The sequence below is a fragment of the Paramormyrops kingsleyae genome, chromosome 9, assembly GCF_048594095.1.
Source record: "Paramormyrops kingsleyae isolate MSU_618 chromosome 9, PKINGS_0.4, whole genome shotgun sequence".
Lineage (NCBI taxonomy): Eukaryota > Metazoa > Chordata > Actinopteri > Osteoglossiformes > Mormyridae > Paramormyrops > Paramormyrops kingsleyae.
Window position 1 is genome coordinate 569,957 of NC_132805.1, and position 134,923 is coordinate 704,879.

Consider the following 134,923-nt stretch of genomic DNA (forward strand, 5'->3'; position numbering starts at 1 on the left):
CACTTTAAAAGTCTTAAAGTCATCCATCCATCCATCCTCTAACTTCTTATCCAGTACAGAATCACAATGTAAACAAATCCAGGTATCTCAAAATTTCAATTGGCTGACTGGAATGCTGAAAAGCATTTGCATCACTTTAAATCTGATCGTAACACTTCTGTTGTCAGAAGGCATTGTTTTGAGGAGCGCTTAGATTATTCCCCGTTACTTCCGGCGATACACCTGGCCAGTGTGCGATGAATGTCTTACGAAACCCTCTATGTCGCTTGCTTTGGCAAGAGCAGCAGCAAAGAAAGTACTGGGAAAACGCGAAAAAACTGCCACGGAGATGGTGCACTCTGAAAGACGACATGTGGCAGGTGGTGCGGCAGCATGGCAGGGCTGGGCGTCCAGGTGCGCAGAGCCATGGTCTGGCGGGGCCCCGTCCCCTCCACCTTCACCACCAAAGGAAAGGCTCGAAATGCAAACCATAACAGGGGCGCTAAAGCTCTCTCCCCCAAACTGGCTCTGCTGGGGAGGTGGTGGGCTTAGTGGGAGACACCACATGGCTGAGCCTGTTCTCGGGCCCCAAGCCTCACTCTCAACTGCATATATATGTGCGTCTCAAAGGAAAGCATGAAGGGATATGTGAAAAACACGAGTGCAAACAGCAAATAAAGCAACGTTTCATTTTTCATCTGGCCGAAAGATGCGCGCGAGGTCACCACAAGCAGCTGCGTCAGCGTTACGGCGACCGTGGTGACGCAGGCCGTGGTGACGCAGCGCGTGGTGCCCCCCTCTCAGAACTGCAAATGTAACTCGCTGATAAACCTTATGCCCTGTCAAACCAGCCAGCAGAGGGCCACTGGCTCCAGTCAAGGTTAATCTGGAGCACATCTGATAGGGCACCATGACGTGCCGACGTAGACGAAATGCAAAATAACTGATGACTTGACTTTAGCAACATTGGCTCAGAAGTGGTCGATGAGGTTTCAACCTAAAAGGAAAATTATTTTTCAATGGCACAGAAGAGGGATTGTGAACCTGCGGTACAGTAATCTCACAGAGCAATTGCAATGGATCGGCAGGGATCAGGGTTGCAAAATTCTGGGAAGTTTCCTATTAATTCCCATATACTCCCATCAATTGCCATGGAAAGTTTCCAACTTGGAAAATTTCCAAAATTCCCCAGCTTAACTTCCCATGAAAAGGAAAGCTTCTGGAAAGTTTCCCAAAATTTTCCACCCCTTTGCAACCCTAGCAGGGATACACCATAAATTAACTGAACGTCAATTTAGTATGAAAAATATTTAAGAGGCACTTCCCTTTAATTTTAGGTGAAAAATATTCAAGGGTGACTCCCTCCTTATTAGACGTGAAAAATAATCAATGGGGACTCACCCCTCATTCAGGGTGGACCATACCCCTAGAGAAATAAATACTAAGCCTCATGGGGCCAGGGTTCTTAGTCATTTGTGCCCAGAAAGGCACCAAAGGTTTGATTTCACACCATTTTCATCAGCTTATTCTGAAAAGCTGAAACACAACCGCATCCGTTTTGTCAGCAAAGTAGATTTCCTGCTCTTTCCTTGTGAGGACACTTGAGGATCCCGTGTAATTCATACCCCCATTATCAGACAACAATCTCGCTACTTCAAAAACATCAGCTTTAATCACCATTTCCACCTTCACAGCTATCCAGGCAGCAGATCCACATTACCTGCGCAAAAAATCAGACGCTCTCACCTTCTTAAAAAACAGCTTCACTGGCTTCATTTCTATATCATTTTTTAACACCAGAGCAGCTGATTCTTTGCTCCCAGGCAGAAACTTGATTTATTAGCTTGTTAATGAACTGCCCTTTCTTTTGTTCAGAGGAGTTCATTAACCGCTGAAGCGGTGAGAAATAATTAAATCAGATAAAAATTATAAAACAAACAAGCAACCAAAATCTAAAGAGAATTTGTATCCAAAAAGCTTTTTATATATATACTTTTTACACAATGTCTGGCAAACACAGACAGCAGGAAATCTGCCTGTTGATTTCCAGAAAATGCCGTATCCGATGGGAATATTTTAAGTGCCCTGGTCATTGCCGCCGTGGTCAAATCTGTCCATCATGCATGCATCTTGCCCATATACTCCGCACTTCTGTAGTGACATTTAAGCATTCCTTTCCTGTCATTGCATGTTGTCTCCACGCTGCATCCATCCATATCATCCTAAGAGGCGCTGAAATCTGCCAAAACCCATTGAACTCATCTCTAATTCACAAAGGCTTGCTACAAACCTAACCCTAATATTGAAGGTGCCTGCATCTACTCTGATTGAAGCGTAATGGGGGGGGTTTCATTTAACACCCCTTCCCCTGACAAGGACCATTTCAGAGTAACCACCCCCCCCCCCCCCCAAATGAGCACTCCCATAATTAGATAACAATCCTACAAATCCTGCTGACAGGCTGCACCTCCAAACATTATGCCGTGTAAATCCGTCACGGGGGTGGGGGGGGGGGGGGGCATCCTGTCAGTGAACCTATTCTCAGACACATTTGTGAGATACCACTGGAACACTTTTCACACTGTTGGATAGAAGGACCCCCCCACACACACACACAGCTGACCTTTGCAGGCTCTTCCTTAACATGGGGGCTGGGGGTGGATCCAAGCCACAGCCAGAGGCTGTATCCAGCCTTGCAGCTAGCGACTGACACTCCTGGATAATGTAACGCCCTCTATCAGGCTCTTAGACCTGCATAAACACTGGAAACTCACCACGGAAACAAGTACAAAAATAAAGGCCCAAAATTCACTCAGATGATCAAAACAACCACTGCCTTACACCCCAGGCATCTTAAACCTACATAAGAAAGCTTTTTTTTTTTACTTAAATCTTTCACTTAGCAACGTGATTCTGCTCCCTCACAGTCTGCCAGCAAGTTGGGAGGCTCGAGGTCTGAGGGTTAAGCAGCTTTAATACGCCAAAGTCTCCGCAGCATTTCATACCTGCGATGAGGACATCGCTTTGTCTGACAGGTGCTGGTGTGTGTGGGGGGGTGCGATCAGTAGCAGAGCAGGAGATTAGCTCATTAAACGTCACCTGAGACTCCTAGACCAGCTTTCAGGTCATGGACACACTTTCCATTCATTGGTGACCTTTGCTGGTCAGAGAGTCACCAGTGTCTCCAACGGCACAGGGCCAAAGAAAATTGAAGACATTAAGATATAAACGTCACTGACCGGAAACATAACCTTCCTAAAAACTCGGGACAACACAGGGGCACAGATACGTCTGTTAAGTTTCACATCACCTTGACCCCAAACAGGCAAAGCTTGGACTATAAATAGTATCTAGTGATTCTGACATTATGTGGATTCACTGCATGCTGTTAAATAATTCATCTGATCATTCACTGGTCCATGTTATCAAATTTACCACATCAGTTCTAGCTGTGGAATGCATAGTTATGGAAGTCTCAAAAACAAAATAAAGTTGCTAAATTCAGCTCCAGCTTATTGGAGAAGTGCATCACTGCTATGAAACCATCTTACAACACAGGTATATGAAGGATTTCTCTACATTTACACACTTTCTATGCAGCTACCTGGAGGTCAAACACAGTACCAGCATAATCTCAACATGAGATTTCAGGGCACATTTTACTTGAAAATACCTGCATTTCAAAACCCGCATTTTCCGTGACTGAGATGTTACACAACTGGTCCAGAGGTACACACCCTGTGTGTGCTCGTCTCTCACGGTGCCCGGTGATTGTGACACCGTCCCAACTTAATAAAATTGATTAAATTACAACACACAAAAAAGATGTGAAGTTTCCAAAAAATTGAAAAATAAACAATTATGATTACAGTGTGGGGAATAATCTGCACACACACAAATACACACTGATACGTAATGGAATAAGATGAGTGTGTGTACAGGAAAATGAAGACACGCTGCGTGGGTGGACCATAACGTAAGCACGTTTTCAACTCCTGCTTGCTGAAACAGATTGAGAGAACAGGTCTGTCTACCTTCCATAGACTTTGGTTAACCCCTCCACCCCTCTCTTGAGCTCACCAGAGCAACTCCCAAGTGGAGGGGGGGGAGGGGAGCGGGGTCGATGGAAAAACGTTGGTGTGTCTCCCCCCAGGAAGGGTGACCCGGGCACACAAAAACACCTCTCTTATCTGAAAGGCACGTGTGCCAGTGAAGCCAGCAAATGCTCTCTGGAAACTCACAACGACATGTCATGAGTTTCCAGCACTCCGGGTCCGATGCCAGTAACATATGACAAGCCAGCCAGTCAGAGGAAACCGGCGCGTTTACCGACAACTCCGTACTTTAGATATACCGTATCCTCATTTGAACCCTATTTATAAAATCTTGTTCCGCGCTTATGCGCAGTAAAACAACTCTTTCAAACTGAGAGCTTCCCTTAAAGTCACATTTGACCTGATGTGCGGCCATTTCCGTGGAGATAAGGACACAGGTTTAGGGGGAGGGGGGTTATGAAAGCCACGGGCCAGATTACACCTGCTGTTTCCCGTTTCCATGGTGCCACTCCAGGGACAACCCACCCCCCCAGCAAGCAAAAGGTGCGGATCTGAGCAAACGGCGTGGACATTAAAGGGGACCTCTAAACTTGCATTACACACACTTTAGTTAGCACCTGTCACGTGGCCACATGGCTTTCCTATCGGTCACCCCTTCCTTGCGTTTAATGTATTCCCCAAATGCATAAATGAAAGAATCTGATTAGTCTGCCGACTTCACTGCCAGAGAAAGTAAATCCGCTCCATTAATCGTTTTTCCGTATCCGCACAAACAGCACGGCCAAGATGTTCTTCATTATTTATAGTTACAAAGAAGGGCTTCTCGATATATATTTATATATTTTAAACAGGTCCAATGGAACAAGAGGAACTTTCCCGATTAAAAGCAAGACCCGAATGTCAAAGCACACATAAAAACAAAAGCCACAGATATCTGCTCCGGAGAAATGGTAGTGACGCTTTAAACGATGGGTTTGGAATATTGCCCTTTAGCGCGTCTGTTTGGGTAAACTAACCAGGAAGTAACATTACCTGACCCAAGCAGGTAGTTGTGCGCTGCTACTCAGTCGCGCTACTCGCCGGAGTGACGCCGCGACTCCCTTTGCGACTGAAGGCTGCTCCTATTAATCGTCATATAATTATAATGATAAATTCTGTGTATCGAGCCGTCGCGAAAGTTGACTTAGTATCTCCCACTGTTACTTCCTCATACACGCCTCGATAAACAAACTTGACAGCGGCACTAAGTGCGTTTCGTGAAGCGCCTCAAACAGCCGAATAAAGTGCGGAGTCCTGAATATGTCGGATCAAACAGGTGCCCCGCGGCCGTGTGATCGCCGCTGGTATATTATTATTATTATTAACTATGTATTTATTTTCCTTTTTTGGTTTTGTTTCGCTCACCTTGGTGTAATACAACATCCACAGTTCGTAAAGCCGGTCCTTGGAAGCCATCCTCTGCCGGCGATCCAGTTAAAACATTCGGCTCCCGGTTCAGTCCAGCGTCGTCGCGTCGGTCCCCGCGAAGGGTGCAACCGGCCGTTCGCTCCGGGGTGCTCGGCTATCCACCTACAGCTAGCCGTTGCATGATCTTCCGTGCGCTCGTCCAGCCTTTCAGTCAGCTAGCGCCCCCGAAGTCATCGGATAAGTGCTGGTGGATGACATTTAAAAAGACGCACTAAAAGTGGCGTTCGTGTTGAGTGCGATCGCACGAAGCAGGGAAGCGCTGGATATCAAAAATAGTAAATATTAACATGTAGGCGTGCTGAATAAACACCAGCAAAGATGTAAGACAACAGTGACAAGCCCGACTGCAAGTACACGCACAGGTTGGTATAAAACAGCCCCCATGCGGTATCCGCCCTCTTGCTTCGCAGATCTAATGATTGGCAAGGGTTCCTATCCAGAGTGCCAGCAGCTCTTTAAAAACAGAAAGAAACAATGACAGATTAGTCGTCACTTGTACACTTGTAAAGAAGTGAGGAATTCACCTCCGGTCGACTTGCTCTGACTCCACCACGAACTGCGTAGATTATAGACGGACAGGTAAAGGACTTAAAGGCGCAGTGGCGTCTATTAAAAGGCTACGGTTACTGATGCACCCAGACTAACTCCTGTACTGCGTTAATTTACGACTCGAGGTTATACGCGACAGACGCCTTTTTAAGCTGGTCGACCTTCAGAAGCACGCCGCCATATGTGGGAAGTTCACTTACACCAACAACAATGTTAGGAAACCACGAACCTGTAAATGACAAGCAGGTGGAACGTGAATGTGTGGGAAACGTAAAGGTTTGTTATGTGATGAAAATGAACGAAATGCTTTTCAAGCAACTGCAGAGTTTCCAGGTGAGATTGGTAAGCATCTACTCATGGCTTTTTAGAATAAGTTAAACCAGAAGTTTGCGTCTGCGGTCTATTTTATTGTCTAGAAACCCCGTTTACTACACAATGGTGTTACCTTCCCCACATTTTAGAATGTGGATCATAACGCACAACATAATCTACCTTTAAAATTATTTTATGACCATCGCACCTTTTGCAGTTTCAGCTACATTTGACGAATAAAAATCAGAATCGGCTTATTCGCCAAATGCACTAAGGAATTAGACTTGGTGAGACAGCGCAGTGGAAATTGAGAAAAAGAATTAAAGGTTAAAAACAGGTCATTAAAAAGTTCATGTTTTCTGTCAGTAATGTTATGTTATGCTTTAAATACGTTTTTATGTCTAGTGGGTGAAACGCACCTGGTCAGGATGCCAACCACACAGCCTTGGAACTTTACCTACTGCGGGAAGAGGTACATTCATCCAGACTCCGCTTCATGCCCACAGCTTGCATGGCGGTAACGACCCCCTGCAGATTAGCCAGAGCAGTGCTGAAGTCGGCAGTGTCTATCAGCAGGTCATCCAAGTAAATCACACAGCAGCTGCTTAGTGTACCCACGCAATTTCAGGGCCAGAAAATAAAAATCCAGACCATGATTTACTTTCAACCAACCAGTTGAGCATAAAGAGTCACAGAGTACTCAACTGGTTGATTGAAAGTAAATCATGGTCTGGATTTTTACTTTCTGGACCTGAAATTGCCACCTCTGCTGACAAACACGCGCTCTGTCACTGCACAGCCTACACCTTGGCTTCCAAAGTGAGCATCACCTGCTAATAGCCACTGGGGAGGTCAAGGGAACCCAGCAAGCCCAGCAATGACCCCAGAGGCATCATTCATGCAAAGCAGGGCGTAGGAACCAGTCTGGGTGATGGTATTGAGCTGACAGTTATCGACACAAGGCTGCTGTCGTCACCTGCAGCTCCTGTCTCCCTATTTTGTTGTTCTTCTGTCTGCCTCTGTAAAATATCTACAGTGTTGGGGTCGGCCTCTCCTGTCACTGACTGCAGTTCCTCTCCACCCCTCTGGTGTCTGTCTCTGTCCAAGTACAGCTCCACCTCACTGACGGAGAAGGTGAATAAGCGACGAGAAAAGCAGTGGTCCTCAGAGCTGCTTAAACATTGAGGCTGATGTCGGCAAACCAAGCCTTAGTCGGCTCCCAATACTACAATTCATATAGTGGGTTACGTGTAGAATACCGACTCAATTACCATATATGCTTTTTATATAGAAATAATTTTAATTCACAAGCCGTATGTATGCAGTGGGTAAATGCTACATGATAAATTTTGCAAAGGTTAGGCCTATACCTCAAACTAACCATTGTAATTCACTACTAATGAAACTCAAGCATTTCAACTTTTTCTGTGACTTTAAATGTATGTTACAAATTGCCTGGGTCATGTGACCCCTGAGTTTATGTAGCAGGCAGTCAACCACATTCTGTGTGATTCTGATCAGTGCTGCTTTGCATTGAGGTGTGCAGTTGTGATATTTGTGAGTAAAATAACTCAAACATCTTCTGAGGATAAACATGTAAAGAACAACTAGTCTTCACAATGTACTAGTAAAGATAGCAACACCTCTAGCCAGTATTCATCACCCTGGTGCAGTGCTGGTGGACAATTTTACAAATAAATATATATAATATTCTTGACGTATTGAAGTATTCAGGGATGCTTTAAATTCTTTACACTTGGTAACAGTTTCCTGTAATTGGCACTAGGGCTTGACTGGAAGGACAGCTCCAGGATGAGGAACACAAAAAACAGACTCAGGCAGAGACAACTAGAAGACCAGGAAATGGGAAGTTGGTCTCATTACTCACAGCTCTGTTTAATGAGACTGAGAGCTAACTATCAGCAGCTCAGAGCAAGATCACAGAGCAGGCTCGATTTCCTGAGTACCAATCAGGAACAGGTATGACAATAATGGTACTGGTAGTATTCTTGGAAACACAGTCTCAGAAAAAACAGTACCAGTTTGTACCTTTGCTTGTCATAGTGGCTGTACCCTCAAGGGTCTGCCAATGGTACCCTTTGCTGTAGGTAATTGTACCTTTTAATGTACAAAAATGGACTCTGAGGAACATCCCCAAGGAAAGAACAACAATTATGTACCCCCGATGGTACAAAAATGTTCCTCAGAGTCCATTTCTGTACATTAAAAGGTACAATTACCTACAGCTAAGGCTACAATTAGCAGACCCCTGAGGGTACAGCCACCATGACAAGCAAAGGTACAAATTGGTAGTCTTTTTTTTTCTGAAAGTGTAGGAACTGTTGGTATGCACCTTATTTGAACTTTCCTTTAGTTTTCTTCACCAGATCTTTTGTGATATTAAATAACCAAATCATGTTTTTTTTTATTCATTTGTTTCATAGTATATTTAAGGTCTCCTATCATCCACATAGTGCATTAGTGCTACTGCGTAGGCTTCAGCAATCAGATGATAAGGGTGACCCCAGCTCTGCCCAAGTCCTGCTTCAGTTTATATAGTAAATCAATAAAAGCCAAGCTCTCCTGGTGCTTCACCCAGTAGGAGCAGTGCTTCATCCCTGGGTGGCTTTCTAGCTCCTACTGTGACTGCGGACCAAGTCATACCAAAGCGGGGCTGTTGATGTTCTGGCACAAGGTGGCGACTTGCCAACCATGACGGATGAGTCAATTTCCGGTTGACCTCAGCTCCTTCTCGGCAGGGAGAATAGCAGGAACACACACCTTGTGTTTTATGGTCAGCCAAGTCTGATAAAAAGGCGGGAAAGTATTACATTGTGAAACCAGGAAAAGGAATATAAACACAGGCTAGAGGCCAGAGCAAAGTGCCTCCTACGCTGGGCGTCGGGAGGGAACCCCTGACATTTTTGGGGAGTCCCAGTAACCAGTCTGTGGTGGCTGAACCCCTCGCGCTGTCATCGCTCTCCAGCGGCGTATGCTGTCAGCTGAGTGGCCGGGGGAGGGGGGGGGCATTGCCCTGGTTTGTCACTGCAGTTTGATACAGCTAACATAGTGAAGTAGGAAAGGCAGGAAGGCACTGGGAGCTTAACTTCACTCCTCCCTGTTTGATGTGCATACCAGTCATTTGGGAGGAGATTTATGAAAAATGGGGTAATAGGCTATTCCTAATAGGGAGAAAATAGGGGTTTATTTTTAGTGCATACAAAAAAAAATGGGATTGTTCCCCAGCAACATATCTGTTTTCAAAACATACCATTACAATAGCATCCCGATCCAACAAACACTCTGAACATGTTTTTAGGGTATAAAAATCTACTTCTATGAAGAAGAAGAAGAAGAAGAAGAAGAAGAAGAAGAAGAAGACGACTGAACAAAATCTGCACCCTTAGGTATCTCCCACTTTGCAGAAAGCAGCCTAATTATGTGAAGCACAAGCTACCTCAGCACCAATTTTGGATCCTTACCCTGGCTGCTTCTCATGCTTTCGATTATCAGGACCCCTGTGTGAGCCTGTCTCATTTCAGCACATTTGTCAATGGGATGAGGTATAGAAAGGACCTCCTTGCTGTAGTATTGCCATGGTGATGTCCTACATTCCGCACTGGGCATGGCTGCGTACTCTGTGGAGCTCTGTTCTCCTGATTGGGTCTCTGCATCTTTTCTACGGGGGCGGGAGTGTGAGCGTCTGTGTGTGTCAGTAGCTTTTTATTTATTTATTTATTTTTTTTTTTGCTCGCAATTCGCATCCACAGGTGTTCATTTGCAGTCATATGCTGAAACCAACAGCGTACATGGGTGTGCTTGAATGGAAACAGTGGTAGGCTACTTCAAAATGGGATTCTTAGGTGATTAAACTGTAAAAACGTGAGCTCATCTTTCGAGTTGCACAGGAAATGTTTAATCACCACCATTGTCAGAATGAGATCATTTGCAACAAGTGATTTATGCAGCAACATGGAGGAAGTCTCGTATTTACAGCTCATAGTAATGATCCATGTACGGAAGAATGTTTGCCTTGGGATCAATAAGGTTTATCTAATTTCATACTTTGTGTAGTATACAGTACAACTTCGTTTACTTCAGATTTCGAGACTATACGCACATGTGTGGTTAAACAATACTCACCACTGAGGTTGAATTCTACATAATCATGAAAGTTGCCACATTGATTGATAGTGTGGTAATAACAGAGGAATTAACATCTACATAACGTGTGCTGCTGCTGACCCGTACACATGTAGTAATAAGCAAGGATGTAGATTCGTTTATGGCCGGTATTCACCTCTCCCGACCAATACTGTGGGAGCAGATGTAATTTAAAATACTTTAATATGCAGATGGATTAGGGTATGATATAATGTAGAAACATGAAAATGAAGCAATCGCTTTACAATTGTACTGACCTAACTCCTTCTAAGCGAATTAACAAGTGGATCAGGTTATAAGATATTATATTCTCTTCAATTTTCGGAATGTCATTTGTAGAATAGGCTAACATAGTATTCAAATAATCATGGTGAAGTCAGCTCGGTTCACAGCTCCGCTTTCACAAGTGCAGTCAAATCGACCTACTCGGCTCTCTTTTGCTTCTGCCTGTATCGACTATCTGGCCTTCATCTTCGTCAGCGGCGCGGCCAGACTGTAGTCATGGAGCCGGTGGTTGGTGCGCTTCAGGAGCAGGCTTTGAAAAGGAAAGAAAGATTAAAGGCACTCAGATCCAGACAGCTACAAGTGAGTTTCCAATAACAGTTTTTCGTTAAATGGCGAGTTTAAAGAGAGGAAGTTGTGAGGTCTGTGAAGAGCTGTAGTACGGTTTACAAGGGCTGCGGCCTAAGCTGAAGCATGCTTCCTGCTGCTAGCCAGCTTGTGCTGATTTGCACTAGTTACACAACAAAAATCCCGCCCTAACTTGTTTGTGCCTATTAATAGATTTCCGATATATATGTAAGAATAATACATGCACAACAGCTTAGTTATTCACGTAGTCCTGGTGTGGTTTGTTTTTTTATACAAATGAATTCTGGCGATATTGCTCGTGTTCTGTCCCCGTTTGTCTGTAAAATGAAGTTTTGATAGCTTGGAAAGAGAGCCTGTTAACTTATTAGGGAGCTAGTTTACCCATGTTATTGTGCTAAACGCCGCAATATAAAGTTTTCACCACCATTCAGTAGGCATGGGCGTCGCTAGACCCCTTTTACTGGGGCACGTTGCCCCAGTAAAATCTCACGCTCAGCTCTCGAAAAAGATATGTGTAATGGGATGGGGATGGGGGTGTGGGGGGCTTATGCCCCAATAGGGCTTTATGTCTAGCAACGCCCCTGCCGGCAGGTTTATTGTGGAACCATTCTTTAACAGTAATACATTTCCTAATTACTTTTTGTTGGTCCGTCAGTGGCGCATGCCCACACGCGCCGGCTGTCTATGCGTGACGCCGAGGAGTCGGACTCTAGGGTCGGAAAAACTGGTGCATCCTTTTTCACTAAAGGCATGCGGTAACAGGCTCATTACAATCCAGTGTGCAGGAAGAAACTTTATACCAGGACGCTGCGCATGCACTCAGGATATCTTATAGAATTAATTAAACCATTTCATATATCTAGTACATGGCTGCCTACAAGGGTTTCCCATGTTATGATACTAATACCTTTATCATTTTTATGACAAAGCAAAATCTGTGAAATGGAATTTAATCACAAAATGTATGTTTAATTTCTCCATGTTATTTGAAATGCAGTTGTGACAATATTTAAATATTTTGCATTTCTCAATTCATTCTGGAAAGTTACTGTGAGATGCCTGGCAACCAGATATTTCTGTGTGTGTGACTTAAGACATGGCTTGCTCTAGCTGAAATCTGCTTGGAGGCCAGCAGGCTACTTGTCCGCCCTCGGTAGCGTGTCGAGGTCCAGACGACTCCGCCGATGTATGTGGACCGTGTCACAGCACGAAAAACGTGCCCAAACACGAAGAGTTGAAACGGGAGAGACGTGACACGTAATGCCTTAATGTCGTCGATTTGTGCAATCTTTAGCAACTGGCCTGTGTTTCTCAGTCTGTTACCTAATAAAATTGATGTAATCGCCGACTGAGTGAACTGCACAATTGACATTACGAAACGTTTTTTTTCCTCTCAATACATTACGTTTTAACCTTTATTTGATCTTTAAAGTAAGTTAAAATTAGATTTCAGATTAATAAGTCTTAATCCTTTATTTCATAAAGTAAATTTAATTGATAAAAACACAAGCAATGATTTTCTTTTTGAAGAAGGCACATGGCTGTCTGCTATCCCCAAAGCCTTGGGCTCCTTCACGTCATTGCGCTTGTACGCGTCCTTAAGCACCCGTGTAATTCGCCGTAGCTTTCGTTGACACCATATACACGTTGCACCTGTATTTAGCGGCAGGAGCAGTGTGTTCTGGCTCCTGTGCTCTGGGCCATTTCCTGCATCGGCGTCCAGCTGCAGCGGGCGGTTGCTGCAGTGCCAGTTAGACCTGCTGCGGCGGATTTGTTTGCCTTCCAGTCAGCGTCGGCTGAAATGCGCCCGGATAAGTCCCAGGGCAGGTGTCATGTTCGGCACCGTGTTTTACATGACTCGGCTCTCCGCGGGGCCTTCCTACAGCCTGCGGTGTTCTCAGCGCGGAGCGCTCGCGGTTCGCCTTAAGTGTGCCTCCCCGTCTGCTAGCTGAAAGCTCTGCTTAACTAAATCTGCGTCAGCCTCAGAGCCTAACAGATATACTTTTGTATGATGTTTGAGTCGTTCACCTTGAAGGATGTAAATACTGTTATCGGTCGGTGCCAGGAGGAAAAACGCGCTGGAAAGGGACGTTCAGAAAGCATTTCACCTGTAGCCCTCAACCATTTTTGTTTTGATTGATGGCAGATGCTGTTACTGAGGTAATGAGTCTGAAAGGGAATGGCATTGTTTGGCTATTCTCAGCACTTGCACTGAACTGCAAGCATGCGCGCGGTCGCGAGGTTTCGCGTTAGTTGCTATGACGATCGTAGCGCGCGGTCAGTGAACGGACAGCAGCGGCAGGGATGTGCAGGAATCGGACAGTGTGCAGATCCAGATGAGGTTTCTGTTTACTGCAGATCCACACGTTACCTCCTGTTTCTAATCCCACAGGGGAATGTTCCAGAAGATGGGGAGCCGGACAGGAAGAGAGTGCTGGAAGAGGAGGAGGGTGTGGAAGAGAGACACAGGTGTGCCAACAGCACTCCCATATGTGTACTGAAACACACAAATGGCAGAGAAATTAATTAGGTTTACAGTTAATTTGATAATCTGATGCCTAATGCATATGTAGGCACAGCTGTATGTGTGGTATCAGTGGTGAATTTTGACGAACTTGCCTTGCCACTGTAGCAGAGTGACATTCTTTTGTTTTCCACAGAATAACAAAAAAGTCTGTCTGTGGGCCAGATTTAATAATGAATTAAAATCATATTGTAGTCCAATGCAATTATCTTCATTATTTTACTAGTTATATCTTTAGCTCTGGTGCTGCTAACTTTGAATATTGATAGATTCAGAGTATCTAATTTTAAGACAAGATTCACTCATCAGACTGTTGCCAATATCTTGATTTTTAACGAATATCAGCTAATATATTGTGCATCTCTAGGACCTGTAGTGTGGAGTGTTTGGTTTGTGGTTCAGCAAAAATCAGTAGGTAGATGGGCAAAAGAATGAGGACTCTTCAAATCTCCATGTCATTGATGTTCTGGACTTCATGAAAACGTTCAAATTTTTTTTTAAACTTCCTTTGGGTTTATATTTAGATTTCCTGTGATTTTTATAAAATAGGGGTACTTTTTCCTAAGCTTTCGTCTGTTTTTAGTTTAAATTGTTATATTCATATATATATAACCTGTGAAGGTTTTTGGTTCTATAAAAGGTGATTAATGTATGAAGGTAAAATAAGAGGAGGACTGATGGTGGGGGCTGTTGTCTGCGCCGCTCGGAACAGGAAAGTCGTCTCTCCTTGTCCTCAAAGTGCTCGCTTCATTGACTTGTGAGCCCTATCTCCCCCCCACCCCCAGTACCCAGTGCTAAGCAGAACAGGGGAGTGAATTTTTACCCATGAATCAGAGACGGAGATTTATACCTACACAGCCCTGGCTCTGGTTCCCAGTTAAGAAGCTTCATTACATATAGACCTTAATCCCTCTGTTTACCAAAAACATCGTCACTCCCTAGAAAGCCTCTATCCTGTTCTTATAATCTTCCATTAGACAGCTTTAATGTAAGGCGTGTTGCCTGTGTGTTAATGCAGATCATTGCCCGCACACCAGCTCCTGGATACTCCCTTTGTGTAAGCAGGGTGGACACTTGCACTCTTTATTGGTATTATGTGACCGGTTATCCGGGAATGTGCTGCCCCCTGCTGGTGTCTCACAGTACTATATAGCAGAGCCACCTGGTGGTTCACTGTGCTTGAGTCTGTGGTCGTGTTTTTTCCTGTTATTTTAATGTTGTCTCCTGTGTTTATAGAGAACTAAGACTGAGAAATTACACCCCAGAGGATGAGGAACTGAAGGAGAGGCAGGTCCCCAAGGCCAAACCTGCGTCTGGTGAGGACTCTGAATAAATCCCGGCTATTACACTAGTCGTGTTGTCATGGGGTTGTCAGATTGAATCCCGCAGTGGTCCTGTGAGTTTTGTGCCTTACGTCCTACCCTTCCCAGGGAAGGAGTAATGAGGAACGTTAAGACCTGTCTAGACGTCGTACATCACGCTGGGTTTTAACCGAGGGTGTGATTGTTGTTTCCTTCTACACCAGTGGAGGAGAAGGTTAAGGAGCAGCTGGATGCCGCGACCCCCAAGCCAGTCATTGAGGAAGTGGTGAGTGGGGTGTGCTGGGGGTTGCATGTTGACAGTGGCAGGGAGGGAACATGAGTGTTTGTGTCAATAGTCACACGCTGTTCTTTGTTTCGGCTTTTACTGCAGGACTTGGTCAACCTAGCTCCCAGGAAGCCTGACTGGTAAGGACTAGTAGTAGTAAATAATAATTCCTGCTGTTAGCATTTGTTTTATCCTCTGTTATTGATTTCATTACCGGCCCTAATTACGGTGAGACTTAAATCCGGCCATGACGCACTGTGTCCTGTCACTTCACGTGCAGGGATCTGAAGAGAGATGTGGCCAAGAAACTGGAGAAGCTGGAGAAGAGGACGCAGAAGGCCATTGCTGAGCTGATCCGTGAGTCAGGCCCGGGAAGGCTTCCCGTGTTGGGGGCAGAGCCCACGAGGCCCCAGGGTCAGGTTTAGAATCCCCAGCAGCCAGGATGTGCTGCTCCTTAGTGCGTGATCAGAGAGAGCCGCGTGCTTTTCCAGGCTAATTGCTCTGTGGGTGACGGGAAGACCGGAGGGGTTTAAAGGCACTCTGAGATGACATCATGGTGGTTCTTCAGCCAGACGTGTGCAGAAACGTGCCACTCATGAGAGCATTTCGGCAGGATGCAAAACAAACCTCATTCTAGGTTTTGAGAAGACATTCAGCATTGGAGTTTTGCGCCAGCAGCTGGTGGTATCTGGTGGAAGTGGGAGGGAGAGGTCTGCTCCGGGGGCTCCTTCTTCTCAAATTAATGTCCCTTCTGATGCCCGTGGGCCTCTATCAGCCCTCTGTCGCAGGCCGGAGATGTGAGCAGGCTGTAACTTGTTAGGCAATTTCTGTGAATGGAAGGCTAAAAATGATACTGTATTTTGTGCTATATATCTGCAAAATGTCAGCTGTACAGCTGTAGTGTTTTAGACTTTAGTTCATAACGATTATGGATGTTGTAACACACCATTATCTCCTTGGGAATTAAAGTAATTAGCACAGTGACTATTGCATAGGCCAGGCTACATTGAGTCTGTTGGGTTAGCATTAGCCACCGGATGTTTGTTTGTGTAAGTCTGCCGGTGCTGTGTTCCTTCAGGGGAACGTCTGAAGGGCAGCGAGGAGGAGCTGGCCGGCGCCGTCGGAGCCGTGAAGGAAGGAGAAGGGGATTCGGACTGAGGCCCAGCACCTGGTCGAGGGGCCCACTGGGAGCTGACTCTAAAGCCACCCCCCTGCCGTCGTGCTTGGATGTCTGGGTGTTTTGTATGGAGGCCTAGTGCCATCAGCAGCCTAAGCTGTGAACTACCAGCCCTCTGTGCTGGAGGCCGGACAGAGAGAAGGTGTTTGACTTCAGCGTGATACTGGAGTCGTTGTTAACCCCTCAGAGCTGTTTTTTGTATTATATATAAAAATAACCTGTTCAGAGGTGAATCTGTTTGAATTTTGTACATATTTTTCAAGTAAACATTTTGAATTTTCAAAATTTCTATCTTATAGATGCAAGTATTTTTCTTAGTTCCGTACTATACACAACTGAAACAGCCAACTGTGTACATTTTTGTTTTTACTGGTTTATTGCTCTCTACATCGTTGGCACATTGGTCACATAGCTGACACTTTCATTTGACACTCATTTAACTTTTTGAAAAGGTGATAATTTGAGTTCAGCATCTTTGATTATGTGTGGATGTCCCTTTGGTTCCGCTTCACCCCTTGCAGTAGCCAGAGTCCTGTTACCCAGTGCACCCTGCCACATAAACATTAAGGTGCTTCTTTCTCTTCTGCGCTGAGTTTACCTTTTGTCATAGACCTGGAGATTTAATTTGATGTCACTTAGGGCAGCGTTTCTCAACCCAGTCCTTGGGGACCCCAGGATAGTCACCATTTTTGCTCGCTCTGCTCTCAAAGCAGCTGCCCCTAATATTTGGTGTTCTTGATTGGTTTGTACTTAATTACTTGGTTCGGGTGAGCTAGGTGGAAGCAAACATGAGGACTGTTTGGGGGTCCGGAGGACTGGCTCAAGGGACGCTGACTTGGAGAGCTTGTCTCAAGTCAGGTGTGTATAGGAATATATATACTGTACATATACATTTTAAAGGGAGGCTTTATCGACTAAATAAAACTACTTTTAAATATACTCTAGAATCATTTCACCAGAATAAAACATACCAAATAATCACTGACTAACAGCAGTTGCATTTAAAAGCCCAAAAATTATTCTATATAGGATTCGGTTGAGGTTGAAAAGAATCTCATGAATGTTTTTAAAGGCTAATGCTGTACTACAGATGTAACATGATAGCTGACTAAATCTCTCCCAAGGGCTAAAAATCACATGTAAGGAATGCCAAATATACCAAGGTTCATGTTTGGCTTGTGTTGCACACCTGCTGCACCTCAAACTTCACAAAAGCAAAGAGTATTAAAATGTTACTTCCTAAGCAGACGTTTCTTCTATATGATGCTATTACATTTCAGAACCTCCACTGCTATTCTCTTGTACCTCACTGCTAGAGGCTGGCCCCCTTCACAATAGCAAGAGAGCGATAACTGCTGTAAGACAGGGCAGTCTGCTGTGACTGTTTTAAGTGGGGATCAGCCAACCCTGCCCTGGTTTCCTGTAAATGCAGTAAAACCAAGAATGTTCACTGTTAGGGGGTCTGGGTGCACAGCAGGCCAGTGTGATGCAGCTTGTTTTGGCACTGAGGCTGCAGCATTGAAGTTCTTCGCATGCAAGTCGGCTGAGGAGCAGCCATTTCTGAAAGCCAAGACGTGCAAGAACCCAGATGTTCGGCACTCACAGCGCCCCCTGCTGACCAGTGTTAAAAGGAGGTTTCTTATTCTACTTAACATGAGTATCTGCTTTTAGGCTGCAGGTTTGTGAAGCTGTTTGGTGTTGTCCTCTTCCCCATTTGGCCGCCCTCATTGTTCTGAGCCAAGGTTTCGGTTCCCGATAGAGCGCTTCTGTCCCTGCATCTGCTGGAGAACCACTGATGATGACGGAAGGCCTCCGCAGGCCATCCATCTAGGAGTCGGTGGATCGGCTCAGTCAGTATTGAGGTTTTTAGGTCTGCTTTCAAGGCCTAGCAGTTGTTGTCCTCCAAGACAGTTGGTAGCCCTGGTCGATTCAGGAGCACTGTTCGCACAGGGCTGTCCTGTCGATCTTCTGTGTGGCGGGTCCCAGCTCCACCTTACACACCCGCTGGGCAAACTTAAGCGAACACATAGTCTCCCCCACATTCCTCTCCAGGGCAGAAATCTGAAGCACAAACAGTATTCCAGAGGTCAATTGATCAGTCCATTTAAATTCAATTACCAGTATGAAGTACAAAATCAGGTTTGTGCTAAACTCTTAATGACAGGTTTTCCAATAAGGTCAGAGAAATGGGGAACAAAACGATACAGATACTCCTCAATTTACAATGGGGTTACATTCCGATGAACCTATAAGTTAAGTCAAATATGAATGATTACTAAATGAAGCATTAATTAAGGCCATTACAGACTCGCCACCTTCATGCTGGGCAATAATCTTAAATTTCATCCCAAAGTAATTGTTTTCCTATTTATCTACTCAGCAGAAGCAAGTAACACACTTAAGCGTTTCGTAGACATTTGGGCTTGGGAAAATTTGGTTAAACAGAGAAAAAAAAAATCCACACAATATGTTGTTAATCACTGTATGAGATGTTTGTGCTCGTGATTGCTGCTGTCTGCAAGTCTGGCTGCATGGATGCTGGCATCTGCTGGCATCGGTAGAAAGTGCAGACGCTCCTCTGCTTACAAACTTTCAATTTATGAACTTTCAGACATACGAACGAAAAGGACTGTAAGTCCAAACTGTGTTCCTTGGGCTCCCGTTTCCTGTGCAAAACATCAGTTTTTTTTTCTGCACGCCAATTCCGCCTAGTAAGACTTCTAGCCGCTACTCCCGCCGCGCAGCAGCGTAGCGTACGTACTCCCAGCATCCTAGTTCTTTGTACTTGTGAATGCACTTAAAATGATGTTGAATAACAACTTGCGAACATTTCAGGTTATGAATGGCCATTCGGAACGTAACTCTTTCGTAAGTACAGGAGCGTCTGTATAGTACTGCATGTGACTAAACTAGGAACAGATCAAAATTCACTACTGAATATGCATCACTATCACACCATCGTAAAATGAGAAGCATCTGTGCACGCTTGTAGTGAAAACTGAAAATCACTGCAAAGAAAGGTAGTGGAGTAACACTGGCAAACACTGCGCAGACTGTCTACCTGTACCACCATGGCTGTTTTGTTGCCCTTGCCTGTACCACCATGGCTGTTTTGTTGCCCTTACCTGTACCACCATGGCTGTTTTGTTGCCCTTACCTGTACCACCATGGCTGTTTTGTTGCCCTTGCCTGTACCACCATGGCTGTTTTGTTGCCCTTACCTGTACCACCATGGCTGTTTTGTTGCCCTTACCTGTACCACCATGGCTGTTTTGTTGCCCTTACCTGTACCACCATGGCTGTTTTGTTGCCCTTACCTGTACCACCATGGCTGTTTTGTTGCCCTTACCTGTACCACCATGGCTGTTTTGTTGCCCTTACCTGTACCACCATGGCTGTTTTGTTGCCCTTACCTGTACCACCATGGCTGTTTTGTTGCCCTTACCTGTACCACCATGGCTGTTTTGTTGCCCTTACCTGTACCACCATGGCTGTTTTGTTGCCCTTGCCTGTACCACCATGGCTGTTTTGTTGCCCTTGCCTGTACCACCATGGCTGTTTTGTTGCCCTTACCTGTACCACCATGGCTGTTTTGTTGCCCTTACCTGTACCACCATGGCTGTTTTGTTGCCCTTGCCTGTACCACCATGGCTGTTTTGTTGCCCTTACCTGTACCACCATGGCTGTTTTGTTGCCCTTACCTGTACCACCATGGCTGTTTTGTTGCCCTTGCCCAGGGAATCCTGCAGCAGGTAGGTGAGTCTGGAGTTCCTGAATGGCACGTGTGTCTGGCGGCCCCTCAGTGCCTGGATCACATCTCCCAGCGCCAGCAGGGAGCGGTTGATGTTCTGGGCTTCCTTGAGGCGTTCGCCCTCTGCTCCGGACTTCCACACCCGCTCTGAACCAGCCAGGTCCACCAGGTTCAGCTTGCCTGCATGGTTGTGTTTGTGGTGGACATTATGGCACGGTGTTCACAGAGGGCAGTGGTGGGGTAATGATCAGGGAAGTGCACTTGTAATTGAAAGATTGCAGGTTCAAATCCCTGACCAATGCAGAGAACACATTTCGTTGTGGTGTGTCAACAATGACAATTAATCACTAAATTCTAAATATGTTCCGAAAATACCATGAGTTTCCCACTATTATACTCTACATCAGTGTTTCCCAATCCAGTCCTTGGGGACCCAAAGACAGGCCAGATTTAAATGCAGACTGTCTGGCAGGGATCTCGGAGGGAGCAAAAACATAGACTGTCTGGCAGGGATCTCGGCGGGAGCAAAAACATGGACTGTCTGGCAGGGATCTCGGAGGGAGCAAAAACATGGACTGTCTGGCAGGGAGCTCGGAGGGAGCAAAAACATGGACTGTCTGGCAGGGATCTCGGAGGGAGCAAAAACATGGACTGTCTGGCAGGGAGCTCGGAGGGAGCAAAAACATGGACTGTCTGGCAGGGATCTCGGAGGGAGCAAAAACATGGACTGTCTGGCAGGAAGCTCGGAGGGAGCAAAAAGACCAACTGTGGGTCCCCGAGGACCGGGTTGGGAAGCGTGCACATGTTAATGCTATGCATACATTTCAGTCTGCATGTTCTCCCCCTGCAGTCTAAACACATGCAGTTAGGCTAATGGCGTCTCTAAATCGCCCACAGAGTATTATGGAGTGGGTGTTTCAGCCATGTGATGGACTGTTATCCTGTACATTTATTTATTTAGAAGACACTTTTGTACAAGGAACTGGCAAACTTCTGCTCACAGACACCACCTACCTAGCCACACAACACCAGACCTTGTGCTCTATGCTGCCTTGCCGAGGTGGATAGTTCAGGTCCAGAAAATTAAAATCCAGACCATGATTTTGTTTCAACCAACTAGTTGAGTATAAAGAGTTAGTCACAGAGTACTCAACTGGTTGGTTGAATCAAAATCTTGGTCTGGATTTTTACTTTCTAGACTTAAACTGTCCACCTCTGCTGCCTTGAATGAGTTCCAGGCCGCCATGATGCTGTCCAGGATTAGTGATTAGAAGATAGGTGGATGGATGGAGAACACTAGTGCTTGCAAGGGCAACTTGGAGAAACACAGCTATATGTCATTTTCAGTTTAATGACTTTTTCCATGACTTTCTCATCAGTGTAATTGCACTGTTACATTCTAAAGCAAATGCAGTTCATTCAATGCTTCAATCACTAGGCACAATGCTAGTGTCTCACCGCATGTTTTGGCCCCACTGATGAGGTCTGTTCCCAGCACAGTGATGGTCAGCAAGGCGTGGGAGCGAGAGCTGTTGTGGTTCATCTGGGTCCCAAAAGTTACCCGGTTCCGCTTTGCCATGGCCAGAATCTGCACAGAACATGAATCGAGTACAGCCATTTGAGGAAGCAATGAAACACAATAAGAATTAGCGTAACACTTTTAACAGCACTAGGTCAAAAGTATGCCATTTTTTACAACTTATAAATGGAACAAAAGAGCACTTTGCACTTTAATGTGAAAATATGTTTTAATTTAACAAAAGATTCAACTTTATAGAAGGATTGTGATTAGCGACTAGTCTTCCTTAACGTAAGTCCAATTGTTGAGTACCCCACCTTCTTAATGTGCTTGAAGTTCTTAACCTCAATAACCCTAAGACCAGGGACATGGAGCTGGCCAGTGCCATCTGGGTTCATCTTGATGTCCAGCTTCTCTCCATCTTTACTGAGCAGATCCCTGCAGACCACATGAAGAAGTGCACAAAAACACCTTCAGATAGCTGACCAACAGGATTAAGCAATACAGTGATCCCCTGCCTATCGCGGAAGTGACGTTCCAGACCCATCAGCGATACGCGAAAATCCACGATATAGAAAGACCATATAAACAGACATTTTTAATATAATTTAAGTCTTAAACTACCCCTCCCACATGCTTTAAAAGCAATAGGTGAAAATCCGCGATATAGAAAGACCATATAAATAAATTTTATAGTTTAAGCCTTAAAATACCCGTCCCACACACTTTAAACACATGTAAACTTTTTAAAACACACTTTAGAAACACATATGATATGTGGATGTCGGGCTAAGAATATGAGTAACATAATTCACAAAAAGTTTGCTCACAACAATCGGACCACAAGCAAGGTACAGAGAACTGTGATGCGTCGGGGAAAAATCTGCGATATAGCGGGGGCGCGATAGCTGAAGCGCGATATAGCGGGGGCGCGATAGCTGAAGCGCGATATAGCGGGGGCGCGATAGCTGAAGCGCGATATAGCGGGGGCGCGATAGCTGAAGCGCGATATAGCGGGGGCGCGATAGCTGAAGCGCGATATAGCGGGGGCGCGATAGCTGAACCGCGATATAGCGGGGGCGCGATAGCTGAAGCGCGATATAGCGGGGGCGCGATAGCTGAACCGCGATATAGCGGGGGCGCGATAGCTGAAGCGCGATATAGCGGGGGCGCGATAGCTGAAGCGCGATATAGCGGGGGCGCGATAGCTGAAGCGCGATATAGCGGGGGCGCGATAGCTGAACCGCGATATAGCGGGGGCGCGATAGCTGAACCGCGATATAGCGGGGGCGCGATAGCTGAACCGCGATATAGCGGGGGCGCGATAGCTGAAGCGCGATATAGCGGGGGCGCGATAGCTGAACCGCGATATAGCGGGGGCGCGATAGCTGAACCGCGATATAGTGGGGGATCACTGTATAACACTGGGAAAAATGGTCATAATGGCTTCACTGAGACTTTCTGCTGTCAAACTGATGAGGACAAAGGTGCTGATACCTGAGAACTTCATTGTAGATTTCCACTGAGCTGACGTTGACAGAGTAGGTCCACATGTCCTTCTTGTCCTCCATCTCACTGAAGAGATGCTTCAGAGCACGCTGGTTGATACCTGGATTCTCCACGGTGCCCTGAAAATGGTCCAACATGCTCTCCATTCATCTTTTCATCGATATGACATACATCAGCAGGGTAAGTCGATCTGCCTGGGCTGAGTCGAACAGTATTATGTGTTGGATTGTATCACAGACCATGGACGGTATCATTGTTTCAAGTTTTGCTGGAGGTCTCTATCTCAAGATTTGGTACTAGACAAACAACAACCTACCACACCACCCATTTAGGCTGATAAGTAAGCTCCCTTATTTTATCATGGCCGGGGGGAGGGGATGAGTACACAGCCCCAGGAAAGTTCGGCAGGCTCCTTCACCTCACCTCCATGGTGTATGTTTTCCCAGATCCTGTCTGTCCATAAGCAAAGATGCAGACATGATATCCGTCAATGCAGGAGGTCACGAGGGGTTCGATCTCCTGGAAAACCTGAAACACAAACTCCAGTCAGTCGCCAGAACCTCTTGCGCCTCATTACGGCTTTTGCCAGAGGCAGACAGAGCTGTGGGCTGGTCTGATCTGTCATACAGGAAGGTGCTGCTGGATCAGCTACAGATCTCAGATTTGGGTACCTCTTCCTGAGTAGCCTGAGGCTGGAACACCTTGTCCAGTTCAAACGTGCGGCTCTTCCCCTTCTGCAGCACGATGATGGCCGACTCATTGTCAGGGTCTGTTGTCACGACGACCGCCTGCCCGTCCCCTTGCTGGTCCTCCCTCAGGACGGGCTTCACGCGGCACAGCACGCGGATATTCCCTGAACGCACGGCATAGCAGCTATGTCAGCCTTGGAGACATTTTGATGGGCTCGCCCCGCTAAGTCAGCACAGGGCTTATTTCTGCACATACTTCATACCGTGTCGTGACTTTAGCAGAGGCGACCACCTCTCCCTTTACCTTTAAGCTCCAGCAGCTGCTCGTGGTACTTCCTCCTCAGCGCCACCTCCTTTCTGTACTTCTCCAGCAGGTCCTTGTTGGCCTCCGACATCTCACTGATGACCACAGAAAGCTGAAGGGGAAGAGTTACTAAGCATGTTATCAACTGTTAGTGACATAGCAGTGCCAGATTCACCGTTTTGGCTCAAAGACTTTAAAAAGAACGACGGCTGTAGCAGGCAGAGCGGAGAGAGAAGTTTCTCCCACCTGTTTCTTGGCCTCCGCCACAGCAGCCCCGTAGAAATCTGAGAAGTTGCGGACTTGGCTGCGCAGGCTGGCGTAGTCCGTCTTCACGGAGCGCAGGGTCGGGGGGAGAGCGGCCAGACGCTTCTGCAGGCCTGTCGGGTGACAGAGGAACCAAGTGCAGGATTCAGACAGTCAGAGCCCCATCTATGGGTATAAATTATGGGGGGTGTAACCCCCACAGCCAATATAAGCCCCCGGACCCCCTTAAATGTTATGTCCTTGCCCTCATCACTACCACCTCCACCTTTCTGAATACTTTCATTTTATTTATGTTTTTTTGTTTATTTTGATGGGACAAGATTATTTTATATTTATTTTCCACTGTGGGATATGAATTTCCTATCATGATTGGGCTTCTTATGCCTTTGGACAAGTGGTCGAGGACATGATGATGTGTCAGTGAAATTCCTCAGAATGTGCAGAGGTTCACTGCTGAATGTGATGTACCTTTCAGAGAACACCATGGTGACTCTTGCTCAGCTGTTGTCTTTGACACCTGGCCTCCATGACCCCTGTGTTACCCCACCATGGCCATGCCTTTTCCCCGAGGAAAACGACTCACTCGTTCTTGCTCAGCTGTTGTCTTCTACACCTGGCCTCCATGGCTGCCAGCACAACCGCTACATGCCCCCTGCATGACCCCGCTATGACCCTTGCATGACCCCGCTAAGACCCCACCATGCCCCCTGCATGACCCCGCTATGATCCCACCATGCCCCCTGCATGACCCCGCTATGACCCCACCATGCCCCCTGCATGACCCCGCTATGACCCCTGCATGACCCCGCTATGACCCCACCATGCCCCCTGCATGATTCCCAGGAGGGCGACTCACCCATGAACTGCTGTCGCAGGCTCTGCAGCTGCTGCTCGGAGCACTCAGCAGCCGCTCTCACCGCCTCTTCCTTACGCTCCTCCAGGTGGCCGATCTCCTTCAGCAGCTCCCTCCGCAGCTTCTCTATCTCCACCTCATAGGCTGCAATCTGCGCGATCACACAAGGACACAAGGTGGCGGCCTCCATTAAACCCGCCGGGCTGATCTGCAGCCACGCCTGCTATGCTGGTGAGATGCCCGGGTGACCTTCTGCTGGAGACCGGCAGTCTCCACGTCGGAGAGCCTGAGCCGCTTCTCCAGCTGCCGGCACGTCTCGCTCTGAGTGGACAGCTTGTCTGACAGTAGCTCGTTCCTCTCCCTGGCCTCGGCCAGCTGCCTCTGTGTCGCTGGGGACTCTACCTCCATGGTCCGGGTGACATACTGCAAGGGAGAGGAACATGATGGTCTCAGCTATGTTCCTCTATTACAAAACGGGCTGAGATCCTGGCTTCTGTTTCTGTTATAGGCCCTTGGGCCCTGTCAAAATGACAAGAAGGTTCATAAGAAGCCAGGTTTTTTTATGGTAGCTAAGAAATTTCCTCCAGACATCCTGGTCTAAATCTCCGTTCTCCAATTGGCAGGTTACTGAACTTCAGGGAAGCTCACTCAAGCATACAGTAGAGTCTTCTCAGACTTCAACCTGACTGACACTCAGTGGAGCACTGGGGGTGGCTGGGGGGGAACTAGGCTCAGTTCTCCACCTTGACCGTGGGCTCCTTGCCCCGCTCCTTGTCCAGCTCCAGCTGCAGCTCCCTGAGCCTCTCCTCACGCCTCCTGAGCTCCTCGCATCGCTGCCACTCGGACTGCTCACTGTGGCGCTCCAGGCGGGAGAGCTGCTCCCCCCGCTGGTGCAGGGAACTCTCCAGCTGCTGCACACGGCTCCTCAGAGTCTCGTTCTCCTGCACGTGGGGGGGGGAGGTCATTACCGGTTACCAGGGACAAGGTTCCTCTAAGCGTTTGGAAACTGAGCTCTTTGCTCTATTATTTAAACATGAATTAAACATTAATTTCAAGGTTACAGTAGAAGGTCCCCAACAGAGGTGGAAAGTTCAGGTCCAGAAAGTACAGATGCAGACCAAGGTTTTGTTTCAACCAACCAGTTGAGTACTCTGTGACTGTGACTCTTTATACTCTACTGTTTGGCTGAAACAAAACCTCGGTCTGGACTTTCTGGACCTGAACTCTCTACCTCTGGTCACCACTAATCTCTGGGATGAGGGCGCTCTGCTGGCCCAGCCTCACCTTGAGGAGCATGGAGCTTGACTGGGCCGGGAGGACCGACAACTGCTGCAGGAGACCCTGAGTCACGGTCAGGCTCTGCTTCAGGCTCTCGTTCTCGGCCGTCAGGCAGACGACCCGCTTCTCCGAGTCCGTCACACCCTGAGGGGAAGCGATGCTGGGCTCCAAAAGACTCTACCAACCCAACCTCAGGGCATCAATATGGGCATGGGAGCAGATTTGGCTATGTTCAGGAAGACACGTTCCCCTTACTTCTTAGGTCAGGGGTGTCGAACTCCAGTCCTGGAGGGCCGGAGTCCTGTATAGCTTAGTTCTTTCCCTGTTCCACCACAAATGATTCAGCTCAAGTGTTGTGTGGTAATTAGCACAAAGAGTTGAATCAGGTGTGTTAAATGAGGGGAAACCCAAAAATGTGCAGGGCTCCGGCCCCCCAGGACTGGAGTTTGACACCCGAGGCTTAAGTTACAGCACCCTGATAATCACGTGATCAGCATTTCACACCCCTGGCCAAACAGGATTGGTCAACAGTTAAACAGGATTCCTTTAATAGAACTGTACGAGTACAATGATATGTATTTTTGCCCATGGTGATGTCATTTGCCTTAACGGTGATGACTTGTTGCTGTGGTGAACTCACAGACTCCGCCCTCAGTCTGGAGAGCTCCTCCTCCCTCTCCTCAATGCACTTCTTCAGCTCTTCGATCTGGGAAAATCGGGGACACCCATGACATTTATATCACTGGTCACTGGAAAGTCCTGAAAGCCCAAGCCCAGGAGAGGTGGCCCTCCCACTCGCCTGCTGCTGGCAGGCCTGCCCCCGCGCGTGCCGCTCCTGCTCGCTCTGCTCCAGCTGACAGTGCAGTGAGTGCAGCTCACCGCACATCCGGCTCCTCTCGCCTTGCAGGCCGCAAAGAGACTCCACCAGCCTGTGCAGCCCAGCCTGGAACCCAGGCTCTGGGCCGTACTCCCCTGCTGCACAGAAACACCGTTAGCATTTAGCTACTTATTGTACACCTTCATCCAAAGCTACCCTCCCTCATTTAGACACTTGGATATTAGTCACTGAAGCATCTCCCATTGGAGAGCCCCCCCCCCCCTCGCTAGAAGCCCTCCCTGGAAGCCACCATTTGCCCTAATATAACAGCATAGATGCCCCCATTCACTAATATCGACATAAGAAAACATCACTGTAGGGTTAATATTAGAAAGAAATTCATGCCATGCTAAAAATTCATACGGATGGCGAGAGAACGACCCCTAAGGGACTGAGCGCAGATTCGCTGCCCACAGTCAGTCTGCTTTCTGATCTGCGTGGGCAGCTTGCTGTGCTCATTCCAGTTTGAACTGGAATCTCATACATATTTCTTAATATAGCCCATATGCTCAGTCACGTAAGTAGGACTGACGCAGCCTCTGGTAACAGCAGGTTGTTAATAATTAATACAGGCCGCTGGTGGTGTTTATTTATGGCGTAGTTACAGGCCAGCAGTGTTCCCAGAAGACTGACTCTGCTCCTGTGCGCATCACCAGTGCCGGCCGAAGCCCACGTGATGACACAGGGTGGGCCGCCCACCTCCACCCGGCTAACATCACCGCTCATGTTCACGTTGGGTATTTCTCAATATCTGTACTTGACCATACCTGTCTTCTTGCGTACCTGTATTACATCATCTCCCAGTGCCGAAGAGCAGCTCCACTACTAAGAACAGGAGTACAGAGGATGGTAAAAACCCCCAAATGTCAAGGATACATCAGTTGCATCCTTGCCAAACGAGACCAATCCCATGATTCACTGCGGCCCAAGATCGTTCTTGGGAGGGAAGTTAGCAAGACCAGTCTTGCCAAGACCACAAGGATGATCTTTGTGTTCTTGGTGTTGAGAAACACCCGTCGTCTCAGACAGTGTGATCTACGTACTCAATGGATTGGGTGGGGCGGGGGGGTCACTAGGGGTGAGACCTGCCAGTTGTTGGCAGTGGCGGTTTGCTCAGGCGTCGCCCCCCCAGGCCTGGGTTGACTGGCCCTGTTTATCTTCCAGGGCTTTGCTCTTTCCGCCTTTTCTTATTAAAAGCTGTTTCACACAAAGAAAACGCAAAAACCAGTATGAAGGTGTTTTTTCTACCTAAAATGTTAGCGTCTACCTCTAAAACTGTAGTTTGTAATACATTATAAAAAACACCCCTTAAAATGTTTAAAGTTTTGCGCAGAGTTTTTGTGCCTAATTGGCTAAATTGCTTAACAGCACAAGAGAAAAATAATTTTGATTCTTTTAACTCATCCACAGAATTTTAAGGCTCGGGTCCAATTTTCAAAGTTTCATTTTTAAGTGCAAATGAATCTCTTTTTAAATAATATGAATCTGTAGTTGTGGGCAACCACATTGTCTACATGGATTTATTACTGCATCATGCCCTGCTGACCTGAGTCAGGATGTTAACAGTATATTAAGAGGGAAACAGCTTTCTCAAACCATTAATATTAATGCTGATGACTGAACATCAGCATATTTCTGTTTATGATTCATAAGCATCTGTGCACTAATAGAATTTTCACACTACAATTAACACCATACCCCAGTGGTGTCAAACTCAGTCACTGGCAGATTGGCTGGGCAGGGGGCGACATAGGCAGGCAGGGGTGTGATATAGGCAAGCAGGGGGCGACATAGGCAGGCAGGGGTGTGATGTAAGCAAGCAGGGGGCGACATAGGCAGGCAGGGGGTGACAGATATGCAAGGGCGTGACATAGGCAGGTAGAGGGGTGATAGGTGGGCAGGGGGACAAAGGCGGGCAAGGGGACGATATAGGCAAGTAAGGGATGACATAGGCGGGCAAGGGGATGATATAGGCAAGTAAGGGGAGACAAAGGCGGGCAAGGGGATGATATAGGCAAGTAAGGGGAGACAAAGGCGGGCAAGGGGACGATATAGGCAAGTAAGGGATGACATAGGCGGGCAAGGGGATGATATAGGCAAGTAAGGGGAGACAAAGGCGGGCAAGGAGACGATATAGGCAAGTAAGGGATGACATAGGCGGGCAAGTATATGATATAGGTGGGCAAGGGGATGATATAGGCAAGTAAGGGGAGACATAGGCAGGTAGAGGGTTGATAGGCTGGCAGGGTATATATAACATTCAAATGTCAACCTTGTAGTGAGGATTATTCCTAAGAATTCTCACCTAGAATATTGTGTGCAGGTTTGGTCACCATATCTTAAAAAGGACATTGCAGCCTTAGAAAAGGTGCAGCGTAGGGCCACAAGAATGATTCCTGGTCTTAGAGGAATGTCATACGAGGAAAGGTTATTTGAGCTAAATCTGTTCAGCCTCAAGCAAAGGAGACTGAGGGGGGACATGATCCAGGTCTATAAGATTCTAACAGGTTTGGATGCTGTTCAACCGAATAGTTACTTCAGCATTAGTTCAAATACATAGTGCAAGCTGAATCTTTGGGTTCCTTTAAATCAGAGCTAAATAAGATTTTAACAACTCTGAGCTATTAGTTAAGTTCTCCCCAAGTGAGCTCGATGGGCCGAATGGCCTCCTCTTGTTTGTATAGTTCTTATGTTCTTATACCGTCCAGTCTGTCGACAGCCATCCAGGAGAGTCTGCAGCTTCTGTATTTTCAGCTTTCCGGCTGTCCGATGCCTGCCAACATCTATTTTGACCTGATTGTAAGGGAATATCTCAGGCATCCAGAACTGCAGGGCTTCAAAATTATAAAACACAGAGAAGTGGAACATTCGACCAGAAAACATCCTCATTTCCTCCATAATTAAGAGACTACAGCTGACACAATCGGGTTCGTAATGAGTGCTAGTCTCGTTTAATGATTAGAAGACGCTCCAAAATCTGCGAGGGCCTTGAGCTCACGGGTCATGTGACCGGTCAGCAAGGGACTATGGTCACTGCCCAGCTAATTACTGCTCATTACAGAAGCCACTATTTTAAACCAACTGAAGGACACAGGAGCTTCATCCCAGGAGGACAGGGTACGGCTCTAGTAAAATATCCAGCTATACAAATACAGACGCTCCTCTACTTACGAACTTTCAGACATACGAATGAAGAGAACTGTAAGTCCAAATTGTGTTCCTTGGGCTCCCGTTTCCTGTTCGCAACATCGATTTTTTTTTCTGCACGCCAATTCCGCCTCGTATGACTTCTGGCCGCTACTCCCGCCGCGCAGCAGCGTAGCGTACGTACTCCCAGCAGCGTAGCGTGCGTACTCCCAGCAGCGTAGCGTGCGTACTCCCAGCATCCTAGTTCTTTATACTTGCGTAAACCCTTAAAATGATGTTGTATAATGACTTACAAACATTTCAAGTTATGAATGGCCTTTCGAAACTCATTCGTAAGTAGAGGAGCGTCTGTATGCAGAATGGCACATTGCCTTTGATAGGTGCACTGATTAAACAACACTGATATATTACATTAGAAGCAGAGCCTTTACAGTTGTAGCACTCTTGGCACTCTTAGCCAAGAAGATCTCAGTAAAATGTAGGTAGTTCACACTGTCTACTCCACAGTGGGTTCTTTTGGGTTCACCTGGGCTATTTATAACCCTGGGCTGGTACCTTAATGCTCTCTGTGTTATTCATGACAAGCCATTTCCGAGCTGAGTGGCTTCCAGAGTCACACGCTTTTACAATCTGATAGTTTATCAGCTGTTGTGGGGAAAAAAAGGGGGCGTCAGGTAATTCCAGAGATCTGATCTCAGATCATTAGTCAGGGACCCAATGCTGCCGCTGCATGTATCTGGCACTTCACTCATGTGGGATTTGGCTGAAAGTCAAGTCATTGTATCCATGTTTGCGTAACTGAAGTCCTTCCTTTGGTTTGCTGTGCTCCACTGATACAGTAACAACAGTATTCATGTCCACAGTGTCGCTGGTTTGAAATATTTCAGCTATGGTTTCCCAGTCGGGTCCTCGGAGACCCACAGACGGTCCACGTTTTTGCTCCCTCGCAGCTCCCTGCCAGTCAGTCTACATTTCTGCTCAAAGCAAAAACATGGACTGTCTGCGGGTGCCCGAGGACCGGGGTGGGAAACACTGTTGTAGACGTCTTATGAGAAGGTTATTAAGACTCAGATTGGTAAAAATCTCCTCTCTCTGTTCTTACTGTGGGTTCTAGTAAGAGTGATTAGTTGTCATTGTTGACTAAGCCACAGCACACAGTAATGAAATGTGTCCTCTTCATTTAACCCATATGTGACATCGCAGGGAGAAGCTAATTTGGCACCCAGGGAGCAGTGCGTGGGGACAGTACCTTGCTCAGGGTACCTCAGTGGTACCTTGCTGGTCAGCAACCTTCCAATTACAAGCACTAACCATTAAGCCACCACCAAAGAGGAGTGGGGAATGGTGGCCGACCGTTAAGCTGCAAGGGATTGTGGTGATTTTATCCTAATGAATATTCTTAGGAGTAGGATTAAGGAACCTCCCTGCCCCCCAGAGTCCCCACGAGGTCTCGCCCATCCCGTCTCTCACCGTCGCCCCCCCGGGGGGTGGCCTGCTGCACCATGGCCTCCTCCAGGCTGCCGATGACGCTGTTCTTGTCCCGGAGCCGCTGGCGGTAAGAGGCCCGGAGGGCCCGGACCTGCCGCCTGTGCCGGGTGCGGCGCTGCTCTAGCTGAGAGCGGTACCGCTCAGCCTGCTGCTGCAGCTGCTGTAGGTGGGCGTACTGCTCCAGGAAGCTCAGCAGGTGTGACATCACCACCACCAGCGGGGACTCGGGGACCTGAGCCACGCACAGCCCTGTGTCAGCTCACCCCACTGGGGCATCAGAGACTGAGCCCACATCAGATTCACTCCATGTGTTACTGCTATTAGGCGATCGCTGCTCCACACCGCCCCCTAGGCTCCAGGCCCAAATAAAATCTATGAATAATTCTGGGTACCTTTCCTCCGTGCTCCAGTGAGCCCTGGGATCCTGTCCTCCGATCCGCTTCCTGCTTGAAAGACAGAAATGCGGCCAGAGGGGTGCTGGCAGCAGCCCCCGGGTCTTGGTCGCCATCATCATCATCTTCTTCCTCATCACTGAGACCATCGCTGTCACTGCTACTGCCTGCATAGCGACAAAGCTGTCCTATCATCTCCCTGTCAAGTTATTCGCTGATTAGCTGAAACATACTGATATATGGGTTAGAAACCTGGCAGAAACAGAGCAATAGATTAAAAATTCATACTTCATTCACATGACAGCTGGCAATAACATTGGTGCTGAACAGACACATACCCCCAGAGTCACTGGACCTGTCAAACCCTCTTTGTGCCAAACTGGGGGTGTGGCCATTTCTGCTCTGTGTTTCCATGGAAACATGCCTCGTCTCCATATCATTCTGTGAGAGGATGCATGGAGAAAACGAATAAACATCTAACACCAGATATGAAATAAAACGATCAGACTTTACTGACAAACACCACGACACCGGAATATTCCTCGGCGAAATATGCAAGCCATACATTTTCTATCAGTCAACTGTGACTTTTATGGAATGAGATGAATACGTTACAGAAGAACTTTCCCTGATTGGACGTCTCGTGGGGATCAGGGCCTTACAGCCAAACATACCTGGTCGCTGGCTCTGTGAGGTCCCTCCCCCTCTAGGGATAACTCCTCCTTCTTGAAGACCGTGTAGAAGATATAGACCAGCAAAGAGTAGAAAGCATACATTGCCACGAAATTTTTAATTCCCCCAGAAGACAGTGGCAGTCATTAAAAGAATGAAAGCATCTTAGCTCAGCACCAGAGATTTTTTCTGAGGAGTTTAATAGTAACAACACTAAAAAAATAAGGAAAATAAAAACGACTTCTGCATTGCAAAATCTTGACCTGGAAATTGGCCTCGGAATCAGTTACCAGTCCCAGTGGTCACTTGCTCCATGAGACTCATGTTCATTTTCATTAAGGTGACCAGCAGATTATTCTTGGTCCAGATGCTTGTTTCTGAGGTCGTATCTCTGTTCCTCTACCCGCTCTCAGCTGGAAGTCACACTGACCTGATGTACCCATCCGCTTTACCGCTCAGAAGCGCCGCATCCTTTCGGACCAGTGGTCTCCCTCGCGTCCAGCGACTGTGCCCCAATCCCCCGGCTTCGTATCTTCTCTGCCCCGACAGCAGAAATCCCACAGAGTCCCCCTCCCTCACTGTACTGCTGACAGCTCTGCTGGCTTCAGTGAAGCCCCCCCTCCCCCCAAATAATCCATAAAAAGGTTGCTGCTACAGAGCATGCTCAGTGCGCTCCCTCTCTCCGCCGCAGTGGCAAAGCAGGAGTAAGGGAGACGAATGAGACAAACCAGATCCTGCCAGCTTCAAGGGCAACGTGCGCGTGTCTGACTTGCCGCCCCCGTTATTCCATCAGTGCATGTTATTTTACGCAAACATGCTTGTCAAAAAGCACAATATAGCACATTCAGACAGAAAACGAGAAGGGATTTCCGTTTAATTATTAGTATAAAGGAAACAGAATTACAGTTGCATAATGATTACAGATCTTCAAGAGAAAAATAAAACCAGGGATATTGTATCTAAACCTATCATTTTAAACTACGCTCATAGTGTGATTTGCTGAGGGATTTCAGGTTTATTATATTGAATGACGGTTCTATTTTATGCTCATTCATTTTAGACAGAGTTCACAGGTACATCCCTTCGAAAGCATCCCAGACTCTCTGTAGCAATCTTTTATTAACTATTTACACCAGTTCAACAGCTAACTAAAAAAATGCATTTTTACCATGATTTATCACACATTATTTATCTCAAAACATGCAACCTTTGCACATTAAATATTTTAAGCAAAAAAAAAAAATCATTAAAAATGACATGGTGAAATATTAGCTGATTTATTTTATTAAGCAACTGCAACATTATATAAATACTTTGCATTTTTTCTTGTTAATAGGTTCTTAAATTGAATAATAGGCACCGGAATTCTAAACAGGATAAGAGAAAAGGCTTCTCATTATATGTGGCCTTGACGGGGGTGTACTGCACCCACACTGGGACGCATGCCAGGGCTTAATTGCTGATTCCGGGGCTCTCTGCTCCAGCTGCTAATGCAGAGCGGCTGTGTCAGCAGAGGCCATGCCGCTCAGCAAGCACACACGAGGCCCCCAAAGACACTCGCAAACACAGAGGAGGTGCGTTCCCAAAACATGCTGCCGGCTGTCCGGTTTCAGTGAGCGCCACGTTCCAGTTACAGCGTTGTAATGAAAAACAGGGTTTTTTTTAAGGCTAAAAGGCAAAGTCTCTGGTTCACACACACGCGATGGTGATGAGACAGCAGAATAAGCAAATTCACCAACCGCTTACTGAGATCCTTATCAATCATACCGATTACTGCACATAACCTGTCCAGAGTCACGCATGACAATTCACTCTTGCAGAACAACTACTTCTGGAAAAGTCCAACTAATATGGGAGGCTAACTTTAAAATAACAAACATAAATATCATTATAATAGTCTAGTTTAACTAGAGTTGTAACCAAGATGTGATCAGTCACAGAGATATCTGATGACAGGAAGTCCTCCTCTGTGCCTCTTTTCCCCCAGAACAATGAGCTTCACTGTGTCCCCCACCTCCCAGCAACAATGGCCTCTCATAGTGGCATGACTCTGTCACTACGAGGCATGTGACCTCTCTCAAATATACTGACACTATTATCTGAACCTTGTGGGTGTGAATTTTGTAATGCGAGCCTCTCGTTGCGGGTTCTCGCTTGCGGATTAAGTAGGTCAGCGCACATGCAAAGCACATCTGTGCGGGGGGGTGGGTGGGGAACTTTCCTCTCATAGGACCGAACAGCAAAAAGGCACTTTGAAGTGCAGGGAACTGTATTGTGCTGTCAGTCATTAAGTAGTAACCAATGGGACATGTGCTAAACTAAGGGCTCCTATTGGGTGAATTCATACAAAGACTGGGAGCTTCCTCACCACACACGGGTCCAAAGCCTCAGTTTTTTCAGGTCTGTGATATTTGGTACAATTCACTCTCCCCTATTAAGATCCAGAAGGTATGTACAGAGTGCCTGTTTTGTGGACAGGCATCCCATCACCAATGAACATTTTAAGAGCCAGTTCAATGGTTCTTCTCTGGTCCCAGCTGTAACGAAACCAGGAAGAGCACTGGCTCCTGCCTTAGGGGCCAGAAGAGCAGGCAGGCAAAGGGCCACGCTTCCCAGGACCCCAGCAGCGTTGCCTGTGAAGAGGCTCACAGTGAGCGAGCAGGACAGTGATGAAAGGGCCAGGCAGCGTGTCAGAGACGCCAGGCCCTCCTGAGAGAGCCAATCATGTAGCCCGGGGAGCAGCACGGAGCAGGCCAGCAGGACATGGGCTGTCAGTCGGTCCTCACTGAGCCACAGGAAGCCGCAGGAGACCAGTGCCGGGCCCAGCGCTTCACCCGCCCACTCCAGGTCCTGCCTGACACATGTTGGTAGCAGACTGGAATCAGGAAGTGAAGATAATCCTGCAGAGATTCCAACCAGGAAGAGCCCCACAGCCGGGGCCCGGTGATCCTGCAGAGAGAAGATCGGATGGGACAAACCACACAAGAGAGGAAAAACACCCTGACACACTGATGCCCGTTTCTCAGTGTTACACAATTTAAACTTAACTGTGATCATGGCGCGGTCTACTTCCTGTGAACAACAGGAAGGGAAAACTAAAGGCTAACTAGGCTAAGATGAGTTTTCAATCGTAAGTCACGTGAGGAGGTGGCTGGACAAGGCTTTGCCAGTATTTCCAAGAGTGTGTCTACTCGACGACAGATCACAAGCAGATAACTTGTCAAGAGAGGAACTCTCAGGAGTTATGGTTGATGTTACATTAGAACAGCCCTCAGGGACTGGAAAATACCTAAACCTTCAGACTTAAAAGAATGGTTCAATTATATGACAAAACCGCCTCATGTGAATCCATGTTAATTAGCATGACAGATAAAAACTATGAAATGAGGCTGATATGGGATCACTTTGGAATCACATTTCATTGTCTCATGATCTTGAAATATGATTACCGTATCTTTATTTTTTATATTGTGACTATAGCTGCTTTCCATCTGTGTGTACCCCCCCTTTTTGTTTTAAATTTAATTTATTTTTATATAGCCACTTTATTAATATCAGTTGTGGTGCTGGTATACTGTCTCACTGGATGTTTATTTGTTATGAACCAACCTTGTTAAAGTTAATAAAAATTTGAATTATTAAAAAAAGGCAAGTTTTCACTCAAACACAAGTACTCAAACATAGTTTAAATACAGCCAGCAATCGAGAATACGGTAATAAAGGTTCAAAGCCACCCCACACTGTCACACACAGTTACCTTGAAAAGACAGCCAGCAGTGTACAGGGCAGTGAGAGACAGAGCAATGTCTGAGAATGCAGTAATCCAGTGACCTAGACTCTCAGCCATCAATCACGAGTTTGGAGCTGCGACCGACGCCCAAAAGTTGCACTGCAATTATCCACCTTTTCTTCTCACGCACTTCCCAACATCACTGATGCATCAACACATGCCTGATGGAGAAAGCCAGTGAGTTAGATTACTCAGGAATCCATGTCCACAGATATCTGTCCAGACATAAGTATCAGAAAAATGCACATGACAACTGAAACAGACATTCCGAAATGGCACCTGATCTTTACCTTGTATTTTAACATGCAAACTAAAATGTCTTATTACCAGATTATCTGCGAAGGTCAATCAGGAAATCCGTGGAATGCTATAAATTGTTTAAGGATTTAATGGGGGTTCAACTTGCTCCCTCAATCTAATGTTTAAAACTGTAAATTTCCATTACATAACAGACCGTGTCAGAAGTTCCCTCATGTCATAAACTGAGAGATCATGGAGTAGGTAGGATTATACAGGGACATAATTATGTTTCGATTGTAACACCATGGATTAACCTTGCCCATGAACCAGTAATATTGGTTACTTCAAATTAGGTGTTTGTGACTGGAGACAAAATCTGCCTACTAAGAAAAATTACATATAGGCCTATAACTACTATTAATAAATTCAAAAAGCATGAGAAAAATCTTTGTGCTGTGTTGTTGTCGCACCCTAGACACCCTACCCCCATCCCACGCCTTCGCCGCTTCATACCCCCAGCATGAACGAGCGGGTCCTTGTACAGCGCCGTCTGGCTGCAGGAACGGATGGCTGTTTGTCTATGCTGGACTACCTCCACCTCCCCATTCCCCACCCCTGTTGCAAGTCTCGACTTTGGTGTTGTGAGCTGTGGTGACTATGTACTTATTGCTGAGGTGTTTTTTTTTCTCTGTTCCTATATTGTACTCCCTACTGGAGTACAGTCTGGGGGCTGTTTTTTTTATTCACCTCCACTCTCCTCGCGTAATCTTGTTTCTCTGAGTTTTCCTATAGTCCCCTGTCTTCCTGACCTGTCTACCCCCTACGTGTGTTGTATATGTATAGTCGGGTTGATGGCCAATATTTCGCTGGTACTTGTGACTAGTGACAAGGTGTATTGCAACAGCAATAAAGGGTTTCATCAATCATCAATCAATCAATCAATCAACGTAGACTGTAACATTTCACTCCAATATAGGCGTAATAGTTCTGCAACTAACTCACCGGTCATCCACCTTATATCTGATGATCATATTCAAACACAATTACACAGAAATCCCATTTTATGACATTTAACCAGGCGTATGCGGCAGTATTAATGTTAATAACGTGCTTCCACCATAGCGTCATTTTAGAGAACTTTTTGATTTGATTAGCAAATATCGGTGGGCGGACGGTTAAAAAAACTTCCATCCAAGTCTTAGCGAGATAATTAGCAAACAATAACAACCACTATTATTTTTCCTTTTCCACGTGTGTCTGCATGCCGTGGTATTCACTCGGCTCCGGAACGTACTGTACTACTGCAGCAGTGAAGTACGGAAAAGCAGGATGAAGTTATCCGGCCGGCGAGCTGATTATTAGGCTCCAATAACAAATGCTGTAATATCCTTCCTTCAGCTTTCTGTCTTATAGCCTAGCTGGTTTCGGAGTACACAAAACCAAAGTGACAAACGGAGTTTACATTACCAGCACACAATCCCGTCCTTACAAAGTTACTTGTTTTCTCATACGCTTGCAGCCGCCGCGCGGTGTAGAATCTGCGGGGCTCGGCACGGTGTGACGGCACCGCCGGTACCGGGGGTGCCAGATTGGATCCGAGGTTGCCAGATAAACCACCTCTGGGATTCGAGGTGCACGCCGCCGTGAGACTCGGGTTGCCAGATTACATTCGGTGTGCTCTCTGGCGAGATACATGGGCTGCCAGATTGGATTCAGGCGCTCGCCGCCGATACAACGGGATTGATAGAGTATATCGGGGATATTCCGCCGACACCTGGGTTGCCAGACTCGGTATTAGTGTTGTACACAACCCAGCTTCTCCGGCCAAATGTTACCAAAACAGTGAATGCTAAGTTCCATGGAATTACTGCAAAGCTCCTTCATTTTTCCAACACAAAATATCTTTATTGTGTTTATCAACAGTAAATAAATGTAACAAATGTTGGCAACATTTATTCGTTTGGACTGTTTAGGAAATATAATTTGCTGTGTTTTGTTGTTTTGAAACTGTCTACACAGTTGTGTATGATGTTTTACAATAATTGGGGGATTATTAGAAGGCATTAGCTCATTGTTTAAAAGTTAGAAAAAAATTAAAATGTGAGGCTAACTGAACAAAGAGTTGCAACAATGCAATGCATTTCTCTTTGGGGGGGGGGGTTATTTAAGATGTTATGTTTTTTCATGATCGTCGCTTATCGACATCAGCTGGACCTCGCTTCACTGAATTATAAGAATTTTGAAAGTAACCCGTCATTTCAGCGCATTAATAAAGGTGTGAATGTTAACAATCAACAGTTTATTAGACCAAATAAGACAACTGCGCGCGCGCGCGCGCACACACACGCGCAACCAGCATAAAAGTGAATAAAACAGACAGAATAGAACTTCAATCCATCCATCTATCTTCTAAACGCTTAATCTGAGCAGTGTCGCAGGGACCGAATAGAACAATTGCCTACCAATGCCGCCAAGCTTCACATGTTTGGCGCCGCAAATGGTGAACACCCATGCCTGTATCAGCGGGTGTTGTAAAACGAACCGAGGAGCGACGTACCTTCCCAAACAGCCGGTAAATACGGAAGGATCCCAGCTTTTCTCCGGACCGTGAGAGTACGGTCCCTCATTCGCAGCCCGGCGGCCACAACGCACATGCGCAGCGCCCCAACCCCCGTTTGAAAACATGGCGCCGGAGTATCTGTCAGTAACGGAGAGGTGGATACGTCGGAAAGTTAATCTTCATCACAACTGTTTAGGTAATACGGGGATTTTAATGTTGAGGTTTCTGCCGTAGTTATACGTAAAGTAATATTTTATTTTGTTCCACGTTAGAATATCTATAGAGTGGCATTTACGTGATTTTCCTAGAGGGAAACGTATCTGACTAATAGATCCTGGGAGATACGACAGCGGGCAGAATGCTGGCAAGACCAGGCATGACAGAACAATGAGAAATAAATGATGTAGCTGGCTTAAATGATCAACACGTTTTCTTTTATACTACACCAGCCTATTTTTTGTTATTCCACATATGTAGTATTCTGACTGTAATTGGTCTAATACCTGCGATTTCAGTTATAACTACCGATTTTGAATGGATTGCACGCATTTCATAGTCAACTAGCTTTAGCTGCTAAATAGATAATGTTAATGCAATGGTTACGCCAGAGTAGGTATAAACACGGGACACGTTTTGCTGCTAATTAAAATAGTATGAAACCCTTTCAGCGGATGTCAGGTCTTTGTGTCTACCGGGAACTTACGAAGGGAAAATCCGTCACCTGGGAAACTCTCTGAAGAACTTTGTACGCCTTAAATCTTTGGACCTGTCCCACAATGCTCTGGTGTCTGTTGAGGTATGTATACGTACTTGAGCTTGAGGGCCCGACGTCCTCTAGTGAACCCTGTGCTCACTGCCCGGCGCTGTGGAGCTCGATGGGCATTTGCCGTAGAATACCAGAATTGGCAGATCCACCACTGGCACCCTGTGCTTTTCACAGATGAGAGCAGGTTCACACTGAGAACATGTGACAGATGTGAAAGGGTCTGAAAAGTCGTGGAGAACGTTATGCTGCATGTAACATTGTTCAGCATGAGCGGTTTGGTGGTGGGTCAGTGATGGTCAGGGGAGGCATATCCATGGAGGGACACACAGACATCTACAGGCTAGACAACAGCACCTTGACTGCCATTAGGTATCAGGATGAAATCCATGGACCCATTGTCAGACCCTACGCTGGAGCAGTGGGTCCTGGGTTCCTCCTGGTGCACGACAATGCCCGGCCTCATGTGGCGGGAGTATGCAGGCAGTTCCTGTAGGATGAAGGAACTGATACCATTGACTGGCCCCCATGCTCGCCTGACCTAAGTCCAACAGAACACCTCTGGGACATTATGTTTTAGTCCATCCGAGCCACCAGGTTGCACCTCAGACTGTCCAGGAGCTCAGTGATGCCCTGGTTGAGATCTGGGAGGAGATCCCCCAGGACACCATCCGGCGTCTCATTAGGAGGATGCCCTGACATCGTCAGGCATGCATACAAGCACGTGGGGGCCATACAAACTACTGAGTACGATTTTGAGTTGCTGCAATGAAATTTCGGCAAAATGGACTAGCCCGCCGCATCATTTTTTCCACTTTGATTTTCGGGGTGTCTTTGAATTCAGCCCTTTGTAGGGTGATAATTTTCATTTCTATCAAGCAATGTGGCATCCTTCTATTCCTAACATATTACAGTACCTAGTCCATATCAGTATAGATATCCAGCATGATTTTTTTCCCATTGAGATCTGATGTGTTTTCAAAGTGTTCCTTTAATTTTTTTGAGCAGTGTATAATTAATGTTAGCTATGTTGAGATGTTAATTGGGTTTTGGGTCTGGGCTGCACATCTTTCGTACCTGCATTTAGTTGTTTTCAAACAGTGATGCGCTTGTTCCATAGGGGATTCAACACCTGCAGATGCTGGAGGTACTGAATCTGTATTACAACAACATCTCATCCCTGAAAGATGTTCTTTTCCTGTGCAAGCTGAAGGCCTTGAGGGAGTTGGATTTGAGACTTAATCCCATAGTCAGGAACACCCCAGACTACCGGCTGTACCTGGTGCACGCCTTGCCCAACCTACGCAAGCTTGGTACGTGTCGACTCCGCACCGAAGCTCGTCCGTGTAGTTAGGAGGCTGCGCAGCTTTTCAGTTCATAGTTACAGAACTTGATGTTTGTCGGCCCTAAACATAAGAGAAACAGTTTCCCAAATACACAAGAAATGAGTCCTAAGAGTGAAATATCACAGCTGTGTCCTAAGGTTCATTTTACAGTACTGACACATAAAGATTTTATTTTTTTTTTCCTACATTTATACAGAGCTTGCTGTTAGCTCTCAATTCAAATCAAGGTTAAACACAAGGTTTTACCGAATGCCATCAATCCCAAATATTAGCTACTTATAACAATCTCTGTAGTTGTTCAGTAGTGTTAACTTTGAGGCCATAACACAGCCTTGTCAGTTTAATGCCATATCAGTGGCCATTTCAGAAAGCAGCATTTCTTGCTTAGCTCGATAACTTGTTGGCTATAAAATACCCCAGATTAAATTAACTTTGTTTTTGTCCAGTTACATTTAGCCCGGATTACCATAAATCTGTTATCTGGTTAAGCAAGATATCCTGCTTTCTGAAACAGCAACCAGATATCAAACATAAAATGTATTTCAATCTCTTTGGCATAATTAACTGGGCAATTTTAAATAGTGAATTCTATGCATCTGGCTTGATCCATAAGTGTAACTGCATGTTCTATGTTTGACGCGTGATGTTCTGTCCTTCAGATGACTGTCCAGTTAGAGACAGTGAAAGAAAGGTGTCCATACAGCATTTCCCCACAGATGCCATGTTTGACAAAGGGCAAGTGGCTGATTTTCCTCCAGGCAGAAGCAAGAGGTGACGTACAGTAAAGCACTGTGCTAGTACTAATGTGCCTTCGAGCTACAATAAAAGCATCTGAAACATGCAATTTCTTAATCAGCTTAAATGTGAACGTGGTAAATAATACCGTTTGTAGAGCTGGTTTTAACATTTCTAAGGGGGTTTCTCTGATAACATCGTGAGCTCTTTTCAGGAGCAGCCAGCCAAGGACGGCCTTAGTGAATCGAATGGTCGAGAAGCGCTGCTTCTTGGATGACAACGATGAAGCCGTGCTTAACCTTGTTGCTAAGGGTAACCTGGATCTGAGTGAACCTCTGAAGTCCTCCACCAATAAGCAGCCAGAATGCCAACTCTATGATTTATTGGAGGAATATGGTAACTGTTTTAACTGTATTGCTATATAACAAAGTTTTGGTTACACTTTCTATAAATACCATGTTTATTAGAATCTCTGAACATTCATAACACATCATAATACTTTATGAATGCATTATAAACATGGCTAAAAATATTTATAAAAACACATTATAGCCCTGTATATTATGCATTATGCCTGCTTTGTGAAGCTTTCATGTATAATGCACTATGAATACAATGACGCTTATAGTAGCCATTATAATCAGGGGTGCACATAATATTCACCTTTAAGAACAATACATGCGACAATCGATTGTTTGTAAAAGCACAAATGCGGACTTATTTTATGTGCATTTGCGCTGCTATGAAAACAAAATATAATGCATTTTAATCTTTATATGCTAACTCGACTTCATTTGCGGTATACGGGTTAAAATGCGAGGTATTTTCTTGTCATAGCAGCGCAAATGCATATAAAACAACTTCGCATTTGCACTTTTACAAACAGTCAATTGTGGCACGTATCGTTTTTAAAGGTGAATGCGTACTTGCGTACCAGTTATGTGCACCCCTGATTATAATGCATTATGAAGGTATCTATAATGCATTTTAGATGAGTTTCATTGGAGCTTATGAAGCATTATAATCAACACTGTAATGCCTTATGACTGTCAATAGAAGATGCTTTAGTGTTTTATTCATTCTTGTACTGACCATTATAATGCATCATTATGTAGGTAGGCCTATCTATAACGCATTGTAGATGACTGCTTCAAGTAAAGTTTTCCCAAAGTTTTTTCCCACGTTTGATCATTAAAAAGAAAATCGCCAGTTTTGAAAAGTGATCGACTTCCCAAAATGACGTTTATTATGTTTATAGTGGGTCTCTAAAGTGACTGACAGGTACATCAGAGGTACATCAGAGGTACATCAGAGGTACATCAGTGGTACATCAGTGGCCCCCCATCATCCCTTTCTATGCCAGGATGTGAAGTTCCAGCCAGAAATATTGTGGCTGCAGTATAATTTTAACTATGTCTAGTTTGTCCTGCAGTGAATTTTCTATTTTCTAGGGAACTTCAGGAAAGATGACTGTCAAATCCATGCTGACAATTTCCGTTATACAAAGCAGGTGAGCTTTCTCTCTGTAACAGATATGTGGCTTACTAAAATAATGAAAAAAATTAGAAAGTGATGATAATATCAAAATTAAGATTTGTCTCATTGATCGTTGAATAAATAACTAATACCTTTCTTTCAGGATTCTGCTAAATTCATTCTCAGGCATTCTCCAGAAATAAAAACCAGTAAGTATTCAGCTATATGCATCTTCTTTATATAACTTTAATTTGTTGTTGCAGGTAATTGGTTTAACTGCAGTCTTTATACTTGTGTGCAGTTTAAGTTGCAATCATAATGCATGATAAGTGCAGTACTAATAATGGTTTTGATAACTGTGAAATCATTTTTTAAATGGGTCATGTTCAGTGCCATGTATATTTTTCCTTTAACATATTACAGACATTTTTACATGCACAGACATTTGGGTTAAAGATGGTTATTCAGTTATTAATATGTAAGCGGCTTTCCTGTCTGGGTAGGACATGAGGTTGTGTTTCTGGGTTTTTGTAATAGTTGCGTCCCTCTGTGTGTTGCCCTACTTGCCTTATTTTCATATGCTTCCCGCCCCCCTTTACATTATAGTGTCGTCACATGATGTGACGCAGCTTTGTAAATCCTGAACGGTGCGTTTCCAAGGGGACAGCCGCCAGCTGCAGCACTGAAAATAAAAGTTCTGGTCCACTGTTCTGTATGGCTTTATTAAAAACACGATGCCAGAGTGACTTAAGGGCTTTTGAGTACGTACTTTGCTCAGCTCTTCTGAACCCAGACGAGCGATAGTCCAAGGGCGTACAAATTTGGAACCTCCGTCAGCGTTTCAGCTGATATGGAGCAGTGCCACAAGGGGGAGACACTGGTCTTTGATGCAAGATTTGCCGTTTCCTCAGCAGGCACCCTTACTAGCTGTGTGATGTACAGAACTGTGCAAAGTCTTAGGCAGCCAAAGAACATGCTGTTTAAATCCTATTATGCCTATCAGAGTGTGTTAGCTTAGCCATTTCAGATCTTCTGCTAAAATCACCCCATTACCTCCAGCAACCATGCAATACACCCATGTATTTTTGACTTGGCCACTAGCACACCTCGTATATCTAGTATCTAGTTACTATCCCATTGATTTAAACTAATTTAATTGAACTGGATATGAAGTGTAACAAACTCATAGAACGGCTGAGGTGCCCCTGAGGAGAGGTTTGGGAACTGAAGCGATGTTCATCTAAACATCCAAAAAGATATCAGTAACTTTTTGCAAAATGGAAGAAATTATTACTAGTTTTTATTGCGTTACTCTTCATTTGCACATGTTATAATGTTAAAATGTGTTTTTTGTTCTGAGCAAAAGTTTACTGTACCCAGATTAATATCTTCAAATATTTCTTTGGACTGCCTAAAGACTTTTGCACAGTACTGTATATATTTTAATCTGGACATTAATATTTCACATCTTTCACACAAATTTATCTGGTCACTTGGACAACTTCCAAAAATCATAAATTACAAAGGAGGAGGCCGTTCGACCCATCAAGCTCACTCGGAGGAGCTAAACTAACCATTTAAATTTGTCAGGATCTTGTCAAGTGCCATGTGACTAGGTTAACGGTTTCTCTCATGTCTTATGTCTTCCATCAGAACACCAGTGCGGTACAGAGCCACAGGTTACAGATCTGGGTGAAGGTGGGCGTGTGTTAAGGACTGACAAGGGCCCAAGGGTCACCTTCATTGACCCTGTACATATGAGTCAAGAGCTGGACCCCATCATATCTGAGGCCCCGGTCAGGATAGCGGCTCATGGGACCTTCACCCCAGTGCCTGGTGAGAGCAGAATTGCATCTATACAGCAGTATGTAGATGCCATTGTTTGAGGATGTTATACCACACTGCATGCCTGAAGTACACAGGAAAGAGCGTGTTGAGGGTTCCTGCTTTTATTGACTGACTTTTGCCGGATCTCCCAGAATGCATATTATGGATTGGTTCATTGTTCGTTTGAAGTCCTTCATGGTACATCTGTCACTGTTTTCATGCAGCAGACCCTCCATCAGCTTCCATTCCCAGTGCCTCCCCAGTAATGAACCGGCCTTCCCGTGTTACCAACCAAGGCGGCTGGCCCTCAGACTGTCCCAGACCCTCTTCAGCTCCAGGAGCAAAGAGCAAAGATCGAGTGAGAGACTTTGAATTCTCATATGGTGCTTTTCCACTAGCATACAGGAACCGAGCCGTACCCAAGTCGTACTGCGAAGAGAGACTAGTTACAGTGCAGTTCCAGCTCGCTTCAGTTTTCCACTGCATAAGGCTCTGCTCGGGTGCCGGGTTTGGAGAGTGACAGTGATGTAAAACCGAAGAGGTGCTTAATTACTGTTCACGCGGTGTACATCCTGATTTACTACAGTATGTGCACATTTTTATTTTTCTTTTGTTTTCTACTCTCTGCTAATTTCTGCTAGCACGTCTGAGTTATGTTAGCCTCAAACCCTAGTGAGATTAGCGTTTGCTTGTGTAAATTTTCATTCTGTCCAGCTGTTCTATAGTACTTTAAGTAGGTGGTTGAAAATTTTCAAGTTCTGAGTTATCAGGAATACATTATTACATTGCATTGTGCAATGCTACTAATAATAATATACAGAATATATGCTTTTTCCTTCAGATATCCATGTGCAGAAAACCAGTATCTCTGTGCATTTCAGTCAATGAGATGCAACCAGCTCAGTTTGGCCTTGCTGGTAAGCCGGGCCTTGTCAATGTGGTTATGGCTCAGGCACAACTTGCATCTTTGTAATGGAAAAGCGCCAGATCGCAGTATGGATTGGGTACGGCTCAGTTCCTGGTGGCAGTGGAAAAGCACCATATCGCAGTATGGATTGGGTACGGCTCGGTTCCTGGTGGCAGTGGAAAAGTGCCAATAAATCACTCCAAATGGTAGAATGTCACGTTTGTTGACGTTTCAGGCTTGGTTCTTGAGTGTTGTTCTGTTCCAAAACAGGAGTCCTTTATCTTTGATAGCAACTATGGAAAACCTTTGGCTTCACTGCTAGCCCTCGTGGATCAGCACTGGAGGGGTGAGACATCTCTCCAGCGCAATCGCACATTCCTGGGTACGTGTATGTGGACACCCTCCCCACAACCTTCCTGCATAGCAGAACCTGCTTAACCACTAATACAACTCTAAAGTAAGGTTAAATCATTCTTCCAAATTGTGTAGTTGAAGCCGTTCGGATCCTTTCGGGAATGGAGCAGGATGCCTCAGGCCCACGGGAGGAAGTTAAATCTCTGAAAGCAAACATTGAGAACCTAAACACCCAACGACAGAGAGAAGCAAAGGAACATCAGTCAGAGGCCCAGCGCCTTACCCGACAGCTGGAACAAGCTCAGAGCTCCATAGTAAGATTGAGACCCTAAACTTAATGTATACTAGGCTAGACTATGGAAGGATGGTCCTAAACATTTACAAATCTATTATTTATAGGACCAATATACTCACTTCATGTTTAGCCTTCTTATCTGTTCTGTGATGCTTTGTTTGTGCTTTGGTCTGGCTTATAGTATTTTATGTTTTCAGGAGGAGTTAAATCAGCAGCTTAAGGACCTTTTGGAGGAGAACCTGTCTTTGCAGCGGCGGCTTATTAAATCAGATCAGAGGCTCTTGGACAGCCGGATGGACAGAGTCCCCGAGGCTGTAGGTGGGTGGAACTATACAGCCGTTGAGGTAGCATGTCTTCTTGCATTAGCATATAGCTGTCCAGCACAACTAGTTAGCTTATATGGAATTATTGGGCCTGTGATTGTGTGCTTTTCTGTCCCTGCCCAGAGGATAGGAGCACAGCTGAAGGTGTGAGGAGGGAGGTGGAGGAGCTGAAGGAGAGGCTCCAGCAGGCAGAGAAGGTGCAGGAGCTGGCTGACATGCTAAAGGAAAGCCACAGGCAGGTCCCAGACAGAGAACAGAATGCTCAATAAATCCCCCCTTTTCTTCAGCCAGACTGTAATCACACATACCAGCTTCTGCTTGACCTACCTCTTCGCATGACACACTTTACCACTGACTCAGTCGATGCCCTTTATCGAAGGCATGACATTAAACTGGATCGTTTGGTGGTCTTCGTCCTGATTTGGTGTTCTGACCTTCCGTTTCAGATCTTTGTTGCGTAATAATAAATGCCTTGTCGTGGAGTTAGAGGAGACCAGAACCCGGCATCGGTCGGCACTGGAGCAGCTGGACCGGAGGTTCTGTGAGCTCAGCAGAACCGTCAGCTTGGTGCCTGAGACATGCAAGAGGAAGACGTAACCTTTCGGGTTCCTTCAGCTTTTTAACACTTTTTGTACAGTTTTCACCCTTTTTAAAATATATTTTCAGTGCACAATGTGTATCCGTGTATGCTAATTAATTCGTAATGCCGTACAGTGAACTAACTGGTAGGAATGGTTGACATAAGGCCTTTGTAGCATAACCTGGGATGTGAGTCATCTTTTCCCCTGTCAGTAGGCCCAGTGTGGTGTTTGGGTAACTTTACTGTCGGTCATTTATAACGGAAGCACTATAGCACTATATCTTGGAATCTGTTATGTATGTTACAGTAAGAAGTGCTTAGGCCCTGTTTACTCAGGCCTCTGCTGTCTCTGCGCTGTTTCACTCCCTCTCGCACACGGGCATGCACACAGGGGGCACGCGTGCCTCTGCTGTCCCTGCGCTGTTTCACTCCCTCTCGCACACGGGCGTGCACACAGGGAGGTGAATATCAGCGGGATATTCCGTCCTCGTCCATCCGGCATGTCTTACAGATTGTCACGAACGCTACACTTTCCCCACAAGTAATTCCTTAAAATGAGGTCAATTTAGCACAGAAGCATTTTCTTCTTTTTTTTTAAATTTCCACTTTATTATTATTTACCATTTGAAACAGGAGCATATGCAGATACTAAAGATTTACCTTTATTGAAAGAAACAATGTTGAAAATCACATTGCATGCACCAGGCCAACACAGATTTCAAATCAACGACATTATTACACTTCCTAAACAAAAGGTGCACAATATTTTGGTATTAAACACACAAAACATAATCTAACACTTTGAAATTAATAGTGGAAATAAGCTAATTAATGACATACAGCAACTGTATGCCAGACGTATCACAGTCCAAATATAGGCGTGAATCGTATATCCTACTGTACTGTATTTCTTGGCAAATAATTGACTTAGGCAGTGCTTAAAAAGTCACATTTACCCTGATGTAATTACAATGGCACTATGATACACAACAGGTTAAAGAAATGCTTATAGCTTGGTGTAATAGCTTAATACGTCAAAGTAGTTCACAGATCATTTCTTTTTATAAGTTTAGAAGGTCAGGTTCTGCAGACATACATCTGGTATGAGTTTGAGGAGCGCTGCATATTCCGCCCAGACCTTCCTTTATTCAAAACGAAGTGGAATGCAGCGGATTTGCCAGTTTGTGTGATTTGATGTCTTTACACCTTTAATTGCTGGTGGAAGGAAGCGATGAGTTTTACTCTAAGTAAAACTGTTCAGAGCGACTGAGGGTGAGACTGGGCCCAGATTAAGCATCACAAAAATATCTATAGGACAATTTACTGCAATGAAATCTAAAATGCACAAACTTTACACTGCTGCTCAGGAATCAAGATGCAATTTCATTGCATTATATATATACACACACATTATGTATGTGTGTGTTTATTTATTATATATATATATATATATATATATATATATATATATATATATATATATATATATATATATATATTTATTTTTAAAAAAAATAAACACACACACACCATGGTGATGACACTGTATCTGCCTGATGTCTTGGTAGGTTTTGGTAGGGACCCATCCCCCCACCGGCCAGCCCATGTTTTTGTTCCCTCCCAGATCCCAGCAGGACCTATATTACGGCACAAAGTCAAGATGTGTATTACCCTGGTACCTATGGGCATGAGTGCAGCCATTATAAGTGAATTCTAACTAGTGGTTATCCTACTGCCCCCCAGTGTCCAAACATTGGTCTTGCTGTATTGGTTTCATGAAACACAAAGACGAGAATTCAACCTACTTAGACAGAGTTAGGGCAGATAAACACCTGAGCCCATACTTGAAGTTTCCACCTGGTCTCTGTGTTATTCCTGCAAGCATCAGGATCTTATTTTTAACTGCAGAACTTTTTCATCCTGAATATACGGTGGCTCCACATGCTATAGCCAAGTGCAAGAGGATGCAACGTAGACACCAAAGCCTTTTAAAACAATGTCAAATAGGAATGGGAATTTAATAGAAATCTACAGCAAAAGCAGGCCTAAACTGGGTAAGCAATGCTACGGCGAACAACAGCACAAATACCACGAATATCTTTCACTCCCAACCACTTACTTGAAAATCAGTTTTGATTAAAACCCAGATAACTACAAGGGTTTGTGGATTAGGGAGCCTTTACAGGAGCTGTGATGACTCGCTCCTGATGAACTGTTTGTGATATTAATTACAAAAATAAAAACTGACATGCACCTCAACAGAAAAAAAAAGATACGGAAGTTAAAATACAGTACTGATAACTTATTATTATAATGGTGAATAGAACAGGATCTGCGATAAAAGGATTTCAGTTTTATATGACTTACAGAAAATACATACAATCTTTCTGCTTAGAGAAAAATATATTTTTTATGAGACGACTGTTGTTATGTTAGTGAATAACCTAAGGAGCTGAATGAAATTGGGTGATAACTGTACCAAAAATGTAACCTTGAATGAAATATCTAAGGAAAAAAATTTATATTTGACATACTACATTAATCTAAAGGCAAACTGTTAAATTTGTTCAAAATATATGTCCACTTAACTAATCAGAAACTTAAATGTTAGGCAAAGGAAAAAAAAATCTGAGAAAGCAGAGAGTGCTGGTTGGCATCATTAAATAAATGAAAGTATTTCAATTTATGCATATCTGCAACACCGTTTTATGAAGGAAGAAATAAATTAAATTTAAAAGTGCAACACTGAAGTAGTTAGTCATCTTTGTGAAGCTTTTTTTGGCTGCCATGTTATTTGCTTCTTTTTATCTGTTTATGAGCCTCGGGTCTCGTTTCTCTCCCCCATCAGTTTGAGATCATGCCGGAAATGTGCCTTTCGAGAGGAATGTAAGCAGTCCATGCTGTCTGTCTCCGTCCCAGCATCTGTAAACTGTATTCCAGTTCTCACACTTCAGAAAAATGAGCTCACTCAGATCTTTCACTGAAAAAAATACATGAGTGAATTCAGTCCTGTCCGGTTTTTGTGCTTTTGTGGAACATTAATACCATGGGCAGGTGCCTGTCGCGGTCTGGTCGCTCGCTGCTTTGTCACATTTGCTTGGGGCCGGGCTTGACCTTCTTCTCGTACGAGCCGGCGTGCTTATACCCTGAGACGTATCCGGATGTGTCCACCATATCCACACGGCCCGCCTTGCCCTTGCCCCGCCCCGTCTGGTCGAAGCGCTCCTTGTGCGAACCCGTGAACTTGGTGGTGTCAGTGAGCCGGGACACGGTCGGGGAGGCCACAGCTCTCTGGTGGAGTGTGATTAGGGGGGAGAGTAGGGGTGGGGGCAGGACAGGAGCATTTTTTTAGCAGTCAAAAAAAAGGGAAAAAAAATGTAAAAGGAACTGAGAAGAAACAGTGTAACATTTCTGGAGTTTCTGAATCCCTATATCTCTAATTTTCTAATATACACTGATACTATTTAACTACTGAAATGTTCCAGAACTCTTTTGGGTACCTTCTAAATTTAATTAAGTATCAATGCAAAGATGAGCGTGGTGTCTGAAACCCATTTATCCATGATTACTTGATACGTGCAGCTGTACAACAGAACTGAATTCTGTAATAATATTTGAAACTACATAATTAGCAACACATTATTTTGCATGACTTTGACTGATTCAGCATGCTCGGGGGTGCCCTGAGTTCATCGTGAGGAACAATGCTGAGTTGCATTAACTGCACTTGCATGTTTAGCTGCATGGCAGGCATCCTCAGCAGTGCACTCTCCCACAGAGACCACCTGCAGGACCGTGGAGGCCGCGTGACTTACCGTCACCCCCAATATGACCGGCGACTTTCCTTCTATCATCTTGAAGATCTCCTCCGCAGCATCCTCAGCTGACTTCTCCTTGAAGCGTTTCATGGCCAGCTCCATCAGCGCCTCCTTAAACTGGTCAAACGTGATGGTGCGACAGGACTTCTTCCTGATATGACAATGAGTGTTTCAGTGGGTTAATATATTTCAAGACATTTTGTGCCCAATGTGATCCCCCTAGTTTAATGCATGGAGCAAAACATGCACTGCACCGTTATACAGAGAACAATAGGCAATCTTTTTGGGGAAAAAAGAACACAGTTTGTACCAACTCAATGACTTTTCAACAGACTTCTTCAAGCTGAAAGAAATTAGGCAGGTCAACCCTAACAGCTTAACCCTAACAAACTAAAGTCCAGGAACAAAACCAAATAAGCACTTTCCCTACTGTGAGACATACCCACTTAAAATTCTTAATCGACTGGAATGTTCTCTATGGTTATTATGATATATGTTAGGGTGGTAGAGTTGCACTCCTCCGTGACTGATGGTAATCTATTCTGCAGTGCTAAATTTCTATAAATAACCCTTTCTCATTTAGAAATTCAAGCTGTTTTATTTAAAACTTTTTTTAATATTGGGGACAAAATGTAACAAACTGCACAACACTCATGTCCATATGACACTAAAAAGAACATAGTAACACAAACACAAACACCCATTGCCATGGAGATAAATTGTGTAAACAAAGCCAATAAAGGCCACTGTTTCCCTGGGTTACCTGCTGTCATAGTAACAGGCCACAGTAAACACTGCTGTTTGGGCTTATTATTAATTTGACTTCTCTGATGACCGGTTTGTTTGGGCAATCCTTTACAGTCGAGCTCCCCAGAGTTTCAGGCCTCCTGGCCCATTCTGTGCTGCACAGTGTCAGACACAGAATTCTACTAAGTGCAGCTGGTGTCTTAAACCCCGGAATGGTGTACATAGATCTTATAAATCGTCCCCCTGTATTATGGTTTATTTAGATTTTTAACTCAATGTTTTAACACATAATTACACAAATAGTGACATTTGTTCTTGAACCGATCTGATAAAAATATATGTATATATATATATATATATATATATATATATATATATATATATATATATATATATATATATATATATATAACTCTCTGTTACTGACTGGAAGGGATATCACTGCTAACCTTGTCTGCGATCCGTTGATCTGGATCCAATCATTAAGAAAATTAAATGCACATTATTAAAAGCACTGTCACAATGCATCCCAGTGGGGATTTAAAGACGTGCAGTGTAGACTGAGTGCCAAGGCATCTCCAGCAGAACCTGAGTGATGTGGATACGTGAGTGATGTGGATACGTGAGTGATGTGGATGTGCAGCAGCAGCTGCCGTCGGCTCCGTGCAGGAAGCTCAGATCTGTCACCAGGCCTCATGAAAAGCTGCTCTACCTTCTGGCTGAAGCCACCCTCACGCTGCTCTCTTAAGCAAAGGGGGTCTGAGCCACATGGAGAGCTTGCGCTCTGTTCAGTACATTAAGCATTTCTGCTTTCATAGAAGGCTTTGCTTTATGAGAAATTCCACAGCCTCATGGAACTGCGTGACCTGGCTTCACTGACTGGCTCAACAGATTCACTTTCCTGATGAAAGCAACTATGCAACTTCACCACCTTCCTATCCTATCGTCGACACACATGCAAGTCTGAGCGAAGTGCTTGTGGTACCTGAAGGACAGTAACATGGAGGCCCAGTGCGACTATGAAGAATTTTCTGCTGGAAACCAAGGGATTTAAACCTGATGCTTCTCTAGCCTGAAGAACCCAACATGTCAGCCGACCTTGCAGAACTCACACCAAACAGTGGGCAAAGGGTAACACCCAGTGTCTGTGGTGAACACCAGCTCCCCCAGAGTGATGTGGTTTCCTCACTGCTGCTCGCACCCCCTTCTTGCCCCGGGGCCCTTTACAAACACGCCTGGGGGGTTAGCTGCTCTTACGGAGACCATCACAGTGGGGAAGGAACTGGCCCCCAGCACTGCACTGAATAAATATCAATTAATTCTGCCCTAGTAGCTCCTAATCTTCCTTAATACCCCCCACCGACAGCATGTCTGAAGGGACTTCAAACTCACATCTAATTTGTGTATTAAAGTTACCACATACTCTGTTTAATTCTGTATCGTACCCAAAAATAGTCTTTTTAGAAATTAAGTGAGGTTTACCTATTGCCTATGAAGCCGATTAAACACAAACATGGCTAGTTTAAAAGACCCTGGGCAGCGTGTGGCTCAGTGGGCTAAGCCTCTCTGCCTGTGATCAGGAAGTCGCCGGTTCGAGCCCGGCCTCACCATGTCTGTGGGTCCTTGAGCAAGGCCCTTAACCCCCAGCTCCCTGGGTGCTGCGATGGGTGGCTGCCCTTCGCCGCCAGGGTGCTCTCACCTACAGAGAGCAAGTTGGGGGGGGCACAAAGAGAATTCCCCCACAGGGATCAATTATTATACCTTTGGTGCATTTCTCTTAACGTACAGTGCAATTTTAGCAGACTCTGAGCAAGTTCTGCATTGTGCCAAACAAGTCCGGCAACCAGTCCTGCTTACGGCTCCAATTTCTTACCTCACTGTCACCCATCAGAAGCAGCAAAATTAGAAATTCTCTAATAAATCTCTATGATTTTGAGCCTCTGCTCTCTATCCCTTTCTTTAAAAAATCCAGTTATATTTTTGCAGGAACTTATACCAAGAGCGGCAAATTGCAAACACTTCCAGCTTCTGCTCGGTGCTTCAAACCCAAAACACGACCCCACGAGAGCGTCCTTCTGCTCCCTCTTTGACTCCTTTTCCACAGGAGGCCACATGCTCCATTTTAACCAATGGGGGAAAGACGCCAGCATACTTGACTTTGGAGAAGACGATGTCGACGTCGGTGAGCGTGATGCTCTTGCCGTCGATGACGCCGCAGTCCTTGCACAGCTTGGACCAGTTTTTCCCGTGCATCTCCTTGCCGGTAGCGCGCGTGTCCCCTTGGATGGCGAAGCGACGGAAGGACTCCTCCAGCGCAGTCAGCTCCACGGGGGTGGAGGAGCCCGCCCCGCCCTCGCTGGTCCCGTTGGACTCGGAGGACAGCCGTTTCAGAGCCCGGTCCTTGGAGTGCTCGCTTGGCGGGCGCAGAGGAGACTGGTGGGGGTGCTTCGCCATCTGGACCTTAAACTCTGCCATATCCCTGGGGGAGAATAACAATAACAGTGAAATTAAGTCATTTTCTGTTTTGCTAATACTAAACAGTGTTTCAGAAGATACAAAATTAAATAGTACATACAGTGGAACCTCGGTTCTCAAACTTAATCTGTTCCAGAAGGCTGTTTGAGAACTGATTTGATCGAAAACCGAATCAGTTTTCCCATTAAGAAATAATGTAAATTCGATTAATCTGCCTCAGATCCCCAAATGATTGCATATTTAAACTTGTATGCATACCTAATGCTAAAACCATAATAAAAACTTCAAAACACATAAATACATGAAATAATTGAAAATTTAACTGCACTTTACCTGTACTGTGGAGAGCTGGCATACAATTATTTCCTTTGTAAGCTCTATCGTGCTTCACACAACGTACCTTTGGTTTGCTGCTACCAATAACCTTAGGACCCATAGTGGCTTATTTAAAAATAAAATAGGAGCAACAAAAGCAAACAAAAAAAAAAAACCACAAGAATATTCAGTGCACAGTGTGGTGGATATGTTCACTGCGCGACCGTTCACTGCACAGTTTGGTAGAGACGTTCACTACGCGGCTGTTGGTGGCAGACTGACTCACACACACGCATCATCGCCGGCGTTACGCGTTAAAAGGTACCTGCTCTGTCAGGTGGGCTTTAGCGCAAAAGGGTTTTTTGGTGAAGAACCATCAATACATTCGGCAGCCAAGACATTTATTACCGAAGAACACGGACGAGAATCGAATTGTACGAGAAGTGCGATGTTCGGGAACTGAGGTTCCGCCGTATAAAATAGTACAGTGGACTATAGCTTCACATCCCCAGGGCTGGGGGTTCGGTTCCCATTCCCAGCTCTGTGCATGTGGCATTTTCTCCCTTTGTTGGCGCGAGTTTACAGTTGTAAGTTTGCACCCTGTGGGGGTCTGGCATCCCGGCCAGGGACCCCCCCCCCCCCCGTGTCCCCTGGCTCATCACAGCCTGTATTGGATAAGCAGTTACTGAAGATGAATAGACAGATAGAGAACAACAGCAAAACAAGACAAGGGAGGTAATGAGAATGACACATAATATGAGGAAAAAAGACTCATTCCTGAGAAACAACATGAGCTGTTGCTAGTCATAAGTGGAACAAACCTGGTCCAGCTCAAATGCAGCCTCTCCTAATAGCAGGTAACCCAGGGCCCTTATAAGATCCATGGCCTGCAGAATAAGCCACTGCAAGCCTGGGCTGTAGGACAGCTGTGAACGGACCCTGTGTGGTAAAGCATTCTGGCACAGAGATGACGGCTAAAAAAAGGCTCCATCCAGGACCCACAGTGCTGGTGGGGAGGGACAGGACCCACAGTGCTGGTGGGGAGGGACAGGACCCACAGTGGTGTTTCTTAGGTAAACACGCTAAATTAAAGACTTGGACTTTCATCAATGGGACAAATCAGGCGGGTCCCCTATAAACCACTCAGGCCGTGTTGCTTTTACGGCTCCGAATTGTTTTGCAGCATGTTAATGTAACTTGAGTAGCTGGTCGACATCTTTATTACCCGGTCAGTCATTAATCTAATATTATAGTGGGGCGACTGGTGTACTTTTGCTTTGTCTCGCAAGGTTCAAGGAACCTTCAGGAGCCGGTGGGGGGGCCTCTAGAAATTTGGAGGGTGTTATAACACGGGCCCTGAACCCAGACCAATCCAATTATGTTCCAAATATCATAGGATCGCTCTCACTCAGGGACCAATGGTATTACCCTAACCCCCCCCCCATTTATAGGTTTCATTAAATGCATCATAATTGCACGTTCAATTGCAGACGTTTCCCTTGAGAACTGAGGGAACCAGAGTACCTTTGTAAATACCTCACAATTTAAATGAAATGGTAAAATCAATGATGACATAACGACTAGCCACATCCAGGGACAACGCTGCATACTCACTCAGAGTCCGCCGTGTCCGGACAGCCGAATGCTTGCTCGTTCGAGCTGCTGGAGGAGGAGGAGTGACACGATTTCTTCACGCTGCAGAGACACCAGAAACAGTGCGTGGCTGGATGCGTGCGATTGCATTACCGCCTGTGCTTCAGCACGAGTGTCGGCTTCTTAAAGGGCAGGGAATCGTGCTCTGAAACTGTAAAGGTAGCAAGCAGCAAAATCGAGCTACAGGAACAAGCAAAACGCCTCCTGGACCACAACATGGGCAGCTTGTCCCGAAAGGCAGCGAGAATCTCAGGGACAAGACACACTGTTTAAACAAGCAAATATTAGCGATTGTGTGCATTACTCAAGCATATGCAAGGTGTTACGCAGGAAGCCATAAAATAATATTTGTGATATAACTATATGTCACAACTACATATGTCCCAAGGCAGTATATCCATCCATCCAATGATTCACCTTCTAACCACTTGGTCTGCTCAGGGTTGAGGGGACAAAGTTGATTTAGATCCCTGAAATATCTCTAATAATGCATTATTGGGGATTTATAATTTTACCAATAACATACTAGCTTTCAGCCTTCTGGCAGAATCAGATATTTCTTTTTATGTAGAACAGCTGTAAACATCTGCATGACACAAAAATGCAAACAGCTCACATGAACCTCCCTAATACTGCCCACTAGTCCTCTACACTGAGCCAGCTTTCAACCACTCAAATTCAACTCACATACACACACACACACACACACACACACACACACACACACACAGTTCACCAATGTCAGCCTGATCACAAATATCTGAGCATCACCTCCTGCTATTTCCAGACCACTTTCCATAGTGCATCAATAAGTGGTGTTTCTAAGAGTTCACAAGATTCGAAGCCTCTACTGCCTGCTTCGAGTCGCTGGGCTTTACTTTGATGAGAAAAGTTCCAGAACCTCGGTATTTTCTGTCCCATTACTACCTTTCCGTCGTCATCTGATTAGAAAAACAGCAACGTGACTGTAAAATGTAACGTAACGCTCAGCAGAAATGTAGTAGAGTACAAAGTATAAACATTTGCTGTAGTAGAGTAAAAGTCTAGTGTCCACAGCTAATTCTACTTAAGTACAGATATGTGAAAAATTTACTTATATACAGTAATGAAGTAATTGCACTTTGTTACTTTCCACCTTTGGACATTTTATGCCAATTTGGATGGACGGACATGAAAACCCTGCAATACACAAGTCATAATAAGGGTTCATTTCCAAAATTCTCCCGAGCAGAACAGGACGGGTCCTGATGCACACATCTGCCCACCTCGCAGTTACCAAAGCTGAGGCAGACTCACCTGGCAGTCGCTCCCATCGCATGCAGGCTGCGCCAGAGAGAGAGCCTCAAACGGCCCAAGCTGGCATGGTTAATGGGCACCCAGCCGAAGTGCCAGACAGCTGCTTCACCAGCGGCTGCCCGTCAAGGTTCACAAGCCAGAGTCTCACTGAAGTCTGGAGTTACAGGCCAAGCTTAGCTCATGCCTACAGCTAATACAGCGGGACAGCCCCGCCACCCCCGGTTTTCATTCGACAGACTCCCACCCTTTTTCTCCCCTAAATGGGTGGAACCAGCTACAGTCATGTAGGGTTTATGCAATGTTTGGATGACATCCAGAGGGCAGCAATTATTAAGCGAAAAAGCAGCACTGAATCTATTCTTATTTCACTGAGTCTGCCTGCTTCGGCCTGTAATAAAACACATTATATTTGAGTTTTTTTATTTAAAAGTAAACAAAGCATAATTAATCACAATCAATACTGCCATTCATCACTCGGACACTGGGTCACCATTGTGTTGTCAAGCGTCATCTCTGTCTGCTGTCCCATCCCCCGCCCCACACAAACACAGTGACATCATCCGGCATCACCGGTGGTGGGATAATCCCCCAGACACAACAGGTGCTGATGGGTGCGTTCGCGTGCGTATGCGTGTTTAGCTCTGCATCACTGGGGGTCCCCTGGGTGACATTCAAAAGCCAAGAGCAGCCGGAATATCTCGAGACTCTTATTTGTACTGAAATGTGTGCACGAAAATGCACAGATGCTAAAAATCGTAATAATATGTTGCTCTCAAAAAAAGAGGCACAGAATTCTTTTTTTTTTAAAGAAATGCACCTTAAATGTCCATCATTAAAAACTGAATAAATTGAAGCAACAGTTAATGAATGGGTGTCCTGGGATGTTGCATCCACTAATCCACTGAAAAGGACAGGAGGTTAGGGTTAGGGTTAGGGAAGAGGAGTTAGGGTTAGGGTTAGGATTAGGGTTAGGGAAGAGGACTTGGGGTTAGGGTTAGGATTAGGGTTAGGGAAGAGGACTTAGGGTTAGGGTTAGGGTTAGGGAAGAGGACTTAGGGTTAGGGTTAGGGTTACGGAAGAGGACTTAGGGTTAGGGTTAGGGAAGAGGACTTAGGGTTAGGGTTAGGGAAGAGGACTTAGGGAATCTACGATTAATCAGACTGCATTTGATGGACACATGGTGAGTTACATTCAAAGCACAGAACAAGTACAATACAGACAGACAGACAGATATCTATCTATCTATCTATCCATCCATCCATCCTAGTGGGAAATTCCTTAATGTTGCATTGTTGTGGCGTCAATCAGCCCATGACCTGGAACGCTCTCCATGACACTATCCTCTGTATGTACTGATTAACTTGAGGCCCCTATATGCAAAGCAGATCTTGTAAAATGTCCTATTTATTTACTGTGACGCCCTGACACTTTCCGAAAGTGAACTGTGGTCTCCTTTGTCTTCCGTAAAGAAGAGCGGGGGGACAAAGGCACCTTTCAGGCCCTTCAATGGGGGCTGTAGCATCTCGAGTGCTGGACCCAGCACAGCACTACACTCCCCTCCTCCCCCGCCGTGCATTATACTGTTCGTTTTCTTTATAACTGTGTAGGTGCACATTGTACACAATGATTATAGTATACCAAAAATAATAGGAATATATTCAAAATCCAGATTAAATCAAAAATCAGTTTTAAGGTTGATGTCAGCAGCCTGTTATCTTCTGTACATTTTGTGCTCCCTAAACTATCATGTAGCTAACACCGCGATCCAATTCATCGCTGAGATTACAAATGAATTACATTTTTTTTAACTTTAAAAACCTGCATTTCAATATCAGAAGCTTGAGACGCAAAAAACATATACGGACAGACAAAATGACTAACTAGCAAGCTGACTGTGCCAAAGCAAAAACATAATTCTCTGAATGCAATCTATTGGTAATTAGCTAATTATCCAAAATGCTAACTGCCGTTTAGCTCATATAAATGAATTGCATTCTCATAGCCTGTTTTATTAATCACGCTAAAAAAAAATTTCAACAGAGTGACTGTCAAATGAATCTCATGTTATAAGGAGCTGTCTGGAACATATGGACAATATTAGTGGGAATGCGATGCTAGCGGCTGATGAGTGAATCTACGTAACAATTCATGATGAATGATAGTTATAGATGCGGGTCAAGGTTGTGCTTGTTTTTCCAAGTATCAAAAGGTTCTTTTTGATAAAACTTTGTGGGACCAGGTATAAAAACCCTATAAGTAAATCAAACTTCAAATAAACTCGATAAGACAAAAATCCAACCATGCACTTAAGCAGTGTCTCCAGTAATTTGAAGAAACCGCTTTATAAACAATGAGATTACGCTGAAGGAAGCCAGATGCGAACCTGCATTTCAGTACTGTATTTACATTTAAACAAAGAGTTTTCTGGTTGCAGTGGATAAGGCAGGGCTTTAAGTTCATAGATCTTGTCTCTTCTAAGACTAAAATATCTGAGTAATGATAGAGAGGATTAATTTCCCGTATTTCCCGAGGTTATTACAGATGGGTGAATTAAGGGACCCTGTCGGATGTGTTAGCTGTCTGAGTCATTACTGCATGCCATTCCTTCCAAATTCCTGCAGCATGCTCACGCTGATGTTGTAAGGTGGGTGTGGCTTCCAGGGCAGGGTGGAGCCAGGTTACATTCTTTTGCTTCACCTGTTTCCTAGTTCCAGGCATTTAAGACTGAGCTCTGGAATCAAGATGCAGAGTTGAATAGCCCTGCTCTAATCAAAGAACTGAAGGTTGCCAGATCATGATTTAGCACTTGTGCACTTGAGGCAAGTACCTGAACCTCTCCTGCAAGCGGAATCGTACGTAACAGCTGGACCAGTACGCAGTGGGCTACAGCAGCCTGGCTGGTGTTTAAACCCATCACCACCTGTGCATGGGGAGCATCCATCTGTCCCCCTGCTCCCCTGCCCCAGCAGTCCGACGGCTCGGCCTGGCACCTGCGCTGGAACGTGTCTGTGCCAACCGGCCGCAACACCCGGGTCTTTCAGTGGCAGTCCCTGTCCCCGCTCAGTGCTGATGACATCACCGCTCCCTCCGCCAGACGGCCCCTCGTGCACGCCTGTCCCACTCTCCGCCTGCACCTCCTCATGACGCCTAAAATAATCGTGCTCTTCTTACACTCCTGAATGTCTTGCCTATGTCTCGTCTCACACAACTTTCAAATAATCCAACCAGAAATTATTGGCAGAATCACCACCATCGTGAAAACAAAGAAAATCTTTACGAAAGTACAGTAACTTCCACAGCGATTTGTTACTTTTGTCATACTTATGACAGCGGAATGAATAGCCCCCTCCAACAAGCCTATGACACCCCCGCCTGCGATCTGTTCCCGCGCACGGCCAACGAGCGCCTGTGATGGAAACGGCTTCCCAAGTCCGAGAATCCCTGCACCGTGTCACCAGCGGCGAAGGTGTGAACGGCTTCGTGTCAGTTCATAAAAGGGAAACATATTCTTTCTGTAAACAAAGCACTCTCATTCCAGTGGCACTAGATTAAATACCGGAGCGGAGGGGGGTGGGGGGTGGGGGGGGAATGCACTGCTTTACTTTCCCAGATCACCTTTGCAAAAGCTTTTTAGGGATGACGGAATGTGACACACACTTCACACAAGCATAGATGGCAATCAGATAACCCTATAGATGATCTGTCTATACCTGCATATCTGAGAAGATTATTTAAGAAATAATCCAATCACAGACCTACATCCCACACCAGCGGTGAATCATTTTTTTTCCAAACTCACTGATTACATGTATCTAATTTTTGACACATGGATGTTAAGTTTGAAAGTCAATACTGTATTGAATATTTTCCTGCATATATGTAAAAATGTGCTTGTGCAAATTAATCAGGTTGTGGTTGATATTGCACACTAAACAGTTTATTATAAGGAGTCTCTTCACAACACACAGATGCCCTACAGGCCAGCTGCCAAAATTCTTCACACTGGGATCAAACACTGCGCTTCATTATACCTGGTTTATTTAATCATATTTGACCACTGCAGTGGCAAACCCAGTGTCTAAGTCAAAAGCTATTTTTATCCATGAGCATAAACCAAAAGAGGGAAGGAGATCGAGGTTAAAGCAGGACGGAATATTTTAAAAGTAGACCAGTTAACTCAGCTTGTTACCTTAACATATAAGTATTTAAAAATGAAACACTACATTATAAAACATTATGATTTATGACAGAAATCAGTGGCTAACATGTGATCCAATGACACCCATGTGAAACCAGAATAAGCTCCTAAAATGCCTGTATTTCCTCTTCATAAGCTCCTAATTCATAACCACATGGAACAAATATTCATTAGAAATGTTTACCAAAGCTTAGTCATCATTCCGTTTTTTTATTCACTTTGACAAGTGAGTTGAAGTTATTTCACTAATTTCTCTCTGGTCATTTTGTTTTACTCGGCCTTAATGTCATACACAGCAGATGAGAAATAAGGAGATACATATACTTTGAAAGTTGGGACATGAGTCTTAGACTTCGTTAGGTCTTTTCATGCAGTCGGGCTTGCTCATAATGTTTGACTACATGTAATCCAGGCAATGGGATTAACCATGTTGAACATCTTTAATGTATGTTAGGACATACACTTGGTGGTGTCTACCTGGCCGGTAATGTTCGCTGGCACGAATTATCGCAGCACTGTTTAGAGAGCAGCCTAAAATAAAGACGCACTTTTGCGAGATGCTTAAAGACGCCCTGGGACACCGAGGCTCGATCAAGGACAACATTTTGACGCCAATAATGGGAATACGAAGGTTCTTTGCTGAATGACGTCGCCAGGAAAGAATGTGGCATTGCGTTCATGAGTTGGGGTCAGAGTCTCCTGCGATGCATAGTCACAAAGTTAATTATTAATTATTAACAATTAATAATTACTACCACCGCACTGCAACATATTTTCTGATTAGGCCACTTGAAATTAATAAATTGTTTTACATGACTCAAACTTCTAAAATATTGGTGAGTAGGGGATTTTATATTTTATATTTTGGCGAAAAGACGAACGGCAACAGAGATATACTAAAACTAGAAAAGTTCTCAAACAGCTCGCGAAGGGTAATATTACTCGGTATATTGATGCCCTGCCAAGATTTTAATACCGTGGGCCCACACACAATCTGACAAACGATAAAAACCATTGTCCGAGAAGCGTCAAATTGAAAAATCCGAGGCTGACATTCAAGATTTTTCACCCACAGTTTTTGAGGTGAAAAAAAACGATTTTTTGAAAAATATAAAATATAAAAAAAATCGAGGCGGCACCAAAAAATTGAGGCGGGCGGCCATGTAAAACAATGTATTAATTTTAAGTGGCCTTATGGACAATACAGAATCCTAGCCTAAGAACTTAATTCTTCTTCCATGATTTGCCTTACTTTACAGCTCATTGGGAATACCCCCCCCCCCTTCATCATGCATGGACAGCAGGTGGACAAACACTTAGGAAACACCATCAGTCATATTACCCTGATTGACAGCTAGCAATATGTTTCAGGTGCAAGATGTCTGACAGATTCATACATTAGTTTTCAATCCAATATGTAGAGCAGTACCTAAACTGCAATACTGCAGAACAGTATATACCTGAACCTCATAAAACCTGCAAAATCATTCGATGTGCCAAGGGACATGGTCCCAAAGACATGACAGCATACGACAAACATGTACAGACTGCATCGGTCAAGAGGAAGTATGACCAAACTCCCCCAAATTAATCTCCCTCCCTTTTTCCCCACATCCGCACAGGTTTATGTTTGGAGAACATTCAACCTTTCAACCTCATGATGTCGTGCAGCTAATTATGGACATTAAACTCAATGCTACCCCAAACTTCTAAATATGCACTAAGTACTGCTGTGGCTGACTTTCACAGACTGCGTGTTCATTTCTCTTGATTAACACACACATACACTGTATACAGTATGTTGAATATCCCAAACAGGGGGTTTACCAGCCTTGTGCCCGGTGCAGCCTGGCATGGGGTCCAGGCAGCACCCTCACCCTGACCAGGACAGCTTAATTAGAAGGTGAACAGCTGGATAAATGCTGAACATACAAAGGAAACGGTTTGGAATCACCAGCAGTGAAACTCTGTAATGTATAGCTTACAAACATTATGCAAAAAAAAAAAGTCAATAAAAAAAAAACATCCTCATTCAGACTCCCATCCACCTCTGACCTGCACCCATCCCTGCCAAACATCCCAAGGCACTTACTGTCTCTGCAACAATTCCCACTGCAAACCATGTGGCAGCTCGGGCAAGTGAAACAGAAAGAAGAAAGTAAACCAGCCAAAAACGACAGCACTGCATTTTCACCCTAGATAAGAAAGGCTGATATAACTCATGAACTGACCAATCACTGCCAAGCCATTCCACATTCCACATTTCCAGTACAGATACTTAGCAACTACAGTGAGTGCGCCACGTTTCAAATAATTATACGCCCAGTTGGAAAGCATTTTACATAAATAAGTGTGGAATTCTGCTAATCAGCTATTGTGTATACAATAAGTCACAATTTATGGGTTATAACATCCAGACTGCCATTACGTAAACATATAGAAGAGTAACAGGAATTAAGAAAATAGCTGTTGTTAAGTGCACAGTGTGGGTGGGTGTGTTTAGCTGACGGCCAGCATGCTGTGTAGTTAACATTGTTAAATGTTTGCTAATTATTTAATAGCCATAATCTGAATGCATTGGCATTACGTGAGCGTGTTTTCACGTGCGCCCTGATAATCTGTAGTGGCAATATCGCAAGTTACTTTAAAAGCATGCCAACAATGCAGAGCTAAAAACACAACCAGAGAGACTCCACAAAAAAATGAAGTGTTTCACAAATCAAGTCAAGAAGACTAATTAAAATAAAAACGAAAGAAAAGCCTCCATGAAAATATCCTGCAGCTTTTATTTGGTAAAAACCCATAGTAAATGATGATCTCAGCGAGCCTGAGCTGGAAATACTGGATGAAGATATTAATTCAGGATGTAACCTATATGCACCAGGATATCAATCTAAAATACAAATTTCCGAGACTTATTTCGAAATCGCTTCTCCCGATTTACAGTCGGTTGTAAGAAATAACGCAGAAGAGCTCCGAATATATTACTGAGAAGTATATTTGTAGACTGCGTACGTAGTATGTTTTTTTTCTGCACTCCTGATCCATGTAATATACATTACCTAACAATAAAAACAAACGCAAAACAATTTGAAATGTTGATACATGCTACATCCTAATAAATGTTCGCTAGACAGCACCGATATAGAAGAAACGGGACTTACGTAAATGTATGATAAACAACGTGGGCGGGGAGGATTCACGTGATTTTTGTTATTGTCAAACCTACACTGAAATCTGCTCCTGTGATGCGCCATGAGATCACATCATCCGATGTTTTCATATCAACAAGGATCTAAAACAATTTGAATTACGTTTCACTTAATAAAACAATGACAGCGTAAAATAATTTATTGCTGTAAACAAAACCCGGTGATCCGATTATTCTGCGCGGTAAAACGAAAGGGAAACAGAAACCGAGCTTATGTCAAACGTTAGAGGACAAAAAATGAAATGTACTTCCTGATAATCTCCGCGTAAAACATTGTATAACGGCAGATGCACGGTTGAACACCCGCAGAAACACAACTGTGCTTTTAAAGGCTTGAATGGATCTGACAAACGGGCAAATAAAACCGACGCAACGACAGAAATAAGTACAATACAAAGACGTATTAATCACCTGGTTGTTGCTGGTCACCGCTTTGCAGTTCTGGATCTTCCGCCAAAGCAATTCCACAATATGAGTGATATAGAGTGACAGGCGATCAGCTGGAGCTGAACCTGCGCGTCCCCCGCTCGCTCCCCGCGCCTTCGCCCGCCTGAGACCCGCTGCCAGCTTGCCGCAGACGGCCAGCGCGCTGATTGGCTGCGCTGCGTTCCGCTCACTTGTTCGAGTCGCGTCTCCTTCTCCTTTTTTTCCTCCCCTTCTTCTCGGTGATGTAACGTGAAACGATGTCTGGCTTACATGAAGTATTTTCTTTTTTACCCTTAAAAGGATTGCGGGACCCGTTGTGGCGTCTTTGAGCCGAAGATGTCCCTTTTAACGGGGTTTTTAAATGCTTCGTAAAAGTCTTGGAGTCAGGGTCACGGTTTATTTGTATTGGTATTTTTACCGACGTTTGTTCAAAATAGTCGTGTAAACCATGTACTGAAAACTCGTATTGGAAAATATTGGCCCTTCATTAATTTTAACAGAGTGGCACATCGATTAGTGCTGCTGTTTAATACTTCTAGAGTTGGTGGTTTGAATCATACCCCTCAGTTTCTGTTCAATTTTCCTGTTCTCTCCATGGTGCCCAGATCTCGCCCAGGACATCTGGTTCAGCTCCAAAGTTCCATGCTGGTTTCTGTATCTCTGAGGGAGCCACTCCTCACCACCACAGCCCAGGGCTCTCTAATGTACTTTATCACATTGTCCCAACCTTGTGCCCTATACTGCCTCAGGCTAGAAGATAGATTCAATTAAACTGAATCTAAATAGCCTCTAATGTGTGTGTGGCCTGGAATGGACTGGCAGCCTATCTCGAGCCCCCGGATAGACCCCCATGCCTCCCTCTGGCCCTGTATTGTATAGGCAGTATAGCACCATTAGGCTTTATAATTGAAGCACTGGGATGTTACCAATGGAGCTGGGAGCTACAAGTGTCTGTGAACGGAGTGGGTTTCCAAAGTAGTTTCAGAAAAATTAGTCCAGATTTTTCCAGGAAATGCACCCTGGTTTCAGGCCAAGTTCAACTGGTATTTTGGGACTTTCTACAGAGGACAGTCGTGTGGGGGGCTCTGATGATAGGGGAATCAAATCACCCCCCCCCCCCCAAATGAAAATGATTCAGGGTCCGTATTGTGGGGCACACATACGTCATGGATTCAAAACTGCTTAAGTAAAAAGGAGGTTAAACTGTCCTTCTGTTTAAGCTCCTCATTTGCGGGTCAGAAAATTGAAATAATGTGTTATATAAACCACTTTCTGTGATGTATTTTACAGATTACATCATTTCAGAAGAGTCTCATTGTGCAATATGGAGCTTACAATAAGGGGCAGGCACGTATGGCAGGGGGGGGGGGGGGGGGGCGAGGGTGCTGGAGCATCTGACCTTTTTTCTTGAAAAATTGAAACTTGCCCTCCTTTTGAGGTTCTAAGTGCATTTTTTCAATCACTGAAGATCACGCAAAGTTTACCCAAGTGATGCTCCTCCTGATCGAGCCAGGCCTTCACGCCTAACAAATGCTCTTCTGGATGAATGTGCAAACATTCCCACTCCAAAAATCTTGAGGAAAGCCTTCCCAGAAGAGTGGCAGCTGTTATAGCTGCAAAGGGGGGGGGGGGGGGGGGGGGGGCATATTGGTGCCTATGGATTTCGTGCCATGTAGGTGTAAGGGCCAAGAGACCCAATACTTTTTCCATACAGTATATTTAAGGTTACCTCAAAGGTAAGTCTGATGGAACGTATGTTGTGAATTTCTGACAGGACCAGCATATAAAATTATGTAATAGTGTTTATTACAAAACGTTGATTTCAATCGCGCAGTAAGTTTTTTCTAATAAAAAGTGTGAGAAGCAGCTTTTAACAAACCCCAACAGCCCCACCTAGTGACGATAGGGTTTATTGCAGCGGCTACATTCGAAAGCGCCTTAATTCCACAGCCTTCTTCCGATCCATAATGCAAACACAGCAGCAGCAACAAACTGCCCAAGATGGTGGCTCCCAAAATTCACCTTGCCTCTGTCCCCCGCTGTTGCTTTTCTATTCAGACGATCAGTTTCCAGATCAGCTGGAAAAAAAAAGCTTCTGCTTTTTAAAGCCATACTGTTGAACAGCTGAATAGCTATGATACGCAAGAGATCTTGACTTCGACATATATTAAATAAAATTTTATTCAAGACAAGAAAAAGAGGAAAAATAGCCTACTAGTCTCCTAACAAACAGGGAATAACAAACTGACAAAATTGTCACTTATTAACAATAAAATGAGTAAAATGCAGCAATAAAAAAAGCAACATTTGTTCTCAAAATATTCATTTGTTTTTGCAACATACAATATCCCCTCCATATCTACATTCAACGCAGAACAGAGAACACTAAATCTATCAGTCCCATTGCCGACGGAGCCTGACTCCAGGATCGCTCAGCGAGTTGCGTTCCAGGCCGTGGCTGCGCAGTCGTTTAATATCGCGTACACAACGGGCAGCTGTGGCTGCGCAGTCGCTTGATATAGCGTAAATAACGGGCATCTGTGGCTGCGCAGTCATTTGATATAGCGTAAATAACGGGCATCTGTGGCTGCGCAGTCGTTTGATATGGCGTACATAACGGGCAGCCCTTATGGGACGACGAGCACAGCGGCAACGCTAGGGCAGTTCCTGTGGGGGTAAAGTCATTTGCTGCTGCTGGTGATCCACCATGGGCTTCATAACGGAGCTTCCCAAAGGGTTCTGGGCAACAGGTGCCCCCTCCCCCGACACCCTTCTGGGGAAACCTTGGGCTGCCATCCACTCGTCTTTGCCTTGCCTCCAAAAAACAGCGTCGTCCGCGTTAACTCCTCCTTTCGTCAGAGAATTAGCATTAGCACAACATTCGAAAAGCAATAAAAACAAATAACCTGATAGGTAAAAGTACAAGCTTACCTGGTAACCTCTGCGAGTGTGATTTGGGCAAATGAGGAAAAGACGTCACTGCATTGCCAGGATTTTGTCGAAGACCATCCATCTAAAACACATTGTCATGAATACGATTAATCTATATAGCAGATGCTTTTACCTAAAGTGACATACGACTGAACGCAGGGTTAGAAAATCCCTGGAGCAACTGGGGGTGAAGGGTCTTGCTCAGGTACCCAATGGGGAAGTGACTTTGCCGTCTCTGGGATTTGAACCCTTGCACAGGCGCAGAATTCTAACACACTAAGTTCCAGTTAAACGCCTTGATGTTTAATAGGGAAAAAAAGCCAAGATGCCGAACTAACCTCTCAACCTATCGCAGCCAATCAGGATCAGAGTAAAACGGTAAGCCTGAACAGGTAGTTTACCTCCGTACAGAACGCTGCAGAGAGTGGACCGGCAATCTGCCCTTTATCTTGATACCTTAAGGCACTGTGGGACGACAGAACATGAAACCAGATCACCGAGATCCACAAAAAGAGAACAACAATCAGCTATGGGGGTTTGTGGCTAGAATTTTCTAACCTCTACAATTATTCTCTAGATCAAGTTACTCAGGATGCATAGAGAGAGACGTGACTGACACACTAATTCTACACTTATTCTCATAAGAGGCTGCAAACACTGAACACACTGAATCACTATGATGTTAACAAGACCATGCCAAGTCATCTACTAATATCGAGTGCGGATTCAGAAGCAGGGGAGATCTTTGGTGTGTCTAGTCAATTTCTTGAGGAAAGTTGTAAAAGGACAAAAACAAATACAAGCTACTAGCAGAAGCCATAGCCTTAATAAAGCCTGATGCACAATGTGTGCAACTATTAAAGTCCAGCAGAACTGAATCCTACCTGGTCTTGCCAGGCAAAGGTGCATCACAGTCAATGGTTGTTTCCACATGGGGCAAATGCTACAAAATATATATATATATATATATATATATATATATATATATATAATAAGCAACAATTTAAAAAGCACAAGATATCCAACCATTTCCTGTAACCGCTTGTCCTGTTCAGGGTCATGGGGTGTCCGGACCCTATCCCGCAAGCTATGGACGCAGGCAAAGGAAAAACCCATGATGGGGAACCAACCCATTGCAGGGCACACTCACACGCCATTCACTCACACGGAGAATCTGCTAACTCCGATTAACCTGAGCATGTTTTTGGACAATGGAGGAAACCGGAGTAGCCAGAGGAAACTCCATGACGACATGAGGAGAACATGTAAAATCCACACGGAGCCATGGGTGAAAGACTCAAAGCAGGGCCACAGCGGTGAGGCAACAGTACTACCCACTGCGTCACCGTGCTACCCACTGCGTCACCGTGCTACCCACTGCGTCACCGTGCTACCCACTGCGTCACCGTGCTACCCACTGCGTCACCGTGCTACCCACTGCGTCACCGTGTTCCCCCTTACAAGATGTCCTCACATACCAAACTAACCAGTGACTGAACAATTATGGCTGAACAACATGCAAGACGGACTTGCCATGCTTGCATTAGTGCTTTTTAAATCCTTTGCTCAAATTTCAGGCTCAGATTACACATGCATTCAATGTCAAACGCGGTGGCTTTAAGGGAGTAAACTGATCAGTCACGGGTTTGTTTTGTATAGGTTCCATCTGGCTCAGAGCTTTTACCTGTACAGAGACCGACTTGGAGGATGCGGACTGAGCAGCTGTTTCCAACTTCTCCCGGGGAGCGTTAGTGTGACGTTGCTTCACGACGTAGTCATAGGTGCTCATGTTCCTAGTCACTGCATACGGAGAAAGGGAAATGCTATCCACTTCCCCGAACTTAACTCAAGAGCCATGATAATTAAGCATGCGACTGTTTTGTGAGACAAAACCAGGATTTCAAGCAGGTGTGGTTAAATGGAAAGACATACGCAGGTAGATGTGGAAGCCAAGAAGGTGACCCAGGAGCAGGAAGGAGACCAAAGCCAGCAAAAACGTGGCAAACGCCAGGACCAAGAGCCCTGCTTGGCTCGTCTCCAGGGGCACCAGCGGCAGGAAGACCAACCACGTTCCGTTCTCACGGATGCCTACAAAAAAAGACAAGTGTCCTTTCAACTCACAGGCCTGCCAAGTCTTTATATAGTTACAAGTAAACTAATGACTGCCATCAGCCATGTTAAACGGAAAAAGCAAACACCTGGCAAGGACCATACGTCCAACCTCAGATTAAAGATGCAGACATTCAGTCCTCGGGGCTCAAACTAAACTCTAACAGTGACTGGCTCTTACTGTCAAAGTGGGGAGACGTGCGAAGGAGTGCAGGGTTAGCCATGGCCTCGATGAAGATGAAGAGGACGAGCAGAAGAAGCACCAGGAGCCCCAGAGCCGCCGAAGCCACAGTCACGAAGAAACACCTGATAAATATTCCCAGTACATCCATCAGTCCTACTGGGAGACCTGCCAAACACTTCCCACTCAGACTATGAAAAAACCAGACAGCCAAAGTCATCTCTGCAGGGAAGGCCTGGCCTTCACTCGCCCTCACCAGTAATTCTTCCCACCCACGCAGTTGTTCAGCCACTTGCAATGGTGGTCAAAATCCGCTATGCACTTGTTGCAGTTACTGCAGTGTTTGACTCGAGAGCCTCTGAAAATAAAGAAAAGATCCCCCCCCACCCCCAGTTACCATTCAATAGGGATGATGATGGAAATGTGTATTGTGGGAAACCAAAAAGAAAAACTAGAAGCTACTGTGCCCAAAAATTCCCAAAAATGTTTTGTTTTTTTTTTTTGGTGAAACACATACACGTCGACCTCACACAGGTGACAGTGCAGGTTCTGGATGACGTGAGGGTGCTTCTTCCGGTCCAGCACAGGCATGGGCAGGGAGTAGTTCTTCCTGGCGCGGACGCTGGGGTCAGCCGGGTCGATGGACACCGCCAGCAGATGTGCCACAAGGTGAAAAAGAAAGGTGATGCCGACCACCTGTGCGGTTTCAAATGTTAAGGAGCAGAAGGGTGAAGGCAGCCAGACAGGGAATTATGTCCAGTGAAGAGCGCCGACACCCATTAACACAGAGGCAACTGTATTTCTAAGGGTCAGATCCTACAATATACCACCCCCTCATTCCCCATGTTAAAATTTGTCGATGCAAAACATATATACAAATACAAGACCAATTACCGAATGGCTTTAAAATAATTATTTTTCCGGGGGGCTGAGACGACAAAACAGGGTCCAGAAATAGGGTCCGCTATTAAATGTTACATTTAGAAAAACAGCAGAGGGTGGGACACAAGCGAACACTGATGCAAGATACTTACACACAATAGACAAAAAGACAGCAAAATGGTTTTGCCAAATGACTGAAGCAACTGGAAAGCCCAATTGTGACACGATTTATACCAAATAACATAACTTATCTATAAAAGAATGCAGTATTCTCCTCCAACTAAGCATAATGAAAATGAAACAACATTTTCCCTGCTCTGAAGAATCATCACAAAGAGGCACTTTGGCTCCGTGTAAGATGGGGCGATTTGTACTATGAGAGCATCGGGTTTTTTATAATAAACCCCTTTATTGTAGGTATTACCAAGTGAATGACAAACATGGTAATGAGGTGAGGATCGATGTCACAGATTAAGGGACAGGGTGGCGATGACACTGGAAGCCCGTGAGAAAGTCCTCATCTGGGCCTGAGATACCAGCAGCTCCAGGATCCATAACACGCTTTTCCATTACACCATCACACTCCTCAGTCTTAGTGCAATCTTTTAGTAACAGTGAGATAAGCCAGACAAGAACTGTAGTTAATAATCTAATAGAAACAAAATTGAGAGTTAATTAATGGAGAAAAAAAACAATACACATCCGCTATCCATTTCACAGAAATAATTTAGCAGTTTTTACAAAGCTTTTCATGGAAGGATGCATGTAAAAATTACTCAGCACTAACAAACTGTTGTGAGGCTTGACAGGAACCGTAACCTCAATTTAAAAAGATTAAAAGCACAAACAATTAATCACAGACATACATTTTACACGCAGGGCAAGGATACAGCGTAAACAGCGGACGCCCATGGTGGAGGCAAGAGGGGGATATAGATCCCGAATGCAACCACAGCCATGTAGCTGTAGACCAGCCATCCAATGAGCTGGAAGCTGTGGAGCGGCAGGGACCACCCGTTAACGCGGGAGTGTGCCGGTGGCGTCACCAGCTCGTTATGGCAGTCTCCACTAGAGGGAGCTGTGCGCCGCAGCCTCCGTGCAAAGGCGTTCATCTGGAAAGGCAGGAAGAAGGTCAGCATGGCGGCTAGCGCACCTTGTCCTTCCGGTCTAGAATGTTAACACGCAACAGAAACACAAGTCTCATGCTGCTAATGCCACATTTGCCAGGGAAATGAGGTGGTTTACAGGCACGGAGCTGTATTTATGATTAAAATGTACAACCTACATGCATATCATTCACTCATCAGAGAAAAAAGGCAGATGGGTTGATGCTTTTTGCAAATGCAAGAAGAAACACAACACTGCGTTCAATTCTACCTGCTGATCCATTCCACTGTAACAAGGCCCAAACCCATTCCCTACTCCCTACTGGTCTTGAAAATGGAACTCCAGAGCCATCCGTCTACGGTGGTTATCCAGTTACTGTTTTATTCAGATGGCCAAGGAAAAAGCCAAGATTGTAGCAGCGAACACTTTGTGAGACCCATTTGGTTGCCTGTCTGAAGCCCCCTGAGTACTGGTTGGCTTGTGGTCTGCTTTTGGTGCCATTACAGGGGTACTTCCAGTACAGTGCGTGCAGGTTACCATGCGGTGCCGCAAATAAGCAGACCGTACTCTTATTTAAGAAAGTTATCAACTGAAAAACAAAGCAGATACTTCCTGTAAAACCAAACACATATGGCCAGTTTCCCAGTCAAGGATTAAGCCTAAGCCTAGACTAGCTTTGAGTTACAATGGTGAATCTCCATTGAAACGGCAATTTAGTCCAAGACTAGTCTTAATCCTAGTTCGGGAAACCGACCCATAGTGTTTTCAGATAAACCACATATATTTATTTCCAGCTCCTTTAATATCTAAATTCAACAAGGCAAATATTTAAAAGAAAATAAAGTGACAGTTACCTTAATCTTCCCCAACATTGGCCGATACCACAACTAAATTATTAAAATCAGGTCTACATATTTCTCTTCACCATATCCAGTTTAATAGCGACCATACAGCAGTTATGGGAGACTTATTAACAGGAGATGACAGGAAAGCTAAACAAGGCTGTTTAATGACCACATCCCTGAAACAGAGGCATCTCATTTGCATAGAATATTTTCATCTATCTATTCTGAGAAGGTGATCCTGGAGCCCACCCAAAAATAGCACACATCTGATGTAATGATCTGGGAGATCTTTTGGGTTTTATTAAAGGAGACGGCTCTGCTGCTGACACAGCTGGTAGGACCTCTGTCTCCAGAGAGAGAAAGAGAGAGGAGAGAGTAAGAGAGAGAGCCCGACTTATCACAACGCGCATTTAACACAGGGATCCTAGACCACAAATCCTGTCACTGTTGGTTTCTGCTCAGTAGTTCCTCCTTTCTGAATCACAATACATCGATCAGTCCTCTATTTCAGCATTGTCATTAGAGGTTTTCCACCTTGTACCTTTGTCCAAGCATATAATGTTTCGTTCATAGTAGGCAAGTCCTGTTACGCTGTACCATGTTCCCGTCCCATGTAACTGAATAAATGCAAGATTGCTTTAATGGAGATTCTTCTCGGTCACACATAAGCCATGAGAGTGGGTCATTCTACACCATGTTTTTAAAGTTAACTCCCATCATTCCTCGCCCTGAGAACAACTTGAGAATGAAAAAGCACCCGGTAAGTTCCTTTTTTAAATCATTCACAGTTTCTGTTTAAGATTAATTGAGGTTTAACATCCCTCTCCAGCGCGTTAGTCCCTGTGGAACAAACAAGAACTTCCTGCGCTAAATGCCAGTGAGTGAGACTCAGTTGCCTAGCGAAAGGTCTCCCTGTTTGCGCTCCTGTCCGGCAGATTAGTTCGCTACGGGTTGTTTTGTTTAACAAATAACACAAAATCCCGTTTCCACAACCGGGAAAACGGAAAATAAAGTACACATATGCTCACCACGGCCTCACATGCGGGGATCATCCCAAGGATATAGTTACCAAATGTTGCATGCTTGGAAAAACAGCAAACAAAACATGTCAACAAAAATCCAAGCGCGGCCAGACGACTAATTTGAAAAAAGAAAAACTTCAACGTAAAAAAAAAAATAACATTTGGCCACTGTGTTATGTAGACATTTTCTACATGACATTTCAAGGCTTTCTAACAGTTTAACCCAATATATAATCACGATATTTGAATGCATATATACAGCTGACAATGATAAGTAGCCGTATACTTACATTCAGGCGAATAAGCGACGGATGCAGAATATTGAGTGATGATTTTTACGGGACCGTCGGTATAACAGAGCCCCGTCCAAACCCCCCAGCCGCGCTACCCGTCTTGATCCCCATCGTCTCACTAATAACTAATCAGTGCGCAGGTGACTCTCCAGCAAAGGCGCGTAAGGGACGGGCGGCCAGAACTAGCGCAAAATGCTGCTTTGCTGTCGGACAAAAGCAAGGAAAAAGCAAAAGCACTCCCTACTAAAATACGCGCAGATCCACTCGACACGATAATTGAAAGCTGTAGTTGAACTCAAGCGGAACTGCTATGGAGACTATCTGCCGCGGCTCGCCTTCCCTCTCCGTGGTCTTAAAGTGACCCCCGGCTGGCCGAGCGCACCAGAGCCAGTCCTACCGTAGGCGGCCTGCCGGCTTCGGGTTCACGTCGCAGGGCAAAAGTTAGAGAATAAGGTGCTAGCTTCTGCAGCACATATAAGTTAGAAAATAAGATGTAGTGCAAACAGCATGGTATTGTGTATTATGGACGTAAAGGATAGTGCGGGCAAGACATCAACACAGCCTGGCAAAGTCAATACTACAAGGAAGCTGTTGGACTGGTTTTGTTTTGTTTCACATAGTGGGAGTGCAATTGTAGATTATAATGTAAAGAAATTCTAAGATGACGGTTTGCGGTGTCTGTATTTACCAAGAACACATGAAAAACCAGATATCCACGTAAATATCTCTGTCAGTAAAGCAACTGAGATTTTGTGTACTATGCAAGTTAAAGTGTAGGCTTTGTACCGCACACCTTGTACAGTAACTACTGACTGGATACGTACCCAGTTTAAACCCAGCAATAGCACTCCTGCGTTAAACACAATGGTCCCTGATAAGGCTGATAGCATTTAGTTTGGATTTCTTATTCCAAAGCTTTCTCCATAGCTAAATGGGTCGTTGCCAGTACAGTGGAATCCGCTTATACCGATCATGTTTGTCTGGGAGAAATAGATCATTATAACAGATTCCCCCCCCCTTTTTAGGGGGGAATCAGGCAGATTTCCATCTGATATTTGTATATTTATTACATGAATATAAGGTAATAGAAAGCACAGCATATTTGTATAGGAATGATTCTGTCTCAAGCTTATTGATCCATATAAGCGGTCAATCACTATAACCACGATCACTATATGCAGGTTTCACTGTCCTTGATGCTGAGGAACTGGCATTCCCGTTTTCTATTTTTAGAGGTGTGGATGAATGTTTTTAGTGATAATTTACTGTGCCATTATTAATTACTGCTTTGGACAAATATATAAGCGTCAAGCCATATCTTTTCTCCTTTACAACAGGTACCTCAATGGAATGCTGCAGGATTAATAAAACAGATGGTCCATATATTGTAATGGGAGGTGGGTAGATGCAGGCTAATGAATAGCTAATAGCTAATGCAGGCTTATGAGCTAATGAATAGCTCATAAACTATTGGTGGTGGCTTGATGGTTAAGGAAGCGCACTTGTAATTGAAAGGTTGCAGGTTCGAATCCCCGACCAGCAAAGGCACCACTGAGGTACCCTGAGCAAGGTACCGCCCCCAAGCACTGCTCCCCAGGTGCTGAATTAGCTGCCCCCTGCTATGTCACATATGGGTTAAATGCAGAGGACACATTTCGTTGTTGCACGCTGTGGTGTGTTGACAACGACCACTGATCACTTAATTCTAATAAACAATTAAAATCAGTATAAGAGGTGTGTAAGGACCAGGGCTGGAAAAAACATGACACATATCATTGTCTCACCTTATTAATCAATAGCTAAAGGCACTAATCTAGGCAGTCATCCTATCTAAATAGGGGCTGTAATTCTGTATGCTTGTCACAACTGAGATCAGCTACACAACTGCCCAACAATGATGTGCTGTCTCAATTCAATTAATAACCTTGCTGTTTTGTGGGAAAATCTGTAACTTTATGTAATTAACCAAATGAATAATTCAACAGGTGACGTAAGGTCATTGCTAACTTGGTAGCTTTTAGTTCTGCTAGTGACTCTGGTGCACAGGTTACAAGGGTGGCCTCGCAGCACTACTGCTGTAGCTTTGAATCCCACCCCAGGGTAAGTATAGGCTTCCTCCTAGTCCAAAAATACGCCCTTAGGCAAACTGGCGTCTCTACGTTTCCTGCCCCATGGCTCCAGTAGGCTCCAGGCTTGTAGTGTTTCCCAGTCTGGTCCTTGGGGGCCCACAGACCGACCATGTTTTCACCGGGAGTTGGGAGGGAGCAAAAATGTACACTGTCTGACAGGGAGCTTGGAGGGAAGAAAAACATGGGCTGGCTGTGGGCCCCCGAGGACCGGATTGGGAAACACTGTAGTACAGAATAAGCAGTAATGAAAGTTATGAGAGACAGGGGAAATAAACATTAAAAAAAAAAAAAAAAAAACGCTGAAAGCACATTCAGGGTGGGAATATTTAAGGAGTTTCTATCAATGATTTCAATCAAAGTAGGACACAGTGAAGAGACTGGCTGCTAGTGCGGCATAAAACACTTATGTGAAGTAATGTTCTGGGGGCATTCTTGAGTGACCTTAAGCAGTAGGCCAAGCCCATTTTTGAGAAGACCCCCTGAGTACATGCAGGCTGCATATAGCCCAATGGCCGCCAACTGGTTGATTGCAATCGATAGATCAATCTTCAAGACATTAGTAGTCCATTACAATAGCCTCATTCTCCGATCGGTGAAACAGTGAACTGACCTCCACCACAGTTACAACTGTAGATTTTGCCAATCAGTTGGAGATCACTGCTCTAGCCTATTAGACCACCTTAGAGGAACATGGCCAGGTACGATGAAGCAGTACCAAAGAAAGCCCATCTCCTGCACCTTCTTCCCCGTCTGACCCATCGCGGTCACCACAGGTCACTCTGACAAACGGGAATCCTGGATCTTGGGGGCACATGGCCAGGGGCACATGGCCAAGTACACAAACAAAATAAACACAAACACTTTGATAACATATAAAAAGATAAAAAGAAAACCCTCAAAGAGAATTTATTCTCAAAACTGACCAGCACATACAAATGTTCATTCTGTACAATCATGACTAAAGACTTAATTCACAACATGACCATGTTCCTGTATTCCCTACATTAAAAAAAACAAACAAACAAAAAAAATGTATGCTACAAATCTGTGGAAAGGAGCCAGGATGCCATATTGCACTGTGTGTCAGTCAGCTGTTGGCAGTCGAGCCCGGTTCTGGAGACTGGAGGAACTCATATGGATCATGAACCATCTCAGGCTGATCTCCAACACCCAGGTGTGACGGACTTCCTGAGAAAGGGCGAAACGGGGAAGGCGGCACTGAACTGACAGCTTGCTACAAGGACGATTCCCAGAGGCTGCATGTTCCTTTGAGGTCTTCATGGAATCAGTGCAAGAGAGACCTTCCTGAACAGTAACGCCAGGATGGTTCACATCAAGCCCGACTTGGTGCTTGATAGGAATTAAAGTAGCAGAAGATGGCATACAACCAACATTTTTGAAAGTAAGACTATTGAAACATAATTCGCAAACTAATATATGGTACTGTGAAACCAAAGATCTGTAAAGCTTCACTAACAGGACAATCAATACGTAAAGGATTGGGGGTGGGGGTGGGGGGGGTGCCATTTTACAACACGAGCTGTGTATCTATCTATCTGCAATAATGTTTTGTTGCGGTCAGCTTTAACAACATCAACACAAGACGTGAGATGTTGAGCATCTAATAGGGGAAACATTACCGGGATGCTCTAATGAAAAATATATATCCGTGACAAGGTTAAAGGAAATCTAAAAATAAAGCTTTAAAATCACGTGAGGACCATCTTCAGACTCTAGGGGAGGAGGCGCTCACCGAGATGGTGCTGGTCCCTCTCCGAGGCGTTGGAGAGCGAGGAGACGTTGGAGGACGGCCGCGAGCCCACGCGGTCCAGCTGCGCCTCCTGCAGATCCTGCAGCAGCTTGGCCGTCTCGAAGTGCAGGTGGGCGTCCTCGTGTTCTGGCTCCTTTTTCACTGCCTTCCCTGCAGACGGAAGAGAGATCGAGATGGGAGTGACCCGGCTGTGGGGGAAGGAAAATAAATATGCAAACGGAAAAGAAACAGCTTCAATGAGAATGTACGCAGAAGGAAGCCTCACCCAGATTGTTCAGCACAGACATATCTAAAGACATTGAGTACGGCTTCATGGACATGAAATCCAGCACAGAGTTATTCTCTCCCGATATCCCCGTCCCGTCACCAACCTAGGGCAAACAAACACCAAGGTTATGGGGTATCTCCCCTGAAATGCCACATCGCTTAAATACACCACCCTTATCTCAGGAACGCCGGATCTGGCAAGACAAACAGTTACCTGCATTTCACACAGGCTGGACCTCATCTCATCAGGGGACTTCACTGAAATGTTTCTTTTCTTCAGCAGGAAAATATATTACAATAGCTTTTTAGCTGGCATACTGAAATACATTCTTACAAAATGAAAAACCAATAAAAACTATATAAATAATAAACATTGAGTAAAACTGTTATACTAGTGAGATACAAAGGGATGGTAATATTTAAGGATGAACAAACTTTAGTTACAGTTTTGTTTAGTTCAAGTTAAGCAATGAATCCAATCAAAAGCATTTCACATCGATATCATTTTCAGACCGAGTCCCTGACTGACGCCAGCACAGATCGCCACCCCCCACGCGGATGGGTACCTGTCGGATCTGAAAGACCGCTTTAGAATGGTCGTTCCCCGTCATCTTGTCCAGCAGCTCGTCCACCAGCTTCTTGGTGACACCCCCACAGCCCTTCACGAACTCCTGCAGGCTGAAGGTCAAAACAGTCCGTGGCTGTGAGTTACCCGCCGGCACCCCCCAGGGGACGCTTTCCGCGGCGGGGGGCAAAGCCGGCGTTTACCTCAGAGCGCACTGCACTCCCGTGTCGTCGCCATAGGCCGAGTAGAGCAGGTCCATCTCCTCGGGGAGCAGGTCTGGGTACACCGTGTTGTTCTGCAGGGACTGGGTGTTGTAGGCACTGTTCAGGAATGTCACTGCAGAAAAAACACTGGACAATGGAAACTGTGTTCCGTGCACACACACAAAAAGAAGCGCTCACTGACGTTTCCATGCGGTCACAGTTTTTTAGCACAGCTCCTTATTTATTCATCGTTTCTGACTTCCAGTACACTGCGGCCACAGTTCAGCTGGCCTTGTCACATAGGATTCTTATTACATGAATACACAAAGGTCATATTTTTACATGTCGGTCTGTTTTGAGGCACTCCAAACACGGAACAGCAAGGGAACACAAAAATGCGGCTTGTGTGTGCACCTGACACAAACCTTTGTGTCGTCTGTCATCTTTGAAGCCAAGGGTGGTCAGGCCAGGCAAAAGTTTGTTCGACAGGGAGCTCAGATCCACTGGGTGAGTCTCCTCATCTGCAGAACCATATGGGGGAAAAAATAAGACATTAAAATCAAATGGTAGCCCATTTTTCAATAAAGCTTAAGGCTTTGAGCTGGCAGGGGATAAAACGTGAACGGAAAGCAGCATAGCTCGAAGCGAGGCCGCTTAATAGTGGAACGGGCCCTCGGGAAGACTGGCGCCAGTGTTCGCATTTAGGTGAAGTGGAAAATGTGACCCAACAATGGTAGGAAAAAGAATGGGGTTTGTTTTTCTCCTTCCCCCAGGGGCCATGTTTCTCGGCTCAGCATGTGAGGAAAAAAAAAAGAATGAATGAATCACAGAGATGTGGGAGTGATTGGGGAAATGGTGCGAGCCTCGCCTTCTGCCTGCGGGTCTGCCTGGTTCACCACCGTGTACAGCAGCGCTCCCTCCGCTTCCTTCCTCAGGTACCCGATCTAATGGGAAAAGACAGAAGCCACGTGACCAGGCAGCCTACTGTCACCCCGGTGTGCAGATCGCGGCCACAGACGTGGGATGCCCCTGTTCACTTATGACTGCCTCTGACTGCTGATGTTTCAGCTGACCTGTAACATCCACACTTTCTTCTTGGCCCTAGATATCCCAACTACATCACATGACGTTAAAGGCAGATGTCAATGGCAAAGACGGAATACTGCTCACTATACGTTTGCCATCCAGATATAACAATGGTTATTAGAATATAGCCAATTTGTTCAGCGTTAGCCATCATACAATGCTAAGCACCATATTAACATTTAGTGCCTTGTTTAGATACAAATATTTTTTGCGCCTTATAAATGGTATTTGCCACTGTACTGATTTCGCATTATGTCAGGCTCTAGAAAATATAGATTTAAATGAGCATTATAAGGTAAGTTGAGTTCACTTATGGTTTGCTAGGACGTGTACGGAACTCCTGATCACGGATTGTGGAAAACTGGAAACGAACAATAAAAGCATGTGCATGCATGCATGCATACACAGACACAGACACACACACAGTACCTTGGAGTCTGGCATGAATCGGTTGAGCCGGTCCCGTGCCTCATCAGCCGCATGCTCTACCAGAGCCAGGACGTGTTCCTCGGCTGTGCTGTCGGTCAGGCTGCACGCGTTTCCCTCAGGCTCAAACAGGTAACTGTGTGTGCGAACAGGCAGGTTAAGGAGGGCATCGGTTACAATGGTGGCCGAAATCGTCAAATGTGCTTGATGATTAAAGGAAGAGAACCGATTAATGGTCGAAGCCCCTCACAGCTCAAGTCCTTTTCAACACTCAAAAAATAAATAAATCAAAACACAGTTGGGAAGGAGGTCCTCAGAACACCAGGAAGATGGTTTGCTGACACGCTAGCAGACACCCTCTCCTATGTTATTTTACCTGATGACCTCTTTCATGTCTTTGACTGGCTGTTTTTTGGATTTCTTGGTCGACTCGACCGGGGCGGGGGCCACCTCAGGAGGGGGCTCCTCGGGGGCGATGTCCTCGTCCCCCAGGATGGCCGCCTGCTGAGAGAAATCCATGTCCTGCATGAACGACACGCTGCGCTTCAGAGCTAAGAGACGCTCCTGTAAACAGATCAGAGATAACAGCCCCACGGGGGGGGGCGCTTTACTTGCGCTGCAGACAGGCCGGAGCGCGCCATCACGACCAGCGGGGGGTTGGGGGGCCTTATGGGGACGTGCCGGATGACGCGCCCCCCTTGAGAAACAGAGCAGAGATGGACTAACATCTAATCTAAGCCATATGACAGCTAGAAAACTACAAGCAAACACCGCAAATTACTCCTCAACATTTATAAATGTCAGATTTTAACTACGAAAGTGGTGAAAACCCTGTCTACATGCCTCTTTTGACACATTTTAGGTGGTAAACTAACACAAACCTAGAAAATCACTTTATGCCATGCTGTATAAAATTTCACTAGTGAACAATTCTGGGAATGCAAAAATTAGCACTGTGATGAAGCGTGACCATATATGGGAGATTCCTTACCTTGCTCATCATCTTGAAGCCTGTGTGCAGCAGCTTCTTGGCTGCCTTGTAGTACACGGTCTCTGGCCGGTTGTACACCATCGCGTTCTCGCACATCAGTTTGAAGTCTGCCTGCGGCCGGCGGAGGAGAGGAACGGGCCTTTGAATGTACGGCTCCAAAGCCGAAACGAGCGTTCTCACATGGGGTCTGGCTGATGGATCTTATCAAGCGCTACACGTTTTCCCAGACTAATGCAGCCCCCAGTGAGACGGCTCAGGTGCTTACCACACTGGCAGTGTAAATTGAAATTGCTCCCTGCAAAAGGGAGCCCCCCGCTGGTGGCTGAACTCATGACACCTCAATCACATGGGTAACCATTCACACCTCACTTGCCTGCACAGCCGAGATGGCCTTACCTTGAACTCAGTGACGGTTTTATACTCGTTGGTGGCGATCTTGTCCTTCATCGTGCTGAAGTCCATCGGATGCTTGATGATCATAGAGTAGCCGGGTGCGATGGCGTCCGTCACAGGGAAAGCGAAGAACCCATGAGGGTCCTTTCTATAATGACAAAGAGAAGCCATCACTGGAAGGCGGGTATCACGAGGGAATACAGATCGGAATCTTAAAGGACACAATCCAACTCTAACAGACAGGGGGACGGACAGAATGACAGACGGATAAACTTTATTACCCTCCCAGTGTCATTTCCAATTTACTAGCAGACATGTTCACAGAACAGCTGAAAATCAACTTTTTCTGCCCAGTGATTCAGAACTTTACAGCTTTAACACCTGTCACTCTACTAAGAAGGAGATGCAGGTGCTCCTCGACTTATGATGAGGTGATGTTCCAATGTACCACATCCACTGAAAGTGGAAAATATCACGTTGAATATGAATATATAAGCAAATACTGTCATTAAGTAAATTATTTATTACTGTAACTACTTAAATACCAGCAGTTGAAAATGAATCAATAAGTTTATTTGGTTAAACACTGAAAACACACACCATGCTATGCATTGTTAAACACTGTAGGACAGGGGTCTCAAACTCCAGCCCTGGGGGGCCGTAGCCCTACACAGTTTTTGGTTCACCCTCATTTAACACACCTGATTCAACTCTTTGTGCTAATTACCACACAGCTCTTGAGCTGAATCATTTGTGGTGGAAGGGGGAAAGAACTAAGCTACACAGGGCCCCGGCCCTCCAGGACCGGAGTTTGAGACCCCTGCTGTAGGAGATGTTTACGCTCGTGATCGCTACAAAGACTGGAAGTGTGGCTGCGTGGGGGCTTCCATGGCCTGGCACCAGTATAAAGTATCACATGGCTCATCACTAGCCTGGGAACAGTTCAGAATTCAGTGTTGACTATTGAATGTGCATCTCTACTGCACCATCATAAAACCAAAATACAGCAACTTGAACCATCATAGTGAAGAGCTTCTTTATTGGCGTTAAGGACACGTTCATCAGCTGCAAAGTACAGTGTCTTGAATCTTGCACTTCTAACTTTTTAATCAGTGCCGAACCAGAGCAGCAAGATCTTATGCATGACTCAAACCGAACATTCCGCAATAAAAGCATTACACACAGGCAGTCGCCACGGCAACACCTCACCTCTGCAGCTGGCGCAGGAAGTGTTCCAGGAGCTGCTGCCGTGGGGTGCACTCGTTCTCTGCAAGGTGCAGCACACACACAGAATGTGACACTGAAATCACACACAGCTAATGGTGTACAAGTGCAGGGCTCCAGGGCTCCAGGGCCCAGGCCTCTCACCTTGCTGGGTCCGGCAGGCTCTGACGGGCCGGTCCGTGTGCTGCTCCACCTCCACCTTCAGCCCGGGCTGGAACTCATCCACCTCCGCGTCAACGTCGCTCACCCTTTCCCTCTTCCGCTTCTTCTCTTCCAGCTGTTGACACAAATCCATGCACAATGGTGAAAACACGCCCCCCCCCCCGAAGCACGGGGCTTTTTGTTATCATCAAAAACACATTTCCCAAGATGCTTAGGGTCGGCTAACCTCTACTGGTTTAGGCAACGTGAAGGGATCTATTGCCACACTGGCTTCAGTTTCACACTGCTCCCTCTCTCGTTTCTTCTTCTTCTCCTCCTGAAAAACATAAACAGAACAGAAATAAATGACATTAATAATTAATAAAGGAATAACAGATCCTTTTGGAAGTAAGCAGTGTCTCCATTCACTAACCTTCCGTCTCCTCCGCTCCTCGTCGTCGACATGCTTGTCCTTCTCCCGGTCAGACTTCTTCTTCTTTTTCTTCTTCTTCTCCTTGTGACGTTCTCGCTCGTGATCTGACCGGTCATCGTAGTAGCTGGAGTCGTGTCCTGAGCCGGAGAGCTCAGTCACCTCGCTGCCTCCCACTTTAAGCACCAACTTCAGCGGCTCCAAAGGCTTGTCCTCATAGTCTGCAAAAGACAAGTCAGGCACAAAATCATTCTCAATTCAGCATTCATAAATGCATGATTTATAACACATAATTTCAAAATAAATTACAGATAATAATGGCAACATAGACGTTTCAGGCTTGTCGAGAATTAAATGACAAAAATCTTGTTTGACAGGTGCACGAATGTCAAACTCTACTCCCAGTTGCTCGCATGCACATAATGATCGCTTCATTTAAATTTATTAGCACAGAAATATCTACAAGTTACATTTTGCAATTAATTTAAAATCGTAAATCTGCTGTAATCAAAATATTATATTTTGGCGCCTGCAATCGATGATGCATTCAGTTTGAAATCTTGCAGTCAAGTTACATATGAGTTAGGCAAATTTAGCCAGTGCACGAATAAAAAATGAACTGCAGTTCCGATTAAGCAAGGGCCTCTAGGAAGTGAGTTTGACGCCCCCATTCCATTAAATGGTTAGTTAGCTATTGTAAGACTAAACCGAGTCTCCAATTACATAGTTACGTAGGTCGCAAACTAGAAAATCGATACGGCGGATAGAAAGATTTCAATATACGGGAGAGTAGCAAACGGCGTATTTAGCAGCGATTTAGGCGCAAGGCAACTACATACATACACTAATAACTACAACCACATATTGGCTACGCAGCCAGCTGATGAACCGCAACGCAGCAAAGGGCAAAATCAAAACAGACGTTAGCCAGCTTGCTAGCCACCGAGGCTAACCACCCGCTGCGGCCTACGGCAGCTTGCCGTGCAACTCACCTTCCACTGTTCTCCATTCCGACTTGTGTTTTTTGTGTTTCTTGCCCATTTCGCCGAAACTCCTTCTTGTGCAGTGACAGTACCTACTCCATTGTCAAGCCCCCCCCGCTCCGATCGCTCTGCCCCTCCGCTCCGCGTAGTCGTGAGCTAACAGGCCGTTTCCACCTCCTTCCGCCACAGTCTGTTTACTTCCGGGTCACAGGCAGCCGCGCGCCGACGTTTAAATTTTCGGACTTTCGTGTAGGTTTCTACCTGTATGGCCATTCGGTTACTTATTTTACTCAAGTTGTATGTGTAGTTAGCTAAATTCTTGTTATATGACAACCTAACATTATTTTCTAGCGATGAGACTCTGCAGCCCCCAAATAACTAGATAGTGTGTTCGACTAATTTGCTAGTTGTTAAATTGATTCTTTCAGACCTAGAGCTGTGCCAGTACGAAATGTCAAAATATTCAGAAAGAAATTTAGTTCATATTCGCCTTATCCAGATATACTGAATTTGGATAAACACCACTGGGGCTTCCGAAAAAAACTAACTTTCGAAGTTTGTTTTATGACAGGTATTGTTGAAGGCGACAGCATGGAGGTGATTGAAGATGTAAAACAAGGTCAAAATAATTGCATCGATGCGGTCAATATACACGTAGAGGTTCATGTGAAGTCTCACAGGTAATTTCTTTTATCTATAAAGCTCTGAATGTTTCTCAAATAACCGTCGACAGCTAAGGATTACGGCAGGATCTGAAAGATCATTTCCAAACACTTTTAAAGTTATAGTGGAGACAGGATGACCGGAAAATTCATGTCAGGGGGAAAACTAAGCTACTTCAGGTTTTACAAACTACTTTAAAAATGAAAGTCTCCTGTGCTTGGCTAAATAGTTAAATTCTTCTTGTGCTGTGATTGATCTGTTTCCTTGATTTACATTAACATTAGTGGCACATGCATGATTAAAGGAGACTGACCAGTCCACAGCATGAACTCGGTGCTAAAGTGAAATCTAGGTCGTTTTAATTGAAATGTAGAAATCCTGTCCTAGGTCAAAGTGTCTTTGCTGACATGGATTATCTGATCAGACTAAGCGCAGGACTCCTTTAATGTTCAACATTTAAACAGATTCATTTCTCACATGTTGAGCTGAGTATAAAAGATTTTGTCCATTTATGTATATTTGACTTATGTAATTCATTGTGGTAAATGTATGGTTATTTTTATGAAAAGGTAAATCCTCTGAGAACTACTTGCCTAAGTGGAATACTAGTGTCATGATTGTAGATAGAAATAATTACAGAAAATAAAAAGGAAAAGGGTGGGGAGAAAAACGCAAAAAGTAAGATATTTATTTAGTAGCTGGTTTGCCACTACAGTCCAGCGCTATCACAGGCAAACGAAATTATTAAAAATCAATCCCATGCTTCATCCACCCCTGAGCTCTAAAACTCTGTGCAATCTTGAAATGGGCAGCGTGTTACTTAACTAATCCAAATATGTGACATACCTTGATCCGCCACTGGTGCATGGCTGATATAAATGCACTTCCATTTGCAGCACTGCTAAAAGAGAGGACGTGAAGCTGCATGTGTTGGCTTTACTTAACCGACACCGGATAGTGTTCGGGAACTACAGCTGGACCGAGTTCGACGAGGAATTCCTGGCAAAGCACGTGGAGTCAGTGTCGATCGTGGATGCTGAGCGACAGGTAATAAGCAATGTAATGTAACATTAACAGTGGCAGACCAGTTTGCTGAGTTCTCATATATTTTGGGAATCCAGGTGTCCTAAGTCACTATGCTTTCATATTTTAATATATTTATATGTATATGCCTTCTGTTTTTGTTTTTGCCATTTTAAATTATGGGTTTATAATTTCTTCATTTGTAGATATTTCATCTTTTCATTTTATTCTAATTAATATATTACAGGTCTTTGTGTCGGAGGATAAGAATGATTGAATATTTGGATTGTTTTTCTCCCGCTGTCTTTTAGCAAATAGATTTGAGAAGCTGTTGTCTGTCCATGTACATCTTTACCCTTCATGATGACGGCCCGAGTACACTGAACCTGGAAGAGGCTGAGGATCTGTCAGCAGCCCATCACTGGCTCCTACCCTCAGGTGGGAGCCAGCTGTGCCTGAACTGCATTACTTATGGCTATTTGTAAATATTAATTTATTCTCATATGCATTGTTAAAATAGCAGGTTATCTTTATTGAAAAATGTTGAAGCTGGTCAAAAACGTAACCCTCTATTGAATTTTATTTTTAGATGGTAAAAAGTCATTTGCACACACCAGTTTTTCTTTACTCTGACCTCTGGGGGGTGTTCCACAAAGCAGCATTTCTTGCTTTATCGGATTACTTGTCAGATTTAAGGTAGCCCTGTTTAAATGGACTTTACCTTTGTTCGCTTACATTTAACCCAGACTACCTTAAATCTGACAAGTTATCCAGCTAAGTAGGAAATCCTGCTTTGTAAAACAGGCCCCTGTTCTAATTTCTCTCTGTGTCAATATCGCAAAGGTTCTGACGTAGAGCTGGACTATGAATTTTATATGTATTTCCAAAGGTGCCTTTAAAGGGGGCTAAGTTAGGATGATTCCAAGGGCTTCTGAGTGAGAGGGGCCCTAAAACTTTTGGAACATAATCGGACTGGTTTGGGTTTGAGGGCCAATATGATATGGGGCCCAAAATCTGTTAGCGGGACCCCTGTATTTTTCAGTAAAGGCTGATAGTTGATAAACAAACACCCCATGTTTTTCTTTTCCAGCTGAATTCCATGGTATTTGGGAAAGTCTGGTGTATGAGAATGGAGTCAAGACACAGGTAATAAATGCACATACAGGTTATATAACTGTTCTCATGGTTTCAGTCAGCCTGTCCTGCTCTGTTTTGCATGATGAAAGTAAATGTATTGAAATTCTTTCAGCTCCTGGATTACGTCTCAACGATGATTTTCTTTTCTGACAAAAATGTGGACAGCAACCTTGTAGCATGGAACCGTGTTGTACTGCTCCACGGTAAGGAGGAAAGACTTATTGTGTGACACTTAACTTGTTCAAATATTTGTATATTTGCTTGTGCTGTGATTCATTTGGTCGTTTAACGTCTGGTCATTTGAAAGTTTGTTTGTTAAACTTGAGCTCATGCTGGCTGGGATAGGATTAGCACATCCAGTAGGAAGTTACTTCCTGAAAGTTTGGTTTATTTATCCCTGACTCATGCTTTTAACAATGTGCTCCTGTCCCTCAGGACCTCCAGGAACAGGGAAGACTTCGCTCTGTAAAGCACTGGCCCAGAAGCTTTCCATCCGGCTCTTAAACAGGTCAGCTGATGCATGGGGACAGAAGGAGGTCCATGTCATGTGACGCTTCTCTGGCTGACACTAGACGTGTAAAATGTCATGATTCTTGCAGGTACTCGTATAGCCAGTTTGTGGAGATAAACAGCCACAGTTTGTTCTCCAAGTGGTTTTCAGAGGTAAAGCCTTTTCACTGTCTCTAGTTCTGTGTTAAAACAAAAAAACATGGATTTATATGGACATAACACTTTTTTTTCCCCCCAGAGTGGCAAACTTGTTACCAAGATGTTCCAGAAGATTCAGCAATTAATTGATGACAAAGAAACTCTTGTGTTTGTTCTCGTTGATGAGGTAATATATGATTCATGTCCCGATTTGCCATTCCCATTCCAGTTCTGATCCAGTTATCAGATGTGTATTTTGCAGTGTGGATGAAATGGTTTTTAAGGACATAGACTTGCAGTCTTAAGGCTGCAGATTCAAGTCCCTGGAGTTTCTCTGCTATTCTGTTTCTTCCTTCTCGGGAGTTTTTCCTTGCCACTGTAGCCTATGGCTTACTCACTGGGGGCTTTGGGTGGGGATGCTGTAAAGCGCTTTGAGACGATGTAATGTTGTGATAATGCGCTATACAAAAATACATTTCTTGTTGTGGTTCTGCTGCTAAGCTGGGAGTCACAGCAGTATAACTGTCCAGCTGTAGCAATCAAATCATATGCTGTTGTCTTTCAGTTATGCTTTGTCACACAACCCTTATAATGCGCGTTTGCATTATTGTTATCCATGCCGTCTGTTGCATGCAGGTGGAGAGCCTCACAGCAGCCCGCAATGCAGCCCAGGCTGGAACGGAGCCCTCGGACGCCATCAGAGTGGTCAATGCGGTCCTCACGCAGCTGGACCAGATCAAACGGTGAGTAACATGCGGTGGTTTGGTACAGACACTCTAGCATCCATCTCTAATAGGGCTGCAGATGTCACATCGCAATAGAATCACGATTATATGGTGCATGTGCAATAATCAACAGGGCTTTAGATGTCAGGCGTAAACATTTGTCTGGAAGCCGGCTTTTTGGTACTATACAAATCTTTACTTAAGCCCACAACAAGCAGATTAGTAGTACGTCTAAAACATTAATGAGATGCGTATTGTGATGTCCAAAAGTCAGTAGGGCTGTATACAGTCGCAATGTGGTATAATGCAGCCCTAATCTCTAAATACACGTCAGATTCAGTCTCGATAAGGCTGATCTTTGGCTTTGATTCTTTGAGCTATGACCTGAACTGTGATACATCTGATGATGAAACATCTGCTGATTATGATGGACAGTTGGGCTATAGGTTCACCATAACCGTGCACTGGACCAGAGGGATTGATGGATAATGTGTAAACAGTTACATTTACGTGTTTCGGTTTCTGGGATTGGTGATAGAGTACTGTCAACATTTGTTTTGAAGCTAGGTTTTAAGTGTTATATTATGTATTTTCACCCAGTGATAATCTAAGAAAGGTGTGATTAAAGGGAAGGGTTTCATTTTTTTGTCCTAAATTAAATATCATAATGCTTTTTAGAATGATTTTCCCACTGATGAATCCTTGGCCATCCTTTCTTTTTGGACGTATTAGACACTCAAACGTGGTGATCCTCACAACTTCCAATGTGACTGAGAAGATTGACCTGGCTTTCGTGGACCGCGCTGATATTAAGCAGTACATTGGTCCCCCATCAACTGACGCCATTTTCAACATCTATCTTTCTTGTTTGGAGGAGCTCATGAAGGTCTGCCTTAGCAGATGAGGATTGGCTGTATATGCTATGGTGAATAATGTCCGGTGCTGTTTGAGATGTGTTTTGAATGACTGCTGCGCTCTTTTCCTTCCACTTCCAGTGCCAGATCATTTACCCTCGACAGCAGCTCCTCACAATGTATGAGCTGGAGACCATGGGCTTTCAGGAGAGCAACGTGTCAGAGCGCAGCCTCGCTGTCCAGAAAATCGCAGCGTGAGTGTCCGCCTTCCTCCCTGTCCGCAGCACCCGACCGCTGCTCTGCGACATTCTATGCCAGTCATTCATTGGGAATTTTACTTCTGGACAAACTGAGTCTGAGTGTGTATTTTTTCTTTTGCGTTAACAGGAAGAGCAGAGGCTTTAGTGGCAGGGCTCTGCGGAAAATCCCCTTCTTGGCCCATGCTCTCTTTGTTAAGGTATTTGAGCTCCTATACGGCCTGTTGGGTCTTTGCGACTTCCCCCATCTGCGTTGTCAGCAGTATCACTCGCCTACTCTTTGTCCCCCAGACCCCAAAGGTGACCCTTGAGAGGTTTCTGCAAGCTATGGACCAAGCGGTCAGCCAGCAGATTGAGGAGAAAGCTAACTTAGTCAACTGCGTGTGAGATGTGTGGCGTCCTTTGAAGTCTTTGATGTTGAACTTCATTGTTGTCCGCATGGTTCGTATTGGCATCCGGTATCTGTTTTATCACATGAGAAAAATCCGGACATCAAACACAAAGTACCCTTAAAAGGCAGATGTGTTCATATTAATGTGATATCAGTGTTTGTTTCTATCCAGTTGCGCTTTACTGCGAAAGTCTGTAAAACTTGCACTGACCCTGTGATATATACAGCATAACTGTAAACTGTAAAGTGTGATGTCTATGTACATTTTTTTTTTTTTAAATATCTGATCTTCCTTACAACCACAGTATTGGCTACTACTTGTGGAACCTTGCTGGGCATTTTCTCTGTAAGCTCCCCGTATCTTCAGTCCCGTCCTCTTCACATGTAGTTAAGAGACGTTAGACAGGATGTTGCTGCCTTGAGATTAGTTCAGCCCTGCTCCTTCATGCCACTCACAGTACTACCCCTGTTCAGCTTATTGCAGTTCCTTTGTGTTCACTATTTGTGAGCTGATGAATAGCCAAGGAAGGGAGGTTCACACAATGAAACACCATAAGTACTAAACATGTATATGTGTATCCCGGCATTTAAATGGAATGTCATTCTTTAGTTTCCCCTCCAAAATGTTGTGATTACTTCAGCAACACTCCTCGTGCTTTTAGGCGACTGCTGTAAATTAACCTTGTGTACAGCAGGGTGTTTTGAAACATTGTTTTGTGGTTTTGTAAATTGTACCTATATTCCTACATTAAAAATATTTAAATCTTTTTTCCAATCCCCCCCCCCCCCCCCCCATGGGAATGATTCCTCCAGAGTTTCAGCACAAACTCAGACACAGAGTCAAACAGGCGTATATTTTTATACTTTAAGATTCTTTCAGTTTACAGGACTGGTTGATTAAATAAATCTTTTATATGTTCCTAGAAGCACATCATACCTGGAGGGCCAGTACACAACCTGTTGCCCTTTTCACACTCAAAGTGAAAAATTCACTCTGTTATTCCCTGGTTGGGATGAGCACTCGTATGATTCTGCAGGTGTTTCAGTAATTAGTACAGGAGTGGTTGGGTTTGTTGTAGAATGGAAACGTGCCTCGAAATGGACCCAGAAGTGCCAGGAATTGAGTATATGAAACACCTTTTAGCGGTACCTGGTACATGGTTCTGCAAGGCTGTACCGTTTGGAAGAATGGGGCGAGGAATTATGGGGCACTCACTGGAATGAAAACCAGACACTTTCAGAAGACGTTCATTCCCACTCTACCTGATTCTTACCGAGTTCCAATGCAGAGCACAGCCCGCTGGCATCCTCTGCTGGCAAGCTGGAAGTTGTGTTGACTGCAGTAACGAGAGGGATTGTTCCACAACATATCCACCTGTGAAAGTGGCAATGCACTATGAACATAAGTCAGACCAGACCACTTCTTAGCCACAATAAATAGCCGATGAGGGATGTATTCCCTCTGACGTGACCTGAGCGTAATGTCTTGCCTCCCCTTCCCAAGGCTTTGAATGGTTTGCCAAGACGTCTTCGGGGAGACCCGATACCCACCCTCCTTGCTTCTCCAAACTCCTCCCATGTACAAGCTTTTGCCTCCATGACTGCCTGTCGCTGCAGCCTTTCTGGCCTGTCGGACCCTTTCAGCTGTCTCAGGAGACCTCAGTACAAGCAGTGGCCTAAAGGCTGCCTTCTTCAGCTTAACTTCCTCCACCACAAGTGTCCACCAGTGGGTACAGGGCTGGCCGCCAGAACAGGCACCGACTTCCTTCTGGCTGAAGCCCTGAACATGGTCCATTCAGACTCAATGTCCCCAACCTCACTTGGCACTCAGGAGAGGATTTTCCGGAGGTGTGACTTTAATTCATCTCACACAGAAGTTTGAGCCACACATTCTCAGCAAATAGCCTACCGACTGCTGACGTAGATCTTTCTGGTTTAAAAGGGATCCTAACCCCGACACTATCTTATTATTAGTTTCACTAGGTAAATACTAAGACTTTATTAAATGTCTTTACCTAAACTGATTTATATTTTTGTTATGCTATCGGTTTATATTTATCAAAGGCTAATTATAACGTTTAGTTATAAAAGTTTATGATCACGCCACGTCAGTAAGTGAGCTCCATCAGTTTCAACTTGTACCTTAACGGAGAAGATTTACTTACTACAACATCTGTTCAAGTAAGAATAAACCCATGTCTTTGGAGGGGGCTTGAGTTCTGTTCTCTGTCTTGTCAGTTTGTCATCAAATTGGATCCAGTTAAGACCGCTCTGGGTCAGCACAAAACGAAATAAAAAGTGCAGCCAATAGAGGACGCCATTAACACTGTGGGTTTGCGAGCGTGTTCTCTGCTTTAAACTGTTGCTCGCCTAGGCGCAGTCAGTGGTGGGGCAGCTTCCCTTTGCGCAGTGTGATTTCAGCGGAAAGTGACCCGTTTAGCAGAAAGTGACCCCACCACTGAGAAATAACAATGCACGTGATCGCTCTGTAAAAAACAGAGCACATTTCGATACAAATTTGTGCTTTGAGCAACGGACATAATCTAATCATGTCGATTAAGTTACCTCTACATCGTTGAACAATTGCTATATGGACTTCTAACTTAACAAGAACCTTTCCTGGGAAATAAAATGGGCAAACTCCAATCAAAACACGGTAAGTAATAATGTGGAATTAAAAGTACTCTTAATACGAGTATTCATATTAAATGAAAGTGCAGGTTGTAAATTGTTTCTTGTATTTTCTTTTTTTGCGATTAAAATCTAGCTTGCAAACGTAGAGAAAACCCTGAAGGTGAGAATCGTCCTTTCTTTAAAGCTCTGATGTATAAATGACATGACATTTATCCAGTTTTGCTTACACTGACTTTGCTGATTTACAGGAGACAGTTTGGTCATAAACGCCTCTCGTAGGGGGATGGAAGACTGCGAGCGCTTCGGTGCTCCGGAGCATAAAATAATAGATGGGCAGGTAAGAATGACTTTGCAGGGGACAAGATTTAATAACATTTGCGCACAACTCAGGGGGAATACGTGCATGAGCACGGACGTCTCATTGTGTGTTTGTCCGTTTCAAAAATCAATTTGTATATGCTGCTTAATTTTCTGAATGCAACGAATACAACTGCAGTAAACACTGCTTATAATAAGCAATAGAAATTGCAGTTATTCTAACCTGAGAATGCCCGAGGAGGTTAACTTGGGTTAATTCTGATGGGCCACTAGATGGTTCGCGATTAAGAGGTTGGTTCGAGCCGGATCCAGTGACTTAAAGAAATGATTTGTTAAACCACTGTGTATATAAATTGTGGTACACGGGGCTTATTTTCTATACAGGATTATTTAATAACAGTGAAAAGTTGAGGTACTAGTAATAAGTTAAGCCCTTGTTCGTTTTAGTAAATGTTTAAAAGTAAATGTGTGTTAATTATTCACGGCAGGGGGGTAGTGTTCATATCAACTCCAAAGGCTTAAATGCAAACTTAAAAACTTTAAGGCTGACCCATTTCTAAGGAAAGTAAGATGAAAGAGTGGATGACAAATGTGTCCAGATCATTCATCTACCTAACGTTTGGAACGAAAACAGTTGCTTTTAACCGGAAATGTCTTGCCACTTCTACTGTAGTTCGTTTTCCTGGCTCCACAGCTGCGATAAATTATACGAGCAGCTAGAGCAATAGGCCTACCAATTTTAAATTTTTTAGCATACTCGATTGCTGAAAAGAGCCATTTCTTTAAAAGAGAGATCATTCATTCTTACACGTTGTTGCAACTGGAAATAATTTACAACAATGTATGCTTCCAATAACTACTTTCAATAACAGCAGTTGCTTTTGTCTTCAAGCTGGAAAAGCGGTACATATGTTTCTTCTTTAGAACTGTCATAAATTCAGCCCCAGCATCCCACTGGATATTGTGCCAAAAGCATGACTCATTCTTACATAAATAAACAAATGGATTAATAAATAAAATGATCCTTTTGGCAACAGAATGCACGTGTCGGGTGTGAGAGTTGTGGTGCGGCGTCGTTCGTCATGTTTACCTGCAGGGCAAACTGCCCTCTAGCACCAAGGTTCTGGCCCGAGTAATCAGGAAATATTCTCCTTTCATACGAGCAGTAACGGCAAATGTCTGTCCAGGTAACTTTCACGGCTTCGAACCGACATCACCGCTGCGAGAGGTTTAATCTTCTAAAGGAGAGGTCGGTGTCCCCCAGCTTAGAGAGTCAATCAGATTCATGTCTCAGTGCCAGTTGCACTGTTAGTTCGACTCGGGTATGTCTCTCTATTTATAAATCAGTTGCGCCAGTGTCCTTACATCTCATAATATCAGTTTGAGTAGCTCGTCGATTAATTAATAATGCCTGAATTTCACTTAAACAATCATGCAGGGGGTGGCCCGGTGGTGCTGTGGTTAGCATGGTCTTCCCACACTCCTGCTCTTATGAGGCTTCCTCACATAGTCTAAAAACACTCTAAGGTGAATTGGAGTTTCCAGATTGGCTGCAGGTGTGAATATGTGTGTGAATGGTGTGTGTGCCCTGTAGTGGGGTGTCACTAACCTTGGGATAAGGTCCAAGTGAAGATTCCTAGAAAGTGGACAGGTGGGTAGTCAGTCATTATGTAAAGGCTATAGAGGAAAGTCCCAATGTGCGATACAGATGTAGCCTAAAGGTTTGTGACAGTAAAGCTTCTGGCTGGCGTTGTTTGTTTGGCGGCGGACAGACAGCCAGCCGTCGTTGCTTTATGGGGAATAGCCCCTGTCTCTCTGACAGCTATCGGTCCCTGAGGAGCACTTCGCTAATGCGGCTCGTGCAGATTTCAGCTGGTTAGACACTGGATACGAGGCTTTGGCTCTGGACGGACACTGGATATGAGGACTGATGTCATGGCTGCTGGCGGAATCACTGGGCGTAGTGCTTCCCCTCAAAAATAGCTTGTGCTCCCACTGGGCAAGTATTTGTGACATAATATTACATCACTCTAATTTGAGTATGGTGCTGAAAGATCTGGGCTGAAGGCATAATGACGAGAAAAAGTTACAAGGGTCTTTGTGAAGAGAAACAGGGTCCCCCAGGCATGAGGGAGGGGGCCCGTATCAGAGCAATTGCCCACCCAGCGACAGTCAATTAAAAAGCAATTTTCTTCACGCCAGAAGTCTTTTGGTGTCCCCCTGAGGAAAAGCACCATCAGTGCAGACTTTGTAGTTTGATGATAGAGGGTGGGTTGCACTTTCGATTTAATCAGAGGCCTTGCTTTGATTTATTTTTTTCTGTAGCCAAACCTCCACTCATACACACCCCAAGATTGACAAATGGGGTCTTTTAAAAATAATCCATTTGGTAATGTAACTTTCACACTGATTGCTTGTGCTTAAATTGAATTTGGACAGTAGGCAGCAAGGGCGTAGATTTTGTTATAGACGGTAGGAACATGTTCCGACCAATAATGTGGGAGGACCGTGTGTGTTTAGGGGGGCGGGGGAGTTCGAGACTGATTTAGTCCCTACCAATGTCGAAATGAAACCTAGGTACTTGCTTGGCAGTAGGTATCCTGTTGAGATAGAGGTCTGACTGATGCCTTGACATGGAAAACAACTATAAAAGTAGATTGTATCTATCGGCAGTATATTGGTGAAACCAGGGAGCGTTTTTATTGAAGACCAGCTGCAGTCTTGGGGAAGTTACTGGCAAAAGTAACCCATTAAAGACAGGTGGAAAGTTCAGGTCCAGAAAGTACAAGTCCAGACCAAGGTTTTGTTTCAACAGACCAGTTGAGTATAAAAAGTGAGAGTCACAGAGTACTCAACTGGTCAGTTGGGAAAAAAACTCTGGTCTGGACTTCTACTTTCTGGACCTGAACTTTCCACCTGTCTGTAATGGGTTAATTTTGTCAGTAAATTTCCCAACACTGACCAGCTGAAGATGGTCAAGCAGTTACATGTTTTTAGCATTTACCAAAATAGACAAATTTGAAGGGACTTTGGCAATTCTCAGCATTCTACCAACCAGAAGGTCTTTTTCTTTAGGAGGCCCAAGCAGGGTATGTCTGTGCTTCTTGGTTAGGCCTCAGTCTACTTCACGCAGTCTTCATATCTAATTGTGAAGTCTGTGTAGTAAGTGTGACCTTACCCCTAATTCCCTTCCTTGGCTCTCCTGAAGACCACAGCATCCCTCTCAGCGAGAAGGAGCCCCGATTCCTGCATCCATGCGGCCCACGGTTGATTAACGGCTGCAAGAAACAGATGTCGCCGTGAAATATGCAAGGCGATGCTATACCGAGCGTGTTTTTCGGGGGGAAGCAGAGGGAAGGCATGCGCTGTGCATTTTGGGCTCGGCCCAAGCCTCCTTAGAAAAGCCATGCCCCCCCCCCCCATCTCCCAGCAGAGGAACGTATAATGGAGTGCAGCTGGGCAGCGGTCGAGGCGGAATTAAAAAAGAAAAAGAAAATAAAGCGTATGAGCGGGATGCTTGAAAAAAGGCCAGTGCATGTTATTGCTCTTTGTTTGTGTGTTTATTTACTTTTTTGTTTTTTCACACACATAGTCTCACTTTTTATGTTTTTTAATATTTTACATACATTCCCTGAACAGGAATGTTTACAAAATGTTCCAGATCCTTCTTACTAAAGAGCAAACATTGGAGTAAAAGGCTGACATCAGCTCAGGATGGATCATCTATATCAGCATTTGTTCTTAATTTGCAGATGAATGAATTTAATTCAAAGGCTTTAATAGTCGTTCATAATGGCTCCTGCTGTTCTCAGTCCTAGGAATGACATTTAACGAAGCTGTAAATCAGATCCCTTTTCTATTTAAGCTTGAAGCAAACCGATGAAACGGTTAACAGACGTGTATGACGTTTCTCCGGTCTGAATAAGTAACTTGGCTGGATGGGGCAGGCACTGACGTGTAGGTGCCCTGCTGAAGAGTCAGGCCTTTCCCAGTGAAATGTCTAACGGTAAAGGCAGATATAAATACCGCTTTGGAGGAATGCATCGGCTCTGCAGCTAAGTGTAGAGTGTGAGAAACACATCTGCAGTTCAGTCAGCTGCACCTGGGCCAACAATGCGCTCGGAAAAAATCTGATATCGATTTGGAAAATACCATTGCTGGATATATTGTGATTTTGTTTGTGTTCCTCTGCTCATACTACGTAGACAGGACTACTTCCATAGAGTGACAAATGAACCTTTGTGATAAAATTACCCAAGGATTTTGCCAGTCGTGGTTTATTCTACTCAGGAGTGGTGGCCACAGTATGGTAGCTGACTAATTTGAAGTAACACTTGTCTTGTCTCTCTTGATATCTTTGGTCATGTGACTGACATTCCGACGCAAAGACTTCGCTATTATGCAGTAAGACAGGAGTTTCTGAGCTTATTACAGTGACAGCTGAGGCTTCTAGGGAAATAATCTGATGGGCACTAGCAGACAGTGGTTGGTGACCATGGCTCTAAACGTTTGTTTATAAAAATATTTTTAAAATGTGATTTCTTAGTTTTTTCCACTTTCTTAATGTGTATTAAAAATGAACATTTGAAGTACAGGTTTACGTATTGTTGTGGAATCTTTAAAAGGGTAAGAATTTAGCGTCGTTAAGGAAAGAAGTAAAGGTTGAAAATGAACCTGTCGCCGTTGTAAGAAACGCCAGTCCAGGGTTCTGGGGTTTCATTTTCTGTAGTGGAGTAAAGAGCGTCCAGCCAAGGTGGCTGATACTCGCCTACAGCTGAAATACTGCTCGACGTCCATGTCTCTCTGGGATTGGTAGCCTGGTTTTAGGCTCTCTGTCTCATTATTCAGCTAAATGTCCGATGAGAGGCGATGTTGTGTTTCTGAGATGCATCGGGGGGAGAGGTAGGACCCTGCATTTGGTTGCCCCCCCCCCCCCCCCCCCTCGGTGTCGTCAGGCAGACCAAGGTGGAGTAGGACCCCTAAGCTGTCTGGCACTCACTTCAAAGGCGACGTGGAAAGTTATGAAGGGCCTCTGGGATCAGTGGAGCCACTGTGCTCGTTCCTGAGGGCTGTAAAAATACGGAGTTATGCCGTAAGAGTAGGAGAGACGCTCCGTCTGCTTTTATTCTTTGGGTGGGGGCTACAGCTTTAGGCCAGGAAATGGATGATAAAGCTCTGGATTTTTGGGGAGCCATTTTTAGTAATAAATGAAATGCAGACGTCAGATGGCGAGGTTGCGTAGCGGTGCAGTCTGCGATAAGCTCTCGAGTTGTGTGAATAGTCATATCAAATAAAAAGACATCTCTCTGTCAGCTCTGGAAGAAATGTAATAGAACTTTCTAGAAATTTAGCCACAAGCCCATGAGGTGTGTTTAAGGCTTCCTTTGGGCTCTGTTTGCATGCAAAGTTTGGACAGAAGAGCAGTGTGGACAGAGCATAGATCTGCTGCCTATGCAGTGTCACCTTCCACTGCCTATGCAGTGTCGCCTTCCACTGCCTATGCAGTGTCGCCTTCCACTGCCTATGCAGTGTCACCTTCCACTGCCTAAGCAGTGTCACCTTCCAGACGTTGGTATTTATTCTTTCCCGCTGGAGTTTAACTTCCCGAGTGAGATGTAATGGGAGTGCTGGCCTTGTGTTTAAGTGTGATATTATGGTCTTTTCCGGGTCGGGGAGGCGTGGGGTAGTCAAAGGCATGCAAATGTGTCTAAGCTACTTTTGAAGGGATACAGAGACTGGTCTTTATTTATTTTTTGTTCGTTACTTTTCCTTCTCCTTCTTTTCTTTTCTTTTCTTGTTTTAATTTGCACAAGAAGAGCTCTGTGAGCCTTCATCTCCAACTCCGAGGCATGTGGTCGGCATCCAGAACAGCGGGGTCTTTCAGAGCTGCCGGGGCGCACATCTGCTCCTGGTTTGGAGTGGGGAGAGGGACCGTGGTGGAAATGGCACGGGGGGGGGGGGGGGGGGAAGGGTTATTCTTGCACTGATATGTCTGGGATGTGACGGACATGGAAGGAAGTGTTGGGGACCCCTGGATCTTCACGGCCTGGCAGGTGAAGGTGCTTTAACTTTGGCTCCTGGGAAGAGGCGGGGGGGGGGGGGGGGACAGGCGGTAGAAATAGCTGGATAAGTCACCCCCCCTTTTTTGAGCCTGAGATTCTTTTTCCTCATATGAGGTTCCCCCCTACCCCATAAAGGTGAAACCTGGCTGCCTGCTGATCTCCTCTGCCCTCGGTAGGTGTACCCCCTCCTCCCTCCACCCTAACCCCTTCCACCCTCCACCCTAACCCCCTACACCCTCCACCCTAACCCCCTCCACCCTCCACCCTCCACCCTAACCCCCTCCACCCTCCAATCTAACCCCCTACACCCTCCACCCTAACCCCCTCCACCCTAACCCCCTACACCCTCCACCCTAACCCCCTCCACCCTCCACCCTCCACCCTAACCCCCTACACCCTCCACCCTCCACCCTAACCCCCTCCACCCTCCACCCTAACCCCCTCCACCCTCCAATCTAACCCCCTACACCCTCCACCCTCCACCCTAACCCCCTCCACCCTAACCCCCTACACCCTCCACCCTAACCCCCTCCACCCTCCACCCTCCACCCTAACCCCCTCCACCCTAACCCCCTACACCCTCCACCCTCCACCCTAACCCCCTCCACCCTCCACCCTAACCCCCTACACCCTCCACCCTAACCCCCTACACCCTCCACCCTAACCCCCCCACCCTCCACCCTCCACCCTAACCCCCTCCACCCTCCACCCTCGCACGCTGCCTTGGGACGGCGAACCTCCGCGCTCCCTGTCAGCGCCTCTAGCGCTTTGAAATACGATACCAGTGTTTCCACCCCAGGTGTATGCGCGCGTGTGTATGCGCGTGTGTGTCTGCGCACGTGTGTCTGCGCGCCTGCATCTGCACATGTGTGTCTGACTGCATCCACCTTCCCGTCTGTGATCTGCATGACCTTTGTCTTGGAAACTGCGTTTTAAATTCTGGCAGCCAGGTTGTGTGTTTATTTACACAGGGATATTTTTTACTGCCCTCTGAAGCTGTTTGCTCACTTTTGGCAGAAGCCCCCCCCCCACCCCGCACATGTTATTTCAGGGGGGTGTATCTGTCTTTTAGCACGTCTGTTAAAATTGTAGTAATAGGCAGCCTGACAGTCATAGTAGAGAGTCATAGTCCAGGTGGCCGCCTTAGACGTGGAAACTATCGTGTGGTTCCATGTTATTAGATATGTTACATTTGTTATGGATAATGGTGGCCTGACGCCTCTGGCAGTGGGGGTGTGAGTCCCACCCCCGGCTCCATGTGTGTGGAGTTTGCATGTCCGGGCAGGTGTTCCCTGGGTGCTCTGGTTTCCTCCCACTGCGTGAACACATACGGTAAAGTGAATTTGCGCCTGGAGAATTGCCCATGGTGTGTGTGTGTGTGTTTCTGTTTGTATGTGTGTGTGTGTGTGTGTGTGAGTATCATCATAGTCTGGCATCTCCTCCATGATGTTCCCATCCTTGTGTCCTCTGCTTCCCGGGATACACTCCAGATTCACCACCACCCTGTACTGAATAAGTGCTCCTGGCAGAGAGACGGACAGTGCGTCACTGTTACACGACTTTGATCTTGCGCTTACAGTAGTGGGAATTCCCACGGTGGCTTATGAAGACAGAGTTCGCATTTGTGCAGAAGGGCCGTGACAAGTATGTTGTCTCACTCAACTCCTACTGCCTGGAATAGTGGACTTTCTTTGGTTGTATTTGGCCGCAGTGATGATGCACGGAACATTCAGAGGTCTGGAAAATATGAGTGAGATTAATACACTTCCCGCCCATTTAAAACGGCAATAACAATTAAAGCGGTCACACGGGGGCTGGTAAATCAGCAGGGACCTCCAGCAGTCCTGGATGAGGGTGTTTAAATGGGCCGCCTGGAGCCGCAGCCACCGGCTCAGCTCGGGGGGGTCAACGCGGCACGGGCCGTCTGCTGCTCGTCGTAGGAAAGAAAATCCCCCGGGCCGGAGGCCAGGCCTCGCCTTGGTCGGCTCTTGGCGACGGCTGCAGAATTCTGGTCTTTTCGCCTTTGATCTCGCCTTGAGGCCCAGCCAAGCAAAGCACAGGGACACTCAGAGGCTGCTGCATTTTAGGCTGTAAGGTAGGTTTCCACATGATCCCTGGTTCCGCTGCTGTGGCCTTCAGCACCCTGCCAGGTGGACCCTCTGCCTACAGGGACGGCCCATGTCATTTTGTTAAGCTTCTTCTAACTATTAACCTTAAGTTGTTAATACCATTAGCTGGTGTATACATGAATCCTTGCTTTGGCAAGTAAGCATATAATAAGCATATTATCAATATTCAGGGATTAGTGGATTAGTGTTTTTCCGGAGTAAGTTTGCAAAGCCTTGATGAAATGGCCTTCAGAAAGTAATGATGATACTCTTTGAACCACAGAGAATGACAACATCAGTAATACTGTTGCAAGAGGTATATGCAACTTATGTATGCCCTTTGTGACTGACTGTAAAACACACACACACATAGACCCAGACACGCAGACACAGGTTTGTAATTATATATTTGTGGGGACTCTCCATTCATTTCTTTTTTTTTTTAACTCGTTTTTATTTTGTTTCACAAGGTGCAGTCATACAATAGGTACATCTAAATATCTGAAGATACAATACAGGCATAAACAAATGTCCCAAGGAACAGTCCTTGTGTTCTCCCACTTTGTCATTGTCTATGGGTGATTTCAAATATCCACAATCCAGTACCAATTTTCCACTCAAATTCCCTCCAGATAGGGCTATTTGTTATTTTATGTCCTTCTCTACATGATTTCTGACAGTTTTTAATCACAGATTATGGTGTTCATTTCCAATTCCCATTTTTCCTTAACATCTATACTATTGTCCTGTAATGCCTCCTGTAGTGTTTTATACATATGTGATATAATCTTGGTTTTAATAGTTCCTTTAATTACTAATATAATGAGGTGTTCTATTTTGGATGGCAATTTGCATAATCTATCCCATTCTTGATGTTTCTGTAGGTAATGTCTCAGCTGTAGGTATTTAAAAAATGTATTGGCTGGGAGATCATGCTCATGCTGAAGTTGTTCAAATGACAATAGGTAAGCTCCTTCAAACAACTGATCCAACATAATTAGGCCTCTTTCTTCCCATTTTTTGAAACCTGCTTCCAATGTAGATGGAGGGACATCTATATTATGTGCAATCTTTACTACTCTGGATATTGACATAGGGAGTTTTAATTTCTTTCTCGCAACTGACCAAATTTTTAGAGTAGTTTTCACCCATGGTTTTCAATGCTATTTAGGCTCCTAGATCATTGGTTGAGAAATGGGATAGTGTCTAATGGTATATTTAGGCAGCTATTCTGTTCCATCCTAACCCAAATGGTGTCTTTAGCTTGAGATAGCCGAGCAGCCATGGATCTAAGCTGAGCTGTCCAGTTTTGAAGATTTGATAGATCCAGACCCCCATTTTCTTTTGAGCATATGATTCTTTTAAATTTAATTCTAGGTCTTTTGTTTTGCCATATGAATTTTGACAACCATTTATTAATTATTTTGAATATAGAAGTGGGGACTATTAAGGGTAGAGACTGGAACAGGAAAAGTAATCTTGGGAGTACGTTCATTCGTATGGTTTTCCTAGCACATGTTATAATGTTCAGTGTTCTCCTAATATTATTTGCACCTTGTCTATTGGGGATAAAGCCTGTCTGATCAGGATTAATCAATTTAGTTATTATTTTTTGTTTTCACCAGGATATTGGTGAATTAATGGGACTAGAGATCTTTCCGAAAGAAATGTTCAGTTTGGTTAATGTCCCCTTTAATTTTAATTATAGCTTTTTATGTGATATGTTGTCTGAGTTGCTGGCATTGGACTGGCCTGGAATAAGTTTTAATATGTTTTTTTTAAAGCCTAAATGTTTTTATTAAGATCGATGTTTTCTTTCAAAGCTTATAAAACACAATATGACACATTATTTCCATACATACTCTTACATATAACCCTGTCCTGTGCTTATTGAAGCTGTTTCTGTTTTTGTTTCCTAATAGAAACACAGAATACATTTACACCTTTTCCTTAATGAGGTACTAGAATTTAAGGTACAAGGAAAGACATTCTAATTTGTTATTGGAGTACACCACTGGTTTCCATAAAATTAAAAAGTTTAATAAGTGTCATTATTTTAACAAGTTGAGCAAATATCGACTTACATGTTTAACTAATTGTGTGAAATCAAATAATATTTCCGTGTCTTCGGATACAGCCTCATGCGTGATGTTTGTTAATGAAAGTCATTTTTGTGGATCTTTTCTCTCTCTAAGAGTACACAATTTTTGAAGCTTTATGATGAACGGGCTTTGACAAGGCCGTCTTTATTGCATCTGTCTTTGTGGAAAAGAAAGTAGGGAGTAGAGAAATCAGCCCCAAAACTTGGTACAATACAGTTGTTGTTTCTGAGACGGCTTTTGTTGGTCTTAGTATTTGATGTTGTTCAGGAGATGAGTAAGAACAGGACGGCGTGATTTTAAACATAACTGTCAAGAATCAGCTAAAGATTTATTGACCTTGCTGGACTATGTAGGTTCACGTTGCCTAGGTGATGAACACTGCATGATACCCTGAGATGCCCATGCCCCAGAACCCCCCCCCCCCCAGGTGCTCGTCTGACGGCTTCACAGAGCCCCTGCAGGGTGTGAAAGCAAGCCCACGGCCACGCTGTCCGTCGGCACACAGGACAAGCTAGCAGAAAGAAAAACAAACGGGAAAGAGAGAGGAGGGCTGCATGGCTGACCGGCTGTTTGCTGTTGTTGTGGTCCTGCTGGACATCTGTGGAACACATCACACTGTGCTGCCACTGAACGCACTCCCTGTGTTCAGAGATACTTAACGACACTCCCTGTTTCAGAGATACTGAACGCACTGCACTCCCTGTGTTCAGAGATACTGAACGACACTCCCTGTGTTCAGAGATACTGAACGCACTCACCTTCTTATAGTGTTTAAAACAGTCATCTAATGGATCATTTTGCTTCCTTTTTCGAACAAGTAATAGTGATAATAACAGAAATGGAATTAGGAGGCTAGTTGTTAGTGATAGTCAGACAGATCTGTGGCTCAACATGAAGTAAAGATGAAATGCTAATTAAGGGGTCCTGCAGTTCAGGAGTGCGGCACACAGGTTAGGGGTCATGGCACAGGACATGGTACATGGTAGATGGTACACAGGTTAGGGGTCATGGCAGAGGACATGGTACATGGTAGATGGTACACAGGTTAGGGGTCATGGCAGAGGACATGGTACATGGTAGATGGTACACAGGTTAGGGGTCATGGCAGAGGACATGGTACATGGTAGATGGTACACAGGTTAGGGGTCATGGCAGAGGACATGGTACATGGTAGATGGTACACAGGTTAGGGGTCATGGCACAGGACATGGTACATGGTAGATGGTATACAGGTTAGGGGTCATGGCAGAGGACATGGTACATGGTAGATGGTACACAGGTTAGGGGTCATGGCAGAGGACATGGTACATGGTAGATGGTACACAGGTTAGGGGTCATGGCAGAGGACATGGTACATGGTAGATGGTACACAGGTTAGGGGTCATGGCAGAGGACATGGTACATGGTAGATGGTACACAGGTTAGGGGTCATGGCAGAGGACATGGTACATGGTAGATGGTACACAGGTTAGGGGTCATGGCAGAGGACATGGTACATGGTAGATGGTACACAGGTTAGGGGTCATGGCAGAGGACATGGTACATGGTAGATGGTACACAGGTTAGGGGTCATGGCAGAGGACATGGTACATGGTAGATGGTACATCCTTCATGGGTGCCAGTCACAAGAAATGGAAATTTCACTGGAATTTTTTTGAATGCCCTGTCACCTAAACCATGTATCTTTTGTTTATGTAAGGAGACCAGAGTCTTGGCAATTCCATATACACCAACCCATCCATCCATCCATCCATCCATCCATTTCCTTATCCTGTATAAAGTCACAGTGTGAGCGTGTAACCTATCCCAGGAAGCATGGGACATGAACCAAAGCCAGTCCATCTGTCAATATCAGTATAATAAAAATAAACAATAAATGTGTATATTATAAATAAATATAACATCTAGAAGTGCAGCCTAATATGAGCTGATTTACATTGTAATGTAATGCTGACCTAATCACGCAGATACAGTACGGATTGAGTTGTTGTGCTATCAGAGGATGATCACATGATTGATGCTTCAGTACTTGCTAACATAAAATAACAACAGCTTTGTGTTATCTGCGCTGTTTTCGATGACAGGAAATTACGTAATCCTCGACCTTGTTGTCTGTCAACGGCAGTGAAGAGATCAGCATCCACCCGCCCCGGCGGGTCCTTCAATACAGCGTTCCTCCGCCCCCTCCCTCACCCATGCGAATTCGACCCGTGGAAATGCACCCTCACATCTGAAAGCGATTAGACGCGGCTTCAAAGCACATAGCGAGCTTCGCTGGCGGCCCGCAGCTCGGAGCGCCGCCAGAGAGCCCAGGCTACGGCGGGGGGGGGGCGATGCATGCGTGCCGTCACCCCCACGCTCTCCCCAGGCGACCCTGTCATACTCACCGAATCTCATTCATTATTTATACTTATTACTTATTACTGTCTGTGGTTTGCCTGAATAAAACTGGAGTTTTTAATGGAGCGTTTCTGGTTAGTTGACCTCTCTAAGGTCCAACAGCAGTTCTACGGGGCTCTCTTCAAAGCTGCTATTTTATCCCCGTTTGTTTCCTGCATGGATGCCGATTTCATTTTTCTGATTCATACATTCAATTTGTATTTTTTTTTTTATTATTGTTTAGCAATATGGCAGCGTTTCCCAATCCGGTCCTCGGGACCCACAGTCAGTCCATGTTTTTGCTCCTTCCCAGCTCCCAGCAAAAATGTGGACTGTATGGCAGGGAGCTGGGAGGGGTCAGTCCGCTTTGAAGGCAGATTAGAGGCAGATTAGAGGCTTCCCATTTATTGGGTTCCTTCAAAAGTAAATGAAAAGAATACAAGAGATCATATTGTGCTGGTAATTTTGAAATATCTGCCCTTTCAATGAAATATCTGCCCCCACGTATTAAGCAAGAATGTGATTTCTTTTCTTTTATTTGATTTTTTTCCTCTTCTGGCTCTGAAATGTCTGGAGTTGCTCAAATGAAAATGCAGTGAAATCCTCCAAAGCCCCTGAGAACAGGACCTGAGCTGAGGAGTCTGAGGGGACCAGTGACCCTTTGCTGTGCTCAGCAGCAACATGACAGAATCTGCTCGCTCTGTGCGTGTGATTTGGCGTCTTTGTATGCATGTGTGCACGTGTGTTAGAGGGTCAGTTATACACCCGCTGGATACAGGGTTCACTGTGATCCAGGACTGGCTAAGTGGTAACGGATGGATGGACAGGCTGTGGTGTAAAACGTTCTGTTGGACAGACGCTCCCCGGGTTACAATGGGGTTACATTCCAATAAACCTATCATAAGGCAAAAATATCAATACAGAACACCTAAGCTGATCATAGCCTAGCCTAGCCTACCTTAAACATGCTTACATTTGCCTACAGTTCAAAATCATTAACATAAAGCCTATTTTATAATAAAGTGTTGAATATCTCATGTGATTTAATGAATAATGCACTGAAAGTGAAAAACAGAATTGAATTAGAATACCCGTCGTAAAGTCAAAATATCGTAATGGATCATCACAACCTGAGTAGCGTCTGTATTAGTAAGGGGGTGGAAGTCATCACACATAAAAATCCAGTTAAAATTAGGTCAGCCTATTAATTTACATTTCCAAACTCGTTTTAAATAACAGGAAACTTCAAGAGATGCTTGCAAACTGAAACAGAAATGATTAACATAATCAAATAACTCCAAGCATAAAATGTCAGTCTCAAAATAAAGTTTAATTCCTTTTTATGCATCGCTGTTAATATGCAGTGTGACCTATTCAAGTCCTATCCATGGAGCAGTTACAGAAATGATGTTATTGCCGAAAGGGCACCCGGCTATGGTTGGTCTTTCCTCTCACAGACCACAGACCCCCCCCCGCCTGATCATAGCAGCGCAGGAATGTCGACTTGGCATCACGGTGACCTCTGCTGTCTCGTCCCCGCATCCCTTCTTGGCTTCCAACCCCTTCTGGCCGTGCCTTGTGATTTGCGTAGAGGTGTATCGCCTTATTCACTCACCCGTGGCCGGTACGTTGTGCTCTTTTTTGTGAAATTCGACCAAAGGATGTGTTAACGTGTCATCGATGGCCCTGAGCTTCCAGTGCCCTTCTGCCCCCATAACTGGGTGACGGCACAGTGGGGGATTCCTTTTGCTTTTTCGTGCCCCGTGATGGGATGTCCGGGGAAGGGGCTTTGCAGCTGACCCTTCAGTGACCCCGGTCAGGCGTCACATCTGTGAGGAACTTCACAGCTTGGAAGTAAGCTTGTTCTTACACCACCGTCAAGAATGCCTTCGGCACTGGGGGTGTGTGTCTGCGCTGGGGGTGTGTGTCTGCGCTGGGGGTGTGTGTCTGCGCTGGGGGTGTGTGTCTGCGCTCTGGGTGTGTGTCTGCGCTGGGGGTGTGTGTCTGCGCTGGGGGTGTGTGTCTGCGCTGGGGGTGTGTGTCTGCGCTGGGGCTGTAAACGAGGCTTTGACAGGCAGCCTGGCCTGCTCCTGAACGAGAGGAATGCCTTCATGAGCAGCTCTGACAGGTGGCTGCCAATAGCATTGGCACAAATTCTGCTTTTTCTGTGGAAAAAAACGATGAGGTTCACGTGCAGGATTTCAGACTCAGGATTTCAGACTCGGAATCTTGTGCCATTTTTGTGCTTTGTGCTGGGTTTTATTGCACTGGGCTTATTTTAAACCTGGCCCTGCTCTCCTGAACCTTTTCCCTGTTTGAAATGAACCTTCATTCCCCTGAAGCCGACACATGGTGGTTTGTTCACCTTACTGGGGCGACTGGATGCGATGTGGACCAGCCCACGCGTGGCTGGTATCTGTGGCACGCCCTGGCACTGTGGCACGCCCTGGCACTGTGGCACGCCCTGGCACTGTGGCATGCCCTGGCACTGCCGTGCCGCTGCTGAAGATTCCCTGCTACTGGCCGGCTGCCCTCACGCGCCGCTTTAACGTAGCATCTACCAACTCTGACTTAAGCTGCATGTGTTGTAGTCATTCTTGCAAATCTATATCGCTGTCTATATCTATGTCTCTATCTGTATTTATATCTATATCCCTGCAAAAAGGGTGCTCTGTTGAAGACATTGCAAGGTGAATGTTCTTTGATCCACTTAAATGTTATTCTGTTCAAATGCTAACTTCCCTTTCTGGGTTTTTAACAGATTTTCCACACAGCCGTTGTCTACTTGCTGTGTGGTCTTTGCATTGCCCTTCTTGTCCTTTTTTTCTGTCCTGCTGCTGGTGCCACAGCTGCGTGACCTCTGACCCCATAACTAGGTCCATGTCGCTGCTACCTCCGTGCCCCTCCTCCCCCACATTCCCGAGCCCGCTGCGATTTTGAAAGGATGCCGGAATGTGGAACAAATCTCCCAGATCCGGCCCCTTCCCACAGGCGCCCCCCCCATCCAGCGTGCATGTGCAGAGGGGCTTTTCACGCCCGCCTGGAGGTCGCCCCCCCCCCAGCCAGCTGCGGCCGCTGGTGTGACCGACACCCCTCTGCACGATGCCCTTCTCACCCCGCATTCCCAGTCTCTGTCACCGTGGCCGGCAGTTGCGATTCCCTTTGTGCTGTTTACATGGTGTTTGTTTGTTGTTGTTACACCACTTGTGTATAAGCAGTTGTGGGTAACAGTGTATAAGCTGGTCGGGTCTTATCACAGGGCAGGATTTCTTGCTTCGCTGGGAAATTTGTGGGATTTACGGTTTCCCAGTTTAAATGGGCTTTACCTTCATTTAACCCAGACACCCTGAAATTGCACAAGTTCCAATACTGGCCCCGGAATAAATGTAAGCGCAGTGTTGCTGTTGTACATGTGCTCTATCATTTTTCTGTGAGTTTTCATTTTCCAAAAGAGAGGTGAATGGGGAATGGTATTGGAGGGCTGTACCGCAAGGCGTTGTCTGCATGGGGCCCGAAACGCGGCTGGAGAGGAGGCCGTAATGGGTGCTGCTCACCGCTATACTGGGTCACAGTGGTCCAGAGCCTTTCCCAGTAATAACGGGCGCAGGGAATGACCCAAGATGGGCACCAAACCATCACAGCAATGTCTTGACATTCAGTAACAGACATTATTAGGCACACATTATTCTGCTGTTTTTATTGATAGTAAAACATCAGAAGGCTGTAAATCCATTAAGCAAAAACAGGCTTTTGCTTGTGTAGTTTCAGAAGCTGACAGGGTACTGAGAGCTCATTACCACCATGTTGATATTTGGTCCAGATCTGTGTTCTCCTGCATCACCTCTATTCCCATGATGCCCGGTGCTCTGCCCTGAGCTACAGAGTGTACCTGCTTGTTGCTGTTGGCTGAAGCCTTAAAAACACTCCTGCCTGCAATGGTTGTGCCCTAAGCAGCGGTGTCCCCCCGCCCCCACCCCCACCCCCACCCCCCCAAACCACTTCGTACCCTGCCAGGGAACAGCGGACCGTGATGGCTGTTCCTCTGAGCTGATCGTCAATCTCCGGCCCATGTTTGATCTCGTCTGCCCCTCGCGGCCTGACTCCTCAGCACCATCACTTAACTGTAGAGAAAGTCCCAAGAAAACGCTGAACGTTTCTAAGCATGGGAACCTGTTGGTGCTGCTGGGAACAACAAGAAATGGACAAAAACACTTCTGGAAAAGAAATCACACAGACAATTATAGTTCATAATCTTAGGGCTGGGTCAGACTTACCGCGGACGTGGCCACGCCACAGTGCGCGGTACTGCTGGACCGTCCATGTTCCTGGATGTTCTCACTTCTCATACCAATGTGCCATGTCCTTATGTACTTTGACCCCTGGCCTGGGGTGGCGCTGTAGAGCAAAGCTGCTCTTATTTCATGTTTATGAAGTGTGGTACCGATATTATAAGTATTTCAGTCAAACTAACTTTGCATTATATACTTACAGTATAGAAGGACACAGGTATGTGGTCTTTAGTTACAGACATGGATTTTATTTTAGTTTGCAGTCATCTGGGAGTGTTTATAACCCCATAGTGCGGAATCATAAAAATGCCAGTATTTCTGGACTTCCTCAGTCACGCTTTATTCTTTCTGCTCCTTTTCTCCTGGCCAGTGAATAATGGAGCACGCTTTTGTCACAGAACGGCTGCAATATCTGTGTCATTCCGATTGTTGATTGGTGCACGCCCTCGTGTGCGCCCCCCCTCCCCCTGCATTGTCTTCACGTGCGACCTGCTGTGTGTAAATACTGCATAACAGCCGCATGTTCTGTGGAACGTCAGTGTCCACGTTATGTATAAACCAGCCCTTACAGCAACGCTTTACAAACTCAGTGATGTGTGGATAGACTACTGAAAATGTTCATATGGTTTTTAGAGGACAAAAATATGACAAGTTATCATATGTGAAAAGGAAAATTATTGTCCTGTGAAGAAAACACATTTACAAAACCATCAATTTGCTTTTCTGACCCAATATAGGAACATTGGGCAGGACATGGCGTTTTAAGTCAGTTTTCTGTGGCAGTGAGAACAAGCAGGCCGAATGGTAAATTGAAAAGAATAAGCAGTGTGGCCATAACCGCTGGCCTGCGTCTGGAGGCAGGCGACGCATCGCCCGTCATTACAGGCCATGAAGTTTCTCCGCTGTGTGCATTTACCAAGCCAGCGCGCGGCTGCGGCCTGTCAAGCGGCTGGATCTCCGAACCCTAATCTAGCGGGGCATGGTAGGCTGGTCTCGGGTTTGTTCAGCCAACATGGACGCCATCCAGTGGAAAGGAGGCCTGCTGTCCCGGAGGCCTGCTGTCCCGCAATCCTGCAGCCCCAGGCCTTCCTCTTGAGAGTCGTCTGACGTGAGCCGAGAGCCTGTATTATTCTTTTCTTCTCGAAAATCTAGCAGAACTCAAGCGTGTGGTAGGCTTATTGCTAATATATTGCTTATTGCTAATAAAACCCATTGAACAAAATGTAAAGTGTACCAGACGGAAATGTGCTTCTGTTATAACCGTGAGCAGGGAGCCAAATGTAATATTCTCCAGGAGAATATAATATTCGCCAGAGTAACCAAGTAAGGTTTTGGTTCTGTGGGTCGCTTGAAACAGAGGCTCTGGTCCTTTGGATAGAGAGGAGTCAGATGAGGTTGTTCTGGCATCTCATAATCATCGATGCACCAATCGATCGGCCAGCGATTGGAATGGGCCGATTTTCAGCCTTACATATTTCCGATTACGAACCGATCTTGAGCATGTGTAGTAAATCATATGCGCAGTCGCGCGCACCTTCAGACATGCTAAAATGTCCGTAGTTTGGAAATCCTTCAGCGTGAGCCAAGCGGACGCAAAATTCGCTATCTGCAGCACGTAGGGTGCCACCTGGTGGTCTCCAGGGGGAGCTGTTCCCAAGTATCTCCCATTGGGAAGATGCTCTGGGAAGAAGATCCATTACACACTGGAGGGATTATACCTTCCAGATGGGAATGTCTAGGGATCCCCCGCAATGAACTGGAAGTTGTGGCCATGGAAAAAGAGATTTGGTGTGACCTTCCACTGAGAAGCAGTGTGAGTATGATGATGAAGGTGTCTAGCAGCACTGCTCATATCTGTCTTGGAGCTTGGAGACCCATTTCCGAGCTGGACTGGCACCTCTCCTGGGTTAAACAGCTCTGGAAGATGGTTGATTACTCCTGCCTGTCCTTCACTAGTGATGCTGACCCCCGGTAACCCGGATCCGGCATCTCAGGCAGTGCCGAAGGCAAAGTTTGACAGGGTTAAGACTCATGCTTTACAAACTGTGTGATGCATCGCTGAGAATCCCAGTTTTTTGGCATCCCTAGATAAACACAGTTCTGCTCCTCAGATCCGCAGCCCTTCGTGAGCACGGAAGGGGAAGCTTTTCACAGAGATGCAGCACATGCTTCTAGTGCTTTCTATATCAGCAGATAGGGGCCCCTATAAAGTGCAGGGGCCCCTAAATCTGCCAGGGTATCCAAGCCCCTCTGTTGCCTCCAGACTTAATGTAGGTGCCCTTCCTTGGTTGATTATTTTATATATTTGAAGGACACCTTAAGAGAGATCACATCCTCAGGAACATGGTGAATATCTGGTTTTCTGTTGGTTTTATTTGCACTCTTCTGAGGCCCAGTATGCCCAGTGCTCCCATTAGACGATAATGTGAACAGAGCAGCCTTTCACTTCAGACAGTCACGCTGCCCTCGAAGTCGCCCGGAACAGGCCGCCTTTACCCCAGCTGCTGAAGTTCTGAAGATTTAAATAGCAGAGCATTACACAACAGATCACAGTATCAACCCCCACCCCACGTTTGCTGCAGCCCCCCAGCTGCAGGGATGGCCAAATTCCCCTGCAAAGTCATTCCAGTCATGGGCAAATCTGGCAAACCCTCTTTGCGGGGGGCAGAGTGCATCTCCCTTCAGCCGCGCCTCCTGCTCTCTCCTCTGCGGATGTGGGCGGCGTTCGCTGTGCAGCCGCGCCTCCCGCCCTCACCTCCGCAGATGTGGCTGGCGTTCGCTGTGCAGCCGCGCCTCCCGCCCTCACCTCCGCAGATGTGGCTGGCGTTCGCTGTGCAGCCGCGCCTCCCGCCCTCTCCTCCGCGGATGTGGGCGTCGTTCGCTGTGCAGCCGCGCCTCCCGCCCTCTCCTCCGCGGATGTGGGCGTCGTTCGCTGTGCAGCCGCGCCTCCCGCCCTCTCCTCCGTGGATGTGGGCGGCATTTGCTGTGCAGCCGCGCCTCCCGCTCTCTCCTCCGTGGATGTGGGCGTCGTTTGCTGTGCAGCCGCGCCTCCCGCCCTCTCCTCCGCGGATGTGGGTGGCGTTTTCTGTGCGTTGAGGAGTTGCAGATTCACACACATCTCCCCCTCTGCCTCCTTCTCTCTCTCCAGGAATTACCAGGTGCCGAACCGAGTGATGGGCAGTTTCTAGACAATCACAGTCCCCTGGAGGGTAAATAGAGGCATTACATTAAACGTTTCTTAATACTTAATCAGTCTCTGGATTTTATTATCAATTTATAGTCAATAAAGTGCCCCATCTATTAAAAAAACCAATCAGATCTATTTCTGCATGTGGGTCTGACTTTAAGACGCGTGTTGTCTGTCTCCCAGTGACATTGCCCCCGGAGAGACTGGAAGGGGGGGGGAGCTTCAGGAATGGGGAACGAGATGCGTCAAAAGACCACGGCAAGAAGTGTGTCACTGTGGAGGTGAGTGTTGCCCTGGTGCCCCCTTCTTCAAGGCACCCTGGGGTTGGTAGACAGCAAAGGTTTCCCTGGAATGATAATAATATTCTGATTCTGATTCTGATCAACTGGGGTGGTAGATTCCGGAGGCCCAGAACATTACAGGGGTCCTTGAATAAATAAGATTACTGGTAAAATTGGGCAGGAAGGCCTGAGGTGACATTTTATTTAATCAAGGGCCTGATATTTCTAGCTACACACCTGGCCGTTAATTCTTCTGTTCAGTAAGAAACAGTAAGAAGGATAATGTCTGATTTCCCTGTGAAGTAAGACAAGAAGAAGTCACACTTTGCTCAGTACAATTTTATTCAACGTATTAAGCAATACTTCTAAGAAAGTCATACATTGAATAAAATCAAAGTGCAACCTTTTCTTGTCATACTTGATTGATTCTTTTTCGTGGTCCAGGACTCTGATATTGGTGCTAAATCACTCGGCAGGAAGCCTGTTTTTTTGTACTTCATTGATCTCTCTGTGAGGAATTCTGTGGGAGGATCAGAGACAGACTGACGTTTTTGTGTGGGAATGTACGTTCGCGTAGGTGTGATTATTTCGATTGTTAATGAGGGAGTGAATGGTTTGTTTCTGGTGAAGTTTAAGGGGATAATATTCCACACTTTGGGCTGAACTATAGAGTCTGTTATTTTGTCCCTCGTGGGGTGGCGAGCCTGCTCTGGGAACGCCGCTTTCTCCGGCCTGGCTGCTGTGTTAGCCATACTCCTGCAGTTTATTTTTCCAATTACAAGTCGGTTACTAGATACCCCTGAATCACAGGGTTTCTAAGAGGCCTGTAACTGAGAAACTGTGGTTGAAATCCTGTTCCCAGAATAGAAAGAGAGGGAAAATTTTCTTTTTGTTGTTCCCTACAAACACATATGATGTTAAACTAAATATGCTACAGAGCATGTCTTTGCTGAATATCATTAAATAAATTTGTGAAAATCCTGCATGATAAAAGTTACCTTTCCATGTTTTTTTTGTGTCAAAGTTGTCTGGACAGGGTAAATTACAGGCCAATACTGGCCTCTAGTGGTTGCTTTAATAAGTGACACTGTTGCTATGGTGACAGGACCTGGAATGCGCCATGTCTGTAGAGGAAGATAACCGTCAGGAGTGGATCTTCACCCTTTATGACTTTGACAACAACGGCAAAGTGACCAAAGAGGTGCAGCTTCACCCCAGTTCTCTCACAAAACGCTCATCACGATTAAAATGAGCGAACGTCGCAAACATCTGTCTCATTATTTTCAAACTGTGCCCCCCCCCATCCCTGCATCTCCCTTGTTCTAGCAGGACATGTCCAGTCTCATGCACACCATATATGACGTAGTGGATGCCTCAGTGAATCACTCATCCAGCAGTAAGGGTAGGAGCCTGCGTGTGAAGCTGACCGTGGCCCCGGGGCCCAGCGATCGCAGACGGGAGGCCCTCACTGGGGGATCAGGTGAGCGACGGGGGTGGGGGTGAAGGTGACCTGCCTCTGGTTCTGAACTTACACATAGATGTAAATAGTTAGGAAAGTGGAGTTTAGACCCTTTTAGTAATTCAACTGCAAACGCACTATGAAAATAGTAATTGAAGTACTTTTAAATATTGTAAAATTGTATGCCATGTCTCTTTAGAGCCAAATATACTGTAAATATACACTAATTGGATAAGATTTTATCTTAAACTTCAGTTGCTGGAGTATCACAGGTGTATTTTTGCTAAATATTCACAGTAGTGCACAAGCTTTATTGTCTCTTTTATAGTTTGACTATATGCTTATGTATAATATTATTTACTCTTTTGCTTATTGTTTACATCTGTTGTATATTATTTACTTTATATCTGTATTGCATCGGCTTTGTAAACCTCTGACGTAACCTTGTTGCGTGTAACACAACGACCTTGGAATGGGCTGGCGGTGCCCTTCAGCCCCCTTAGAGAGACACCCAAGGTGCTGCCGACCCGAGCCTGATCACCAGGAGGGGGGGCGCTGTGTGGACAGGAGGCTTTCGACGCACTTCAGGTGAGCACAGCTGAGTCCCGCCTCTCTCTGGTGACTGACCGGATAGTGCTTCTAGTGTAAATACCACCACGTTTGTGCTCCTTCAGTAGTCCTTGTTTATCATGTGACCAGACATTTTAAGTGATATTAGCTTACTGTGCTGTAGGAGAAGTCCATCTTATAATCAGTCATTATTTATTATACCTCAGTAAATTCCCTTGCAATTCTTCAACAAAACCTGTACTCTGTACCCTGTAATTTACTGCACCTCTACATGACCATCCTTCTTAGAGATAACTCCCTAAGGGCGCCCCCTGGTGGACATGACATTTCTCACCCTACTGGTGCCTATACCCTTCAGCTGCTGACATGCACACGGTTTGCTGGTGAACCACAGCCCTTCCTCTCTCACCCCCCTCCAGGAGGCAAAACAATGACGCTTCTCTGAGTGCTGAGAGAAACCATTACTGTGTTGACGAGAACACAGAGAGAAGGAATCATTATCTGGACCTGGCTGGGATAGAAAATTACACCTCAAGATTTGAAAGTGGTGAATATCACAGCTTTGGCGGAAAGTGTGACTTACATAACATTAAATCGGCATCGCTTTACACACACCGCCCCCATCACATGGAGGGATTATGATGTTGTGATGTCTGTCTCCTCCATTAGGGGGCAGACTATTGACCTTCAGAAGCTGTCTGGTTTGTTTTATTCTGACTTGTTGCTGTTGAACTGCATAGAGGAGTTTGGGGATCTGGGTACATCTCAGTCTTGGCAGATTTATGGCAGAGTTTTGTTGACTTTAATGATGAATTGTTCTGAATCATTTACTTTGTGAAACACTTGCATAAGATGCAAAATACCCAAATTTATGCAAATTCAGTGAGTCTCTGCTAGTGGCTATACCGTGGGGGCATTTATTTGCTCCCCTGGGCTAAGAAATTTTAAGTATATTAATTGGCAAATCTCACATAAAATTGAAAGTAAAAAAATATGATTAGGAGAAATACAAACAACCTTTCTGTCCTCCTCTGTCCACCAGGGGGCGCCCTTCTGCAGCCTCATCAGGAAGCCCAAGCGCAGGGGGGAGCTGTGTGGCAAAGCCGGGCTCGCTCCCAGGAGTCCGAGGCCCACATGGCCCACCAGCGCCGCTCGCAGGTCCTAGGGGAGAACTGCGCTTTTATGGAAACGCGCGGGAGGGGAGCCCAGTTTGTGAGGTCACCTAAAGGCGCATCGAGGGGTCAAATCCCAGGAGGTGCGATTGGAGGTAACAGATCCGGAAGGCCGCTGACTGGCTCGCAGGCGGGGCTGGGTGCTCAGGACGTGTACCACCTCCCTGCCCAGACCCCTGCACCCCAAGCCCACGCCCAGCACAGCTCCAGCAGGCGGCTCCGGGTGAGAGCCAGGGATGCTCTGTCCCCGTCCAGGGCCCCCAACCCCGCGTTTCAGCAGCAGCCGGCCCCCTCTGGCGTTCCCCCGGGCTTGGAGCGGGAACATGCGCCCACCCTAGCCGGCAGCCCTGGGTTTGTGGTGCCCGTCGTCCAGCGTCATGAGCACCACCATCACCATGAGCACCACCATCACCACCATCACCACCACTACCACCAATCATGAGTGAAGGGGGCGGGGCTTCGCATGAGGCTAGTTAGCTGCTCCACAGAGAGCTACCATCTTCTCAGATATCTCTCCCCACTTGTGCCTATAGCCTGCAGCTGCTGACAAGAAAAGCAAGAAAAACAACTATTATCCCACAAAGGGCCATTCAGGGTTTTCCTTAAGTTACATATTATAGCCTCAGCCAGTCACATGACCAGATGGACAGGGGCGTGGCTAGAGGGCCCCCACCCCAACCCAATTCAATTATGTTCCAAATTTCAGATGGCTTACCTGCACAGTCCTATTTATGTGGATACTTCCCATTAAATAGCTAGAGCGAGTCCAGGGAGTTGATGGCTGTCTTGGTGGATGAGCTCCCAGTCCCGTGAAAGGTGCATCTCTTTAAGCTTCGTTAAAAACGCGGTTTCCTACCCGCTGTCAACTCTGCTGTGGACTTAGGGCCTTTCCTCTACATGTGTGTATTTTTAAATATATAAGGTATTATAAATCACCACTGCCATTTGAATTTTAATACCTTTCCTATTCATATAGCTGTAAAATTATTATATTGTATATGCATATTTATTGTTGCTTCTATACACATATATACTCTTTTATATATTTTAATAAAAACGTTAGTTTGAATGGTATATGTGTCATGGGTTCCCTGTATCACATTCCTCTGTGGCTTGAGTATACGACTACAATAGTAACAGACAAAAAGCATTAAAGAAGGATTTTACACTTGCAGTATTTATTTGTGTTGCAAAGTAATTGATTATTAGACGTTGCCCTTTGCCAATGTCTGGAAATGCTTATACTGTCATTGGGGCTTTAAAAAGATTGTTCTCCAAAGAAAACTGTATCAATTACGTGATGGTATTAAATGTACTTTGCATGTTTTATAAAATAATACAGTGATGCATTTATTTAAGGCTGAAGGGATATACAGACCTGGAAAAAATTAAGAGACCAGAGCAAAATGTTTAATTTGCTGATTTCCCAGCTTATGGGTCCTGTAAACATGGTGCCACCCTTTGAAGGGAAGTAAAACTGAGGTCCTGACTCTCTGAGGTCAAAAAAGATCCCAAGGCATCTTCTGAATGGGTGGTACCCCGATGTCCTGGCTGCATCGTCCACTGTGGTCCAATCAAATCTGGCCTTAATAATCCCCTATATTTAATTGGTAAATTCTCTCCTCTTCCTTCATCACCTTGGCTACTGATGGTGAGCGTACTGGTGCAGGGCGGCTGCCATCGCATCATCCAGGTGGGGGCTGTGGGTGATGTGGCTCCCCATTGCTTTGCGTGTTGTGAAAAGCGCTAGATAAATGCAGCTTTCACCCCTTGCAGTCCTAACTGTCCTAGCAGTGCACTTCCCATTCCTTTTGAAGGTCACTTGATGTCATTCTCCGATTCTGTCATCTCTGGCATTAGAAAGTTGCTTCTGTCCTTTGGTCCCTGCCAGTCTCTCCTGCTTCACCTCATTCTTCTTTACTGCTGTATTAAACTTTGAGCCTGGAAGCGGCCTGCCGCTCAGTGTAGCCTCTGCCAGCAAAACCAAAATTAAACCTAAATTTAAAAATTCAGATTTAAAAAAAATATAGATATATATATAGAGTGGTCTAGTTTTTTTCCAGAGCTGTATATTTTCAACAATGAAGCTGGATGTGATTCCACCCTACAGGGTACCTTATACAGTAAATTCATGTAACTGCACCACAGCACTTAAAGGGCACTTGAGGTTTGGTCAAACCACATCCATGTGACTGATTTTCTGCATGATGGTATTGTAGGGTAATATGCAAAATGCCATTATAAGAGTGCTAGCAAAAATGGAAGAAATCAGGGGTATGTAAGGCCTTTTAGCCCAGCTGTCTGTTGCTTGATCTTTATATTTGTAAGCATGAAGTGATTTATTTGCAGGTGCTACATGGGCATAGTTGTTAGCAGTAGTGTCACAGCCCCAGCGTTGGGGATGTGATCGTCAGCCCCAGTTAACATGTTCTCCCTCAGTTTGCATTGGTGGTCCGGGGTGCCCTGTGTTCCGTGGGCTGAGACCATGTACTGGATACGCGGTTGGCAAATTCGAGGGCATATTACAGAGGAAATCTTACACATGTCGAGTAGCTGGAATCAAACATGTATAGTGTTTGTATAGTATAGTAAATATTATGGATCGTTTTTTTATATATAAATACAATTTAGACTGGCTTTAATAATTAAATGAAATTAATTACACTCTCCTTAATCATTTACAAATGTTTCATTTAATATTGTCGATTAGCTTATAATCCTGTCCCTGATGTTTACGATTTCCTAAATAGTTTAGAAGTAGCAATGCAATATTTGTGTTAAATAATCAAATGTGCAGAATATGTCTTTATTGATATACTGTATCTCCCTTTAAGGTTAACATGCTGTGTGTGATTCAGATCGCCGCAACTTCTCGATCGGCTCTGTCCGTAGCATTTGCAATTAAGCCTTTTTAACCGAGTGGTCAGCGCTGATTTATCGTCCCCGCGTGCCATGTGCCTCCCAGCTACCCACGAGCTCCCGCTTTCAGCGCTGGCCATGGGGGATTTGTCCGGGGTCAAATAAGAACCCAGCCGGGACAAACAATGGAAGCTATGAAAGAAGAGAGGAGGGTGGAATAAATGCAAATATATCCAGTTTGTGCGGCTGCGAAAACCTCCCCCGGTCCTGACAAGCGGCGAATCTCCGTCCGGAGTCTGTCGGTGGCTGGAAGGCGTGCAGCCCCGGAAACTTTCGCCTCCTCCTTTCTCTATCCATCAGCTGACTAAGAGCAGCGCCGGAGGCTCCAAGAGCTTGAGGCCATAATCCGATCGCCCCCAAAAAACAAACCGGCCAGCCTGTGGCGGAGGCAGGTGGCGATCCGCGGCTTGTGTGACCGGGAAGGATGTGACAGTCCCAGCGCACCTGCCGGCGTCTCATCGAAGGTAAGCGGTGTCGGGGACCTGCGATTCAGATTCAGCTTCTGCAAAAAATACCAACGGTGGCACTTTCTATATGTAATATGCCTACACTCTGGATAGCTGAGGTTGCCCTTTAAGTATGCGTTTTGCATTGTATTGTCCGATATTGGGGAGATGGTTATGCAAAGGAGTCTGCAGGGGTGGGAAAGTTTACGCGGTGCAGAAGAGCCACATGCGCCCGGTGGTCGAGTCCGGTTTTAAGCACTGCCGAAAGAGCAGCTTTTCACGTGGTTTGCGCATAAGTACACCTTAAATGTACACTGCCAAGTCTTTTTCACCGTAAAACCGAACTGTTATCGCGGGGGGGGGGGAAGCACGTTTTTCCCCTTGCAGCGCTCCAACACAGTTACTTTGCTGTAAGAAGGGCATGAGAAAAGCTTAACTACACAATAGGCTCAGTGGGGGCTCAGTTAGCTTTGGATGCGGGAGAGCAGACGACTGGATTTTGAATATGAATCCCCATTGAAAAAAAACTTTAATAATAAAAAACGGAAAGCTTATGAAACAGAAAGATAGAAAATAACCGTCTTCAGAAATCAACCCGTGATAATAGTGTGTTTGGAAACTTTTAACTTGTTTGTTTTAAACTTTCTAAGCTAGTTTTCCAAGAACAGACAGAAAAATAACCAGAAATTGCTTTTCTGTGAGTGCTAATAAACGTCTTAAGGTTGCACTTTTTGCCTAACCGGAGTCCGTTGGAGCTGTTTTGTATCGGAATTGGTTGCAATTCACTGCCACAGTAAATGTTTATGGGGTTTCTTTGAAAAAAGCTTCTCCTTAGAATCACATCAAAGAGGTCTCCAGATGAATTCTGTCTCAAACAATTGCTTCATTCTACACACATCCCCAACCTCACCCTGTCCCCACAACCACCCCCCCCCCTTCCAATTTCCAGTTGATTAAGCTCCAAGCTTCTTGAATTCAGTCTGGAAAGAAAATGGTTGACTAACTCTGTGCCTGGGAGACTGCACAAAGCCAAGAGATGCCCTTCCCATGTCTGTCACTGGCACATTATTATCAGAGACATACACTGAAAATATTGGGACTTGCTGAATGTGATGGGAAAAATACTTACAACAATGTTTGCTTATTGTGGTCATATTACGTTTTATTTGCGTATTATATTGCGAGTTGATCTTGTTTGGCAGTATGAACCCAATATGAGGCGCCAGACAAACACCCCCCGCGAAAGATGGTTATTAGATAAACTGATGAATTTTGGGTGGATGGATGGACAGACTTATGTCTGCTTGACAATGGATTTCTAATAAATTTTATTGTGAACTCCTCAGTTTCTCCTGCTGAAATGCTACTTCTCCTTGAACATAATCCATTATTACAGCCGGTTAACAACAGGCATCGCTTGCAGGCATGATGAGAGTACTGCAGAATGGTGCCCCCCCCCCCCCCAGGGCACGAGTTGGTGTCATTAACCTTTATGCAGGTAGTTTTCTTCTCAGCATTAGTCATTGGGTGCAGACAGACATGAGTTTGGGCCGTTCTGCCATAACTGGAAGCACGTTTTGTGTGAAGTTGCCTCTGCTTTGGTGATGATTGTACCTCAGGCGTTTATCTGTAGTTTTATTTTTGGTTGCACAGGATTCTGGGTCGGAATGTTTTTGAACTGCAGGCAAAGTTTATGTTGGAAGATTCCCAGAGGAATGTGGAGGAATAGTCATCCTGAATGTAGTGATGATAAGGATCCCTCTGTCTCTTCAGTAGTGGTAGGTAAGCCTGAGCTGATTTAGTCTCCTTCAGCTGGACCATGTTTTCTTCATGACAGTGCGGCGTACGTCTCTGATAACGGTTCCGATAAGTGCGGCGGCAGCTGCACCTGAAGATGGTGGCTTGCAGAACAGATGCTTCCATTAGCTCCTCTTGTTTATGTAGCTGTTCCAGGGCAGGAAGTATCGGTCGTGCTTTCAGGCTCTGATGTTACAGAAGATGCCATCCTTGGGGAGACGTGGAGGGGCATTTTGGGAGGGGGTGGAGCTGTGTCTCGTACCAGGAGGCCATGGGGTTGTTATATCTCCTTGTGACCCAGAACAAAGTGTTTGGACTTTTCCCCCACATGTCATTTGGCCTTCAGGGGCTCCTGGGGTTGGGTGTGACTCTGACACTGGTTAGGTTTTGAAAGAGACAATGAACGAAACATCAAATGCTGTTGGACACACCTTTACTGTAACATCTGGGGCTATGATCACTATTATGTCGTGATATTTTAGCCTCTATTGAATAAAACTAATATTATTTAGACACAAAATATAACAATAAAGCAGTCAAGTTTTTTTTTTATTATTTTGCCTCCGTAAATAAGCACAGTGATATACCAGCAATAGACTAGGTGACTGTATCATGAAATAACTTTTGTTTGTTAGCTAGATAATTTGTCGGATTTAAGGTACGCAAGTTTAAATCGTCTTCGTGTACCATTCACGTACATTTAGCCCGTTCTACCTAAAATCCGACACGTTTGTCTTGCTAATGCATAATTCCAGCTTTGTGATACAGGACCCAGACAAACTTTAAGATTTATTTACAAACAGCAAAACAGATCACTAACTGTAAATTTCTGAGTCCAAACAGCCTTTAACTAAAGTAAGAAAAAAGCAGAAAAGACAGAAAGAGGCCAAAGTGAAAATAGTCTCAGGGCTGCTGAAATTCCCTGCCTCTTGCACTGGTTGCCTAGCGATGGGCGGCCAGTGGAGATGGAGAGCGGAGGCAGTGAGATGATGGAGGCTCTGAAGACCCCCTTACAGGACTCGCTCCCCTTGTTTGTACCCCGCATACTAATGGGGGTTATAGCCGATTCACAGCCAGGATCGTCAGAGTGCTGGATAACTCACAGTCCAGGCCTGATTCCACAATCAAGCTCTCCAGTTACAGTGGAATTAATCAGACAAATAAACCAAAACGTTGGTATAAATACAAAGAGCGGGTTGACGGAAAAGACAGTTACAACTTCTGTAACATGATAAGTTCAGTTTGCTTTTAACTTTGGAAACAATTGTAGATGAAGGTTTTTAGAACTGTACCTAAAAAAGGGGAAATCGTTGGGCCTTGTGAGCCTAAATGCAACATGCTGGGTTTATTGTAAGTTTAGATTTATTTGTAGATTTATTTTAAATGGTGTGTTAATGTGCTGTAGCTCTTAAGCTGTTACAAACTGTGACATGGAATATGTGTGAGTTTGTATAAAAATGGGAGAGCTGGCTGGGATTGGATTGCAGTCGACCAGCTTTAGGGAGCGTGTCTGTAATATTCATAAACAGATTGGATTGCAGTCGACCAGCTTTAGGGAGCGTGTCTGTAATATTCATAAACAGATATGGCTGCTGAAGAACATGCCCGTGACAGTATTATTGGCCTCATCTACTGTGTAAATCTTTTGGAATGTATGTAGTCCTGGCAAAGCATAAACACGCTGAACAATGTTTTGAGTGAATCCTTCTGTTTTCCTGGCTTCTGGTGAGCATAACGTGAAATGCAATGATGGTGTTTTCACTATTTGGATTTAGGAGACTAAGAAACAATTTACTGCCAGTGTTGTGTCAGCCGATATATCGGATCTGGGTAAGATTTTTGGGTGGCCCTGTAAAGTGTCAAATTACCAGAATATCCTGGACCATGTAAAGCTTATCCATCCTAACTTAATAAATATGCTGAAAATTTGTGTAACTGTGTGATAAGTTGAATGCATTTTAATTATTGGTAGTTCAATTTACAAATTAAAAATTAAAAGCTGATTGGGGTATAAAACTATAACATTAGATAAAACCCTGTACACAGTTTACAACAAAACAATCCGAAGAGAACATTGATTTAATTTTAACAGTGTAATAACACTGATGTTAATAGTGTTTATTGCAACATTGTCTGCCAGAGAGTGATAGAGCACCGATTCCACAGCAAAATAAAGGAAACTCAAGCTAACCTAATGTGACAGCATCATAACACTACATAACCACTAATGGGTTATCAATGGCAGACAAGACGTTTTTAAAAGGGGAGCATCCATCATGGCAGACTTTTGTAGTCCTTGAACCAGTGTCGTAGTTTTAAATGAGAGGAGTCTCAATGTGTGATGCATCAGGGAAGATTTCAGATGCTCAGAGTTTGGGGCACATTTTGGTGACGCATTTTGAAAAACAGGGGGTTTATGAAGCCTACATACAGCCAGCTATTATGAAAAGGTTTGCAATCCATGTTTTGTCACAGTCTTTTTTCCAAGCAGTAGTACTCCAAGAAGAATTTTTCCAAGAAATAGAAAAAAAATAAGGCACACCAAGGTCCCCACAGTTGCACTGCCTGCCCCAAAATAAAATTTACTGGCATACACTGAAGTCAAAAAGCCAAGCTTTGTACCAAAATATTTTCAATTCAAGAAATATATTCCATCTTTTACCACTAGGGGCACCATTTTATCTACTGACCACGAAGCTGATTTCTGGGTTGTGCAGTATCCACTGGAGTATTTATTTCTACTATAAGATTTGTCAGGGGACCTCGTGTAGTTTGGAAGGAATCTATTTGAGCACAAAAAATATTTGCTCCAGACTCAACAGCTTTGAAAAGGATGATAATTCCAGGAATCTTTAAATGTCTTTAAACAGGAAGGAATCATTAAACTGATAACAACTTAAAAAACAACTCAGTTGTTTGTCTGAGATTCACATATTTAGTCAACAAGCAGGATTATAAATACCAAGATTACATCAAATATTTCATTTTCCATTCCTTATGGTTTTAGATTAATTGTGCACTCTGTTTAGGCCGTACGTCACTGGGAACGTCTTCAGGAACGTGCTGGATATTGTCAGGTCTGTTTCGGTGAACATACCATCATGAATTATATTTAATCTGGTTTATCCGTTGTGCTTACGGACTTTTTTTGTGTTAGACGACCTGAACTTGCGCAATAGATCGTAACTGAGTTGCGCGGCACAGCGCTGGACGTCACGCGATGGCGTCCGTTTTCCCGCTGCGGTGAGACAGTTGTATAGATATGGCCGTCCTCTGGAGAAGTGAGTAATTAGCATAATGGAGACAGGAAGAGCCTCACCCAGGCTGTCTCGCTGCACATGTGCTCTGAGGGAGAGATAGAGGAAGGTTCCGATGATCACACAGTATCCTGATCCACACCTTCTGCATGAGTATGAGGGTGTGAGGTGTTTGAATAAATGGAAACCATATATTTTTCAAATCCCTATCTGTACTTTATGTATTAGCTCAATAACAATAAACTTTCACAAATTATCTATACTTTCTGTGGCGATGGCCTCTGAAAGAAGCTTTCACAGTGCCAGAGGCATTGTGGGAAAAACCGCTCACGTCGAGCTGTCGGAAGCCTGTCGGAGTTAAGCCTGTCGTTAGTTTCTCATCACCTTTTTCTGCGGACCCACCTTAAGCCAACAGGCTGTGATTTTTGCTTTTCTTTTTTTTTCTTTGACAGGGTCAGAGTTTAAGTTCAGCAGGGTCAATGTGGATTTCTATGTACCTTTCCAATGTTTTGAATGGATAATCCGCATGGTGATGTGAACCAGAAAATGCCCACCAAGACGACAATGTTTGTTTTTAAATATATACTTTGAAGGAAAAGTCTGCTGTTAGCAAACAATTTTCTTATCTTCAGTCTCATGTAATCTCGGCACATTGCTGTAAAATAATAAAAAAATAGACACTTTTCATCTCATTCGTCCCAAAGGGCCTTGAAATCTGCAGGTTAAACATAGTAACAGACAGATACAATAACTGAATGCACAATGGAACAAAATGTGGCTTTTCAGCTGGTGATTGATGTGCTATAAAAGTCTCTGTGCTCTGGGCGATTTGGCCAAAATAAGCCAGTTTAATGTCAGCCTCTAATTTGACCCCTTACCTTCACAAATGAAAGAGTTTGTTGGGACCAGGTGTGCATCGAGGCGTCGCGATCAGTTTGTCTTCCTGTGTCTCCCAGTGAAATTCAGGCACGGTGGTCCGTTAAATCACTCCACAAGGCGGCAGCGGGTAATGAGTGCTGACATTTCTGTAGCCTGAAATCAGGCTCCGGATCCATGCATGTTCCCGGCTTTCATGCGTCTCTCCCATGTAACCTCACACGTTCAGGGTAAAGACAAGAAAGCGGCATTCTTATTGATTGAAAGGTGCCCCCCCCCCCCCCCCCGATCTTGGTCTGGTGTGGAATGCACACCTGAGGGTGTTTGCACAGCCATTCCTGTAATCTGTGTCACAATGCAAACTGACATCTGGTCTCCTGTGGGGGAGTGAAGGCTTTCTATCTACAACCCAATGCAGTATCAGTACTGAGGCCAGATTCCCACCAAAATTGTTCTCAACAACTGTTTCTGCTTTTTTTGTAGAGTTTTGAGGAACTCAAGGTTTGGCTGGACTTTGAGGCTGGTGTGGTCGGTATGACTTTTGAGTTACATTTTCCCTTGAGGATATGGCTTTGTGTCTTAACTAAAAAAAGCATTTTCACGATTCCCTGTGGCTCGTCTCACCACATACCCTCGAATTTTATCCTCCATCCTCCAGGCTTCTCGTATCACTCAGTCCCATTGTTGGTTTGAGGATGACGCTGCTCAACAGCTGTCACGTTACGTTAGCCTGGGTTTCCTTTATTTTGCTGTATTCTGTGGAATCGGTGCCGTATTACTATCTGGAAGACATTGGTACAGTAAACACTCTTAGCATGTTAGACACAATATAGCGTGGGTGTATGAATTGGTAGTATGGCCCACCAGTGTTGATGACAGAAAAATAAAGAGAACATTCTCTGAGAAGTAGAGAAAGCAGAGCTGTAACGTAACGTAGCCTTGAATCTTGACGACCTTCAGATACGTGAAGTACACCAACCTGTCCTGGTCACAGAAAGGCTGTTTTGAGAGCAGACTGCTTTGTACAGACTCAGAAAAAAACGTACGTGAAATATCTGACATAGTATTTTATTAGTTTAAATTGTTTAATAATTTCTGATTAGCAGTGAGTGTGTATGTGCTCAGAACAAAAAACACAATTTAACATTAGAACATGTGAAAATAAGGAGCAACACCACAAAAACTAACAAGAAATTCCTGGGTTCCCCTAAAAGTTACTGATATCTAGTTGGGAGGTCAGGTGGATCTTTCCTCTGGGGGACCCCCCCCCCCCCCCCGGCCATTCCATGTATTTACCTTTCACAACCAGGCTACTTACTTACGTAATCAATTAATTAAATTACATGTAGTGTTAAAAAGTCAGTGAGGTATTGATTAGACAAACAAGGTGTGCTTGTGGTTGAGTCAAAATTTACGTGGGTGTGTTTGAGAGTCGCCATGAAAATGGCTAAGCTGACACACTTTGACAGGGTCCACAATTTTACAACAACATTAAGATAATTGATACATAATTTTCTTTGACCGCCTAAGACTTTTGCACAGTGTAATGGAGATGAAACACGGTGTTGACTTTTGTGTGGAATAGGATGGTATCACTTGATGATGTGGCAGATCTCCTGGTGGAGCTTTCCGTCCACAGTGAAGGTTGGCTGTGGGGGGGGCAGTGAGCTGCTATGGAAAGATGTTCTGGAGTCGAACCGAAGGGTCACTGTGTCTGCTAGGTGTGGGGGGAGGGGGCCACATGCCTAAGCGATGCCTCAGTAATGGATGGGCAGCAGGGCACCATGCCCCCGGAGACTGGGCTAGAGAGGACTGGCAAGGCTGAGAGGGACTGAAGCTTTTTTAGTCTGGGCTTAGAACTGCGGCTGCCTGCTCAACATGAAGTGGCTTTGGGGAGGGGGGGTGCAGGCCGTTCTGGTTAGACAGCTGTCAGAATAATGGAGCAGACTAAATCAATCGCTCTCTTTCTTTCATCAAAAGAATCGTGTGGGTGGCTGAGCCTCAGAATGGGTGCCGGTGTGAGAGCCGCCATGACGGTAGAGCGAAGTAGCAGATGAAACTCGAGAGAATCCTCACCCTCTTTTTGAGTTTGGGTGAGCATTTCTGTTCAGTCTTTGTCGAGCTGTCTGCTGTGGGTCTGGTCGCCCTTCGACTGTAAAGAGCATCTGCTTTGTGTTTTTGCACGTCCGGAGAGAGATAGAAAATAAAGTAAATAGCTCTGCAGGTAACAACAGAGCCTGTTTTAGTCACGTTATTTGGCTTTTGTTGTTTTGGTGTGACATCATTAAAAGACACTGCTTAAGTGCTAAATTATAGCTAGCCGTTGTTTTTTTTTTTAGAGATGAATGATGGTTTTAGATGTCTGCATCTACGTCTATGCTGTGTGGGCGGCGAATTTTGAAGAAAATACTCTCTAGCTTTTCAAAAACTTGCATAGCTTTTGAAAACTATAGTGCGCTACCGGACGTGGACATTAAAAAGCGTTTCTGATATTATTGTGTGTATTAGCATTAGCAGTATATTTATATAAATAGATTAATCTTGTAATCTGTAAGCGATAGCCGCGCTTTAGCCTGTCCTCTCAGACCTAGACGTTGAGTCATTTTCAAGGTAAATGAAACGTAGACCTTAACATTTACATTTGGAACTCAAACCTATATGTGCTGACCTGCAGTTTTCTGAGTCACAGCCTTTAAACAGCACTGGGATTATTTCACCAGAACTAATCTCCTGATAACAATGGACATGTCTCTGACAATCACTACAGCTGGAGTAGTCTTAACCCTAAGCAACCGATTGTCATGCATGAAGCTTGGAGCCCTTTCATGTAAATCTCAGGGTGTTTTTTTATAGATGTAGTTCTTGAACACTGGTATGGTACATGGGGCAGTACGTAGCCGAACACGCCATTTCCCTGATTCTCATGGTGATAATCTTTGGTCCAGTTAGAATGGGTGATGCGGGAAGTTGTGAGCCTGTTCTATAGTGGCTCTGTAATTATCCCAAAATGTATTGTTTATAAAAGGAGCAAGGTTACGTTCATAAAAGTGAAATCACTCTTTGATTAAAAAAAAAAAAGTGTTTGCTTGTTTCTCGAACATTTGAGTCTCCCAGTTACATGAGCATTCAGGCAGCATTAGTGACAGTTCAGTTCCCCTGGGTCTGTTGTGACGACACATTAAGCTCGACCTCAACTGAAGTCTCTGTAGCTGAAGCCCTGCTGTGTGCGTCCCAGTAACCCAACCCCCCCCCCCCCACACACACACACACACACCCCACCCCTTCTTGGCCACCTGTGCAGCCACTGGGGGGGCGGGGGGAGTGTGTGGGGGGGGGGAGGATAATGTCCTTTGTGTTCCCAAGGCTCTGGGTCTGAGACATCCTCACGGCGGGGGGCGGGGAATGTTTTCAGGAGGAATGACAGGTGTCACATGCTCCTTGATGTATCCCACAATGAGGCCGCGATCTGGGGGGGACCTCGCAGCTTCAGGACTGGGAGCTCCAGCGTGCGGGAGATCCGGAGTAAAGTTAATGAGTGAACCGGGATGTTAAGGTAAGACGTTGTTCTCAAAGTCTGAAGCTAGGAAGATAACAGCATGGCGACTGTAAGTGATTCAGCCCCCACCTGGGTCAGGACCGGCTTTTAGGGTATGCTTCCCGGAATTAACAGGACCAGTTGTGAAGCTGTAAGAGGAGCATGTTTGGGCTGGACTTTGGCGAAGATGTTTGGATAATTTAGCGAGCTGATTACAGGGTAAATGTGAAGTAAAGAGGGCAGAGGGGAGCTGGGTTTCGTAGGGAGGGGGTCCCAGGGGCCAGGCCCCAACGCCACACAGTGAAAGTGGAGTTAAATATCAACCGGGCCGCGACCGGCGGCCTGCCCCATTACCGACCTGTGGCTTTTTAAATGCCGTTTGCCTGACCGATCGCGAAAAGTGGGCGGGATGTTCTCAGTGGGGGTGGAGGGGGGGAGGGGGGCGGCATCCCGTCATCTCAGTGACGGTGTGACTCAGCAGAGGGTACAGACTCTCCCCAGACTCTCTCAGGGAGATATTCTCAGGTGTCTCACTACTGGACATGTGCAGCTCTATGCTGCTGCCGGCTGCATTCCCGGGTGGGAGGACCAGTCCCTTGCTGTGTGTTCTTAAGCCTGGGCTGGGCGTTCGGGGTGACACGGGATAACTCACTCTCCGTGGGTGGCTCCTGCAGCTGTGCTGCTCCTGACTCATTAGAGGCTTGGAGATTCATTCACTGGGATCAGACCCGTGAGTAAATGTACTTATTTATTAATTGTGAAATTAACGGGTGCTGCCTGAGCACGTGCTTAGAAAGTCTGAGGGTGTGACTTGGGCTGTTGGTTGAATTTAATCGTTTTAGCACATCAGCTGTCAATGAACTGGCATCAGTGTTGTCTGTAGAAGTGAGTGATTTTTGTTGGTTATTGGTGGAGGGTTTTTGGAGTGTTTCTTTATATCAGAAAATGGTGAAAGCAATTTTCTCCAAAAACAACTTGTGTTAATCCAAGGATGTGTCTTGGATGTTTCTGTTACTTCCTATTGCATTTCTGTGTTGTTTTCTTCCTTAGAACAGCGAAGAAAAGTGTTAGTTGTTATACAAAAGGTAAATTTGTAAGCAAGATCGTTACTCTGGATTGGATTTAAATGTTTGCGGTACCGAAATGAAGAAACTACTCACAGTTACTGCAAAAATGTATAAAGATCTTTTGTCAACCATCGTACTCTCATAGGGCAGGAATTATAAGTGAAATATTTTTCTTAAGAAATTATTGATATTCAGTGGCAGATCTGATCCAGTCAACAGCTACAATGGCTTGAAAAGTCTTTTTGGCGAAAAATGTGAACACAGTCCCATCAATGGAATGTTTTAGGAAGTTCTACCATCACAGTGGAGTGAATTTGAAATGGAGAATTATGAATGTCAAAGTTTTTCCTTGACCGATGCAGGTGGATTCAGACGCAGGAGTCCACTCTGGACGAGGCAGATGGAATAAGGAGCGGAAAATCGGGCATGAGACTGACTTTCTGGCAGCGACTGGGGTGGCCTGAATGTTGTGTCGTTAACTGGGGTAGGGCTGAGGTGTAACATTCCACAGTTGGGTGAACATTTATGTCTCTGTGTTTGTGGGTGCACGTGTGTGTTAGGATGGCGCAGACCCTGCTGAGAGACCCCTGTGTAAATATTAAAGACCCTCCGATTAGCTGATCCCAGGACGACATCCATTGTCTGCATTTGTGTTCCCGCTGGTTCCTTATACTGATGACCAAAAGATCAATAGAAAATCCAGTTAGCAGTTTATCATCAGCTTCAAATAAATGTATCTATAGAGCAACAATTGTCCGTGAAGCAGTACCTTGTGTTTCAGGATTAATTAAGATAGGGCTATACCTGCAAATGTAGGCATTATAATAAGATCTACAGGTAAGAACTAGCTGTGATGTGTAGGTTTTCATTTGATCCAGGGTCATTGTATTTTATTTTCCGTGAAGCTATTCCCAGTGGGGTATATATCTGGACATAGTTTTGTAGACTTGCGGGAAGCTGTAATTGTTGGACAGTCTATCATTGGTAAAGCTCCTCGATGTAATTACAAGGAAGAGCCCAAATGAGCCTGAACTTGTAATTATGTGAAGACCTGGAGGAATTCCAACGTCATGTAAGAACAGATGTATTTGTGTGTTTTTGTTTCGTACTTCATCCATCCAGAAGATGTAAGTCCCCTGGTACTTGAGTAAACTTAACCTCTGCTGCTAATGTCATCATGATGGCCGCCTGTGATTGGCCAAGAAGCGTTTATTATGATGTTCCCGTCTGTAATGTGACAGATTGCCGGAGCCTAATTGGAACTAATCCGGGGGACATGTGCGATTCCATGACCTGTATGACGTTATCCGGCATATGAATCAACAAATATGTTAAATACCCTGTAATAATATGATATAGCCCTATGTTCCGCCATTCCCCAGAGAACAGTCTAGTTTCCTTATCAGATGCTGAGCCCCGTAAGGAGCCACATATCCGTATCTTGGGATCTCAGCAGCGCAGTTTACCAGAAACCCACGAAAACAGTGTTATTGTAAGAGTCCTGTTGTCGGAAAAACAACTGTACACAACTGACTTTCGTAAATAGCAGCTACATGTAAGGCAGAATTGTGATTATTAAATGATGAGTCATTTTCCGGACAATTGAAATAATCTTATGATTTTTGAAAAAAAACATTTAATTTTTATGTTTTATTTTAATTATTATCAGTAGTATTTACACATCAGTGGTATTTTTTTTTTATTAACTTTAATCCCCAAATCATCAGATATTTCCCACTGACACCTAAATTAAATGTGACATATTCCTGTTCTCTGGCATCCTGTTGGGGGATCACCTCGGCCTTGTGCCCCGTGCGGCATGGGACAGATCCTGCTGGGGGATCACCCCGGCGTTGTGCCCCGTGCGGCATGGGACAGATCCCGTTGGGGGATCACCCCGGCCTTGTGCCCCGTGCGGCCTGGGACAGATCCCGTTGGGGGATCACCCCGGCCTTGTGCCCCGTGCGGCATGGGACAGATCCCGTTGGGGGATCACCCCGGCCTTGTGCCCCGTGCGGCCTGGGACAGATCCCGTTGGGGGATCACCCCGGCCTTGTGCCCCGTGCGGCCTGGGACAGATCCCGCTGGGGGATCACCCCGGCCTTGCGCCCCGTGCGGCATGGGACAGATCCCGTTGGGGGATCACCCCGGCCTTGCGCCCCGTGCGGCATGGGACAGATCCCGTTGGGGGATCACCCCGGCCTTGTGCCCCGTGCGGCCTGGGACAGATCCCGTTGGGGGATCACCCCGGCCTTGCGCCCCGTGCGGCATGGGACAGATCCCGCTGGGGGATCACCCCGGCCTT

At 45.2% G+C, this 134,923-nt stretch overlaps 9 protein-coding genes and 2 long non-coding RNA genes across 41 annotated transcripts in view; 5 read left to right on the forward strand and 6 right to left on the reverse strand.

Moving 5' to 3' along the window:
- nbeal2 (neurobeachin-like 2) overlaps positions 1-6,160 on the reverse strand; it is a 42,102-nt gene extending 35,942 nt beyond the window's left edge. The window contains exons 1-2 of one of the 4 annotated variants that reach the window (XM_072715942.1): positions 6,026-6,160; positions 5,439-5,685 (exon numbers count right to left, since the gene is read on the reverse strand). In XM_072715942.1, coding sequence (XP_072572043.1) covers positions 5,439-5,489 — 51 coding nt within the window. In that variant the 5' untranslated portion in view covers positions 5,490-5,685; positions 6,026-6,160. Of the gene's footprint in view, positions 1-5,438; positions 5,999-6,025 lie in introns of those variants that run through there. The other 3 variants (XM_072715943.1, XM_072715944.1, XM_072715945.1) reach the window with 3 other exon arrangements.
- Positions 6,161-6,274: 114 nt separating this feature from the next.
- LOC111850407 (uncharacterized) lies at positions 6,275-8,083 on the forward strand. Its single transcript, XR_002839787.2, has 3 exons — positions 6,275-6,392; positions 6,768-6,834; positions 7,475-8,083. It is a non-coding gene; the product is annotated as an uncharacterized lncRNA (long non-coding RNA).
- Positions 8,084-10,915: 2,832 nt separating this feature from the next.
- Positions 10,916-16,694, forward strand: ccdc12 (coiled-coil domain containing 12). Its single transcript, XM_023824313.2, has 7 exons — positions 10,916-11,111; positions 13,510-13,586; positions 14,878-14,957; positions 15,167-15,228; positions 15,334-15,368; positions 15,509-15,585; positions 16,307-16,694. The coding sequence occupies exons 1-7, from the start codon at positions 11,028-11,030 to the stop codon at positions 16,384-16,386; spliced, it is 495 nt and encodes a 164-aa protein (XP_023680081.1). The 5' UTR covers positions 10,916-11,027; the 3' UTR covers positions 16,387-16,694.
- Positions 16,695-16,762: 68 nt separating this feature from the next.
- On the reverse strand, positions 16,763-33,750 carry LOC111850423 (kinesin-like protein KIFC2). 3 transcript variants are annotated; one of them, XM_023824303.2, is made up of 19 exons: positions 33,151-33,750; positions 32,815-32,917; positions 32,477-32,643; positions 32,067-32,316; positions 27,372-27,547; positions 27,213-27,278; positions 26,579-26,716; positions 26,038-26,235; positions 25,544-25,717; positions 25,298-25,445; positions 24,424-24,554; positions 24,178-24,289; positions 23,856-24,037; positions 23,608-23,712; positions 23,173-23,303; positions 21,993-22,113; positions 21,615-21,744; positions 20,107-20,336; positions 16,763-18,466 (listed from the first exon to the last, which is right to left on the reverse strand). In XM_023824303.2, the coding sequence occupies exons 1-19, from the start codon at positions 33,250-33,252 to the stop codon at positions 18,335-18,337; spliced, it is 2,796 nt and encodes a 931-aa protein (XP_023680071.2). In that variant the 5' UTR covers positions 33,253-33,750; the 3' UTR covers positions 16,763-18,334. The 3 variants fall into 3 exon arrangements, with proteins under 3 accessions (XP_023680071.2, XP_023680070.2, XP_072572047.1); XM_023824302.2 differs by having other exon boundaries at positions 27,177-27,278; XM_072715946.1 differs by lacking the exons at positions 32,815-32,917; positions 33,151-33,750 and adding an exon at positions 32,765-32,803 and having other exon boundaries at positions 27,177-27,278.
- Positions 33,751-33,995: 245 nt separating this feature from the next.
- LOC111850428 (uncharacterized) lies at positions 33,996-38,810 on the reverse strand. Its single transcript, XR_002839791.2, has 3 exons — positions 38,646-38,810; positions 36,906-37,099; positions 33,996-36,097 (listed from the first exon to the last, which is right to left on the reverse strand). It is a non-coding gene; the product is annotated as an uncharacterized lncRNA (long non-coding RNA).
- Positions 38,811-39,518: 708 nt separating this feature from the next.
- Positions 39,519-48,437, forward strand: cep72 (centrosomal protein 72). 4 transcript variants are annotated; one of them, XM_023824306.2, is made up of 14 exons: positions 39,519-39,934; positions 40,407-40,534; positions 41,622-41,814; positions 42,507-42,618; positions 42,803-42,978; positions 44,034-44,092; positions 44,222-44,267; positions 45,712-45,894; positions 46,110-46,243; positions 47,063-47,174; positions 47,282-47,460; positions 47,639-47,759; positions 47,888-47,999; positions 48,211-48,437. In XM_023824306.2, the coding sequence occupies exons 1-14, from the start codon at positions 39,862-39,864 to the stop codon at positions 48,359-48,361; spliced, it is 1,779 nt and encodes a 592-aa protein (XP_023680074.1). In that variant the 5' UTR covers positions 39,519-39,861; the 3' UTR covers positions 48,362-48,437. The 4 variants fall into 4 exon arrangements, with proteins under 4 accessions (XP_023680074.1, XP_023680075.1, XP_023680072.1 ...); XM_023824307.2 differs by having other exon boundaries at positions 41,640-41,814; positions 42,797-42,978; XM_023824304.2 differs by having other exon boundaries at positions 39,520-39,934; positions 42,797-42,978.
- Positions 48,438-48,986: 549 nt separating this feature from the next.
- Positions 48,987-66,686, reverse strand: tppp (tubulin polymerization promoting protein). Of its 4 annotated transcripts, none has more exons than XM_023824310.2 (5): positions 66,469-66,683; positions 57,314-57,394; positions 55,062-55,388; positions 52,160-52,313; positions 48,987-51,635 (listed from the first exon to the last, which is right to left on the reverse strand). In XM_023824310.2, the coding sequence occupies exons 3-5, from the start codon at positions 55,382-55,384 to the stop codon at positions 51,432-51,434; spliced, it is 681 nt and encodes a 226-aa protein (XP_023680078.1). In that variant the 5' UTR covers positions 55,385-55,388; positions 57,314-57,394; positions 66,469-66,683; the 3' UTR covers positions 48,987-51,431. The 4 variants fall into 4 exon arrangements, with proteins under 4 accessions (XP_023680078.1, XP_023680077.1, XP_023680079.1 ...); XM_023824309.2 differs by lacking the exon at positions 66,469-66,683 and adding an exon at positions 58,649-62,197; XM_023824311.2 differs by lacking the exon at positions 57,314-57,394 and having other exon boundaries at positions 66,469-66,686.
- Positions 66,687-68,646: 1,960 nt separating this feature from the next.
- zdhhc11 (zDHHC palmitoyltransferase 11) lies at positions 68,647-76,389 on the reverse strand. 9 transcript variants are annotated; one of them, XM_023824278.2, is made up of 12 exons: positions 75,851-76,219; positions 75,567-75,620; positions 73,477-73,698; positions 72,222-72,400; positions 71,961-72,062; positions 71,705-71,829; positions 71,347-71,502; positions 71,099-71,214; positions 70,299-70,357; positions 69,816-69,879; positions 69,415-69,496; positions 68,647-69,332 (listed from the first exon to the last, which is right to left on the reverse strand). In XM_023824278.2, exons 2-12 carry the CDS (start codon positions 75,588-75,590, stop codon positions 69,139-69,141), a joined length of 1,323 nt encoding a protein of 440 aa, XP_023680046.1. In that variant the 5' UTR covers positions 75,591-75,620; positions 75,851-76,219; the 3' UTR covers positions 68,647-69,138. The 9 variants fall into 9 exon arrangements, 7 of the variants coding, with proteins under 7 accessions (XP_023680046.1, XP_023680049.1, XP_023680048.1 ...); XM_023824281.2 differs by lacking the exons at positions 75,567-75,620; positions 75,851-76,219 and adding an exon at positions 76,251-76,389; XM_023824280.2 differs by lacking the exon at positions 75,567-75,620 and having other exon boundaries at positions 75,851-76,218.
- trip13 (thyroid hormone receptor interactor 13) lies at positions 75,280-92,928 on the forward strand. 6 transcript variants are annotated; one of them, XM_072715953.1, is made up of 14 exons: positions 75,280-75,298; positions 87,034-87,142; positions 88,022-88,172; positions 88,460-88,586; positions 89,239-89,294; positions 89,398-89,488; positions 89,721-89,793; positions 89,885-89,948; positions 90,034-90,120; positions 90,570-90,676; positions 91,391-91,544; positions 91,654-91,766; positions 91,900-91,969; positions 92,061-92,928. In XM_072715953.1, exons 2-14 carry the CDS (start codon positions 87,054-87,056, stop codon positions 92,154-92,156), a joined length of 1,278 nt encoding a protein of 425 aa, XP_072572054.1. In that variant the 5' UTR covers positions 75,280-75,298; positions 87,034-87,053; the 3' UTR covers positions 92,157-92,928. The 6 variants fall into 6 exon arrangements, with proteins under 6 accessions (XP_072572054.1, XP_072572053.1, XP_023680054.1 ...); XM_072715952.1 differs by lacking the exon at positions 75,280-75,298 and adding an exon at positions 80,650-80,723; XM_023824286.2 differs by lacking the exon at positions 75,280-75,298 and adding an exon at positions 86,618-86,711.
- On the reverse strand, positions 78,873-86,611 carry brd9 (bromodomain containing 9). 3 transcript variants are annotated; one of them, XM_023824277.2, is made up of 17 exons: positions 86,472-86,611; positions 85,483-85,700; positions 85,297-85,386; positions 85,053-85,185; positions 84,894-84,951; positions 83,688-83,832; positions 83,292-83,402; positions 82,677-82,804; positions 82,304-82,436; positions 81,657-81,732; positions 81,214-81,309; positions 80,789-80,921; positions 80,587-80,698; positions 80,235-80,294; positions 80,019-80,124; positions 79,736-79,903; positions 78,873-79,170 (listed from the first exon to the last, which is right to left on the reverse strand). In XM_023824277.2, the coding sequence occupies exons 1-17, from the start codon at positions 86,518-86,520 to the stop codon at positions 79,070-79,072; spliced, it is 1,917 nt and encodes a 638-aa protein (XP_023680045.1). In that variant the 5' UTR covers positions 86,521-86,611; the 3' UTR covers positions 78,873-79,069. The 3 variants fall into 3 exon arrangements, with proteins under 3 accessions (XP_023680045.1, XP_023680044.1, XP_072572050.1); XM_023824276.2 differs by having other exon boundaries at positions 82,677-82,864; XM_072715949.1 differs by lacking the exon at positions 80,235-80,294 and having other exon boundaries at positions 82,677-82,864.
- Positions 92,929-94,379: 1,451 nt separating the features above from the next.
- nkd2b (NKD inhibitor of WNT signaling pathway 2b) lies at positions 94,380-120,161 on the forward strand. 5 transcript variants are annotated; one of them, XM_023824261.2, is made up of 10 exons: positions 94,382-94,816; positions 94,928-94,954; positions 95,043-95,131; positions 115,201-115,261; positions 115,423-115,520; positions 116,626-116,721; positions 116,847-117,000; positions 117,474-117,567; positions 117,969-118,096; positions 118,592-120,158. In XM_023824261.2, the coding sequence occupies exons 1-10, from the start codon at positions 94,792-94,794 to the stop codon at positions 119,161-119,163; spliced, it is 1,344 nt and encodes a 447-aa protein (XP_023680029.1). In that variant the 5' UTR covers positions 94,382-94,791; the 3' UTR covers positions 119,164-120,158. The 5 variants fall into 5 exon arrangements, with proteins under 5 accessions (XP_072572056.1, XP_072572055.1, XP_023680031.1 ...); XM_023824262.2 differs by having other exon boundaries at positions 94,383-94,816; positions 116,850-117,000; positions 118,592-120,156; XM_072715954.1 differs by lacking the exon at positions 116,626-116,721 and having other exon boundaries at positions 94,381-94,816; positions 118,592-120,160.
- Positions 120,162-134,923: the final 14,762 nt, after the last annotated feature.

What these genes read in the sequence shown, in the direction of transcription:
- ccdc12 (XM_023824313.2), top strand. Translation starts at nt 11,028, where the DNA reads ATGGAGCCGGTGGTTGGTGCGCTTCAGGAGCAGGCTTTGAAAAGGAAA. An exon ending in TCAGATCCAGACAGCTACAA is followed by an intron (nt 11,112 to 13,509) that starts GTGAGTTTCCAA and finishes CTAATCCCACAG; the next exon opens with GGGAATGTTCCAGAAGATGG. An exon ending in GGTGTGGAAGAGAGACACAG is followed by an intron (nt 13,587 to 14,877) that starts GTGTGCCAACAG and finishes CTGTGTTTATAG; the next exon opens with AGAACTAAGACTGAGAAATT.
- LOC111850423 (XM_023824302.2), bottom strand. Translation starts at nt 33,252, where the DNA reads ATGTATGCTTTCTACTCTTTGCTGGTCTATATCTTCTACACGGTCTTC. An exon ending in CAGGTCCAGTGACTCTGGGG is followed by an intron (nt 32,644 to 32,814) that starts GTATGTGTCTGT and finishes GTCGCTATGCAG; the next exon opens with GCAGTAGCAGTGACAGCGAT. An exon ending in GCAGCTGCTGGAGCTTAAAG is followed by an intron (nt 24,038 to 24,177) that starts GTAAAGGGAGAG and finishes CCGTGCGTTCAG; the next exon opens with GGAATATCCGCGTGCTGTGC.
- cep72 (XM_023824304.2), top strand. Translation starts at nt 39,862, where the DNA reads ATGGCGCCGGAGTATCTGTCAGTAACGGAGAGGTGGATACGTCGGAAA. An exon ending in GCGCAATCGCACATTCCTGG is followed by an intron (nt 47,175 to 47,281) that starts GTACGTGTATGT and finishes CAAATTGTGTAG; the next exon opens with TTGAAGCCGTTCGGATCCTT. An exon ending in ATGCTAAAGGAAAGCCACAG is followed by an intron (nt 48,000 to 48,210) that starts GCAGGTCCCAGA and finishes CTTCCGTTTCAG; the next exon opens with ATCTTTGTTGCGTAATAATA.
- tppp (XM_023824309.2), bottom strand. An exon ending in CCGGACACGGCGGACTCTGA is followed by an intron (nt 55,389 to 57,313) that starts GTGAGTATGCAG and finishes ATTCTCCCCCAG; the next exon opens with GGATATGGCAGAGTTTAAGG. An exon ending in CGGTCATATTGGGGGTGACG is followed by an intron (nt 51,636 to 52,159) that starts GTAAGTCACGCG and finishes ACACTCCACCAG; the next exon opens with AGAGCTGTGGCCTCCCCGAC.
- zdhhc11 (XM_023824278.2), bottom strand. Translation starts at nt 75,590, where the DNA reads ATGATCCCCGCATGTGAGGCCGTG. An exon ending in CACGTCTCCCCACTTTGACA is followed by an intron (nt 71,503 to 71,704) that starts GTAAGAGCCAGT and finishes CTTTTTTTGTAG; the next exon opens with GCATCCGTGAGAACGGAACG. An exon ending in CTGCAGCGTTCTGTACGGAG is followed by an intron (nt 69,497 to 69,815) that starts GTAAACTACCTG and finishes AATGTGTTTTAG; the next exon opens with ATGGATGGTCTTCGACAAAA.
- brd9 (XM_023824276.2), bottom strand. Translation starts at nt 86,520, where the DNA reads ATGGGCAAGAAACACAAAAAACACAAGTCGGAATGGAGAACAGTGGAA. An exon ending in AGGAGCGGAGGAGACGGAAG is followed by an intron (nt 85,387 to 85,482) that starts GTTAGTGAATGG and finishes TATGTTTTTCAG; the next exon opens with GAGGAGAAGAAGAAGAAACG. An exon ending in GATTCATGCCAGACTCCAAG is followed by an intron (nt 81,733 to 82,303) that starts GTACTGTGTGTG and finishes TTTTCCCATTAG; the next exon opens with ATCGGGTACCTGAGGAAGGA.
- trip13 (XM_072715953.1), top strand. Translation starts at nt 87,054, where the DNA reads ATGGAGGTGATTGAAGATGTAAAACAAGGTCAAAATAATTGCATCGAT. An exon ending in TCCATCCGGCTCTTAAACAG is followed by an intron (nt 89,794 to 89,884) that starts GTCAGCTGATGC and finishes TGATTCTTGCAG; the next exon opens with GTACTCGTATAGCCAGTTTG. An exon ending in CCCATGCTCTCTTTGTTAAG is followed by an intron (nt 91,970 to 92,060) that starts GTATTTGAGCTC and finishes TTTGTCCCCCAG; the next exon opens with ACCCCAAAGGTGACCCTTGA.
- nkd2b (XM_023824261.2), top strand. Translation starts at nt 94,792, where the DNA reads ATGGGCAAACTCCAATCAAAACACG. An exon ending in ACGGCAAAGTGACCAAAGAG is followed by an intron (nt 116,722 to 116,846) that starts GTGCAGCTTCAC and finishes CCCTTGTTCTAG; the next exon opens with CAGGACATGTCCAGTCTCAT. An exon ending in CACCTCAAGATTTGAAAGTG is followed by an intron (nt 118,097 to 118,591) that starts GTGAATATCACA and finishes TCTGTCCACCAG; the next exon opens with GGGGCGCCCTTCTGCAGCCT.